Source organism: Asterias amurensis, chromosome 19 (assembly GCF_032118995.1).
Source record: "Asterias amurensis chromosome 19, ASM3211899v1".
In the NCBI taxonomy this organism is placed as follows: domain Eukaryota; kingdom Metazoa; phylum Echinodermata; class Asteroidea; order Forcipulatida; family Asteriidae; genus Asterias; species Asterias amurensis.
The window spans coordinates 14,009,209-14,152,918 of NC_092666.1; the positions used below are offsets into that span (position 1 = coordinate 14,009,209).

The following is a 143,710-nucleotide window of genomic DNA, read 5'->3' on the forward strand; positions in this document are numbered from 1 at the left end:
TACTTCCTAAGTAGCGCCTTGACGGTTTTGTAACTGCCAAAATTTAGGGCGGAGCTCATTATGCTAATGTTTACTAACAACCCGTTCTCATTGGTTGTTGGTTGACCTATAAACTCTCGCTGCGATGTCATCACAACGTTCTCTGTCTGCAAGCACTCGCACACATGTGCTCGTCGACGTAATTGTAAACAAGCCGTGGTTGTAGTTGCAATGGCGGCGGGCGAGGGAGAAATCCCTACTAGTAAAACAAAACAGAAAGTCGCTGGAAATCAGTGGTGTATAATTTGCAACACAACTACAGAAAATTTCAACAAAATATAACAACCGCGTTTAAAGCCATTGGACCCTTTCGGTAAAAAAAAAAAAAAAAAGTTCACAGATTTACAAATAATTTACAGGGCTTACAGAAGGTAATGGTGAAAGACTTCTCTTGAAATATTAGTCCATGAAATGCTTTACTTTTTGAGAAAACGGTAAAACAATATAAATTCTCGTTAGCGAGAATTACGGATTTGTTATAAACACATATGTCATGACACGGCGAAACGCGCGAAAACAGGAGTGGGTTTTCCCGTTATTTTCTCCCGACTCCGATGTCCGATTGAGCCTAAATTTTCACAGGTTTGTTATTTGATACATAAGTTGTGATATACGAAGTGTGGGCCTTGGACAATACTGTTTACCGAAAGGGTCCAATGGCTAATGGGTTTAGAAATAGAAGGAAGAAAATTAGAACATGTGAAATGTGTTTGAGAAAGGTTAAAAAAGTATCCAGGTTTCATGGGTTTCCGGCAAGATGGCTACTTGGTAAGAATTCTTAGGTGTTGGGCATATGACAGTACAACACACCCCATCCCCTTGAAGCACAAACACAGACCAGATGAGATAAGAAACCCAGCTGTTTATTTTGTCTTAATGTAGACATATATTATTTATTACGTTTCTCGCGGTAAATCAAAGTTGGGGATCGAAAATATGTGTTGTCGAAAACATACCAGACGGTAGAAGATGGCGTGTGGCTGAACAACAACTACAAGTAAAGTTCAATTTCATAAACTAACTCTTGCCATACTACTAGAACTACACTACAACATTACACTTATAGTACAGCAGCTTCCAATTCAGGGACATACCAGCTACGTTGTAATTATGATATGATGCTAGTCCTCGTGTTATAATGAAACGCAAGACAACGGAAGTTGTTCGAAGTTGTTCAACACCATTGCCGACCGGGCGGGTCTTGTCCGGCTCACCCGTCCGGCAGCACATTCAGACCCCTTACAATCATAGCTAATAATATTATACACCACGCTCCCGACACTGCTATAAAAAGCACGTAGTACAGTACATGTCCATACAGCTAGCGTACAGCGTACACACACACACACACACATACATACATACATGGACGTGGCATGATTGCTTGCAGTAATACGTCATTCTCAATCGCGCCTGTGATTGGCCAATATTTAGAATGACACGCCCACATCATGAATACCCTTTTATCGGAATTCCGATAAAGCTTTACAAACCCATCAAGGTTGTTGTTTGAGCCACGTGTATGAGGTTGAAAATACGACCGTACTCACGACTACGCTCTACTGTTCTCGCTGTACAATGTATGGTAATGTACAATTGTGTATGAACTGCATGCGTGTGCAGCGAACCGGGCCGGGAACAGTACGTCAACAGCCTTGATCAAGGCTACACTTCTAGTGGGTAATTGTACACCTTTGATCTACATGGATGCACTACCTTTAGTACTGCAGTACTGCAGTACTGCATAGAAAGCACAAACATCGAATGCGTACTGAGTGAAGCCAGTTTTCAAAAGCAGCATATGTTTCAGTTACCTATAATGTATACATAGGGTAAAGACCTCCATTTCTAAATAGCACTGTCAAGGGCAATTATTAAGAGTATTCATCAGCAGAATCACCAAGAGATTGCAGATCGTGACGTACAAGTATGAGTACAAAAAAGCTTCGAGTGTTCCCATTGTAGCTCGGTATATTTCGTATCATTGGCCTAGCTTACCTTTCTTACTAGACTTGTTGACAAGTCGTTAATGTTTGCCGCGGTAAGCATCTCACATGCAACTTTCGTGATGCTGCTTTTGTCTCAGGGAGACGACATTCTCGCGGGGGAAATTGCTCTCGCACGAGACTGCTAGAGGCGACTCGAAACAGCAGTAGTCTCACGGCCAAGTAGTCACGATATTACCATCACGTAACGAAATTCGCGACAAACTTTACGACTTGTCCACAAGTCTATTTTTCAAAAAGAGCTACGTGCAGATAGTGTTCTCACCTCTCACCTCTTCACAACGGCTACGCCCACTGGGACCTCATACCAGACTCTTTACACTACCCGTTGTAGGGTTGCAGCCATTTTCCCTCCTAAAGACTATTGCTCGCTCTTGTATGGTAAGTCTTTGGCTTGAAATTCATAATATATTGATACCGTGGTAATAATAGTTGGGGACGTTAGAAGATGCGTATTTGCGTCAAGACTGCAATTTTTACGAAAAACTAAAACCAACTGCTGCGTCGACGTTCATCGTAGCCGACTGACGCTCTTGGCCCCGGGTGGGCCATTGCTACAGCTGTCGACTAACTGACCCTAAAACAATCCCGTTAAGCCCATTCCTAGCGATGGATGGTGACTTACTGGCCTGTTTAAGCGTACTCTGTATAGATCATGTGATTTTTGCGTTCTATGTCTAATTATGGAGATGCGTTTCATTATTTACAGTTTTTGACTCCATTGTTATTGTTTACTCAACGGATATAGAGGTTGAACATGAAAGTATTATGGCAGTTGAACTTCCAAACTGTGCAGTCGTTTTTTTTTTTTTTTTGGGTTTTCTTTTTGTTGGGGGGGGGGGTGTAGGCCTAACTACATGTATAGTTTCATCTATAGCGCGAAAAAGGACACTTCCAGGTCAGTAGACCCACTGACCCTAATTCTGGATCTTAGGGGGTTCGACCCGTTCCACGTCAGTCTAACATGGAGAGTGGTTTTAAGTGTAAGCTTAACTGTGATTCTGTCATTTGGACACATCCATAATCATGTTGACACAGACTATTTGTGAAAACTGACCCGGGATAAGTTGGCCACCACGAGATCAAAATCGGGGTCAAATGTTCATCTTTTTCTTTGGTTGCTAAATCTAGTTTCTAATTTGTTTTATTTGTATTTTCTACTAGGTAAAATGGCGAGTGCATCTGCGGTACTCAAGGAAATTGGTCAAGACTTTTTGGAATGTGGTATTTGTTTTGAACGGTACACAAATCCCAAAATCCTCAGTTGCGTTCACAGCTTCTGTGAAAAATGTTTGGTTCAATACTATGGCAACGATGTTGTAAAAACTTGTCCAGTGTGTCGACAAGAGACACGACTACCAGTGCCAGGGGGCATCAGTGACCTCAAGACCAATATGTTCATAATAACATTGAGGGAAAAAGTCGAGCTCCAGGAGAAGGTTGCCAAACTATCAGACAAAGCACGACGCACATGTGAATTATGTACTGAGAACGAGGTTACACATCATTGTTTAAACTGCTCTCAGAATATCTGCCAGGGCTGCATGAACATTCACAGGCGAATCAAAGTTTCAGCTGATCACAAAGTTGGAACCTTAGAAGATATTCGCGAGGGAAAGGTTACCCTACCAGAGGTACAGAAGGAGTATACATGCAACACGCACAAGGGTGAGATCAATCGATTCTACTGTGAGACATGTCATGTCTTGATTTGTCACGTCTGCACTGTTGTAAACCATTGCAAACCCGAGCATCAGTACATTGATTGCGCATCAGCTTCTTCCAAACATAAGAGGGGTTTTAAAGTACTATTTCCCACTATTACCAATGAAATCAAACATTGTGAAGAATGTTTAGAGCATGCATGCAAAGCTCAGCAACAATTTGAAAGGAAAGTTTCGCAAACAGTGCAAGAGGTGAAGAAGGGAGCAGATTGGGCGAGGGACAAGGTGAAAGCCGAAGAAGACCGAATTCTGCGCGAGATCCGAGTCCTAAAGGAGGATCGCAGCGCAGCATTTGACGAACAAATAAAAACAATAAAATCTTTGATTCAGAGGAAGCAAGATACGCTGACCATCGCAAGAGATGTCACAAACAAAGGCTCAGATAGCGACTTTTTGTCTTTATTTCTAATCATCGACCAAGATTTGACTTTCTTAAAAAGTAATAAAGTCCCACCTCAGATTGACGCAAGTTTTCACTATCAGCAGCTCGATCAGACTGGTTCCATTAAACTAGGCAACCTGGAGATCGGAACTATTAAGTGGGAGCTGCGTCGTAAAGTCAGTCGAAAATGGATGAAGATGGAGTGGTTTTGTGATATAGTAACTCTGCCAGGTGATAGACTTGCAGTAACTACCGCCATCACCCCACTTTCACATGATGGAAAATTGGTTATCTGCAGAACTGATGGTGAACTTGAGAAAACTATTCCAATGAAGGGAAGTAAGTGTTCCGATGAAAACATGTTATTTCAATATCTCAACAGGAGGGCTTCGAATAGCTTGTGTGAAACAAAGATTGACGTTTGTAATTACAATCTTTGTGCCAAAGACGTGACGGGGGGGGGGGGGGGAGACAAACCAGCATAAAAGAAAAAAATGACTCTTCGAAAATGGGCTCTGACATGGTCGACATGTCGTCTGCTCCCGACTGCGAGGGCGGTGTGGGTTTGATTGCTGAACGAATCACCAATTGGACTCACGAATTAAAAAAAAAAAGTCTGCTAGATTTTCATGTAATCATTACAGGGTTTTTATTCTATTTATTTTCTTATGTCAGGGGGTCAAAGTGGCATAGCATCTTTTCGCAATGGCTTAATGGCGGCTGATGAGAACGGATGTGTCCAGATCTACAACGAGGATTTAACAACAACCTCCCAGCTTCATCCATTCCTTGATGGAAAGATAGACAAAAAGAGTAGGAAAAAGTAAAACATTTTTTATATTCAATTAATTGCGTTCTCTCAATATAATATTCTACCCCCTTAAATACTTTTTTTTCTTCGAAATCATTTCGTTCCCTTAAAAAAAACTCCTTCCCCCAAAATGCAAATTGTTTTCCTCGAAATAAACTTTGGTCATTTGATTTCAGCCACGGCCAAACAAACAAAGGCTCAGTTTGTGACTTTTTGTCTTTATTTCCAATCATCGACCAAGATTTGACTTTCTTAAAAAGTAATTATGTCCCACCTCAGATTGACGGAAGTGTCCACTATCAGCGGCTCGATCAGACTGGTTCCGGTAAACTAGGCAACCTTGGCAAGCGCCAATACCGGGCCAGAAAGCACATCATTTAAGTCTGTTGATCTTATGTCGTGTTTTGAACTGAATTGAATTGAAATTACATAAAATAATTCGTTCCTCAAAATAATAATTCGAAGGAACGAGTTGATTTAGCGACTACCGATGCCTTTTTAATTTTCAATTAATATTACGAGATCGCCGTAGAACTAAACCAGCCTGCTAATGTGTCTTTTTGTTTGCTTTGTATTGTTGATTTTCGGTGGGGTGTCAGGGTCCATATTGTTGCTTTTTAATGAAATTAAACTTTCATTGTATTGTTTCAAACAGAGTGAGATGAGAGACGTTGATATCGAAGCTAAGGAAACATAATTTCGAGGGAATAAAAATAAATAATTATTTGTTAACCATCGTATAATTTCTTTTGCAATTGTCTCTTTAGAGGATATCCCACGTTCGAGTCGCTTGATTTTTTCGATCCATACACGTGCATTTGTGTGAAGAAAGACGGTACTATTCTGGTAGGACATTCCAAGGAGAACGTGATAACCTTAATACACCGTCCTGCTGGTAAGCCAATGTACACTACCCGTATATCACTGCCGAAGTCACCGCGGTTCTTGGCCACTGACTGCAATGACAGAATAATTGTCAGTTGCGGTACTGGCCACCAAGTTATTGTTATCGATGACCAAGGTGCTACCCTAGTCACCATCAAACCCACCACGAATGGTCATTCTGTCAAGTACTGTAGTGGCGTATGCTGCGACGGCTCCGATATCTACGTGGCAGTTAACAACCATGACCCTGTTTCTGGTCATATCCATCGTTATGATGGTGATGGGAAGTTCATCTCCTGTATTATTCAGGGTCTGCATCGACCAATGGGAATCACATTCACGGAAGATGGGCAACATCACTTGGCAGTAGCAGACGGTAACAATGTGAGCATTTACCAAAAGGTTTAATTCTGTTCACTTCGTTACCTAACCAGTCGGCAGACGTTGTTTCTGTTTTAAGCGGTTTCGGTAATTAGCAGAAACACACCCCTTTTCGACGAGATTATAAAAACAAAAATAAAGGTTTTCGGCAACACTGCAGCCATTTATTTGTAGGCCTAATGTTTTCATCCAGATCACCCTTTTACTTAGGGGGTTCGGCCTTAGCCAAAACGTCTCCTTTTTTTCTCCTTTTCGCCATTATACAACTCACACCTGTTATCTTCATGTAACTCCTTGTACAATTGGTACCCTCTTGTTACTTGACCATGAGCAAGCCAGTTCTGCCGACTACCCCCGCCAGATTAACTGACCCATGTGACAACAATGAGAATACTTTCACTCACTGAGAAAAGGATGTATACTTTCCAAGATTTGGTGGCCCAACTCGGAAATTCTTTAATGGAGATTTCCCGCAATGAAACATGAATACTGACCGTGATTGTTATTCTAAAGTTCTACAAATCCTTGATGGTAGCCATAGTTACTGTTCATCTAACCCGAAAAGCAGTGCATAGTCTTTAATAATTTGTTGTTTAAAACAATCATTGATCAGGTTTGTGTTTAAATGCATTGCAAGTGTAGCGCTATTTCCGGTCGTGACTCGCCCTTCAAATAAGCAATCATCGCTTCGATATTTGTTTTCGCCCATTGCCTTTTTGTGATGCTTTTTAAAGGTATTTTGTTTTCTCTAAATCGTTTATAAAAAGGAAATCCTTACCAGAAAAATCTGGAAATGTTTGAGAGTGGCAATCATGTACAGAAAAAAGAAATTGCTTCCGGGTCAGCCTAAAAATCAGTCAATGTAGCGCCCTCTGCTGTTGACTTTTATTTACAGAACGTCGCCAATAAGGCAAGTGTTCCTAGATAGCCAAGTACGACGCAATGATACATTATGAACAAGTTTAACTTTAACAACTATGTTGTGTTTATCTGTTTACTTTTTAATGACATACATGCAGTTACTTGAGTTATAAGCTGATGACATTGCACATCTTTTAACAATTCTCGTCTACAGATTAAACAATTTAACATTAAAATATAATATTTACATTTATTGTATAACTATGTCACTTTGTAATTTGGTTTCACTTCATTATTTTAACAATGTTGTTTCAGGAAAAGTGACTTAAATGGGATCTCAACAACAAAAACTAGTTCTATAAAACAATTTTTTATTGAAATGGGAACTGCTGTACATGGTACATATGGCATGTATCCTAACCCCTAAAATGGCACAACCGTTACCCCCCCCCCCTAACACCCTTCAACAATTATTCACTGGAGAGCAGCAATCCACCTGCACTCCTTCTTACTGCGCCTTGAACACCCATCAGGGTGGATACGTGCGCATTACAAATCTTATTATTATTGTTATTATTATAATTTCGCAACCCACCCCAGCCCAGATCCTATGGAATTCCTTCTATATTAACATTATTACTAATATATATGCCTGTCCATTGCTATGCCTGTCCATTGCTGTACATAATGTCACATAAAGTTCGTACACTTTCAGAAATGTCTTTTCATTTGCCTTTCTAGATCGGTACTAAAACCACATCATTTCAGAGACTTGGTAAAAGTGTTTTACATTTTATACTAATACAGTGTTCGTACACTTTCAGCTGGCATTGTAAATATTGACATGATTATGTTATTCATTTGAGTGCATTTTAACATATTCATGAGATAAAATCAACCAATTAGTAGTTTGAAAGAATTATGTTCTCATGTACATTCTATGGTTCAAATCAAAACAGTCCAGGAAGTATTTTACCTTTTTATCAATGTAGGCCTACACATCATACAGTGAGGCACTGGACACTAAGCAAAATATTACAAACTTTGCACGGTGGGGGTACAATCAAGTGAGGTGTGGGGTGACACCGTGTACATAAATCTCTAAAGTGGTCTGATATTAATCTTTCATGAGAATGTAGCCCGTAACAATTATTATAGTTAGCTTCCGTGTGTATTTACTTGGCTGTTGTCTGTACACTTTCAGTAATTTGTAAACTTGTGTTTATAAAGTGTATTTAGTGCCTAATTTGTAGTTTGTGTTTTGTATTTAGGGGCAAGGGCACTGGACACCTTTGGAATTTGTCAATATTGGTCGTCGAAGTTGCGAGAGAATAATGAAAGAATAAATACCCTTGTCACACAGAATGTGTGCTTTCAGATGCCTTGAATTCGAGACCTCAGCTGAGGTCTCGAATTCAATTCAATTTCTTTTAGTGAGAAATTACTTCTTTCTCAAAAACTTCGTTACTTTAGAGGGAGCCACCATTTCTCTTAATGTTTTATACTATCAACAGCTCTCCATTGCTCGTTACCAAGTAGGTTTTTATGCTAACAATTACTTTAAGTAGATTGCTTAGTGCCTTTTACATTATAAACAATTTTGTTTACATTATTATGACTACTCAAATATCGGATGAATTGAAAAGTTGGCTGTAAATTATGTTGTCATTACACTCTCAATGACTCCGGGTCAGAATAGACCTTCCGTCGATTTCACCAAACTCTTCCTAGCTTAGGATTAATCTATACGTAGGACGCACTGAACCCATCCTAAGTTAGGACGGGTTACTCGTCCTAACTCGAGTTAGAATTAATCCTAGCGTTTCGTGAAATCGGCTGCTTGATCCGGATCCCGTGATGGGGACTGACCCATTTCTGTGTCAGCTATGACCCGGAACACGTGCCAAGTGACCCTTGAATGGGTGAAACTAACGCAGAATCCGAGTTGTAAACATGTTCCGGATTAACCTGACATGTAAATGTGTCCGTACACACATAATCCGGGTAAATCCTAATCCGGGTGATTAGAGTTTCTGTAAACGAGTATCAAATGTGTATAACGTTTAGCAAAGTAATAAAATGTGTACTCTATGTATCCTGTCAATCGATGGTCCTTACTTAAAGATATCTCTATATATTGTTAACGCCCTTAAAAAAAAACTTTAAAAAAACTTGACTGTGCCAGGTATAAAACAAAAATTGAGTGAGATCTCAACAAATACCCACCAAGTGGCATTATTTATTAGCAGAAATATTTATTTGGGGTCAAGCGCAAGCTAAGACATTACTAATTAGGGAGACTACTTAATTATCGAACCATTAATTTGAGTGTTTTCTATCCAATGAGGGTGAAAGACTGGAGCGAGGCATCTGGGAGGTGGGGGGGGGGTTGCCAAACTTTAATCACTGATCACGCATAAAAATATGTTCCCCTTAGCGCCAACGAATACAAGCTGTCAGTCTCTACCAAGCTCGCCATTCTGGGAGTCAAAGGCCGAAACCAGATATCTTAACATGCGTGCTTAATTTACATACATTGTAAAGAATTGATTCCCATCACAACCAAGAGTTGTTGTGGTGATCACGTGAGGTGAACCGGGTCAATCAGTCCTACTGTTTGATACTCGTCTGCTCATTACAGACGACCTGTAACGACTATTACCCCAGAAATATCGGCTAGTGGCCATAACTTACCAAACAAATTGAAGCCATTTCCACAACCATTTATTAGGGAGGGACCAGTTGAGATGATGGGTGTTCCTTTTTTTCAATTGGGGTTGGGGGCACCTTTGATCTACATGGATGCACTACCTTTAGTACTGCATAGAAAGCACAAACATCAAATGCGTACTGAGTGAAGCCAATTTTCAAAAGCAGCATATGTTTCAGTAACCTATAATGTATACATAGGGTAAAGACCTCCATTTCTAAATAGCACTGTCAAGGGCAATTATTAAGAGTAACATCAGCAGAATCACCAAGACAACTTTGAACAGGTACGTTGGTAATGTTGCGATTGCAATATTATGAGAACACTTTGAACCTGGGAGTGACTTCAACGGCGATATCAGCTCTATAGCTAACAATGCATTAACGTTTACACTACAAATCCACAAGCAAATTGGTAAACAACTGTGGCTGATTTTGTCAGAACAAAACCAGTCCGTTGAACATTCTCAAGTAGACTGCCTTATCAGTCACAGTTAATACAGTTAATATTAAACCATGGAGGTAGACTAACCTAAGTCGTTAATGTTTGCCGTAATAAGCATCTCACATGCAACTTTCGTGATGCTGCTTTTGTCTCAGGGAGACGACATTCTCGCGGGGGAAATTGCTCTCGCACGAGACTGCTGGAGGCGAGTCGAAACAGCAGTAGTCTCACGGCCAAGTAGTCACGATATTACCATCACGTCACGAAATTCGCCGGGAGAGTAGGTACGCGACAAACTTTACGACTTGTCCACAAGTCTATTTTTCAAAAAGAGCTACGTGCAGATAGTGTTCTCACCTCTCACCTCTACACAACGGCTACGCCCACTGGATGGGACCTTCTACCAGACTCTTTACACTAACCGTTGTAGGGTTGCAGCCATTTTCCCTCCTAAAGACTATTGCTCGCTCTGGTATGGTAAGTCTTTGGCTTGAAATTTATAATATATTGATACCGTGGTAATAATAGTTGGGGACGTTAGAAGATGCTTATTTGCGTCAAGACTGCAATTTTTACGAAAAAAAAATCGTTCATCGTAGCCGACTGACGCTCTTGGCCCCGGGTGGGCCATGGCAACAGCTGTCGACTAAACTGACCCTAAAACAATTCCGTTAAGCCCATTTCTAGCGATGGATGGTGACTTACTGGCCTGTTTAAGTGTACTCTGTATAGATCATGTGATTTTTGCGTTCTTTGTCTTATTATGGAGACGCGTTTCATTATTTACAACTTTGACTCCATTGTTATTGTTTACTCAACGGATATAGACGTTGAAGATGAAAATATTATGGCAGTTGAACTTTTTTTTTAGGTGTTCGGGCCAACAGCCCGAAACACCTCTTATTTTTGTTCGGTTTTTTTTAGGTGTTCGGGCCAACAGCCCGGAACACCTCTTATTTTTGTTCGGTTTTTTTTTTTTATTGATACTTCTTCTTCTTCTTCTTCTTCTTCTTCTGTACGTCCCTTGTCCCCCTACAAAAACATCTTTCCAAACATCGTATGAACTTGAAACTTCACACATAGTTAGATATTTATTAGGAGAAGAAACCGTGTGAGTTACGTTATGATGACGTCATCAATTCTTGAGTTATGAATATTCAAAGTTTATTCATTCAAAAAATCATAACTTTTGATCTACATGAGGGATTTTTACAATCGAAACATCATCGGAATTGTCATTAAAAACTCCGTAAACGCCTCACAGACATGACCCCATTTTGATGTTGTCTTCCGGCTCAAAAGAGAGGTTGAAAATTTCAAAATTCACGTCTAAAGAACAACGTAAATCCCCATTGGTATGTGCATAAACATTGCACGTGTATTAGCGGTGCAGCAGAGCACGCTCCAGTGATCGTCCATTCTGCTTATTAGCGGCGATTGTCCGCTAAAAAAATCACACTTCCCAAGCACATATAAAGTTGAAACTTCACACCTGGTTAGATATGTATAAGGAGAAGAAACCGTTTGAGTTATGTCACGATGACGTCATCAATTCTTGAGTTATGAATTTTCAAAGTTTATTATTTTAAAAAATCATAACTTTTGATCTACATGATGGGTTGTTACAATCGACACATCATCGGAAAGTTCGTTAAAAACTCCGTAAATGCCTCGCAGACGTGATCCCATTTTGAGCTCGTCTTCTGGTTCAAAATCGAGTTTGAAAGTTCACAATTTCTTGTATAAAGAACTACGAAATTTCCCCATTGGTTGTGCGTAACACTTGTGGCGTACACGTGTAGTGTATAAGGCATAATTTATTTGGTGGCATGCTGCCAAGTTTGTTGTACTCTGTGCCATAGCGTGATATGCATAGAGCTATATAGCTATGCAGAACGCTGCGAAAACGATTTCATTTCAATCTTCAGCGTCAAATTGTTCAAATGTTACCCTTCTGATGGCTTAGTGGTCAATGTGGAATTGAAGACGAAGTTTCGCTGAGATGGCCACCTACTTCAGTGATTAATGGGACTTTTAATTATGTGAGAAAACAACAGTACAAAATGACGAACATTGGTCATGTTTTGGTTAAACACCGAGAAGAATAGAGACGTTACATCGATCGACCACTCCCCCCGGGTGAAGGGCGTTTTGGGCCCACGGAATTCACGTCAGTATTACGATATCTATTACTTCTTGAACTTAGCATAATCATCAACTGTTTTGATTATTTGTTAAAACAACTATCCAAGTTATTTTGAGTTAAATATTTTGAAGAAAAAAAAATCTCTGAAATAACATAAGCCCTTTCAAACTTTCTCTAGTAGGAAAGGACGTTACGTAAACTAATCTATTTCTACCTCCATGCACAGACATGGATGTTACAATACAAAACATTCAAAGAAAACAGAATGGTTAAAGCATAAGGCCCAAGCAATTAGGAGTGGTCTTGCTAAAATAAACTGCCGGATTAAACAAAACTTTAGTACAAACAAATCAATAAAACAATCCAGATTTTCATCTTCTTCTTCTCTTCGTCCCTTGTCCTCGAACAAAAGCACACTTCCCAAACTCGTATGAACTTGAAACTTCGCACATAGTTAGATATGCATTAGGAGTGGAATAATGTGTTAGTTAGGTCATGATGATGTCATCCATTCTTGAGTAATAAAAATTCAAATTATTACTTCAAAAAGTCATTATTTTTGATTCACGTTTTTTTTTTTTTACTTCTTTTTAAAAATATTATCAATAGAGCGCGAAAAAGCTTCATGAAGAATAGTCTTCGTTCAAGGCGGTTAAAACATACATGCCCCTTACAGTCTTTTCTTCAGTCGTCAGTCAATATTTCCTAAGTTCATATTTCCTAAACTACATAAGCTATTTTGACAATCTGTACATCATATGAAAGGGCTTTACGTACTTGACAGAACTGGATATGTTGGTGAACTTTCGTTGACCTTTTGACCTGTTTAAACGGGAAGTGACTGTGAAATGATTTGAAAGGGCGTGGTTTATTGTCTTTTAGGTCGAAAAAACATCCTTTGATGCTTTACCATCACACCATACAAGTATTACCGATGACATTACCAAACATACACTTTTACTACATGACGTAATCATGTGGTTTTGACAGTTTTTGCAATTTGAATCATTTATTACAAATCTTGAGAACAAAGCAAGGTGTAATATTTGTTTTTTAATCCAGGCTTTTACTCCCGGAAACCGAACACCTTGAGTTTGTTCACAAACTCTCAATCTCTAGTTTTTTTTTGCTTTTGGGTTTATGCCTAACTACATGTATAGTTTCATCTATAGCGCGAAAAGGACACTCCCGGGTCAGTAAACCCACTGACCCTAATTCTGGATATCAGGGGGTTCGACCCGTTCCAGGTCAGTCTAACATGGAGAGTGGTTTTAAGTGTAAGCTTAACTGTGATTCTGTCATTTGGACACATCCATAATCATGTTGACATAGACTATTTGTGAAAACTGACCCGGGATGAGTCGGCCACCACAAAATCGGGGTCAAATGTTCATCTTTTTCTTTGGTTGCTAAATCTAGTTTCTAATTTGTTTTCTTTGTATTTTCTACTAGGTAAAATGGCGAGTGCATCTGCGGTACTCAAGGAAATTGGTCAAGACTTTTTGGAATGTGGTATTTGTTTTGAACGGTACACAAATCCCAAAATCCTCAGTTGCGTTCACAGCTTCTGTGAAAAATGTTTGGTTCAATACTATGGCAACGATGTTGTAAAAACTTGTCCAGTGTGTCGGCAAGAGACACGACTACCAGTGCCAGGGGGCATCAGTGGCCTCAAGACCAATGGGTTCATTTTAACATTGAGGGAAAAAGTCGAGCTCCAGGAGAAGGTTGCCAAACTATCAGACAAAGCACGACGCACATGTGAATTATGTACTGAGAACGAGGTTACACATCATTGTTTAAACTGCTCTCAGAACATCTGCCAGGGCTGCATGAACATTCACAAGCGAAGCAAAGTTTCAGCTGATCACAAAGTTGGAACCTTGGAAGATATTCGCGAGGGAAAGGTTACCCTACAAGAGGTACAGAAGGAGTATACATGCAACACGCACAAGGGTGAGATCAATCGATTCTACTGTGAGACATGTCATATCTTGATTTGTCACGTTTGCGCTGTTTATAACCATTGCAAACCCGAGCATCAGTACATTGATTGCGCAACAGCTTCTTTAAAATTTAAGAAAGTTTTTAAAGAACTCTTTCCCACTATTACCAACGAAATCAAACATTTTGAAGAATGTTTAGAGCTTGCATGCACAGCTCAGCAAGAATTTGAAAGGAAAATTTTACAAAAAGTGCAAGAGGTAAAGATTGGAGCAGATCGGCTGAAGGACAAAGTGAAAGCCGAAGAAGACCGAATTCTGCGCGAGATCCGGGTCCTAAAGGAGGATCGCAGCACAGCATTTGACGAACAAATAAAAACAATAAAATCTTTGATTCAGAGGAAGCAAGACACGCTGACCATCGCAAGAGATGTCACAAACAAAGGCTCAGATAGTGACTTTCTGTCTTTATTTCCAATCATCGACCAAGATTTGACTTTCTTAAAAAGTAATAAAGTCCCACCTCAGATTGACGCAAGTTTTCACTATCAGCGGCTCGATCAGACTGGTTCCATTAAACTAGGCAACCTGGAGATCGGAACTAAAAAGTGGGAGCTGCGTCGTGGAGTCAGTCGTGATTGGATGGCGATGGAATTTTTTGGTGATATAGCAACTCTGCCAGGTGACAGACTTGCAGTAACTACCGCCATCACCCCACTTTCACATGATGGAAAATTGGTTATCTGCAGAACTGATGGTGAACTTGAGAAAACTATTCCACTGAAGGGAAGTAAGTGTTCCGATGAAAACATGTTATTTCAATATCTCAACAGGAGGGCTTCGAATAGCTTGTGTGAAACAAAGATTGACGTTTGTAATTACAATCTTTGTGCCAAAGACGTGACGGGGGGGGGGGGGGGAGACAAACCAGCATAAAAGAAAAAATGACTCTTCGAAAATGGGCTCTGACATTATTTTGATGGTCGACATGTCGTCTGCTCCCGACTGCGAGGGTGGTGTGGGTTTGATTGCTGAACGAATCACCAATTGGACTCACGAAAAAAAAAAAAAAAAGTCTGCTAGATTTTCATGTAATCATTACATGGTGTTTATTCTATTTATTTTCTTATGTCAGGGGGCCATGGCATAGCATCTTTTAGTAATGCCTTAATGGTGGCTGATATGAACGGATGTGTCCAGATCTACAACGAGGATTTCACAACAACCTCTCAGCTTTATCCAACCCTTGATGGAAAGATAGACAAAAAGAGTAGGAAAAAGTAAAACATATATTGTATTCAATTAATTGCGTTCTTTCAATATAATATTTTCATCCCCCTTAAATACTGTTTTTTTCTTCGAAATCATTTCGTTCCCTTAAACAAAAGTCCTTCCCCCAAAATGCTAATTAATTTTGTTTTCCTCGAAATAAACTTTGCTCATTTGATTTCAGCCACGGCCAAACAAACAAAGGCTCAGTTTGTGACTTTCTGTCTTAATTTCCAATCATCGACCAAGATTTGACTTTCTTAAAAAGTAATTATGTCCCACCTCAGATTGACGCAAGTTTCCACTATCAGCGGCTCGATCAGACTGGTTCCGGTAAACTAGGCAACCTTGGCAAGCGCCAATACCAGGACGGAAAAGCATATCAATTTAAGTCTTTTGATCTTCTGTCGTGTATTGAATTTAATTGAATTGAAATTACATAAAATAATTCGTTCCTCAAAATAACAATTCGAAGGAACGAATGTGTATTTTAGCGACTACCGATGCCTTTTTAATTTTCAGTTAATATCACGGGATCGCCGTACACTGTAAACAAATTGGGTAAAAAAAATGCCCAGCTGTTTACCCAATTAAGGGCGAATAGTGAACTCCTCCAACTTTTGGGCAAAATATTACCCATCAAAGTTAGGCACTCTGATTGCCAAATATTTTGTGTAACCAACAGTTGGGTAATTTTTTGTTTACCCATTTTCTGGGTATTTAATACATTATCAATAACCCACTTATTGGGCGAAGATTTTATTAATGATTTAACCCTTTTCTTTGTTATCCAACAAATGGTGATTGTATTTAACCCTTTGATTTACAGTTTCTTGTGTGATACGTCATACAACCAGGCGTAGAAAATATCATTTCCACGATGGCAAACGGTGGTGAGCTGTGACCTTCCAAGGCCTTGGCATCTCTCTCAAAATCGAGAGGGTGCTCAGTGGTTTGTAGATGCTTTGGAAGGTTAGTTTTCAACTAAATACTGTTTGTTTCCTGTTCAGTTGTTGTACACAGTCGTGACAGTTGCAGCGCAAGCACACGCATACATGCCACAACCAGCGTTGCACATAATGGCATGATAAAACTGAAACTAAAAACTGAAACTAGTTCAACAGTAGTGTCACTTTGTTGCTCCCTCTGCAACCAACACGACTATGTACGACTGAATAGAAAACACAACTTCATGTTTTGTTCAAAACTAACCTTCAAATTTGATCTACAGAACTAAAACAGCCTGCTAATGTGTCTTTTTCTTTTCTTTGTATTGTTGATTTTCGGTGGGGTGTCAGGGTCCATATTGTTGCTTTTTAATTAAGTTAAACTTTCATTGTATTGTTTCAAGCAGAGTGAGCAGGGAGACGTTGATATCGAAGCTAAGGAAACATAATTTCGAGGGAATGAAAATAAATAATTATTTTTTAACCATCGTATAATTTCTTTTGCAATTGTCTCTTTAGAGGATATATCAGGATGTCGGACGAGATGCCTTGGGCAATTTTCTATCAACACACGTGCATTTGTGTCGAATTATTTTAGCGACTACCGGTGCCGTTCTAATTTTCAAGTCACCTGGAAGTGGTATTTTGTCAAAATAAAGCTTTTTTGTTTCAAAACGTACAAACTCACGACTAGGACTTGAATGTACTTGCACGTACGTGTGTTCGATGTTCGATCGAGGCAAAGTCTTCCTCGATTGACGTCACAAAAGGGGTAGGCGGAGTCACCCCCTACACAACTTTATTTAATTTTTTAAACATATAAATCGTGACAAACAATTACTCAAAAAATTATTTTATTGTTCAGGAACATACTCTAATTTTTGAAAGAAAAAATCTATTTCCAGGTGCCTTTCAATTAATATTACGAGATCGCCGTAAACTAAAACAGCCTGCTAATGTGTCTTTTTCTTTGCTTTGTATTGTTGATTTTCGGTGGGGGTGTCAGGGTCCACGCTGTTGCTTTTTAATTAAATTAAACTTTCATTGTATTGTTTCAAGCAGAGTGAGATGAGAGACGTTAATATCGAAGCTAAGGAAACATAATTTCGACGGAATGAAATAATTAATTAATTTTCAACCATCGTATAATTTCTTTTGTAATTGTCTCTTTAGAGGAGATTCCAAGATGTTGGACGAGATGCCCCGGGCAATTTTCAATCAATACACGTGCATTTGTGTGAAGAAAGACGGTACTATTCTGGTAGGACATTCCAAGGAGAACGTGATAACCTTAATACACCGTCCTGCTGGTAAGCCAATACACACTACCCGGATATCACTGCCGAAGTCACCGTGGTTCTTGGCCACTGACTGCAATGACAGAGTGGTTGTCAGTGGCTTTGACGATAACCAAGTTATTGTTATCGATGACCAAGGTGCTACCCTAGTCACCATCAAACCCACCATGAATGGTCAGCCTGTCAAGTACTGTAGTGGCGTATGCTGCGACGGCTCCGATATCTACGTTGCAATTTTCAATGTTGCCACTGATTCTGGTCATATTCATCGTTATGATGGTGATGGGAAGTTCATCTCCTGTATTATTCAGGGTCTGTGCTTTCCAATGGGAATCACATTCACGGAAGATGGTCGACATCACTTGGCAGTAGCAGGCGTAAACGATTTGAACATTTACCAAAAGGTATAATTCTGTCCACTTCGTTACCTAACCAGTCGGCAGGCGTTGTTTTTGTTTTAAGCTGTTTCGGATATAAATATAGCAGGAACACACTTTTTTTCGTCGAGATTATTGAAAAAGGGGTTTTCGGCAACACTGTAGCCATTTATTTATTGTTTTCATAGAGATAACCCTTTTACTAAGGGGGTTTCGGCCTTATTTTGTTGCCCAGGTTTTGTAGTTTATGTTTTAATGGACTTTGAAGTATTTTTTACATTAATGTAACTATGTTCACACAACGGATTAAGCTCAAATGTTCACTTGTTTGTTTCAGTTTGTAAAATGCTTTTATAAGTACTTTATAGTTATTGCCTAGGTTTTGTAGTTTTTGTTTTTAAAGGCAGTTGACACTATTGGTAATTTGTTACTCAAAATAATTTTTAGCATAAAACCTTACTTGGTAACGATTAAAGGAAAGAAGTTGATATTATAAAACATTGTGAGAAACGGCTTCCTCTGAAGTGACATAGTTTTCAAGAAAGAAGATATTTCGCGAATTTGATTTCGAGACCTCAGATTTAGAATTTGAGGTCCCGAAATCAACCATCAGGAGCACACAACTTCGTGTGACAAGGTTTTTTTTTCTTCATTACAATCTCGCAATTTTGACGACCAACATTGAGCTCAAATTTTCACAGGTTTGTTATTTTATGCATAGCGATACACTAAGTGAGAAGACTGGCTTTACCAATAGTGTCCAGTGTCTTTACACGATTGTTATTAAAACACAACAGATTAAGCTAATGTTCACTTGTTTGTTACTTCATGCATTATTGTTGATCAATCAAAACATGACTGGAAAGCTCCAAGACAAACGGGCCAACAATACATCCTTTTCGCTTTTATACAACTCACACCTGTTATCTTCATGTAACTCCTTGTACAAATGGTGTACCCTCTTGTAACAGCAGTTCTGCCGACTACCCCCGCCATATTAACTTACCCATGTGATGACCTATGTGATGACAATGAGAATACTTTAGAAAAGGATGTATACTTTCCAAGATTTGGTGGCCCAACTCGGAAATTCTTTAATGGAGATTTCCCGCAATGAAACATGAATACTCACCGTGACTGTTATATAGTTCTACAAATCGTTGATGGCAGCCATAGTTACTGTTAATTTAACCCGAAAAGCAATGCATAGTCTTTAATAATTTGTTGTTAAAAAAATCATTGATCAGGTTTGTGCTTAAATGCAGTGCAAGTGGTGCGCGATTTTCGTTTGTGACTCGCCCTTCAAATAAGCAATTCTAAAATTCGATCGGATCGATATTTGTTTTCACCTAAATTGCCTTTTTGTGATGCTTTTCAAAGGCATTTTGTTTTCTCTAAATCGTTTATAAAAAGGAAATCCTTACCAGAAAAATCTGGAAATGTTTGAGGGTGGTAATCATGTACAGAAAAAAGAAATTGCATCCGGGTCAGCCTAATATCAGTCAATGTAGCGCCCTCTGCTGTTGACTTTTATTTACAGAACGTCGCCAATAAGGCAAGTGTTCCTAGATAGCCAAGTACTGTACGACGCAATGATACATTATGAACAAGTTTAACTTTAACAATTATGTTGTGTTTATCTGTTTACTTTTTAATGACATACATGCAGTTACTTGAGTTATAAGCTGATGACATTGCACATCTTTTAACAATTCTCGTCTGCAGATTAAACAATTTAACATTAAAATATAATATTTACATTTATTGTATAACTATGTCACTTTGTAATTCGGTTTCACTTCATTATTTCAACAATGTTGTTTCAGGAAAATTGACTTAAATTGGATCTCAACAACAAAAACTAGCTCTATAAAACAATTTTTAATTGAAATGGGAACTGCTGTACATGGTACATATGGCATGTATTCAAACCCCTAAAATGGCACAACCGTTACCCCCCCCCCCACCCCCCTAACACCCTTCAACAATTATTCACTGGAGAGCAGTAATCCACCTGGACTCCTTCTTACTGCGCCTTGAACACCCATCAGGGTGGATACGTGCGCATTACAAATCTTATTATTATTGTTATTATTATAATTTCGCAACCCACCCCAGCCCAGATCCTATGGAATTCCTTCTATATTAACATTATTACTAATAGATATGCCTGTCCATTGCTATGCCTGTCCATTGCTGTACATAATGTCACAAAAAGTTCCTACACTTTCAGAAATGTCTTTTCATTTGCCTTTCTAGATCGGTACTAAAACCACATCATTTCAGAGACTTTGTAAAAGTGTTTTACATTTTATACTAATACAGTGTTCGTACACTTTCAGCTGGCATTGTTAATATTGACATGATATGTTATTCATTTGAGTGCATTTTTTAATATTCACGAGATGAAATCAAGCAATTAGTATTTTGAAAGAAAAATATCCTCATGTACATTCTAGTAATGGTACTAACATCAAAATAGTCCAGAAACTTGATTGAAGTGTTTTACCTTTTTATGCACCCATCATACAGTGAGCAGCACTGGACACTAAGCAAAATTGCAAACTTTGCACGGTGGGGGTACAATCAAGTGAGGTGTGGGGTGACACCATGTACATAAATCTCTTAAGTGGTCTGATATTAATCTTTTATGAGAATGTAGCCCGTAACAATTAATTTAGTTAGCTTCCGTGTGTATTTGGCTGTTGTCTGTACACTTTCAGTAACTTGTAAACTTGTGTTTATAAAGTGTATTTATTGCCTAATTTGTAGTTTTTGTTTAGTATTTAGGGGCTAAGGGCACTGGACACCTTAGGAATTTGTCAATATTGGTCGTCGAAGTTGCGAGAGAATAATGGAAGAATAAACACCCTTGTCACACAGAATGTGTGCTTTCAGATGCCTTGAATTCGAGACCTCAGCTGAGGTCTCGAAATCAATTCAATTTCTTTTAGTGAGAAATTACTTCTTTCTCAAAAACTTCATTACTTCAGAGGGAGCCACCATTTCTCACAATGTTTTATACTATCAACAGCTCTCCATTACTCGTTACCAAGTAGGTTTTTATGCTAACAATTACTTCAAGTATAGCGCTTGGTGCCTTTAACATTATAAACAATTTTGTTTACATTATTATGACTACTCAAATATCGGATGAATTGAAATGTTGGCTGTAAATTATGTTGTCATTACACTCTCAATGACTCCGGTCAGAATAGACCTGCCGTCGATTTCACCAAACTCTTCCTAACTTAGGATTAATCTATACGTAGGACGCACTGAACCCATCCTAAGTTAGGACGGGTTACTCGTCCTAACTCGAGTTAGGATTAATCCTAGCGTTTCGTGAAATCGGCTGCTTGATCCGGATCCCGTGATGGGGACTGACCCATTTTTGTGTCAGCTATGACCCGGAACACGTGCCAAGTGATCCTTGAATGGGTGAAACTAACGCAGAATCCGAGTTGTAAACATGTTCCGGATTAACCTGACATGTAAATGTGTCCGTACACACATAATCCGGGTAAATCCTAATCCGGGTGATTAGAGTTTCTGTAAACGAGTATCAAATGTGTATAACGTTTAGCAAAGTAATAAAATGTGTACTCTATGTATCCTGTCAATCGATGGTGCTTACTTAAAGACATCTCTATATATTGTTAACGCCCTTAAAAAAAAACTTTAAAAAAAACTTGACTGTTCCAGGTATAAAACAAAAATTGAGTGAGATCTCAACAAATACCCACCAAGTGGCATTATTTATTAGCAGAAATATTTATTTGGGGTCAAGCGCAAGCTAAGACATTACTAATTAGGGAGACTACTTAATTATCGAACCATTAATTTGAGTGTTTTCTATCCAATGAGGGTAAAAGACTGGAGCGAGGCATCTGGGAGGTGGGGGGGGGGGTTGCCAAACTTTAATCACTGATCACGCATAAAAATATGTTCCCCTTAGCGCCAACGAATACAAGCGGTCAGTCTCTACCAAGCTCGCCATTCTGGGAGTCAAAGGCCGAAACCAGATATCTTAACATGCGTGCTTAATTTACATACATTGTAAAGAATTGATTCCCATCACAACCAAGAGTTGATGTGGTGATCACGTGAGGTGAACCGGGTCAATGCAGTCCTACTGTTTGATACTCGTCTGCTCATTACAGACGACCTGTAACGACTATTACCCCAGAAATATCGGCTAGTGGCCATAACTTACCAAACAAATTGAAGCCATTTCCACAACCATTTATTAGGGAGGGACCAGTTGAGATGATGGGTGTTCCTTTTTTTCAATTGGGGTTGGGGGCACCTTTGATCTACATGGATGCACTACCTTTAGTACTGCATAGAAAGCACAAACATCAAATGCGTACTGAGTGAAGCCAATTTTCAAAAGCAGCATATGTTTCAGTAACCTATAATGTATACATAGGGTAAAGACCTCCATTTCTAAATAGCACTGTCAAGGGCAATTATTAAGAGTAACATCAGCAGAATCACCAAGACAACTTTGAACAGGTACGTTGGTAATGTTGCGATTGCAATATTATGAGAACACTTTGAACCTGGGAGTGACTTCAACGGCGATATCAGCTCTATAGCTAACAATGCATTAACGTTTACACTACAAATCCACAAGCAAATTGGTAAACAACTGTGGCTGATTTTGTCAGAACAAAACCAGTCCGTTGAACATTCTCAAGTAGACTGCCTTATCAGTCACAGTTAATACAGTTAATATTAAACCATGGAGGTAGACTAACCTAAGTCGTTAATGTTTGCCGTAATAAGCATCTCACATGCAACTTTCGTGATGCTGCTTTTGTCTCAGGGAGACGACATTCTCGCGGGGGAAATTGCTCTCGCACGAGACTGCTGGAGGCGAGTCGAAACAGCAGTAGTCTCACGGCCAAGTAGTCACGATATTACCATCACGTCACGAAATTCGCCGGGAGAGTAGGTACGCGACAAACTTTACGACTTGTCCACAAGTCTATTTTTCAAAAAGAGCTACGTGCAGATAGTGTTCTCACCTCTCACCTCTACACAACGGCTACGCCCACTGGATGGGACCTTCTACCAGACTCTTTACACTAACCGTTGTAGGGTTGCAGCCATTTTCCCTCCTAAAGACTATTGCTCGCTCTGGTATGGTAAGTCTTTGGCTTGAAATTTATAATATATTGATACCGTGGTAATAATAGTTGGGGACGTTAGAAGATGCTTATTTGCGTCAAGACTGCAATTTTTACAAAAAAAAAAAATCGTTCATCGTAGCCGACTGACGCTCTTGGCCCCGGGTGGGCCATGGCAACAGCTGTCGACTAACTGACCCTAAAACAATTCCGTTAAGCCCATTTCTAGCGATGGATGGTGACTTACTGGCCTGTTTAAGTGTACTCTGTATAGATCATGTGATTTTTGCGTTCTTTGTCTTATTATGGAGACGCGTTTCATTATTTACAACTTTGACTCCATTGTTATTGTTTACTCAACGGATATAGACGTTGAAGATGAAAATATTATGGCAGTTGAACTTCCAAACTGTGCAGTCGTTTTTTTTTTTTTTTTTTTTTTTTTTTTTTTTGCTTTTGGGTGTATGCCTAACTACATGTATAGTTTCATCTATAGCGCGAAAAGGACACTCCCGGGTCAGTAGACCCACTGACCCTAATTCTGGATCTTAGGGGGTTCGACCCGTTCCAGGTCAGTCTAACATGGAGAGTGGTTTTAAGTGTAAGCTTAACTGTGATTCTGTCATTTGGACACATCCATAATCATGTTGACACAGACTATTTGTGAAAACTGACCCGGGATGAGTCGGCCACCACGAGATCAAAATCGGGGTCAAATGTTCATCTTTTTCTTTGGTTGCTAAATCTAATTTCTAATTTGTTTTATTTGTATTTTCTACTAGGTAAAATGGCGAGTGCATCTGCGGTACTCAAGGAAATTGGTCAAGACTTTTTGGAATGTGGTATTTGTTTTGAACGGTACACAAATCCCAAAATCCTCAGTTGCGTTCACAGCTTCTGTGAAAAATGTTTGGTTCAATACTATGGCAACGATGTTGTAAAAACTTGTCCAGTGTGTCGGCAAGAGACACGACTACCAGTGCCAGGGGGCATCAGTGGCCTCAAGACCAATGGGTTCATAATAACATTGAGGGAAAAAGTCGAGCTCCAGGAGAAGGTTGCCAAACTATCAGACAAAGCACGACGAACATGTGAATTATGTACTGAGAACGAGTTTACACATCATTGTTTAAACTGCTCTCAGAATATCTGCCAGGGCTGCATGAACATTCACAAGCGAAGCAAATTTTCTGCTGATCACAAAGTTGGAACCTTGGAAGATATTCGCGAGGGAAAGGTTACCCTACCAGAGGTACAGAAGGAGTATACATGTAACACGCACAAGGGTGAGATCAATCGATTCTACTGTGAGACATGTCATGTCTTGATTTGTCACGTTTGCGCTGTTTATAACCATTGCAAACCCGAGCATCAGTACATTGATTGCGCATCAGCTTCTTCCAAATATAAGAGGGGTTTTAAAGTACTATTTCCCACCATTACCAATGAAATCAAACATGTTAAAGAATGTTTAGATCTTGCATGCAAAGCTCAGCAACAATTTGAAAGGAAAGTTACACAAACAGTGCAAGAGGTGAAGAAGGGAGCAGATTGGGCGAGGGACAAAGTGAAAGCCGAAGAAGACCGAATTCTTAAAGAGATCCGGGTCCTAAAGGAGGATCGCAGCACAGCATTTGACGAACAAATAAAAACAATAAAATCTTTGCTTCACAGGAAGCAAGATACACTGACCATCGCAAGAGATGTCACAAACAAAGGCTCAGATAGTGACTTTCTGTCTTTATTTCCAATCATCGACCAAGATTTGTCTTTCTTAAAAAGTAATAAAGTCCCACCTCAGATTGACGCATGTTTCCACTATCAGCGGCTCGATCAGACTGGTTCCATTAAACTAGGCAACCTGGAGATCGGAACTAAGTGGGAGCTGCATCGTGAAGTCAGTCGGCATTGGACGAAGAGGGAGTTGTTTTGTGATATAGCAACTCTGCCAGGTGACAGACTTGCAGTAACTACCGCCATCACCCCACTTTCACATTATGGAAAATTGTTTATCTGCAGGACTGATGGTGAACATGAGAAAACTATTCCAATGAAGGGATGTAAGTGTTCCGATGAAAACATGTTATTTCACTTTCTCAACAGGAGGGCTCTGTCTTGTAAGCTTCGAATATCTTGTGTGAAACAAAGATGCAGTGACGTTTGTAATTACAATCGTTGCGCTAAAGACGTGACTTGGGGGGGGGGGGGGTGTGAGACAAACCAGCATAAAAGAAAAAATGACTCTTCGATAAATGGGCTCTGACATTTTGATGGTCGACATGTCGTCTGCTCCCGACTGCGAGGGCGGTGTGGGTTTGATTGCTGAACGAATCACCAATTGGACTCACGAATTAAAATAGAAAGTCTGCTATATTTTCAAGTAATCACTACAGGGTGTTTATTCTATTTATTTTCTTATGTCAGGTTGTCAAAATGGCATAGCATCTGTTCGCAATGGCTTAATGGCGGCTGATGAGAACGGATGTGTCCATATCTACAGTGAGGATTTCACAACCTCTCAGCTTCATCCAACCCTTGATGGAAAGATAGACGAAAAGAGTAGGAAAAAGTAAAACATAATATTATATTCAATTAATTGCGTTCTCTCAATATAATATAGGTTTTCTCGGTCAAATTCAGAAAATGAGCAGCCAATTTCATTTTCATGCGTTCGAATTAAAGCTGTTTTGCCTCTCCAGTTGTTACTGCGTTTCAAATTCAGAATTCGGCCATTCAATTTCGTTTTGAGTCGGGTCAAATTCCTTTAGCACTCTGTTCAATTTAGCGTATCGTCATTCTTTTTCGTGACACACACGCCTCAAGATGCACCTGTGAATTTGAATGCTGCTTTGATGAATTGTTAAATTGAATGATTATTTTGTTAAATCGAATGACACAACATTACATTTGACTAATCAAAAAACGAAATCAAATAACCATTTTCAGTAGCATTCGATTTCGCGCGAAATAGAATAGCTTGGTGGTTTAATTGGCTGCTCATTTGCCGAAATTGACCGAGAAAACCTATATTATCTTCTTCCCCCTCAAATACTGTTTTTTCCCCTCGAAATCATTTCGTTCCCTTAAAAAAAGTCCTTCCCCCAAAATGCTAATTTGTTTTCCTCGAAATAAACTTTGCTCATTTGATTTCAGCCACGCCCAAACAAACAAACGCTCAGATTGTGGCTTTCTGTCTTTATTTCCAATCATCGACCAAGATTTGACTTTCTTAAAAAGTAATTATGTCCCACCTCAGATTGACGCAAGTGTCCACTATCAGCGGCTCGATCAGACTGGTTCCGGTAAACTAGGCAACCTTGGCAAGCGCCAATACCAGGACGGAAAAGCACATCAATTTAAGTCTGTTTATCTTCTGTCGTGTATTGAATTTAATTGAATTGAAATTACATAAAATAATTCGTTCCTCAAAATAACAATTCGAAGGAACGAATTATTTTTCCGGCTACCGATGCCTTTTTAATTTTCAATTAATATTACGAGATCGCCGTAAAACTAAAACAGCCTGCTAATGTGTCTTTTTGTTTACTTTGTATTGTTTATTTTCGGTGGGGTGTCAGGTTCCATATTGTTGCTTTTTAATTGAATTAAACTTTCATTGTATTGTTTCAAGCAGAGTGAGCAGGGAGACGTTGATATCGAAGCTAAGGAAACATAATTTCGAGGGAATGAAATAAATAATTATTGTTTAACCATCGTATAATTTCTTTTGTAATTGTCTTTTTAGAGGATATCTGAGGATGTTTCACGAGAAGCCTTGGGCAGTTTTCAATGAATACACATGCATTTGTATGAAGAAAGATGGTACTATTCTGGTAGGATATTCCACGGAGAACGTGATAACCTCAATACACCGTCCTGGCGGTAAGCCAATATACACTACCCGTATACCACTGCCGAAGACACCGCGGTTCTTGGCCACTGACTGCAATGACAGAATAGTTGTCAGTTGCGGTATTGACCACCAAGTTATTGTTATCGATGACCAAGGTGCTACCCTAGTCACCATCAAACCCACCATGAATGGTCAGCCTGTTGACTACTGCAGGGGCGTATGCTGCAACGGCTCCGATATCTACGTGGCAGTTACCAACCGTGACCCTGTTTCTGGTCATATCCATCGTTATGATAGTGATGGGAAGTTCATCTCCTGTATTATTCAGGGTCTGAGTTATCCAATGGGAATCACATTCACGGAAGATGGTCGACATCACTTGGCAGTAGCAGGCGTAAAAGATGTGAAAATTTACCAACAATAATTATGTACACTTCGATACCTAACCAGTCGGCAGGCGTTGTTTTTGTTTTAAGCGGTTTCGGAAAAAATTATAGCAGAAACACACTTTTTTTCGTCGAGATTATTAAAAAAGGGGTTTTCGGCAACACTGCAGCCATTTATTTATAGGCCTAATGTTTTCATCCAGATCACCCTTTTAATTGGGGGGTTTCGGCCTTAGCCAAAAAGATATTGTTTCGTCAATATTTTCGTTCTCATTGTTTGAAATTAATATCATCAACCCCAAATAGTAATTAGCCCAAGTTAAAACAAAATGCAAATCATTTGAATTGCAATAAACAAATTAATGTTCTCATTACTTTTAACCACTTCAGCTAAAAAACCTTTTGTTACACAACAGTTTACAATAATAATAAACGGTACTTAATACAGCGCCTCACACAAAGGTCCCGAAGCGCTTTACAAAGAAATAAAAGTCAATGATTAAACAGGTGAGTATTCAGCAGGTGTCCTGGTGAAGACTATAGTAAACCAGGGCAACAGCACCAAAACAAAGAACAATATACATGTACCAAAAGCAGAAATAAACATGAGAAATAAACACAATTAACAGAAAATAACAAGATGCAGAATGTGGTAACTACAAAGATTTTAGCATGTAAAACGTATTTTCGTGACATTGTTATACTCATTTGTCAAAAACTACTACTTGCGCCTGATAGTTTAGCTTGCTTCCATGTTTATTTCGTACACTTTCAGTTTGTAAAATTTATTGTAAGTATTTTGTTGCCTAGGTTTACGGTTTTTGTTTTAAGGGGCTTTGAAGTATTTTTACATTTATAGTAACTATACTCACATAAGCTCATGATGTTCACTTGTTTGTTTGCTTCAGTTTGTAAAATGTTTTTATATAAGTACTTTATTGCCTAGGTTTTGTAGTTTTGTTTTAAGGGACTTTGAAGTATTTGTACATTTTTTTATTGTAACTATACTCACACAACGGATTAAAGGCAGTGGACAATATTTATTAGCATAAAATCTTACTTGGTAACGAGTAATGGGGAGAGGTTGATAGTATAAAACATTGTGAGAAACGGCTCCTTCTGAAGTAACGTAGTTTTCGAGAACGAAGTAATTTTCAACGAATTTGATTTCGAGACTTCAGATTTAGAATTTGAGGTCGCGAAATCAAGCATCTGAAAGCACACAACTTCGTGTGACAATGGTGTTTTTTCTTTCATTTATCTCGCAACTTCGATGACCGATTGAGCTCAAATTTTCACAGGTTTGTTATGTTATGCATGTTGAGATACACCTAGTGAGAAGACTGTTGAGATACACCAAGTCAGAAGACTGGTCTTTGACAATATTACCAATAGTGTCCAGTGTCTCTAAGCTAAAATGTTCACTTGTTTGTTATTTCATGCATTATGGTTGATCATACAACACATGGCTGGAAAGCTCCATGACAAACGGGCCAGAACAATACATCCGTTTCGCCTTTATATAACTCACATCTGTTATCTTCATGTAACTCCTTGTACAATTTTTGACGTACCCTCATACGGTAGTTCTGCCGACTGCCCCCGTCAGATTAACTGACTATGTGATGACAATGAGAACACTTTCACTCACTGAGAAAACGATGTATACTTTCCGATATTTGGTGGCCCAACTCGGAAATTCTTTAATGGAGATTTCCCGCAATGAAACATGAACACTCTCTGTGACTATTACTATTAGTTCTACAAATCCTTGATGATAGCCATAGGGCCTAGTGATTGTTCATGTAGCCCGAAAAGCGGTGCATATTATTTGTTAGTCTTAATAAAATCATTGATCGACTTTGTGTTTAAATGCTGTGCAAATAATGCGCGATTTTGAGCGTTTGTGACTCGCCCTAAAAATAGGCAATTATGTTATTTCTGAAATTCCACCTAAATTGCCTTTTTGTGGTGCTTTTCAAAGGCATTTTTGTTTCTCTAAATCGTTTAACAAAAAGGAATCCTCAAAAAAATTTTTTTTTTTTTAATGTACAGTAAAAAAAAATGGCCTCCGGGTGTCAACCTCCAAAAACCGTAGCGCCCTCTATCTTTGACTAAATACTCCAACATCGCCAATTAAGGCACGTGTTTTAGCCAAGTATCACACGCAATAATACATTAGCCTACAAGTTTAACGTTAATAATTATGTTGCGTTTATTTGTTTACTTTTTAAAGGAACACGTTGCCTTGGATCGGACGAGTTGGTCTATACAAAGCTTTTGTAACCGTTTTTTTTAAATGCATATGGTTGGAAAGATGTTTTAAAAGTAGAATACAATGATCCACACAAATTTGACTCGAAATTGCGTGGTTTTCCTTTTAATGTGCGAACTAACACAGTCGGCCATTTATGGGAGTCAGAAATTTGACTCCCATAAATGGCCGACCGTGTTAGTCGACGAGGTAAAAGGAAAACCGTGCATTGTCAAGGCATGTTTGTGTGGATCATTGTATTCTACTTTTAAAACATCTTCCAACCATATGCATTTTATAAAAAACGATTACAAACGCTTTTCAAAGACCAACTCGACCGATCCAAGGCAACGTGTTCCTTTAATGACATACATGCAGTTACTTGAGTTATACGCTGATGACATTGCACATCTTAACAATTCTTGTCTAATATCAACAAATTAAGCATTACAAAATACATATTTACATTTTATTGTCTAACTGTGTGCAATTGTTATTTGGTTTCACTTCATTTTTTTCAACCATGTTGTTTCAGGAAAAGTGACTTAAGTGGGATCTCAACAACAAAAACTAGCTCTATGAAATGGGAACTGCTGTATATGGTACATATGGCATGTATCCAAACCCCTAAACATGAGACAACCGGTACCCCTACCCTACCCCCTTTCAACAATTCACTGGAGAGCAACAAACCTGGACTCCCTCTCTCCAACCCACCAAAGCCCAGATCCTTGTGGGACAATGAAGAATATGCTATCCGCTGTGGGATGCACCAAACTCCTCACACAACCCGTCCCACCCGCATCTTTACACACCCCAACCCACCCAACTCCTTAGACAACCCACCCAAACCCAGATCTTAAGGAATTCCTTGAGGGATGGATGATGAAGGGTTTGCTATCTGCTGTGGCACCCTAACCCGTCCCACCCAAATCCTTACACAAACCATCACACCCACTTCTATTCACACCCCAACCCGCCCAACTCCTTAGACGACCCACCATAACCCTGATCCTAGGGAATTCCTTGAGGGACGATGAAGAATATATGCTATCCGCTGTGACACCCCAACCCCACCCAACTCCTTAGACAACCCACCCAAACCCAGATCCTAAGGAATACCTTGACGGACGATGAAGAATATATGCTATCCGCTGTGACACCCCAACCCCACCCAACTCCTTAGACAACCCACCCAAACCCAGATCCTAAGGAACACCTTGACGGACGATGAAGAATATATGCTATCCGCTGTGACACCCCAACCCCACCCAACTCCTTAGACAACCCACCCAAACCCAGACCCTAGGGAATTCCTTGAGGGACGATGAAGGAAATGCTATCTGCTGTAGCACCCCACCTGGATCGATTGAGCTGGAACAACGTTATCCAAGTGATCAGAGCGGCCGTCCATATCACGGACCCAATGCACGATCTGATTAAATCTAGAGAAGATAAGGAACGAATGAGATTCATTAAAGAGAAGGTAAACATTTCGTATACACTTTTAAAGTTAATGGCAATACAAACTACTTGTAAGAAAGTATTGTTTGAAGCATTGCAATGCATGGTGTGGAGAAATAGGAACTAGCAATAAATTATAAATTTGCAGGTACACGTACTTGTAAAAAGCCTATGGCAGACTGCAACTATCTAAGAGGTAAATATACTCTTAATCCTAAACAGTGACTGAAGCCTATTCATATGTCACTGTACTGTATAAAAATTGTGCTTTTTAAAACACTATTAAAACTTTACATAATAAACATGCATAACACATAATAATAATAATAATAATAATAATAATAATAATAATAATAATAATGCATTTATAATGTGCCATTTATCTAGTGTACAAGACCCTCTTCTGAGGCACAGAACAAAAAAAAAAAACATATACAACAAAATGGAAATATAGTGTACAATAAAAAATTATATAATGAATAATCTAAGTCAAGACATGTAACAAGCTAAGTGTATGAGGATGTAAATAAATGAGTTTTCAGCAAGTTTTTAAACAATGGAAGAGAACTACAGCGATGTAATTAGGTAAGGCATTCCAAATCCAAAGTTTAGGAGCACAAGCGGAAAAGCCACATATCAGTCGGATAAAAGTAATGGTAAACCATTGCAATAAACAAAGTCAATAACAATTCAAAAACCAGAAAAGAGTAAACATCAATCAAAATGGGTGGAAATAAACAAATGAAATAATAATACATCAAGAAATAATGCAGTGTGTAACAATGACAAATAAATGCAAAGACAAGTAAAATAGTAATATTAAAAACAAATGTGCAATTAAAAATGAAATATTTATATACATGTAGTATGCAGAATAGAAGGCAATAAAAAGCAGTAAAAAAGTTACTTTATGTAATTCATGTAAAGGACTGATACTTCAACAGAGGACATTAAAGGCAGTGGACACTATTAGTAATTACTCAAAATAATTGTTAGCATAAAACCTTTCTTTGTGACGAGTAATGGGGAGAGGTTGATGGTATAAAACATTGTGAGAAACGGCTCCCTCTGTAGTGCCAAAGTTTTCGAGAAAGAAGTCATTTTCAACGAATTTGATTTCGAGACCTCAGATTTAGAACTTGAGGTCTCGAAATTAACCATCTAAACGCGCACAACTTCGTGTGACTAAAAGGTTTCTTTTTTCATTATTATCTCGCAACTTTGATGACCAATTGAGCTTAAATTTTCACAGGTTAGTTTTTTATGCTTATTTTGAAATACACCAACTGTGACGGCTAGTCTTTGACAATTACCAATAGTGTCCACTGCCTTTAATCATTGCTATGGTGCCCTTTGAAAAGGTCATTTGGTGCATGCCCTCTGAAAATATCCAAGGTGCTCTTCACAAAATGTCAATGTGCAAATTTCAATTTGGAAAGCCCCTTCATAAAAGACAACACTTTCCTAGCCCTCACAAGAATATAGTTTCAGGCCTTAATGTAAACGCATGTCACCGAGGAAGAGCCCTTGGTGTAAAGACTCAAGTTTTGGTAGGTGAGTCGTCAAGAGTATGGGGTGGAATCCCTGTCCTGACACTGTTTGTCCTTGAGCCAGACACCTTACCAGGGGTACATTGGTACCTGCAATAATGAGAGGGTTCATATGACTGGTTTTCCTTGGTGCACTACATACGTATATATGTACAGTACTTGGCAGCACAGATTGTATGTAGTTTAAGGAATTTATGTCTCAGTGACAAGAAGTAATAACGTTCAAAGCCCAATGCTCAAACATCATTACAGGAAAAAGATTCATTAATAAAAATATTAATAAATAGAGATTTGTATAGCGCAAATTTCACCCATAAATCAATAAGTGCATTACAACACGTATTCTAAACTTTTATAAAAAACTTTTTAGATAACAAGTACTGAAAAATTACAACCTACATGTACATGTACTTAAAAATGTACATACACGCACAATGACATAAAAGAAAAATTAAAAAAGAAAAGTCTTCACTTAAAATTATCAATAAAATGGCTTACATTTTTTCATTTGTTTCTGCTCATCGAATGCTGGTCTTATAAACGCTTCCTTGAAGAACCAGACAAAGTTGATGAACCACAAGAAAGGCAGCAAGAAGAAACCACCTGAAGAATAAAGAAAGGATGTCACAGTCAAGCTGATGTTTATTTAACTGAAACTGTAAAATTGTCGGGGGGGGGGGGGGGGGGGGCAGAGGAGGGGTACACAATTTTTTTCTAGGGGGCCCAGGCTTCTTTAAGTACAATTCTTCATTCATTAAAACAGAAACCAAATACAAAGTTCCTTGTTCATGTTGTTAATCTAAATTTGATTTGTGTTCTTTTGTCATGATGACTGGGCCCTTCCCTTGTCGATTTTCAACTAACACAATTTCAGCATTTACCGATGTAATATTTGCGACACAACCCCAACTTGTCGACATCTGAAAGCTTCTCCAGATTCATTGCTGACTTGTTGTATATAAAGATGAAGCCACGAAACACAGTCTCGAGGACCTGATGGGAAATGGGGAAAAAAAATTAAAATTACCAAATTACATCATTCATTGTGTGGTGTGATTTCATTTATTAAATCATTATAATAATAATTTAAATTATTTCCCAAACAAAAATGATATAATTATTCCTTTTTCTTTTTGTGAAAATTGGTGAAAAGGTGGTGGTCGTGGATTTTATTTCTTATTTTTGTCCGGATTCTCTTTTTTTGGCGGGGGGGGGGGGGGCTAAGTTTTTTACACACACACTGTAGGCGCTATAATAGTGTATATCATCAGTGGGAATTCCATCAGTGTTCATTGATTTGAGTGAAGATTGAACATGTTGAAATTGAAATGAATAATTGTAAAAACTCACCAAAACAAATACTGAGGAAACTTGTGTTTATTTGCGGATTTCTAGCTAACCCCGAGTATTATTCGTAGAGCTCATTTACTACACTACAGTCTCATTGCTATCACAATAATAAGGAAAGAACTAGAAACAAATAACCGACACTAGTTCAGAAACCGGAACTGGAAATAAATTTTGTCATCACAACTTTGTTATCTTTTATAACAATTTAATTATAATTTAGTAATTTAAAAGAAGAATTATCTTTTTAAAAACCATATTAGTGTTAAAATATTTATTTCAGTAATGAATAAGTCAAATTATTAATAAAACTATATCACAATATAAAACAAAGTTTACAGTATAATGAACGTGGATATTACTGTCAATTCGCCCCCACTGCGTTAGAGATTTACGCCCCCATCGCACGTTTTACAAAACTTTTTTATTTATCAAATCCTTCAAAAGTTACACAATCATACTGTTTTAAAAGAATGCTGTTTTCAGCTCATACTTAAAAGCTATTACTTAGTTTTGTCTTAAATTTTAATTGATGTTAAAAATATATGCTGTAATTTATTTAGAAATTTTACCGACGCATTAATCGAAGTGGGGCGAAAAGGTTTTGGGGCGAGAAACGTTTTCTCACAAAAACGATAATCCAACGCGAGAGTTCGTCGTGAGTTTACCAACAAAAAAGCAACATGGCGGAGTATTTAGCGTCGATTTTTGGAACAGAGAAAGACAAGTAAGTTTGAGTGTTTTCCTCAGTTGATGTTCTGATTTGTATTTTAACGAGTGTCCTACATAGATATACGATTGGAGAATTTGCTTGGTAATTTCTGCTTTCGTTTTTGTTTCTTATTTCAATTGGTTGATGTAATTTTGACAAAAAACCACGGCGTCCACGCTCATGCGCTGGCCTGCGTCGTCGCGGGACCAGTCGCTGAGTCGTCAGCATGCCCAGTTCTTCACCCGTTTCCCGAAACGTGTGTGATTGTTTAAAATTATAAATTAAAATACTCTTTGATGTGGTTTTGGTGTTAGCATTGAGGAAGGTGGAATCGAGTTATTTTGAGAATGCGGGTTCAGATTGCTGAACTGAACAATCATGACAATTGCATTTGCAAATTAAATTGGTATTTTTTGTCCCTTTTTGCTGATTAGTGATTGTTTTTTTTTTTTTTTTTTTTTTAATATATATTATTTTTCAAATTTTGATTTAATCTTTTAAAATAATTTGTATGTTTGTTAATTATTTTGAAATTTGGATAACTTTCCGTATGGCGCCACCACTTTTTCACTCATTTTTACAAAAAGGGATATATCAATCAGGTAAATTAGATACTATATTATTCTATTTCGAATGAAAAAGTGGTGGCGCCATACGGAAACTTTTCCTGAAATATTTATAATATTATTATTATTGATAATGATAGACCATGCTATTCAATCACATTATTTGTACCGTTTTAAGTGTTTTCTTGCTTGTGTTTAAGTTTCGTTAGAATTGCACTTGGCAGTTGTTACATCCATCTCGGCCCCATGGATGGGTAGATGTACAACAATACAATTAACATAATACCTAAACATGACACACATTTTATGTTATGGATCAGGATAGGCCCCTATTTCAATTTATAAATTAAGTTTTTAAGAGAAATGAATTTAACACTTCCAGCAGAGAAGGAGTTTCTTCACAAAGTTTCATCTTGATCAAGGGAAGACACTACTTACTGCCTAGCCTGGACTTGACGCTAGTGTTTGAGTATTTTACACAAGTATATAAATGCCAAAAGAAAAAAAACTCAGTTGATCAGCCGGATTTTTCAAAAAGAGGAGGATGAGGGCCTTACTATTTACTATTTGTTTTTTGTTTTCTCAAGATGGCCGCTTAGTATTTCAAATCAAACAGGCCACCAATTCTTCAGTTTGAACCCATTCAAACTTATTTTATACCTATTTGTTGCATGAGGACCTGTGTTAACACTATTACTGTATTAGTATTAACAGTGTCGGATTTTTAAAAAGATTTGCTGGTAGGCATTCACTATTATTGTTTTATGAAACAGACGGTTACACGTGTTCGAGAGCATCACTTTAAATTCGGAAAAAAGCTCCTACGCCAGTCCTTTTGAAAAGATGGAGGTGTTTTTTTTTTTTTCACAAAAATAACAAAGGATGCAGCCCCCAAAAAGGATGCGGGCAGGGACGATCAGCTGTTTTTGTTTTAGTTTTTTTTGCCTAACTCTAAGGTGTGCAAACGATCGCCACGTCGCAGACTTTGACGCACCAGGTTGAACAATTGTATTTTTTATTTGTGTTTTTTTTTCAGAGTCAACTGTTCCTTCTACTTCAAGATTGGTGCATGTCGCCATGGGGACCGTTGCTCTCGACTTCACAACAAGCCAACGTTCAGTCAGACGATTGTTCTGTCCAACATTTACCAGAATCCACAGAACACTGCACAAAGTGCAGATGGAGGAAACAGTAAGAAAGAAACTTCAATTATTATTATTTTTTTAAAGTTATTTGTTATCCCGCTTACTTCGTCAAGGCACTGGACACATTTGGTAAAATTTCAAAGACCAGTATACTCACTTGGTGTACCCCAACATAAGCATAACAGAACAAGTCTTTGAAATTTTTGACTCAGTTGGTCATCACAAAAGTAAGAAAATAGTGAAAGAAAAAAAAATCCTTTTTGCACAAATTTTTCTGATTTCTTTAATGAGAAACATAATTTCAAATAAAATTTTGCTAACAATAACGTTTGTTTTGTTTTCTTGACAGTTTCCAATGTATCAGATGTAGAAATGCAGCAACATTTTGACGATTTCTTTGAGGAGGTTTTCACAGAACTGGAGGAGAAGTATGGAGAAATTGAGGAAATGAACGTCTGCGACAATTTAGGAGACCATCTTGTGGGCAATGTCTACGTGAAGGTACTTTAGCTGTTTGGTTATAAACTAACGTCCGCTTTTATTAAAACAAATTGTATTTGAATTAAAGGAACACATTGCCTTGGATCGGTCGAGTTGGTCTTTGAAAAGCGTATGTAACCGTTTGTTATAGAATGCATATGATTAGAAAGATATTTTAAAAGGAGAGTAGAATGATCCACACAAGTATCACTCGAAATTGCGTGGTTTTCCTTTTACCTCGTTGGCCAACACGGTCGGCCATTTATGGGAGTCAACCATAAATGGCTGACCGTGTTAGTTCGCAAAGTAAAAGGAAAACCACGCAATTTTGAGGCAAATGTGTGTAGATCATTGCATTCTACTTTTTAAACATCTTTCTAACCATATGCATTTTATAACAAACGGTTACAAACACTTTTCAAAGACTAAATCGACTGATCCAAGGCAACGTGTTCCTTTAATAGTGATGTAAGAACTTAACTTCCAAAGTGGTCAGGCGTTGTGCTCGCTAAAGTGTTCCTACTTTTTTCAAGGACCAACGACCAAATATCATGGCTGCATAAAATGCTTCTTGAATTTTTTTTTGTTAGTATCGCCGTGAGGAGGACGCGGAGTCAGCAGTCACCAATTTGAACAATCGATGGTTCAACGGTCAGCCAATCAGAGCCGAGCTCTCTCCAGTGACAGACTTCAGAGAGGCCTGCTGTCGCCAGTATGAAATGGGGTGAGTGGAAAAAGGAAATGTTCTTAACCTTTGACCTGGCTCTAATCTGTCATGAAGTCAATCCCTTTTTAGATTTTTTACAACCAGGGTTTTTTGTTTAAAGGCAGTGGACACTATTGGTAATTACTCATAATAATTTTTGGAATAAAACCTTACTTGGTAAAGAGTAATGGGGAGAGGTTGATAGTATAAAGCATTGTGAGAAACAGCTCCATCTGAAGTGATGTAGTTTTGGAGAAAGAAGTAATGTTCCAAGAATTTGATTTTGAGACCTCAGATTTAGAACTTGAGGTCTCAAAATCAACCATCTAAACGCACACAACTTCGTGTGACAAGGTTGTTTTTTTCTTTCATTATTATCTCGCAAGTTCGAAGACGGATTGAGGTCAAATTTTCACAGGTTTGTTATTTCATGCATATGTTGACATACACCATATGAGAAGTAGTGCTGGGCGAATAGTGAAATTTTGTTATGCGGATACCCCTGGCCAACTATCCGAAATTATCGGATATTCAAATAGTTTTTTTGTCGCTAGAGGGCGCTGTTCGTTTGTGAATGAGATCTTCTGGGCGGATTGATATTAGTTTTAGACAGTGTCACTCGGTTCATTCATAAAAATGACCGGATCTAATTTAAAGATGGCGATTTGCTTTTTCTTTTGATCGTGGATGACTCTACGTGAAGGAAAACTTTTGTAATCTTTGAACAAATTACGTCAGAAATGTCATTGTTTTAACTCTTCACGGAGGTGAGCATAGTTAAATACTTAATTTATGCTGTCTTAATAGAAGTTTCATTAGGATTCAGACAAAACACTCATGTCAGTTGTCGCCCGACGTCCGCGGATATTCGGATATTAAAGAATATCCGGTTACTTGGTTGTAATTACAGAACTATCCGGTTTATAAATAGCTATTCGCGCCCTATGCGGATATCCGGTTAAGAAAAAAAAGGCATTCGCGGTTACGGATAGGAAAACCTATTCGCCATTAACCGGATATTCAAATAATTCGCCCAGGCCTGGTCTATGACAATTACCAATAGTGTCCACTGTCTTTAAAGCCATTGGACCCTTTCGGTAAACAGTATTGTCCAAGGCCCACACTTCGTGTATCACAACTTCTATATCAAATAACAAACCTGTGGAAATCTAGGCTCAATCGGACATCGGAGTCGGGAGAAAATAACGGGAAAACCTACTCCTGTTTTCGCGCGTTTCGCCGTTTCATGACATGTGTTTATAACAAATCCGTAATTCTCGTTAACGAGAATTTATATTGTTTTACCGTTTTCTCAAAAAGTAAAGCATTTCATGGACTAATATTTCAAGAGAAGTCTTTCACCATTACCTTCTGTAAACCCTGTAAATTATTTGTAAATCTGTGAACTTTTTTTTTTTTCTGTACCGAAAGGGTCCAATGGCTTTAAGGGCTTAATTTTCGTGTTTTTTTTTTTGTTTTTTTTTTTTTTTCGATTTGAAAATTGTGTGTATTAATACATGCGGGCTAGTGAAAAAACCTGCGGGCGATCGAGAATTGTGGTTGACGCGACCGGCGGGCGATTGAAAAAAAAAGTTAAGGGAAACCCTTGTGCACAAACCAGGCATTTTTGTTTAAGTACCAGCTGTACAAACAGAAGAAACCCATGCATCCAATGCTGGCTGAAATGGTGTCCGCCTAACTGAAACTCTCATAACGTGGCCATGACCGCAAGACATAATAAATATCACAACAATAACTGATGCACCCGGACACACTCAAGGTTAAATTAACAACTATTACTATTTCCAAAATTGTATTTACAAGTTTCATTTAGGCGCATTTCTTAATCGTATAAATCTTGATAAACTACTTGTAGTTTGTGGAAGATGTTTGGTCCCACAGTATGGTAGCAGGATTATTCTAAGCCAGATTATGAGTAAGAGGGAAGCGAAGTACTGGTAAGCAGTGGAGGAGTGCCTTGCTGCATTGGCTTTCCAGAGAGTCATGTTATAAATCAATCCTTTTTAGGTAATTTTTTTACAGTCCTGTTCCAGCTTTTGCCAAGACTTGGACTAATAATGCTTGCTGATATGCTTAAAGTTAACTTCATCTCTCCTTACGCTGGCTTTGCTTTTCTTAATCCATCACATATCAACGTCATTATTGATGCAGGCCTGATACTTCACAGAGGCAACGGAAGCGATTGCCTCCGTTGCCCCTTGTCATTGCCTTGGTGCCCTTGAAATGCTCCAGTAGAAATTTACAATTTCCTCATAGGGTGCCCTTTGCCAAAGAGAAAATGCCTTGGTGCCCTTGCCCTTTCAAAAACGAAGCATACAGCCCTGTTGATGAAATAGATGTCTGATACTGTTTTGTTTTTTTGTAGGGAATGCACCCGAGGTGGTTTCTGTAACTTCATGCATCTGAAGCCGATCTCTCGTCAGCTTCGGCGAAAGCTGTATGGGCTCCGGAAGAAGAGACGATCCCGCTCGCGCTCTCCAAGCAGAGAGAGAAAGAGGTCGCGCTCCCGGAGCCGAGACCGCTCCCGTCGACGAGGCAGGTCTGGGGAACAGGAGCGCTCCGGTCGGTTTTAAGGATAAAAAACTTCATCACTGCTGGTGGTCAGCCCAGCAGAAAATAACAGAAGTTTGTACAAAAAAAACATTTCAACTGGTATACATGTAGCGGTTAATCCAGTCCTGGAATTACAAGATGGCCCCGGCCTCTGTCGTGGCCTTGGTGCCCCTTCAGATGTTTCCAAAAGTAATTTAAGATTTCCCAATAAAAGTGCTCTTTGCAAGATTTCCTTAAGAAAGTGCTCTTGCAAAATAAAAATGGCTTTGCCTTCTCAAACATGAAATTCCAGGCCTGTTTATCACCTCGAGAAGAAAGGCATGACGAAGAAAAGAAGATGAAAAGATGAGTGTTGTTGCAGAAAACTCCAGCACTGTGATTTTTAATCTTAACCCCCTAGTTCCTAGTGATGCCCTGTAAATAAAAATCCAATGTTACTGGTCGCATCAAACAAGTTTGACTACAGGAATATTATTCTTACCTTTGACCAAGATATACACTTGCTAAAAGACTTCTCGTTACGCTTTTTTTACTTGTCTGCTTTTAGATTATAGCACCTTATGCTTCAGAAATGTTTTTATTTTGTGTTGGGGTTATTTTTGTGTGTAATTTTTGCTGAACAAATTTTTGTGCTAAGCAAAAATTTTCAGGGAACCGGCCATGCGTAATCTAATTTACACTTTACTTTCACTGGTAACCCATTGCTGCTAAGCACTACTTTTCTGTGCTAAGCAGAAGTTTGAGCTGAACAGCTTTGTGAAATTTGGCTCAGGTCATATTTGTTAGAGGGGATTGCACAAAAAGTTGTACATGTATACCATATAAGAACATTCATACACCGAGGAAATTTGTTTTGTTGTTTAAAAAGAATTCAAGTTGTTCATTGTGTCATTTATTTCAAATTTTTAAAGATATTCTGGTGTTTATGGCGGCCACTATTTAACTTTAAGGTGTGTTACAAAAATGTTAAAACCACAACACATAATACTCTAGAGTGGAGTTCGTCCATTGATTAAACCGTAAAATTTACAGCACATTTTTAAGCAACTTAAAACCTAAAAATTGTCTGTGTCTTCTCTGTTTCCATTCAAAAATATTAGATAACTTTTAAGGTTGGGCTCTCGCTGTATGGGTCAATAGAGGGCGGTATTTATTCCCACAGTGGTTGATTTTTGGTTAGATTCCCTTTTTTCCTATAAATTGTTTGTAAACGATTTTATTTAAACTATCTTATTACAGTACAGTTTTGTGTTCCCATAAACATTTAACTTGATTAATTCTTAGTTTTGTTTTGTTGTGATAATGTTTTGTCAGTTGTCATATTAATTTGCCTTTTTGGTTGACGAGATTTAAACAGCCCTAAACTATCTTCGAGATGTGCCAACACATTACGTGTGCTCCATTAAAGAAAGTCACTATAAAAACATCCTTCCGTCTAGCAACTTACACCTGTTACCTCCATGTATTTCCTTTTCCAAACAGTGGACTTTGGATCAAGAACTAACCAGTAGTTCTGCTGACTGCCCCAGGCAGATTAACTGTTCCTCTCATTAAAAAGTCAAATGAATAAAGCAATTCAATGTAAAAACATTCACTCATTGAAAAGGATGTGTACTTTCCGAGGTTTTGTGGCCATCTCACAGATTCCTTTAAAAAGGGTCTATGTACTTTGTGTAGGGCAAAAAACACAATGTCCACAGATGTCCACTCAACTTACACAGTTCGAAGATAATGATAGTAGAAAGCTTCCCTGAAAATATTACTTGCTGAGGTGCTGTAGTTTTTGAGAAATGAGTAAAACAATGTCATGAAAATAATTTTCGTCTAACTGAAAATTATTTTAACAACTTTTTTTTCATGACGTTGTTTTACTCATTACCCAAAAACTACAGCACCTCAGCATCCAGTATTTTAACGTACGCTTTCTACTATCATTATCTTCAAACGGTGTAAGTTTAATGTAAATCTGTGGACATTGTGTTTTTGTGTTACAAATCCTTCAAATGGATCTACCCCTAGTGACCTATATTGTCACTTTTAGTGTGCCGAGAATAAACAAAACATACCCCACGTTGGATATATATAATTATGCATAACTTGGGTTTCACTGTTTCAGCGTGGGGGTTTCCTTCATGGTTTCAGCTGCATGGGGTATTTTTTATTTAACTTAATCCGAAACAATACACGTTTAAGATTTAATGAGGAAGTCATGATACACGTTTAAGATTTAATGAGGAAGTCATGATACACGTTTAAGATTTAATGAGGAAATCAAAAATCTGAGCCATTTTAAGATTGTATTTAGCTTATTGTTTTGTTTACTTGACTGTGTTGTACTTTTTTGGCCTGTATTAAATCAATTTGTCTTGGGATATTATTCCATGCAGCAGTTTGTTATAAATTCCAGTGTCGGTTTACTTCATTAATTATTTGTAAATTCGTGACTTTCTGAAAACAAAACAAAAAAACGTATTCATTAAAAGGCACTAGACACCTTTGGTAATCGTCAAAGACCAATATTTTCACTTGGTGTATCCCAACATATGCATGACATAGCAAGCCTGTGAAAGTTTGAACTCAATTGGTCTTCGAAATTGCATGAGAATTATGAAAGAACAACGCCCTTCTTGCATTACTTTGTGTGCTTTCAGATGCATAATCAAAGGCTTAATCTGAAGTCTTTTATTATTTGAGTAAGAAAGTACCTCTATCTTAATAGCCTTGATCAAGGCTGTTGACGTGCTGTTTCCCGGCCCGGTTCGCTGCACACGCATGCAGTGCATACACGATGTACATTACCATACATTGTACAGCGAGAACAGTATAGCGTAGTCGTGAGTACGGTCGTGTCTTTCTACTTTCAACCTCGCACACGTGGCTCAAACAACTTAGGAAGTACCCATGTACCGTAAGTGTACCGAACATGTACATGTACATGTACAGTATGTATGTGTACATACGCTGTACACGTATTATATGCACTGTGTTATGTATGGGGTGCGCTGGCGGAAATCAGTGATGGGGACTGGGATTTTGCAGATCGCGGCTGGTTGTAGCGCCTTGATCAAGGCTACTATCTTAAACAAAAACTACGATACTTCAGAGGGAGCCGTTCTCACAATGTTTTATACTATAACAGCTTTCTATCGCTCGTTACCATACCGAGTAATTTTTTATGCTTACAATTATTTCGAGTAATTACCAATAGTGTCCGGAGTGCTTTTAAATCAATTTGTCTAGGGATATTATTCAATTCAGCAGTTTGTTATAAATTCCTTGTCAGTTCACGTCATTATTTAGAAGTTCGTGACTGTCTGCAAAACATCCGTATTCATTTAAAAGGCCGTAGTGCGATAAGAGGCCGAGAGTTGAGCGGTCACTGCATGTAGACTCAGCCGCGCTCAGAAGCAATCAGACGGCATGGCAGGGTCCACCCGGGCACGTACGAGTGAAATCCAATAAACCGTGCATGGTGTTTACAAGTCCGTGTTGCGCGTACGTGTCTAGCGCGGCAAAGCCAATCTGCGCGGGAAGGAAAAACACAAAATAAATTCGAGTTCGGCTTGAGGAGAGTGTGAGCCTCTCCAGTGTATTTGCTCACGGAATCTAATAATAACCATGGGATGGTGAAAGCTGGATGCCTCATCCTCTGAGGGAATAGACAAAATGAATTGTCACTCTTTAAACATGGATTCGAAGAGAAAGGGGAAAAATTCGACCATTGACTTTGGCTTTTTTGTTCAAAGTGCGGCGACGAACGCCCCAAAACTGCTGTATATCGAGTTAGTGTGGATGTTGGTTTCTTCTATGGTTTGACAAGCCGCCGATGATGTTTCATTTATAGTCTACTCTCTACAGTTGGATGTTATTACCATCCTTTCCTCGGTGTCATGCTCTTGCTATAGTTGTAGAGTTTGTGGAATTATGAGATTTGGAATACCGTTGGGACGTTATTAACTGTACTTTTTCTCAATGACGTTCAGAATACTGCCTTGACGTCTTGACTTTACGTATGGTCCGTACGGGTTGGGAAGTAAACATGTAACGCTAGGTTTACAATTCAAGAGACTCGTCGATGTACTGGACACAAGTCGTAGGCCTACAAGTTATTCTGTACAAAGTGATTTTTTTTACCGATTGTTGGGTACATGAAAGGATTCAGCGTTAACATTAAGTAAGTACAAGTTTGTTATAATTATTGTCTAAACATTTTAAAACACTGGGCACTAATTAGTAATTGTCAAAGACCAGTCTTCTCAATTGGTGTATCTCAACATATATGCATAAAAATAACAAACCTGTGAAAATTTGAGCTCAATATTGGTCGTCGAAGTTGCGAGATTATAATGAAAGAAATAACACCCTGGTCACACGAAGCTGTGCGCTTTCAAGAGCTTTCGAGACCTCAAATTCTTATTCTAAGGTCTCGAAATCAAAATACGTGAACAATTACTTCCTTGAAAAGTACGTAACTTCAGATGGATCCGTTTCTCACAATGGTTTATACTATCAATCAGCAGCTGCTCCTTATACATAGTTACCAAGTAAGGTTTTATGAACACAGTTATTTTGAGTAATTACCAATAGTGTCCACTGCCTTTAACTCAGGTTTGATCCTCGTCTAAAGCAGCAAGTGCCAGTCATGAAACTTTGGGATACCGTTTCCGTGCACAGCAACAACGGTTTACCATAGATTTTATGCCCCATGTTCTTGTTTTGATTGCGGCAATTAAGGCAGTGGACACTATTGGTAATTGTAAAAGACTAGCCTTCATAGTTGGTGTATCTCAACATATACATAAAATAACAAACCTGTGAAAATTTGAGCTCAATCGGTCATCGAACTTGTGAGATATGAATGAAAGAAAAAACACCCTTGTCACACGAAGGTGTGTGCGTTTAGATGGTTGATTTCGAGACCTCAAGTTCTAAATCTGAGGTCTCGAAATCAAATTCGTGGACAACTATGGCACTTCAGAGGGTGCTGTTTCTCGCAATGTTTTATACCACCATCCTCTCCCCATTACTCGTCACCAAGAAAGGTTTTATGCTAATAATTATTTTGAGTAATTACCAATAGTGTCCACTGCCTTTAAAATACGCAATGATTTCAAGTCATGTCAGGTAACGTTTCCCCTTTACTCTGAGAGTATTATTTTTTAGAGTAAGATACATTTGTGGGTGAATTTGTACTGCTATAAAAAATTAATGTTAGTCAGTATTAAATAATGTTTTCCCTCGAGAATTACTCGCAGTGGTCATTCATCATTTCTAATAAGATTTAAATCTAAAAAAATCCAAAAATAATTTTCAAAGACATCGATCCATGATGGTTCTAACCTTAATCAACTCAATTACTGCCAGTGTAATTGCCGGCCTCCATTAGGTAAATTGCCATTACAAGGGTGAATGTACTTGAACATTATATCTCGCTTACTCGTGTTGATGATGTTGCATCAAAGTTCTGTTGTTGTTGCCGTGGTAGTATTTTGTGTTGTTAATCGTTGTTGCTAATTGTTGCGTCAGTTTATGTGGTGCTGTTGTTGGTGATGATAATTTTTGCTGTCGTTCTTGTTTTTGTTGTTGACGGTTAGGGATTAGGGTGGTTCTTATGCTAATTGGAATTGTTCTTATGTGATGTTTCTGTTGTTGGTCATGGATTTTTGCCCATATCATGTTGTTTTATTTCAGATTGACTGAAATTGTGAATGTATGACAATGTTTGCTGTATACGACAAACATAGTTACCTGTTTATGTTTGCTTTTAATTGTGTTATCATTCGAGAAAGACTCTGCAAGGGTCGAAGCGTCAGGCCATCTTGGCATTTTATCGGTCCTTTGGGTTGGTAAGTTGTTTGCAACAGCTAATTCTGGTTTCTCACAAATTATGCTGTATGACAAAATTATGCTGTAACAAAGTTCGCTGTCGCTCTGGTTTTCGTAACTCATTTACTTACACACTATATGCATTCATCAAAAATGAGACACACACTTCAGATCTTCGAGCAGACTGGACCGACTCTGAGTCACGACACATCAGGCCACACTTAAGCTATAAAATTATAAATTAACTCACACGCTGGCTCAACCACCAAAACAACAAACACCAGGGCCCCTATAATTTAGTAAAATAATGTTTCCACTTGATGTCATTCACCCAACGGGTGTCACAAAACGGAGCGATATTTTCATATAGAAAACTATGCAGAAACTTTAAATCACAACTTCTACACAAATCAGCACATTACTTTCCAGCATAAAAAAAAACTGTTTGATAACATTATTTCCTCTCGTTTAACATTTCATATCAAAAATTAACTTGAACATCTGCACAACCCGCATAATTGTAGGCTACATCTACTCCCGGCAGTGCACAATGTATTGAGCAGTTTACGTAAACAACATGTCACGATTCAGTGTTAACACAGATCTTCCTATTTACAGAAACAAAATTTCACGTTCTAAAAAATAAGGATAACCCTCTTTTTACGGAGTCAATATTGAGCACAGATCTTTCTGGTTTCAGAAAAAAATAATAAATGTCCCTATAATTCTAAGTACACCCTTTACATACACGAGTTATCGTTTAACACACGTCTTCCCTTTTTTCAGAAGATAATTTAGTAGACCTACCCCCCCCCCCCACGTTACTATACTCGTTCCACTATGTCTACCTCCATGGTTTTACCACAATCCACCGAGCATTCTCTGCCCCCCCCCCCCCAAGTCCACATCAACAATTCCTTTCTAAAGAAGACGCTCCCTTATTTCTCGAATTTTAAAATACAATCATGTTTTCTGAATGGATGGGAATTCACAGCAGACGATACGCAGCCACATCTATCAATGCTGATCTTCACGGGTTTTTTTCGCCTTGCCATTGTACTAGCGGGGTCCACGTGGACGCTCAATTTCCCCACGTAATTGACGCTCGCCATTTTGTTTTGTCGAGAACCGGGAGTGAATAATAAATAAAGGCACTGGACACTATATTGGTAATTACTCAAAATGGTATCAAGAAATGGAAACTGCTCCCTCTGATGTCACGTGTTTTTTTTTAGGAAGAGGTAATTTCTCACTTAAAATTATTAAAAGACGAATTCAGGCCTGAAGCCTTTTAATGCATTTGAAAGCACCCTAATTTTTGGAACAAGGGGTGTTTTTTGTTCAACATTTTTCTCTTTAAACTTTGATGACCAATTGAGTCCAAATTCTCACAATTTGATATAAAGTAAGTGAGAAGACTGGTCTTTGACAATTACCAAACTATTATATGTCTTTTAAGCCTTTTATTATGCACTAAAAGCACGAACATCTTTGTAAAAAGGGTGTTTTTTCTTTCATTTTTCCCCTTGTAACTTCGATGACCAATTTGGGTTCAAAATATTAGGTTTGTTATTATATATGCATATATTGGGATAAACCAAGTAAAAATACTGTTCTTTGGCAATTACCAAACGTGTCCAGCGCCTTTAACTGCCGGAGAGTCCAATTGGAAGATGGAATCATTTTCCAGCGTTGTGAATATGTACAGAGCAGACAACATAAGTGAGAAGTGATTAATGGCGTGTCGGGCTGTAGAGAGAAATGAGCCATGCTGCGTGTAATGGAATAACTAGGCTTTTTTTACAGAGATGGCAAAATAGGATGCTCGTTGCCCGTGGCAACATAACAAACAGTAAACTAATATTCCATTTAAAAAACACCTAGCAGCCGGCAGGGATTATCGGCACTGCATAATAATGTGATTACTTCACTAATTAAGTTGTACAATAAGCAACAAACATATTGAATAAAAAATAAACAGGTCTTAATGTAAATTGCCAATTATCAGTCTGCTGAGATGGACTGCTTTTCTCTCATCAAAACAGGGATATGGGGAAGGGGGTGGCTGAATCGTAATAAGCCAATTACAAAATGCTAACTACTTTAAGTCATGCGTGATGTAAATGACGTATTACCAACAGTCAACTCAATTAAATTAAATTCAAATCAACAATGGTTTATTAAACACATCAAACATGAATGTGTTTTTAACACGTGATACACAATATAATTGAAAGCCTACACAATATTTGAGTCTATAAAACAGCCAGTTTAAAATTAAAGTCTTATTTAATAGGTCAAATCTAAACCGGACCCGCCAGCTTTTTTTTTTTTTAAGTTAATGTATTAATGCTTACTGCTGATGAGTCAGGCAAACTCAACGATTGGTTTATTAAGAACATGGCAGTTGTAAAGAACTGAATTACACAATGTTAAAACACAACACCATATTAAATTGAAAGCAAATACCCCTTTTCAAGTCTATAAAAACATCTAGTCTTTAAATGGAATTAAGATCTTAATTTACAGGTCAGATTGACAAAAAGAGTTGTGCTAAAAGGAAAACATCCTTCGATTTATAGCGACAGGGAAGCTAAGCGGGATATGGTATCTGAATTGTACTGTCATTGATGCGGGTAAATAGTGCCATGAAGAGCAAGCGGTAATTATATTGCTAGGTTACGGATGAATGGCGGGAAAATTGATAAATGCGGTTGCTATGTGTTGTCCATTTATGCGCATGCGTTCAAGAACGACTATTTTATTCATCATCATCATTCACCATCGTTTTGGCTGTGTTCATCCAGTGCAAGATGTAGCCCTCATGTAAACGCCATTCATTTCTATATCTTGCATATCTTGTCCCTCCATAATACCCTTATGTCATCTTTCCATCTTCTTCTCTGTCTACCTCTTTTCCTTTTCCAGTGTAAGATGTAGCCCTCCTCATTTAAACGTCATTCGTTACTATTTCTTGCAGGTTTGGTCCATGCTTTTCCTTCATATACCCTGATGTCATCTCTCCATCTTCTTCAATCTCTTTCTACCTCTTTTCCTTTTCCCTGTCCTTGGTTGTCAATCCATTATTCTTGTTGTCCATCTGTTGTCAATTCTTCATTGTCCAGCCCATCTCCATTTAGCTTGTTTTATTGTCCTTATGATGCCTTCTACTCAAGTTTTTCTCTCGTATTTCTGTGCTTTTAATCCCGTCTCTAAAATGAGACAATTTGATTTGTAGTAATGGTCTAAACTGAAAGGTATCTGTTTTGGGGAAAGAGTGCATCTCAGCCCTTGCACAAGGACAAAACAACACAATTTGGTTTCTTATCAGATAAATTCTGGGTTGTTGAGTCATGCACGACGGAATGATGACGTCATGGCCATAGTCAAATCATCGGCATGTGAATATCAGACTCGGCCTCTGTTTGCACTTTCATCTCGGGTTATCTCTGTACTTTTGCTTTTCTCGAAATGAAATATCTCGAGTGGGGCTGTTTTGCCATGGAAGGGCTAGACTTGATTCAAGTCCCATTCTCGTGAGAGGTGGGTCCCTAAGCATCACGCCAACTTACTCTGAAACAACCCGTAGCATACAGTACAATGCGCCGTCAAAGTGTGGCCCCGAGAATGCGGACAGGTTTTGGAAACAGAGCATCACAAAACAGTAGCTTCCTAGCGGGATTGCACAGGATTTGGGACTTGAGTCACGTCTATGGAAGGGCCGCCGAGCTATAAACACATCATCTGAATACTGCAAGTACACTTAAATTATGCCTGATGTCGGAAAGTACAATGGCGAAAGGTCAGGTCGTGTATGAGCTAGCGGCTACCTACGGCTACGGCTATAGACTTCCACGTAATCATGCGTTGAAGTATAGGACGTCGTTAGCAACACCCTTAGCAACATCCGTAGCCGATCAGGCTGTAGCTGCCAATTCGGATACGGCTTTACCCACCCATGAGTCTATGATTATATTATATACTTCGGGATAGGGAAGGCGCAAGTTATCGTTGCTATTAATGTCAGGTACTTCAAAGCACGACGTTCAGTTATTTCAGTGCCCATATTACGGATTCCAACTTCGTCAAAGAATTTCGTCGCTAGGGTAAAAGTATATGTTGACGCGTGTATTCTGATTTCGTGTTTATTAGCATTTTTGGTATGGCTCACATTGTCTTATAAAACTGCAACTAGCTGTAAACACAACGATTCAGCTGGCCATGTTAGTTATGTAAAGTGCCCAACCTACTCTAATGAGTGCTCAAACATCTTCGTTTACAGATGTTAAAAACATTTTTAAAATGCGTCTATATTTGTTTGGGAGTGGTGAAAATAACATTATTTTACCATTTAAGTTGCGATCGTTATTATACCTTTACTACGTCTTTTTCTTCCCTCCACGATTGTCATAAAGTTACTGACAAAGTGGGTAATTTCTTGTAAAATTACACACAAGGGTATTTCAGCTTTGGAGCTGGTAACGAAAGCTTTGGGTGTACAGTAATGTGACGCTAAAAGGCTTTTGGCAGAAAATTAAAATGTCCTCACATGCTGCTAAGGTGACCGTCAAAGGAACACGTTGCTTTGGATCGGACGAGTTGGTCTATAAAAAGCGTTTTGTAACCGTTTTCTATAAAATGCATATGGTTAGAAAGATGATGTAAAAGTAGAATACAATGATCCACACAAATTTGCCTCGAAATTGCGTGGTTTTCCTTTTACTGTGCGAACTAACACGGTCGGCCATTTATGGGAGTCAAAAGTTTGACTCCCATAAACGGCCGACCGTGTTAGTCGACGAGGTAAAAGGAAAACCGTGCAATTTCGAGGCATGTTTGTGTGGATCATTGTATTCTACTTTTACAACATCTTTCTACCCATGTGCATTTTATAACAAACGCTTTTCAAAGACCAACTCGACCGATCCAAGGCAACGTGTTCCTTTAATAGCTAGTACCATGTATGCCATCAAAATAATCTCAGCAAAAAAAAATTATGAATTTTACTACATGACAGCAAACAGTCGGGGCGAAATTATATTAAAGCTAGTAGTAGCTATAAATGACAGTTCATTTCAAGACTGAGAAGTCTCCTGAATTCCGAAAATGGCTCCGCATTAGAATAGCAGGACAAGTTCTCAAAATACATAGTCTACCTAAAGTATAGATACACACATGGTGTTCCCCAAACAACATATTTATTGATACCTCACTATACAATGCCTCATAAATTAAAGATATTACCCTGTTTCACCCCATAACAAAGCTATAACAAACCAAAACTTCTGCGTGCTCTTATCCAGTGATGAAAATTGATAATTATTTATACAAAATGCTATTTGGCACAATTAAGAATCTGACTCTCTATATTGCGTTTTGACAAAGACCTCCGGGGCGAATTCAACGCAAGGCGTGAATGAAGCAGAATCGCCCCGGGCTTGTAAGTCAAAAGGCAGGGAAGAGCTAGGCCACCAGGCCTTCGGTGTTTCGTTGGCAATTATGACACGAAGTGGAAATACAATATTTTAGGCTGCCTTTCTCGTACCACTTATCAGTCACTGAATATCCGCTGTCCTGTCAGGTACCGCCTCCGGGGTGTGCAACTCGTATTTCCAGCCAAATTAATGTCAAATCTTCCTCAAGTAAAAGATCTACCCCCACCCCCGCAATTTTGTTTTTTCTGTACATCAAAAGTGCCATCCTGAAGAAGAAAAAATTGTCATTGAAACGCACTATGACAGTTGCATTTCTGAGGTACAGACAAACAAATTGTCTCCGGGGGAGGGGGGGGGGGCGGGTTGGGGTTGTCTCAGTCCCCCGCCAAAAGTGTCAAATTAGCCACTATAAAAAAATTGTGTAACTTGTGTTTAAATGAACAGAATTTCTGCTCTATGGCAGGCGAGGTTGTCATAGCTTACTTTTTGTGTCATAAAGTTCCACATAAACTCAAGAGTTATAAAACACAGCTGAGCAAGTTTTACAAGGTGTCTCTATTTTTTATAAAAGTTGACAAATATCAGGCCAAAAAAGGAGTTGTTTTCCCCTTGAAGACCATGCTTCGTGGATAAAACATCGACAACAGTGAAGCACACATGGATATCATATGTATATTATTTGTTTACGCCAGTTCAAATAATGTTCAGTGTTTAGAAAATAAACTATATATTTAGGTTTGCGGTAAAAAACTAAAAAACAAAATGTGTGTGTATCTACTTGCCAGGAAGGGTTATGTTCTTGCACTATTTGTTGTGCTTGTCCTCAAAAAAAAACACATTCATATGATGCACATGGTTTTTTTTCCATCAAAAAGGTTTTTGTGTGGTCATAAATGTTCTCATATCCGGGTCTGTTTAATTACACAGGGCTACATGTATGATTTCACTTTTCCCCTTACACACGAGTGGATTTTTGTTACATTGGTATATCGCAAAATTGGTACCTCACCACACGATACCTCAAATCCCACTGTAGAACCATAATTTGTTCCACATCTCAACAAAGCAAGAGTGTATGAGTGAGAAGAAGCAAAATATGACGGTAAAGCCTTATGACCCAATTAAACGGCCCTGGGAATTAGACCCACGTTTCTAATCTTGCTGGTCAGTTTACACTCGTACCAACTCAGCTCTTACGTGACCCCGCAGTGACGTCATGATGACCTATGACCTGATGCGGGTACCCGTTTGGGCAAAGAGATATTGTAACAAGAATATATTTATGTTTGACTTGTGTAACAATGTGGATATAAATCTGTATGGGTAATTTGACTGATCAGGTGGAATGATTGAGGACTTACGTCTAAAAATTGTTGAATATTATATTCAACATCTATGGTTTTTGTGTACGTTAGTCATAGCGAAGGTTTATCTGTGAAAGCTACAAACAGGTAAGATCAGGAACATTTTAGTTTGGAAACAAAGTAAAGATTTAAAAAAATAACATTTTCCTAAACGTGTTATGGAGCAGAAGGTAACTGAATGGAAGTTGAAAGCCTTTTTGTCTTTAATTCCCCCCTCACATTCAATCATTGAAAGACACTGGGGACACTATTGGTGTTTACTACACAAACTGTTAGCATAAAACCCTATACTTCGGTATACGACGAGCAATGGGAGCTGTTGATAGGATAAAACATTCAAGCCATTGGACACTTTCGGTAAACATTGTTGTCCAAAGGCCCACACTTCGTGTATCACATCTTATACATAAAATAACAAACCTGTGAAAATTTAGGCTCAATCGGTCATCGGAGTCTGGAGAAAATAACGGGAAAACCCACCCGTGTATCCGCGCGTTTCGCCGTGTCATGACATGAGTTTTAAACAAATCCGTAATTCTCGCTATCGAGAATTGATAATTGTTTTAATGTTTTCTAAAAAAGTAAAGCATTTCATGGAATAATATTTCAAGAGAAGTCTTTCACGATTACCTTCTGTAAACCCTGTACGTTATTTGTAAATCTGTGTGAACCTTTTTTTTTTCGTTTTCTGTTCCGAAAGTGTATAATGGCTTTAAAGGAACACGTTGCCTTGGATCGGTCGAGTTGGTCTTTGAAAAGCGTTTGTAACCGTTTTTTATAAAATGCATATGGGTAGAAAGATGTTGTAGAAGTAGAATACAATGATCCACACAAACATGCCTCGAAATTGCGTGGTTTTCCTTTTACCTCGTCGACTAACACGTCGGCCATTTATGGGGGTCAAAATTTTGTCTCCCATAAATGGCCGACCATTTTAGTTCGCACAGTAGAAGGAAAACCACGCAATTTCGAGGCAAACTTGTGTGGATCATTGTATTCTACTTTTAAAACATCTTTCCAACCATATGCATTTTATAACAAACGGTTACAAACGCTTTTGTTTTGACCAACTCGTCCGATCCAAGGCAACGTGTTCCTTTAAGGGGAAGTAAGGCTTCCTCTGAAGTAACGTAGTTTTTGAAAAAGAGGTTAGTTCTCTCACGCAAGACTTCAGCTGAAGCCTTTTATATTGTGCATCTGATCTGAAAGCACACAAAGTAATGCAACAAGGGTGATATTTGTTTCATTATTCTCTTGCAAAAATACAATGAGCCCAAATTTTCACAGTTTTTTATTTTATGTATGTTGGTATACACCAAGTGAGACGACTCGTCTTTGACAAATAAATTAAAACAAAACGTGTCCACTGCTTTAAATAAAATAATCACAAACAACTTCTTTTTCTCTCTATTTAGTTTGCGCCGCGAGGTTTTTCTCACTTCAGCCTCTATCGTAAACAGCAAAGGATTGAAAACCTATTCGAGCCGACAGGGAATTCAAGCAACACGTGGAACAAAATATCAATGACTTGTTTTTCTCTTCTATAGAGAGATATTCACCCGAAGGCGGACAAGTGAAGTACAAAACACATGCACCAGGTGGTTTTCTGTTGCAAGAAAGGACTGAAGAAGGTCGGAGACGTGTAGGCCTGATAAGTATCAAGCTGTTGGCTGGCACACGGTTCGAGAAGCTACTTAAGTACATTTTCGACTTTCACCTCAGTCTTCCAGACGCTGGATCGACTCTTAATTCAAGGTTTATATTAAATTCCTTTTAGTCACACTCATTTTGATATTGATAAAAAGATTTGTTTCTAATTGGCTTTCTGAGATAGCATGATTGGCTGTCTTGAGATAGCATGATTTGCACAAAGCTCATCAATGTAAGATTGCATCATGACAGACCTTACATTTTTATGGACATTGCGCAGACCGATTTCTGTATCTTTTGATATCAAGAAAGGGGCACATCTTCAAACTTGGTCAGCCTTTTTTTTTTCTTTTTTTTTGTGTGATTTTTCTTGGAATTGTATGTAGCTATTGTCTGTTTTTTTTTAATGTGTCAATGTTTTTACTGTATGCGAGCATCTGAATTACACCTTTTGGGATCTAATAAAGATTATTGTATTGTATTGTATTGTATTGCATTGCATTGCATTGCATTGCGTTGCGTTGCGTTGCGTTGCGTTGCGTTGCGTTGCGTTGCGTTGCGTTGCGTTGCGTTGTGTTGCGTTGCGTTGTGTTGTGTTGTGTTGTGTTGTGTTGTGTTGTGTTGTGTTGTGTTGTGTTGTGTTGTGTTGTGTTGTGTTGTATTGTATTATATTGTATTGTATTGTATTGCCTTCAATGTTAAATATGTTGTTGTGGAAGTTATATGACACAAAGGCCTGCCACCAATGCAATGTAATGCACAGAGTCAATATCTTTAATTTGCAAACAAAATGTGTATTTTTATCTCAAAAATATTTCTATACCCATTAATTGGTCCCTTGATGATTTAAAGAACGACCTTTCATCAAAATGTTCACTTGTAGATTGTGTCTTATTACTTAAGCAAGACAATACCATTGCTTCATTCTTCGGATGGGACGTAAAGCCGTCGGTCGCATGTGTTGTGTAACGCATGTAAACGAACCCAGTGCACTTATCGAAAAGAGAAATGGTTCGCCTCGGTGCTCCCGGCTGCGGCTGTTAAATGCGCCATAGCACCTTATAAACACTTTAAAGTGCTACATAAATTGGGTCTCAGAATTCATAACTTCAAAACCCATCTTTCTGTACTAAGCGCCTTACGAACCTTGTTGGTAGATACGTGCGCTACATAAGACTTCGATTTAAGGTCCTGACCTCCGACACAATTTAGCAATGTTTGAGAAGGTTTCACTAAGGACCTTTGACAAAAACATTTCCTTGAAATATTTTTAATAGTTATATCATCACATCATGCTCTTTACCGCAGCCGAAGATGGAACCAATACCAACGATCGACACAACCCACCTTCAACCCCTCCCACCTTATCTTCAGAATTCTTCAATTAATTTGACTGTGCTAGAGGAGCACCACCCACCTACCAGATGGGATGACGCAACATGGATTCTAACCAGCGCTTTTATCATCTTCACAATGCAGTCTGGTTTCGGACTCCTTGAATCTGGTAGCGTCTCGCAGAAGAACGAGGTAGAGATAACATGCGTCCTTGATATCCTAGACTGGACCGTTCCACATGTAAAGAGGGGTCAGTTTCAGAGTTGTTGGTTTTTAACGGGATGAGAGAACTTTTTACCGTATCCAACAAAATCTGCCACATGGCTTAGTGTGAGTGTCAACACAGTCCACACAATGATCACATCCAACCCTAAGTGGAACCATTCAAGTCACCTTTTGATTGGTACCACAGGCGGTGCCGTAGACCTTTTATCATGGTGCGGCCATCTTGGTTTTGTCTCCCATCAGATCAGTGTAATTAAACCGAGGCTGGAAGGAAAAATAGTCTGGTTCCTTTTTGTTCAAAGAATAGTAGCATCTGATGTTACTGTTAATGGATAAACGGAACTTGACCATGATAGTGATGGCATTTGATAAAGTGTATTAACGTCTGGCAAACAGACTCGGTTTTTTTAAGGGGTGGGATTTCTGAAGGCGCTGCCCGAGATTGTGGTGTCATGGGTCTAGACTTCTCATTTTGTTTTCTTCTCAAAACAGGTTAACATTATGGTGAAGAATGCAATCGACGTGTTATTCGGGGGGATCTCCTACTGGATGTTCGGCTACGGTCTCAGCTTCGGTATGGACGTAGCGGGAGGTTCGAATTTCTTCGTGGGCGTGGGTGATTTCTTCGTCGACGCCAGTAACACAACCTCCGATGACCTCGGTAACCTCTTCGCGCATTTCTTCTTCCACGCTTCCTTCGCGACCACCGCTACAACAATCGTGAGTGGAGCGATGGCAGAACGAACCAAACTTGAGATCTACATCATCTTCTCATTTCTGAACACCGTGGTTTATTGTATCCCAGCCCATTGGATGTGGGGTGAGAATGGGTGGCTGAAGACCATGGGCGTGGTCGACATTGCTGGGGCGGGGTCGGTACATATGGTGGGCGGGGTCACTGGACTTGTTGCTACGTTACTTTTGAAGCCGAGAACGGGTCGTTTTATAGATGGAGCAGAAGCCCCACCCATGGGGTCGGCTACCAACGCCATATTTGGATTGTTCATGTTATGGTAAGTATATATATTCCCACTGTTATAAATTCACCTTACATTTTACCGAAGGTCAAAGATTTGCGAGAGAGTCGTATCCTATCATAGCGAAAGACATTGAACGACTTGACCAAAAGTCTAGGCTTACTGCAGTAAAGCTGTAACACCCAGTCTCCTCGCTGTGTAATTGCGTTGTGCCCTTTATTAAAGACAGACACTCAAAATAATTGTTAGCATAAAAACTTACTTGGTAACGAGCAATGGATAGCTGTTGTGTGAAAGCATTGTGAGAAAAGGCTCCTTTTGAAGTAACGTAGTTTTTCAGAAAGAGGTATATCTTCTCACTAAAATAATAAAAGACTTCTTTTAATGGGTTTTTGAAAGCACACAAAGTAATAACGCAATAATGGTGTTTTCTTTCATTATTCTCTTGCAAATTCGAAGACTAATTGAGCAAAAAATTTCACAGGTCTGTGGTTGAAAGCATATTATGTTGGGATACACCCAGTGAGAATACTGGCCTTTAACAATATTACAAAACGGTTCCAGCGCCTTTAAACAAACAAATAATGCTTGTACTTCCATCCTTGGAGTGCATCGATGTGTATCATCAATTATTCCTCAGTACGCTTCCATTCCCTTGGACACAATTATCTCTTAATTACTCCCCGTAAATTTCTGTCTTCATTTCCCTGCATGACTGTCGTATCCCCTGACCCTCATTAATTATGAGGTGATTGTCTCTAGGGAGGGAGAAGGGGGGGGGGGGAGTCAGAACGGAACATGTATCCGCTTAGTAAATTGGCTTCCAGAGCCAAAGTAATAGAATAAAAACACCACTCTCTTTCACCAGGTCAGCCATTTTGTCTTATTCGCTTTGTATTGCAGACTTTTATCGTATCCCCTGACTCTAATTAATTATGAGGTGATTAAATCCAGGGAGGAAGGAGGGGGGAGCAGAACAGAAAATGTATTCGTTTATAAAATTGTCCTCGAGCGCCAAAGGTAATAGAATTAAAACATCACTCTCTTTGAGTAGACGTCAGCCATTTTGTCCTATTCCATACACATAATGAATTTGTATGGTACACTTGGCTATAAATTATAGTTTTGAAAGTGAGTTTTTTTTAAAGGCAGTGGACACTATTGGTATTAACTCAAAATAATTATAAGCATAAAACCTTAATTGGTTACTAGCAATAGGGAGAGGTTGATAGTATATAACCTTGTGAGAAACGGTTCCCTCTGAAGTGATGTAGTTTTCGAGAAAGAAGTAATTTCCCACGAATTTGATTTCGAGACCTCAAGTTTAGAACTTGAGGTCTCGAAATCAAGCATTGAAAGTACACAACTTCGTGTGACAAGGGTGATTTTTTCTTTCATAGTTATCTCGCAACTCCGACGACCAATCGAGCTCAAATTTTCACAAGTTTGTTATTTTATGCACATGTTGAGATACACAAAGTGAGAAGACTGGATTTTGACAATTACCTATAGTGTCCAGTGTCTTTAAAAGACGCATCTTGCTTATCATTTAAGCTGATTTAAGGCCAAGACATTGTTAGTTGCTCAAAATAAGTGCTATCATAAACGTACTTGGTAACAAGCAATGGAGAGCTGTTGAAAGTATAATAAAACAATGTGAGAAATGGCTCTCTCTGAAGTAACGTAGTTTTCGAGAAAGAGGAAATTATTTATCACTCAAAAAATAAAAGACGTCAGGCATAAAGCCTTTTAATAAGGCATCATAAAAGCACACAAATTTGTGCAACAATGGTGTTTTTTCTTTCAATATTCTTTTGCAACTTTGATGACTTGTTGGGTCTAAATTTCCACAGTTTTTTTTTATTACACCAAGTGAGAATACTGCATGTCTTTGACATCTACCAAACGTGTCCAGTACCTTTAAACAGTGATTACTTTTTAACTACAAAACTGGGTCATTCGTTCCAATGCGTGAATAGTAAGTAATTTTTCAGAAATGGGAGTTTGCATATTGGAAATTGTACCTTAAAGGAAGTCACACTATTACACATTTTGCTTGTTTCGGGTTAGTCTTACATTACACAAATGCTGGGAAGACCATAGGCAGTACGTATGTTAAGGTCGGTCGTGCTCTACGTGCGCAAGTCGCTTTTATTCCAGGCGTTTTCAAGAGGAAGTATTGTCCACATCAGTCGGTAATATTGACTTATATGCACCTAAAGAAAATTACACCCCACTGATTCAGTCCTTCCCTTCTTCACAATTGGCCCTTTTCCCAACCCTTTTCCCTTGAGCAATCTTCTTCCTCCACTTGTCCCCCTCCCAAATCCATATGTTTCCACTGCTTACCCCTTTCTCATATCCCTTACAGCCCCCTTCATCTTTTTCTACACCTTCGCTCCCCTCCTTACCCCCTCCCCTCTGTCTTCTACTCCTGCATGCCTCCACCTTTTCCTGCTGCTCATCCACTTTCCTTTCGACATCCCTTCCCCTTCACTTTTATTCCTACCCATCCTTCCTCACCCATCCTTCTTTTCCACCCATAGTCCCAAACCTCTTCACCTCTCCTCCCAACCCAACCCTCCCCTATATACCCCACCCCTCCCCCACACACTCATCTCCCCCATTCCTGACCCTTCCCTATTCCTATCATTCCTTCCCCACCCGTCCTTCTTTTCCACCCATAGTCCTAAAACCTCCTCACCTCTCCTCCCAACCCAACCCTCCCCTATATACCCCACCCCTCCCCCACACACTCATCTCCCCCATTCCTGACCCTTCCCTATTCATACCATTCCTTCCCCACCCATCCTTTTCCTTTTCCACCCATCCTTATTCTCAACCCTCCTCTCCTCCCAACACAACCCTCCCCTGACCCCACCCCTCCCCCACACACTCATCTCCCCCATTCCTGACCCTTCCCTATTCCTATCATTCCTTCCCCACCCGTCCTTTTCCACCCATAGTCCTAAAACCTCCTCACCTCTCCTCCTAACCCAACCCTCCCCTATATACCCCACCCCTCCCCCACACGCTCATCTCCCCCATTCCTGACCCTTCCCTATTCATACCATTCCTTCCCCACCCATCCTTTTCCTTTTCCACCCATCCTTATTCTCAACCCTCCTCTCCTCTCAACCCAACCCTCCCCTGACCCCACCCTTCCCCACATATCTCTCCAATTCCTGCCTCTTCCTACCCATCCCTCCCCCTGCTAACCCCTCCCCTCATTCACCACTCGAGACTCATAATGACCCACGCTATAACTCGATGCTTTTAGACTGTAAACATACAATACTTGATGCATCATGCGCGATGATTATTTGGTGTAATAATTGGAGGAGCAATTTACAGTGACCAATACTATAGGACATTGGGTGTAGTAGTATTGCACAGGCATTTCTGTAGCAAAATAAATATTTGACTGTAAATATAATTTTTGTAACACGTGATGCACTTCAATTTTTGTTTGGTTTAATATTTGAGGAGCCATTTGTAGTAACCAGTATGTATATAGGACATTGGAATTGCATGGGTTTTTCGGTAGCGAACATCTGACTGTAAAATATAAAGTTCCTGCCCCTTCCTACCCATTCCTTCCCCGCCCTATCTCCCAGAACCCCTCGTCCACTACCCTAGATATCTATATAATGACCCACGCTATACCCGGGTGCTTTTAGTACATAATCGATGGACACAATTGCCTCAGCCAGATAGAGGACCCAGATACAGATAAATAACAGTGCTACATAAAGCCACTCACTCAAGCGACCCTTTGCCTCTCCCGCTCAATTTCCAACATCGCTGAATTCTTTACAGTTTCTCGTCCTTTTTGTCAGTTTCTATGGCGACCGATATGAGTTCAACCGCGAAGCCATGGTCGAAGGAAATACAAAACCGAGACGCCAAAGCTATTATGTGACCGCTTTTGAAAACTCGTCATGAATTTTGAATACATTCAAAATTTGGTTTAATATTGGAGGAGCCATTTATATCGTAACCAATTTATAGGACATTCGTGTGTAGTTGTATTATGCACCACGATGGTAATAAAAACAGAGGAAATAGGATATAAAACAGAGGTCGTAGCGTATATGTTTTTATCCCCCTAGTAGTTCGAGCTTCCGATTGGTGGATTAGCGCGTACTGGAAGATAAGGTATAATTATACCATCGATACCATCGATGGCAAAATGTATAATATCCGACTGCATTTTGTGCACCACGAAAACGAAAACCACATATTATTTGCTTTAATATTGAAGGAGCCATTTGTAGTAACATAATATAATAAGACGTTGGAGTAGTATTGGCATGTGTATGTCGGTAGCAAAACTAATATCTGACTGCGACTAAATGCATTTTGATTTATTGGTTTAATATTGGATGAGTCATTTTATAGTAACAAACATTGGATAGTATTAGTATTGAAAGAGTATTTCGGCAGCAAAACTATATTATCTGGCTGTAAATAATATCATAACTATTTTATGCAACATAATGGTATATATTCATATATGTTTACTTGCTTGAATCAAAATAAGATTACCAGCGTAGTGTTTTGTCTCAAACTTGTACTATAGAAATACTGGTACATGGTGGCCCTGAAAGAATAATATAACATCGCAAAATAGATATCTTTGCACATATCATCGTAAGCATTAGTTTGCGATAATAATAATTGCGACATCGCAAATATCTTTGTACAAAATACGCGACAAAGTTACGACATCGCGAATTGTAACAGAAGTATAATCTCTTTTCATTCTTATGATTATAAATTTATTTTAAAACAAATATTTGTTGAATATTGTTTTTATCAGGCAATTCAAAACAAGCCTTCCTGGCTTTTATAAATGCCCCCATATAAGTATCCTACGTTCCATTACATTATATTCGTTTCATTTCATTTTCATTAATTGTTTTTTTGACATGTTTTTGACTGTCTTTGACTTTAAAGGAACGTTACTGAATTGGTAAGAAAACAAAATGGTAAAGATCACAGATTTACATAAAACTTACACAGTCTAAAGCTGAAGACAGTAGAAAACATCCCTTAAAATATTTCTGACTGAAATTTCATATTTTGATGAGAAATAAATAATTTAACTTTGCGTTTGGATATTATCGCTCAGTGAGCGTTTTACCCATTTTTTTTGCATCAATTTCACTATTTTCTCGTGACCCAGATGGCCGATCGATCTCAAACTTCTACAAGTTTGTCAATTTATGTATATGGTGGATTACATAAAGTGCTTCCCTGCCAGCAACTGTTTTGTTAGCAAAACCAATTCTGCAATGTTCCTTTAAATAATTGTACTTAACTTTTTTATTATTATTTTTTCTTTTAACAATATAAAAATAAATATTAATTTGATTGCATTGAGTTGAATCAACCGCTATAAGCAATCGCTCATAAATATGGTTCTAGAAAATCATAATTCAACGTTGTTTTCCTCGGGGAAAACAAAAGAAAAGGAACACCCTTCGAACTCGAGAAATACTATTCGCGAACCTTGACAACCAAACGGCCATAAAGAGAATTTCTATGCCCAGTGGGCACGAGCATTCCTTCTACTTAAAAATACATTCACCGAAACCATGGTAACGACAACAAACAACTTGAAAATTAATGGCAAGTAATGCATAAATTATTGACACTTTAGTTTCACGATAATTTTTTTGTTCGCGTAACCCGATAGGTGCAACCATGATAGGCAGTGTCTAGATAAAATAAAAACCAATATTGCAACGGTTGTTTCGAAGTCTGAACTCCGTTAAAGGCACAATACACTCTTGATAATTACTCAAAATATTTGTTAGCGTACAAACTTACTTGGTAACGAGCAATGGAGAGCTGTTGATAGTAGTACAACACATTGTGAGAAACGGCTCCCTATGAAGTTACGTAAGGTAATTTCTCACTGAAATAATAAAACACTTCAGCTGAAGCATATTATTGTACATCTGAAGGCACACATGTTTTTCTTCCATTACTCTCCTGCAAATTCGATAACTTATTGAGCAAAAAATGTTCACAGGTTTTATACACGTTGGGATAATCAAGTGAGAAGACTGGTGTTTGACAATATTAATACAACACGTGACCAGTGCCTTTAAAGGGAAGGTTTATTTTTGACGACTCTATCGAATATTTGTGATGGTGAGCATAACAATAATGTACGTGTATATCAGCACTTTGAAACTACACTCGCTAGAAGTGGCTAGTTCGATAGTGACAAATGGCCACTTAATTTAAACAACGACACCGTCTCTGCACGTGTAACCACTCAAGTTGATGACGTTTTATCACTGCATAATCTCCCCTTGAACATGTCTTTGCCCCCCCCCCCCACCCCTCCTCCCCCCTTCAATTTTATTTCTTCCGAAACCGGAATTAGGACTAACATCTCGAATGCTTTGTTAGCTATCTATGGCTCTTTTCTGGTCCAGATTCGGCTCAGGCTAGCTTGGCCCCGCGGTTGTGTTGATATTGCGCGTGCTTTGCGTACGCGCTCATCAGGGCTTCAGACGAGAGAACAGAGCCTGAAGCCGAATCCAAAGCCGAAGCCGTGGTTTCTAAAAGGGCCTATGTACACATCAATGCAATGTGAACTCCAGCCACATGTACCTAAAGGTAAACCTGGCAGTGTCAACAGTGTAGCATATTGCCTGCCAGAGCACCACCTGACCACGGTGACACCCAGGGCTCTCAATTTTGTGACATCGTCCATCGAGAGACTTTGTTTCTGTCCGTCTATGCAGAGTATTAATACATTAACATCTCAGGGAATTATTATTAGACGAACCTTGAAGTTTCTCGTAAGCCAAACAAAGGGGAGATTGGATCGATGTCACCACCGAGAACGAGGTGAAGATAGAGGCTAAAAGTAAGCCACATCACACCACGGTAGTAATTAGATGGAAGTTGTATGGTTCCTGACCTCATTGAGGGGATACAGACCCTAGAATGAGGACGCAAAGAACCCTGACTATCAAATTAGCCTATTGTTAATAACTGTGTGGGATTTGTAGCGATTTGGTGCGTAAGCGTAGCCAAATTTGTGCGCAAAAGCCTCCAAGTCTAGGGCAATTTGTGCTTTCTGTTGTTTATTATTTAGTTATAAACCACATGGGAACCAAGACGGGTTGTATGTTTAAAGGGACACACCGGCTCACCGTTTACGCAATTTAAGGGTGTAGAATCATAAATAATGTTTTTAAAGATGGTTGCTGTAATAAAAAATCATCAAAATGTCACGTATTTAGCGAAAAATTATTTTAAAAAAACCGAAGCGGTAAAAGGCCAGCGTATACATGTTTCCAGCCGTTGCAACTGTCAATTAATTTTCGTGACATTGTCGCACAATGTTGTAAGTAGACTGGTGCTTTGTTTATAGCAACGTTTTACTACGACGCAGCATAAGGAGCCAGTCTATCCATACAACCAGCATAAACGGATCAGGCAAATCCTTCGACGATGGAGGTAGACCTTCGTGCTATATGATGGGACAGGGACAAGTAAATAAAGCATTCCTGGCCCCAATATAAATATTACAAGAGATGGGGTTTGAACCAACGTGTCGAAAGATACGGGGAAAGCCTACGTCACATCACGTTTTATCCAATGAAATCATTGGATCTCTAAGACCAGTGGCTGTCTTTGTCCTTGCGCCATTACAATACCCATTGAGCTATAAAACGATGTCCACGAAACATAAATAGAAATTGTGTAATTTGTCTGTAATTTACAAATCTCGACTTCGTGGCGGCTTCAGCATTGCCGCTCGTAGCACCATGCACCACCTGCTTTCCGCAAAAGACACATGGTTCATGATTAAAGGCACTGGACACCGGCCCTTGGTAATGTCAAAGAGTTTGGCCTAATTTCAATGAGCTGCTTAAGCATAAGATATTGATTCAAAATTGTCTGCTTAGCCGAAATGAGCAGGATACCAGTCACAATTTATACTTGTGAAATGACAGTATACTTGTGAAATGACAGTTTGGCTGGTAACCATAATTCAGGTAAGCGTAATGCACACGTTTGGTAAGACAAACTAGTGTTCTCACCTGGGTATCACAACATGCAAATAAAATAACAAATTTGTGAAAATTGAGACACAATGAAAGGTCATCGAAGTTGCAAGAAAATATGAAAGACAAAACACCATATTTCCCAAAGTATTTACTTTTAGAAGCCTGGAAATGCTTTAGGCCTGAAGTTTTTCTCAGATTTTTTTTTTTTTTTAAAGATGTAAATTGCCTATTTTTAAAAAAAAAACCGTAATTTTAGAGCGAGCCATTTCTCACAATGATTAAAATACTAGTTATCAATAGCTCTACGTTGCTCGTTATATCGAGTAGGTTTTCATGCTAGGATACTTCTTCTTTTTTAGTAGTTACCGTACGTGCCCGGTGCCTTTAAGCCACAAATACTCCCTATGGCCTCGGTTGTGGAATGACTCGCATTTCTTGATAATAACCAGCAGGCAAAAGAAGGGCAACAAAAACATAAATTGAGTCAGAACAGAATTATGATATGAAAGGAATACATTTTCTGTTGTTGGTGAAGAATGGATTTTTGTAGAAATCGATCGAGCATCAGCTGATAGGAGCCATGTTGGCTGTTCATGTTTTCAATGCTCTATTTTATTAGTCTATTCACGATTTCCATCCATTCATATTTATTAGGGCACGTTTCAGCCAGAAGCTGGATTGCAAAATACATGATTTGAAGCAAAATACGGAGACAAGACTAAAAGTACAATTAAAAACCACAGAAATTGCGGAAATACAGTGAACATATTATAACTATAAACACTTTTTTTTTGCTGTTAATTTTGTCTAAAAACTGAAACTTGTGCAGCAAAACCATGATATCTACTTTACTGTGTATGTTGTTCTTGAGTCCATCCAAATGCACACACAACTAAAAATACATTTTGATACACGTAAGATGACATAGAAACAGTTATAAGGAACATACATCTGGGCAAGATCTGTTATAAGAAGGAGAAAGGTGTTTCGGCGAAAGGCCGAATTCGAGATAAAGAATAATCCAATTGAGTCACACAGTGGTCGGCATGGTCGGCACCAAATTGGATTACAGGTCAGATAAATTGGATTAATCTGCTAGGAAATCCAAGCCAGTAAAGTATATTAAGAACGAAGTGTTGAATTATGGATTAAGAAAAGTCATGCCCTGGTTTTATTTTCATTTTTGCACGATTTGCTACGGAGGACTTTTCTGTGGGTGCTTAATTATGTAACCCCCCCCCCCCCGCACACTTCCTTGTGCACTTAAAGACAGAGGACACTATTGGTAATTGTCAAAGACTAGTCTTCTCACTTGGTGTATCTCAACATGCATAACGTAACAAACCTGTGGAAATTTGAGCTCAATTGGTCGTTAAGTTGCGAAATAATAATGAAAGAAAACACACCATTGTCACACGAAGTTGTGTGCTTTCAGATGATTGATTTCGAGACCTAAATCTAAATCAAATTCGTGGAAAATTACTTCTTTCTCGATAACTATAGACGTTAATTCAGAGGGAGCCGCTTCTCACAATGTTTTATACTCTCAACAGCTCCCCATTACTCGTTACCAAGTAAGGTTTTATGCTAATAATGTTTGTGAGTAGTTACCAATAGTGTCCACTGCCTTTAAAGTTATCGGTATTAACCGGTAGCCAGGATCTTCCAATCTCAACCCTTAACCCCACCCTACCCCCTTATTAAATACTTCTTACAACACCGACTTTAACATCATTGCAGGAATAAATAATGGTCTACCAATTTATGTTTGCATTTGTTTTCAGGTGGGGCTGGCTGGGTTTTAATTGCGGAAGCACCTACGGCGTCACAAACTTCAAATGGATCTTAGCTGCGAGGTGAGTACCAGTGAACGATTGGGTACCAGTTTATCAGAACTTGTCACACAAGGCACATTTAACAAGCAACTTTGAGGCAACAAACTGAACTGCATGCTCCAAGACCATTATTTTATGAAGCACATTTCAAAACAGTTTTCAAAATAATGTCTTACGATCCCCAAGAACATGCAAATGTTAATGCATTTCGTCTCGGAATTTGCATGCAACCAATTACATACTATTAATTAACTCTAGTGACAAGACCATAAACTGAGCCAGTTTGCTTGGCAAAGTTGTCTTTAAAATAACTTGTTTTATCCGTGATTTTTTTTCTTCAGATCAGCTGTTGCGACCATCACTGCATCTATGGGCGGTGGTATCGCTGCTATATTTCTGAGGTGAGTCGTCTTTAAAATAGAGTGATTCAGATTGACTTTCACTCTCAAAAGAACGAAAATGTCGCCACTCGGACAAAAGGGTGAACTTTGTATTCTTTTACATGTAAGAGAGTAGGCTACTGGTACCCCATTTTAAAACACTTTGGTCCCAGCACTTTTCTTTTTTTAATATTTTTAATATTTATTTATTGACATCCAACAGCGGAAAGCCGCCACTTACAGGAATCGTTAAAAACTATGTATAAATATAAATATAAATATGAATATAAATATGACTATTTTCTTTCTTTTTTTAATGCGGGAAGGTGCACAAAAAAACATCGCGCTTTATCGGTTTCAATGTTCAAATTATCGCGCGATTTGCATCGTTCAGATCGTGATAATTTTTCAGACTATGCAAACTATACAATAAATAATATAAGTAAACAGTCAGCCACCTCAGGTTAGCCCAGCAATACCAATAAATAAGCTCAAAGGCACTGGACACTATTGGTGTAATTCCTCAAAATAATTATTAGCATAAAATCTTAATGGTCGAGTAATGGAGATCGCTGTTGACAGTATAAAACTTTGTGAGAAATGACTCCCCTCTGAAGAAACGTAGTTTTTGACAAAGAGGTAATTTGAAATAAAGATGAATCTGAAAGCACACTATTTTGTACAACAAGGATGTTTTTTTTTTCCATCATTTTCTTGCAACTGACCAATTGAGTCCAAACTTTCACAGGCCTGTTATTGTCTGCATATTATGGGATATACATCATGTGGGAATACTGGTCTTTGACATCTACCAAACATGTAGCCTACAGTATCTATTAGTTTTTAGTAACAATTTGGGACAGAAACAAACAAACAAACAAACAAACAAACATGACGTCACGGACATGTCATTAAAAAAATCCAATCCATCCTAAAAGGCAGTTAGATGTACTTTTATTATTTAACCCAACAAGAAGTGCCTAAGCGTATACGTTTGAACGAACAGTTTTAATAGTATCCAGTGAATCTGTATCGTCTATTGTGATAGTAATAACAAAAACAAGTATTGTCTCTTTTATTGCCGACAAGTCCTCCCTTCCAATTTGAAATCAAGTTGACCTACTCTCTGATGCTTATTAACTTATAGCTGGAAGACCTTATTTTTCCCTTATTGTTTGATTTGACACAATGGACATAATATCTTCGCTTTTATTGATGCATAGTGCTTTTTGTATTGTGTCCTTGTTTAAATACTAAGATAGTGCACGTAAACGGTTAAATAAGGTAACTCAATTTGAACACAAGAACATCTCAAATATTTAAGATCTTATAATTGTTTTATTTTTTTTTTGACCTGACATATCATTATACCCAATTGTTCTTATTATAGTAACAGCACTCATGATGCACAATGCCTTTTGTTATGACGCCCTTGGATGAATTAGAAGACAATACACACTCTAGTGCACGTAACGACCATGAGGTTCCCAATCAACCAACTGGAATATAACAAATGGAGGACCCTGTTTTGTTCTCTTTGTTTGACCTGGCACAATGACCCAATTGTTCTTGGCAGTGACATTCATGGTGCACAATTTGCCATTTGTTTTGATGCCCTCGGTTGAACAGGAAGACAATAAACACACACTCATATAGTGCACGTATCGACCATAAGGTATACCCAATCAACCACCTGGAATATAACAAATGGAGGACCATGTTTTGTTATCTTTGTTTAACCTGCCACAATGACCCAATTGTTCTTATTAATAATCACTCATGATACACAATTTGCCATTTGTTTTGATGTCCTCGGTTGATCAGGAAGACAATAAACACACACTCTAGTGCACGTATCGACCATAAGGTACTCAATCAACCAACTGGAATATAATAAATGGAGGAGCCTGTTTTGTTCTCTTTGTGTGACCTGGCACAATGGCCCAATTGTTCTTGTCAGTGACATCACACATGATGCACAATTTGCCATTTGTTTTTATGTCCTCGGTTGATCAGGAAGACAATAAACACACACTCATAGTGCATGTATCAACCATAGAAATGTACCCGATGAAACCAACAGGAATATAACAAATGGAGGACCCTGTTTTGTTCTCTTTGTTTGACCTGGCACAATGACCCAATTGTTCTTGTCAGTGACATCACTCATGATGCACAATTTGCCATTTGTTTTGATGTCCTCGGTTGAACAGGAAGACAACAAGCACACTCATAGTGCACGTACCGACCATAAGGTATACCCAATCAACCAACTGGAATATAATAAATGGAGGACCATGTTTTTGTTCTCTTTGTTTGACCTGGCACAATGACCCAATTGTTCTTATTAATGATCACTCATGATACACAATTTGCCATTTGTTTTGATGTCCTCGGTTGATCAGGAAGACAATAAACACACACTCTAGTGCACGTAACGACCATGAGGTATACTCAATCAACCAACTGGAATATAATAAATGGAGGAGCCTGTTTTGTTCTCTTTGTGTGACCTGGCACAATGGCCCAATTGTTCTTGTCAGTGACATCACTCATGATGCACAATTTGCCATTTGTTTTTATGTCCTCGGTTGATCAGGAAGACAATAAACACACACTCATAGTGCATGTATCAACCATAGAAATGTACCCGATGAAACCAACAGGAATATAACAAATGGAGGACCCTGTTTTGTTCTTTTTGTTTGACCTGGCACAATGACCCAATTGTTCTTGTCAGTGACATCACTCATGATGCACAATTTGCCATTTGTTTTGATGTCCTCGGTTGAACAGGAAGACAACAAGCACACTCATAGTGCACGTACCGACCATAAGGTATACCCAATCAACCAACTGGAATATAATAAATGGAGGACCATGTTTTTGTTCTCTTTGTTTGACCTGGCACAATGACCCAATTGTTCTTATTAATGATCACTCATGATACACAATTTGCCATTTGTTTTGATGTCCTCGGTTGAACAGGAAGACAACAAACACACACTCATAGAGCACGTATCGACCATAAGGTACCCAATCAACCAACTGGAATATAACAAATGGAGGAGCCTGTTTTGTTCTCTTTGTTTGACCTAACACAATGACCCAATTGTTCTTATTGGTAACAACGCTCATGATGCACAATGCCTTTCGTTATGACGTCCTTGGTTGAATTAGAAGACAATACCACACACTCAAAAGCAATATCTTGATAACTTATATTAAAGTGCACGTATAAGGTACTCAAGCGACACGGAAAAAACATCATTGATGCACAATGCCTTTTGTTAGAAGTCCTTATAAAGGCAGTGGACACTATTGGTAATTACTCAAAATAATTATTAGCACAAAACTTTTCTTGGTTACGAGTACTGGGGAGAGGCTGATGGTATAAAACATTGTGAGAAACGGCTCCTTCTGAAATAATGTAGTTTTCGAGAAAAGGGTAATTTTCCACGAACTTGATTTCGAGATCTCGAAATCAAGCATAGCTGAAAGCGCACAACTTCGTGTGACAAGGGTGTTTTTTCTTTCATTATTATCTCGCAACTTCGGCGACCGATTGAGACCGATTTAATGCATAAATGTTGAGATACACCAACTGTAAAGGCTAGTATTACCAGAAGTGTCCACTGTCTTGGAAAAAAACCTGCCCAAAATATGCAAACAAGCAGAACAGCATTCACATAAAAACTTTAAATCTAATTCTGAGGTCTCACAATCAAATTCGTGGAAAATCCTTTTTCGAAAACTACGTTATAACTTCAGAGGGAGCCGTTTCTCACAATGCTTTATAAAATCAACAGCTCTCCATTACTCGTTACCAAGTAAGATTTTATGCTAACAATCATTTTGAGTAATTACCAATAGTGTCCACTGCCTTTAAAGCAGCTCTATTATGTAAATAGGTCAAGATTTATCATATATTATCCGGTGAGAAAAAAATACACAATAACACTAAAGTGTCCACAGCTCAATGTCGGCCTTTTATAAATGAAGGACTCTCCTTGCCATTCACTCTTCTGTAAAACACTCACAACCTTCAATTAGTCGAGTACCATAAGCCATCTACCCTTCATTGCCCGAAACCTCGATGAAATAGCAACGCCTCCAATATTCGATGACATTTTTAGGTCGCTAGAAAACCTTGACTCAATCTTCAGCGCTAAATCGCTGCGACTGTAGAAAACAAAATCAGGCCATAAAAATGTTGACATCGAAAGTCACTATTTTGTATTCGATTTAGATTCAACTGCTCGACCTATTTTTTTTATTATTTTTTTTTAATGGAGCGGCATTTCGTATTGATTTGCCTGGTAAATATTGAAGCACAGGCCTTTTTATCTGCCAGTGTCAATTGTGATTTATGATAAAATCATAACATACTATCATCCCTTGCACCGGGAAAGCTTGCTACGTTTATTTGATGCTACGCACACAGGTTTTAGGTCTAAAAGCGATTTCGTTCCGTTATGTTATTGCACAAAACGGGGTTTGGTTTGTAAGAGACAGTGTTCAAATACTTGTTGTGACAGTGTGGCTGGTAGGCCTGTACACTGCAAGCACCGTGGTGTTGAAATTAACACCATGGTTTTGATCACATACAGATACCAAAAGAGAATTAAAATTAACAAAATAGGGTGCTAAAATAACACCAGTGTAGCTGTTTTGGTAGATAATTAGTCTTTTTTTAACACCCAAAAACATGGTGTGAATATAAACACCCAGATTACACAGTGTAGTTTGTATAGGCCTAAATAAAAAATATACTCGTCAATGTTTATTATTACAACCAACGGTCATACACTGCAAAACGAGGGTTGTTAAAATTGACACTATACCATGATCAAATTTTAAATAACACTAAATTTTGCCAACACAATTGCATGTGGTGTTACTTTAACACCTCGTGGGTTAAATGTGATTCTATATTTGGTATATAGCACCACGCCCTTAATCTAGCCCATAGCCCCAACGTCCTATTAAACCCTAAACCTAAGCCTAACCCGTAAACAACTCACCCATTAACCCTAATTGAAAAACTGTTAATTGTAGAAAAGAAAATCCCTTTTCATTTTTGTTTCAGTTACGTGACGAAGAGGAAGAAATTTGAGGTGAACTACATTATCAACGGTGTTCTAGGTGCATTAGTAGCTATATCAGGTACGTCATAGGCTACAATTAACAAGGGACCCTTGTTAATTTGCTATCGTGTGAAAGGTGCTTAAAGGCCATATTATCGTACAGGCCTCGATAACGAGAATGAAAACGAGAACGATAAAAATGCACGCCCTCGATTGGTTGAATTAGCGTGGGCGTCTTCCGGATGGAGCATCAAATAGAATCCGTTCTCTTTGCGTCGTTATCGTTATCGTTTTCGTGACCCGGAAACTGGTTTTTAAATGAGATTTTAACTAAAGTTTTACGTCAGTTTGACCCATTTCTGGAGTAATATAACAGGCACATTATTGTTTTAGAATCGGCTTTGCTAGCAAAAAGGTTGCTGGCAGTGTAAGCACTTGATGTAATCCACCATATACATACATACACTGACAAAACATAGAAGTTATTTGAGATCGATCGGCCATCTGGGTCACGAGAGAGTAGTGAAAAACCGATATTAAATTTTGCATTACATCGATGCCAAGAAAAAATGAACAAAACGTTTCCTGGGCGATAAAACTCCAAACGCGACATAAATAATTTATAACATTATTTATTTCTCATCAATATTCTCTATAAGAAAATACTTCACATTTCACTTTCCTCGTTAAAGGAACACGTTGCCTTGGATCGGACGAGTTGGTCTATAACAAGCGTTTGAAACCGTTTGTTATGAAATGTATATGGTTAGAAAGATGTTTTAAAAGTAGAATATAATGATCCACACAAGTATCTCTCAAAATTGCACGGTTTTCTTTTTACGTCGCGAACTATCACGGTCGGCCATTTATGGGGGTCAAAATTTTGACTCCCATAAATGGCCGACCGTGTTATTGGACGAGGTAAAAAGAAAACCACGCAATTTCGAGGCATATTTGTGTGGATCATTGTGTTCTACTTTTACATCATCTTTCTAACCATATGCATTTTATAATAAACGGTCAAAAAACGCTTTTCAAAGACCAACTCGACCGATCCAAGGCAACGTGTTCCTTTAAGTACATCTGGAATCATTAAAAAAAAAAAAAAAAAAAAAAAAAAAGACCATTAGGAATGTACACACAAAAGCGGAATCTTGAATTAATTGATCTTTGATTACCCAGTACTTCCTTTCGACTATCCTAACCTCCTCCCGGCAGAAGTGTTTTTCTCTCCCCACCCTTCCCTAGACCATTCATGAGCAACACAAATTTTTCCAATCAAATATTACATAGAGGTTTGATACCTAGTTAGTACTCAATGTGATAATATTATGTATGGTATCCCCCTCCCAGCTTTGTGTGCATTGGCGAAACCATGGCAAGGCCTCGTAATTGGTATGGTTGGAGCAGTGATAGCGTGCGTTGGCTGTATGGTGACCGAGAAACTCTGCATAGATGACCCGGTAGGTGTGGTCCCAGTGCACGCTCTGTCTGCCGTCTGGGGTCTACTAGCCGTTGGTGTCTTCGGTGAGGAAGATACACTGGATGATCTTAATGGAATGAAAGGTAACTTTATGTCTAGCCTCACTTTTTTAGTAGCTTCTTCCATACACTCTTAAACCTGTAGGTTAAGAATTGAAACCTTGCCGGTCCCAGGGAATTCTGTCCGCCGTAGATTCAGTTCCCCGTATGGGAAATTAACACTGGCTTCAAAAGAGGGCGCTATCTGAGGAAGTTTTTACACAGTTTAGCAGAGGCCTAAGGGGGGACCGAGTCTCCGGGGGACAACTTCTCCTGCCAAACCAACTACTTCTGACAGCGCACTCTTTTTAATCCTCCTCTTCAAGCCATGAAACACACTCACATTACACCGGTTCTGAAGTCACTACACTGGCTACCAGTCGAATCTCGTATTACTTTCAAACTTCTGTTGCTTATCTTTCATTGCATTAATGGTTCTGCTCCTATACATAACATTTCTTTGGTTAAAGCTTATACTCCTTTGCGATCTCTCCGATCTTCCAATACATGCATGCTTCAAAAGAGTAGCAAGTCATGGGGCGATAGGTCTTTTTCCCATGCTTGACCCACACTCTGGAATGACTTGCCTCTACAAATCTGCAATATTTCTAACATCAATACTTTCAAGGTTAAGTTGAAAACCACTTTGTTTAATCTCGCCTATTGTGTAACTGGTCTATTTGTCTTATATCCTTGCTGTGTGTGGTTCCCCCCTCCTGTGCGCCTTGAGCACCGCTTTTTGGAGCCCTATAAATTCTTTATTATTTGTTATTATTATGTTAATTTCCCTTTTATGGGACAGAATCTCTGACGGACGAAATGCTGGGACACCTGCACGAAATCTATAATAAAAAAATAAAAAATAAAAACGCGGGAAGGCACACCCTTCAAGTGAGGGCGCACTTGAGTTCACCACATTATTCATCAAAATAAGTCACCATTCAAAAGTGCAAGGGTTCAATTCAACCAGACCATACATACTACAACAGTAAAAGGGTATAAACGTCAGTTTCATCTCGACAAAAACTTGTAAAAAAATGTTAAGCTGAACAGTATACTTCACGCTTTAAGGGAACTAACCTGCATCAGATAAAGACATCATGAACAAGAATCACACTATGACTTGGTCGACTGCGTAGATGAAGAAACTGTGGCTTGGGCACTTGTTGGAAGAACTACAGGTCAACCAAGACCTCCAAATTTTAGTGATTTTTCCAGTGTTTCTGGTTGAAATATTTTTGTTTTACTTTCCCGTATTAGGTTTGATGGCTGGAGGTGGGTTCGAGCTACTAGGTGTCCAAGCTTTAGCCTGCGTAGCTATCATTGCATGGAGTGCAGTAACCTCATTCATAATCCTCTATGCTCTCGATGTTACAGTAGGCTTACGCGTGCCACTACACGAAGAATTACTTGGTGCTGACATTGTGGAGCACTCCCTCAACGGCTCATACGACAAGACAACTGGTAAATGGTGCGATCACCATGGTAACTTACTAACAATCATAAAGGAGGGTCTGAGCGTTGAGGAGTACATGAAGACAATACGCGAGGTACATGAGGGACTACGGAGGAGTGATGACTCGACCGCCAGCCCCGGTAAAAGATCCGCCTTTGGATTCAGAAGGAGCGACGTCAGTGAGACTGATGTGAGGTCAATGCAGAAGACTAATCACTCGCCACTGCGGAACACCTCAATCGACCGCGTTGATGACGAGTCAACTCCCGTTCATGTTAACAGGGACAGACCGAAGCTGAAATGTCGAAGGGTAGCTTCGAATGGGAACAACAGAGGGCGCAGGGATAGGAGCTGGACTGAGAAGGAACCGGGTACCAATGAAGACAGCGAAGCAAGGAGGAGGGCGGGCAAAGGGCTGGAAAGAACCTCGTCACGTGATCACACAATCATTGGACACATTTGATGTATTTAGTCGATGTAAAATTTGCAAACTAACAACAAGGTGTGTTTTGTACTAATAATTATGCCTGCGACCCTTTTCACGGAACTCGGGCAAGTAAAGCTGAGTATACAGTGTACTAACACACATCGGTGTAAAGAGTAAAAACCACAAATTAATATTGTAGTTTATACTTTGATTAAAGGAATATTATCGGTAATTAAGGATCGATCAGGTTTTTTTTCTTTTCTCAATATTAATGTTTACTTTCACAGCATGTGCAGTAACATCACAACACTATCAGCCCAATACATGGCACACATACAGTTAATAGCAGAAGTATACCTTTGGCATTTAGAGCAGTCCGATGTCATAATAGAAGAAAAAACACGCAGTCATTTGATCAAACTATGGGATTAGAAAGGTAGCCTAAAGCATAACAAAAATTGTACCCCTTTAATAATCCACAAAAACCAAAGAAACAGTCTTGTCTTTATATAAGATAGACAGCGTCATGCTAATGTATAGGCAATGTTTTATACAGAAATATACAACACAAGTCACATGTAAAAGCCTTCAACTGGAGTATTAAAGGCAGTGGACACTATTGGTAATTGTCAAAGACTAGCCTTCACAGTTGGTGTATCTCAACATATATGCATAAAATAACTAACCTGTGAAAATTTGAGCTCAATCGGTCATCGCACGTGCAAGATAATAATGAAAGAAAAAAACACCCTTGTCACACGAAGTTGTGTGCGTTTAGATGGTTGATTTCGAGACCTCAAGTTCTAAATCTGAGGTCTCAAAATCAAATTAGTGGAAAATTACTTCTTTCACTGAAACTATGGCACTTCAGAGGGAGCCGTTTATTACAATGTTTTATACCATCAACATCTCCCCATTACTCGTCACCAAGAAAGGTTTTATGCTAATAATTATTTTGAGTAATTACCAATAGTGTCCACTGCCTTTAACAGTTCCTATTCGAGTGTTGAGATAAACACAGCAACAAGTTTTTAAGGAGACATTTTATGTCCACGCAATCAATAAGAGGACAATCAGCGCTACACCCCACAGGAGAAATAACTTAATACTTTAGTTTTGTGTTCATATCTGATCCATGCACATCCACCATAAAAAGCATTGAAAACCACTAACATCACTAACTAAAACAATGACTTATGATTTACCATCCCTTTTACGACACTTAACATTTTCAAATGTTTATTTTGTCAAAATTTGTGGGTACACCAAGTAAGAATACTTGTCTTTTATATTAACAAACGTGTCAAGTGTTTTTAAACCAAGGTTGATTGGGGTGCGTTGTCACGCACGTATGGCCTATATACCATGTACTGAATAATGTTTTGAGTGGGCTTTTTTATTAATGTTAAATAAAACAATTCAAAGAAAAGCAAACAAATAAACTCTGCAACTGTTCTTTGTGTGTCTTGGGTTTCTAGGTGTCTGCCAAACCGCTTTTGTGTTTTCGACGCTATTTCTCATTTCGGGATTTCCCGTTCCTTCGCCCGGTGAGAAATCTTCGTGGCCGAAAGTGGGTTCGGTGGCCCTTTTCGAAACATCGGTTTAGGCTTTGAGTTCGGCTTCAGGCTCCGTCCTCTAGTCTGAAGCCCTGAGCACTTACGCAACGCACGCGCAATAATTGTCGAAACAACTGCGGGGCCAAGCTAACATGAGCCGAATCCCAAGCCGAAGCCGTGATTTCGAAAAGTATATTATGAACGCACGCTGAACCAACATTGACCTTATACACTCTGGACTACACTGTGTAAAAAAAGGAGACTCTCAAATGACTACAGTGTACTGAGATAGTTGTATAAGGTGCACTTTAAAATAAGTAATGATAGATTCGATAGTTAGTGTTTTATACTATCAACAGCTCTCCATTGCTCGTTACCAAGTAAGTTTTTATGCTATCAATTATTTTGAGTAACATAGTGTCCAGTGCCTTTGAGATTCGAAGATGGACACTATTGGTAATTACTCAACATAATTATTAACATAAAACCTTTCTTGGTAACGAGTAACGGGGAGAGGTTGTTAGTATAACACATTGTGAGAAACAGCTCCCTCAGTTTTCGATAAGGAAGTAATTTTCCACGAATTTGATTTCGAGACCACAGATTTAGAATTTGAGGTCTCGAAATTAAGCATCTGAAAGCACACAACTTTGTGTGACAAGGGTGTTTTTTCTTTCATTATTATCTCGCAACTTCGACGACCGATTGAGCTATAACTTTCACATGTTTGTTATTTTGTGCATAATTATGTTGAGATACACCAACTGTGAAGGCTAGTATTGACAATTACCAATAGTGTTCAGTGTCTTTTAATAATGTTTGCAAGAGCAACATGTTAACATTCCAAGTTCAATGTAATTTCCACCTTTGGAACTAAGTCCCCACGTACCGGATATTGTTATACAAATATTTCACATTAAGTGGCTTGCATTTACACAGAAAACCCCAGAAATTTCCATTTATAAGGTTCAAATGTCTTGCGCACTAGGGCTCAACCAATTCATTGAGATGTTAAGCAGACTAGCTGGCTGACAAGCAAAAAGGCCGGGCACCAGTTACAATCATGTTAATTTATACACGGTATTTTGGTTGGTTTGTGCCCTCAACTAGGGAATAATGTACTAAGTAAATACTATAAGACGTGCTTACAAGCTTTTGGAACTCTGGCTGAGGGTATAAAAACCGAGCTGTGCGGCATTTTTGCGCCACACCTTAAGAGCAGACACTGGAAGCCTATACACCGACCAGGACAGAGACTGAAAATAAGTTTACTGAACTTTTTTCGTTTCTCAGAGAACTTTAGAAGGTAAGATCAAAGCAAAATTCCATGACACTTTTACCGCAGATATCTGCGCTTAAGGTCGAAAGACCCATTGGCTAAACGGGATGCCGTTAAAAGGGGTACCGTTAAACGGTGAATACTGTCGGCGTCAAAGTTGTGCTTAATTGGACATCATTTTCTTTCTGGGCGGAGGGGGCCTGTTCTGGAGTTATGTGCTGAATTTAACCGTAACATTTCTCGCAATCGTTGTTTTTTCTCCGAAGATTTGCTTTATCAAGAAAAAACAGGTTTGACAATGAATGGGGGTGGGGTGGGGGATTAGATATGTTAAAACTTTTTTTTTTTGAAACCATGGTTTATTATTCATGTTAACGATATATGTAACTTATCTGACAAATTATCATACTGCCTTTTCGCAGATGATACAAATATTATTATATAACCACCCAAATGTAGACACTGCTGTAAATACTTTAAATACTGAACTAGTTAAGATAAATAACTGGCTTCTGGCAAATAAGTTATCAGTTAATCTACTCAATACTAATTATATAATATTTTGTTCAAGACAGCACAAATACGTTCGACATTCCAATATTCTTTTGAATGGTACCATTCTTAACCAAGTAAGCATACCAAATTCCTTCATTATTATACTCATCGATATTTGTTTTCTACTGTATGCTTAACTGTTATTGTCGACATGGAAATAAATGTACATTGAGTTATTGATTGGAAAAAAAAAGTATCTGTATAAGAATAAAACGGATCATGGTGAGTGATGGTACGCTAATCTAACTCTGTGAATTCTACAAAATGCTTTGACTCGGCTTCTCTATTTAATTTGGGGATAACAGTAGAGGGAAAGCTACCAACACTGTTCCTCTACAGTGTTGAGACCAACTTTCACTTCTAACCTCGGTTTGGTAGCAGCCGGGGTTTAAAATGGAGGAGAGAGAAAGGGTGGGAACGGGTTCTTAATTAAAATCTTCTTAATTTTGAAACTAGCAGACAAAAACATAATTTCTGCTTCTGTTTTCAGGAATTTGGATTTTCACGTTACCCTCTATATACAACTACAGAGATGACGAAGTTTGTATTGCTGGTTGCGCTTGCTTTGGCCTGCAGTGAAGGTAATGGTAAACGACCAATCAGCACTGTTGTCCTTTTTGTGTTTTTCTCTGTGTCTTTTCATGTGTTACTATAGTTTGTGTGCCTTCAATTATTGCAGTCTATTCTTTACATTGGACGATTATTTCTCATATAGATATGTATGTATGTACACAAATAATAATTGGGGTCTCCATCCAACAAGTTTGCTTTAAGGAGACCTCCTTCACTTAAAGGAACATTACAGAATTGGTTTTTGCTAATAAAACAGTTGCTGGCAGTGTACGCCCTTTATGTTATCCACCATACACATACACTGCCAAACCTGTAGACGTTTGAGATCGATCGGCCATTTGGGTCACGAGAGAATAGTGAAACACCGATTGCAAATTTTGCATTGCATCGATGCCAAAACAAAAATGAATAAAACGCTCACTGAGCGATAAACTCCAAACGCGAAGTTTTATTATTTATTTCTCATCAAATATGACATTTCAGACAGAAATATTTCAAGGGATGTTTTCAACCATCATCATTTAGACCATGTAAATCTGTGATCTCCATTCACGATTTTTGTTTCTTACCAATTCTGTAACGTTCCTTTAATCTACTACTTTTTATATAATTTTTTTCTTTCTTCATTTATTGTAAAAGCACAACAGCCACTTCTTCATAACCAACAGTTATCTCAACGATGAATACAAATGTTTCTGCAGAAAACAAATTTCAATAGCATATTTTTTTCAATCACAAAGTTTCTTCATTCCCCTACTCGAACTCTACCTCTATACCGATCAACAGAGAAATATACTACACATCATAATTACTGTGAAAGTCAATTTGACAGGGAACAAATACTATGGCCCTTTTCGAAACCACGGCTTCGGCTTCAGGCTCCGTCCTCTCTGATGAGCACGTACACAAAGCACGATCATTGTCAAAACGACCGCGGGGCCAAGCGAGCCTGAGCCGAATCTGAAGCAGAAGCCGTGGTTTCGAAAAGGGACCTATAAATAAATATTTCTATCGCAACGTCACAGCCCGAGTTTTTGCCAACCGAGGTTGAAAAACTATGGAAGGCCATAAATGAAAAAAAAAAAAAACACAAAAAAACACTATTATGTTTATAGACGATGGGACCTCTGACGTCACTCGAAAACCATAACATGATTCGCGCGCATACCGCCGGGCAAAACCGTTGTGTTTTGGCACCCAGCTAGAAAGTAAACTTTTCTTTTTAAGAAAGCCTTCAGTAATGTGTAGTGAGTTTTGTATCTTTTAGTTTTGATTTTTATGGCTTATACTGTTGCTTTCTTGTATCAAAGTTGCATTGTTTTTACAGCCTTTATTGTTTTATGGTGATAATGCACTTTTTTGCTTGTAAAGTTGTATATCTACTTTGCTTATATTTCTACGGGTGTACTTTTCGTTAAGCTGTTTACTTAATGCTGTCACTTTATTTTGCAATTTTTACTGTCATGCGCCCTCGAACAGGCTGGTCCTGGAGAGAGCGCAATATAAGATCAATAAGTTATTATCGTCTATAGACGTTATATAAATCAAATACATTTTTTTTTTAATAAAAAAATGCAAACATAGTGTTGACTTTGTAGGAGACAAAAAAAAACATTCACGGTAGTTTTTTTATTGAACTAAAAGTTTGCAGAAAATGTGTATTTTGGTTAAAACATCTGTTAACGCGATGAAGTGTTTTACTACCATTCGGCCGTCCATGCAAACACGCCCGGGTTGTTATCAACAAAAGAAATGTCATTTAAATGAACACGTTGCCTTGGATCAGTCGAGTTGGTCTTTGAAAAGCGTTTGAAACCGTTTGTTATAAAATGAATATGATTAGAAATATATTTTAAAAGTAGAATATATTGATCCACACAAGTATCACTCGAAATGGCGTGGTTTTCCTTTTACCTCGTGGACAAACACGGTCGGCCATTTATTTTTGACTCGCGTAAATGGCCGACCGTGTTAGTTCGCATAAGTTAAAGGAAAACCACGCAATTTCGAGGCAAATGTGCGTGGATCATTGTATTCTACTTGTAAAACATCTTTCTAACCATATGCATTTTTTAACAACCGGTTACAAACGCTTTTCAAAGACCAACTCGACCGATCCAAGGCAACGTGTTCCTTTAAACCCTTTTCGAAACCACTGCTTCGGCTCCATATTCCAGATTTGGCTCAGGCTCGCTTTGGCCCCGCGGTTGTTTTTACATATTGCGCTTGCTTTGCGTAGCCCTAGTGCTCAGGGCTTCAGACTAGAGGACGGAGCCTGAAGCCAAATCCAAAGCCGAAACCGTGGTTTCGAAAAGGGCCACAGACTTTAAAATAACAAAAAACATTTTTTGTTCACGCATCTGTTTTTTTTTAACGAACGTAGACGCCACACACTCCCCCCAAAATAACCTTCGACAACAGCAGCCAAAAACTTTCGGTCTTTTGGTTTTGGGGATTATAAATGTGTACCTGACGGCTATTTTAGTTTTCTTTGAACTGTTTATGTAGCAGAGACACCAATATCATTGGCACTCATTTAAATTATATTATGTTATTCATGACTTAATAATTATATATTGTATTTTATATATATATTTTAACAACAATTTTGTAATGCTCACGTTTTATGTTCGTACTTTTTTGGGAGGGGGTTGATTGTTTAGTTTGCTTATTATGCATAATTATATCTTCCTTTATTTCATTTTGTTTCTGTTCATTGATTATTTATTTTATTATTTGTTTACTTTTTTTGAGGGGTTGTTTTTTAAGTTTGCTTATTTTTAATTATGCACATATCTTCCTTTATTTCATTTTGTTTTTGTTTATTGATTAATAATTTTGTTATAAATATTATTATTATTATTATTATTATTATTATTATTATTATTATTATTATTATTATTATTATTATTATTATTATTATTATTGTTATTGTTATTGTTATTGTTATTGTTATTGTTATTGTTATTGTTATTGTTATTGTTATTGTTATTGTTATTGTTATTTTTATAGTTATTGTTATTGTTATTGTTATTGTTATTGTTATTGTTATTGTTATTGTTATTGTTATTGTTATTGTTATTGTTATTGTTATTGTTATTGTTATTGTTATTGTTATTGTTATTGTTATTGTTATTGTTATTGTTATTGTTATTGTTATTGTTATTGTTATTGTTATTGTTATTGTTATTGTTATTGTTATTGTTATTGTTATTGTTATTGTTATTGTTATTGTTATTGTTATTGTTATTGTTATTGTTATTGTTATTGTTATTGTTATTGTTATTGTTATTGTTATTGTTATTGTTATTGTTATTGTTATTGTTATTGTTATTGTTATTGTTATTGTTATTGTTATTGTTATTGTTATTGTTATTGTTATTGTTATTGTTATTGTTATTGTTATTGTTATTGTTATTGTTATTGTTATTGTTATTGTTATTGTTATTGTTATTGTTATTGTTATTGTTATTGTTATTGTTATTGTTATTGTTATTGTTATTGTTATTGTTATTGTTATTGTTATTATTATTGGGGGGGGTATTTCCTTAAAAAAAATCTGTTTGTAAGTTTTGTCACAACAGTGTCCTACGCTGAACACAAGTATTGATTTAAAAATAATAAAGACAGGTGGCCACTCTACATAACAATGTCCGCTTTATGTTTTGCTTTATGTTTTCTTTCGACCGTAGCGGGCGCACTGAAGTGTTTCCTTTGCAACAGCGTATTATCACCGAACCCGGACTGTGAGAAAAGCCCGCCAGACTCGAAGTATGTGGCGACCTGTCCAGCCCCTCCAGCCAATCAGGCAGCCCGTTGCACAAAACTGGATGGCGTGATTACTACTATCCGTGAGTTGATTGGTTGGTTGTTGAAGAAATGTGCATATTAATTTTAGAATGGTGTTTGATCGGATGCCGCTGTGGCAGGCCGGACATTCCGTGTGTGCCCCCCCCCCCCCCACGCAACCTTTTCGCAAATACCATTGCGCAAGCGCATACTGTTGAATGATCTGCATGTGTGATAGATATGGATCAAATTTGGATACCAGCTAGACCACAATGCACCTAATTCCAAGCTTTACGTGCGCCCCCCAGTATTTGCGAAAAGGTCTATGTACAAGCTACTTCTGATAGCGCCCTCTTTTGAATTCCCCTCCAGCCCATGTTAATTCCCCATAATTTATGGGACAGAATTTCCTTCCAGCGGACGGACGGAATTCCCTGGGACTTTGTTTTAGTTAAACATTTTGCTGTGACTTGTGTCCTGTACCCTGCAGTGACAGTTGCAGTTCTAATTCACACATCATGGTGAAATGGACCAGACTATATATTTTCTCCAACCTCGGTTTGGTTACATTATAGAAGGCAAGATACAGGTATGATTTATCCCCACGAGTCTACAGTCGATGTGTTTCGTGAGGCAGTGAGGCAGAGAGAGTTATTTTACACCATTCTGTCTTTATTCCGTTTTGCAGTTGATATGGACGACTTTGAGCGCACGTGTGAAAACCTCGCTACCAATGACCTTCCAGGAAACAAATGCTACACAGACAAAGATGCCGAGACCTGGATCTTGAAAACAGTGGACCCTTCCATCAGGCCGCTCCTTAACGGCTCTTTCTCATTCAAAGGCAGCGTGTGCTTCTGCGACACTGACGAATGCAACAGTGTAGCCTCCGTACAGCCGTTCTTGGGGCTACTTGTAGTGGCTTTGGGGCTGTGCGTGATGGGAGTGTGGCGCTAGAGGGCTGAGTTGCCAAAATTCAACGCGCGCCGTTTAAAAAAAATGGTAGCAGAGGTGGGATTGCTGTTTTATACAGCTTGTGGATTGGTGTCACAGTAGCATAGAGTAACTTTATCCTACTTTACTGTTTTAGCTTAAATTTTTGTAAGGTTGGTGGTTCTTACATAGTTTATTCGCCTCTCGTATCATCATTTTATTTACCGCATATGAGAACATCGTTATTATCAGTTAGACAGAAAAAACAATTGGATAGGATGAGTGGGGAATAGCTTTACTTTCAGCTACTTTAGCCCGAATTAATGGCAACATTGTCGCAGCTGCAAACACAAAGGCTAGACCAGACGTAGCCAATCACTTCGAACACGTTCAATGGTAAATTCATGAGCTCAGTCTGAGAAATTAGTTTGGTAGTAATTCGCAGTCAACGAAAATGGAGTTTCAATTAGGTCTAGGGTTTCAAGATGAATGAGTCATCAAGATGAATTTAGGGCGGGGAGATAAATCCTATGAGAGGCATCAAATGTGAATTAAGGGTTGTATTCAAAGGCCTCGTCGTCATGATCAAAGCAGACCTGTGGCTGTACTGGGAATATGAATTATCATCCAGTTTACTGCATGTGCACGCACTCTAGCCCCGTATCATGATCACTCGTGTGCCGGGGTTAAAGTTCACATTTCTATGTACAGCTGCCGGGCATGTTTCGTTCATGACGACACAGCCTCTTGAATTGGCGATATTTTTGTCATGATGGCGTGAGCCTACGCATTACTATTGCCGATTCTTATTATTATATACTTTTTAGGTACAACATTGGTTCTATCGTGTATTTATATCAACCCTCGTAAAAGAAGGCGGGAAATTCTTCTAAAAATACAGTCAGTGCCAAGCAAAGTATATGACATGTTTGTGGGGGCGGGGGGGCGCTACTCGAGTGACGTCATGGTGACAACATTAATGCAATTAAACAGGAAGAAAGCATGGTCGTGTGTGCTGTTTTTAGTTCAAGATAATTATTGGTGATTTTGGCGAATTTTGTCGTGATTTTCTTGCTCTTTTCAGATGAGAGAAACATTCTGTCAAACAAACCTTTTGTTTTTCCTGAATTTTTTTTTGACAAAAGCATTGGTTAAGGCCTTATTAAAAAAACAAAACAAAAAAAACCCCAACTTTTTTAAATAAATTAAAAACATTGATTATTGGATATGGAATTATTTGTCTCTGATTGACACAAACTTAACACTTTTTAAAGAAATGACTGATTTTGTATCATTTTAAAAACATTGCTATGATGGCGAGAGCTTAAGCAATGTTTTAGTTTTTAAAATATAATAAAAAATGGTTATCCGACTAAAGATAAACTGTAATGTTTCTTTTCATTTGCACAAAAATGTGTAACAAAAGAGTAAACCACAAAATATTCCATGGATCAATTAAACCGCATACTATCCCCCACAAGCTTGCCCCAAACCAGATGTGGATGAAGATATTTGTTTTCCTAGGGTGGAAGAGGGGGGGGGGGGGAGGTAGCTGCCAACTTTTACATCTGGTAATCAGGGATATTTTTACAACAATCAGGGAGACATTAATTTTGGTTTTTACTCATACACCAATGTGTGTTAGCACTGTATACTCAGTACTTACCCGAGTTCTGTGAAAAATATCACAGGCATGTTACTCGAGTGGGATCCGAACCCAGGACCTTTGCAATTCTAGAGCAGTGTCATACCAACTAGACCACCGAGATTGCCTGGTGGCTAGAGGCAGTTCGAATCCTATGTTTAGCAGCGGGTACTGCAAAACGATAAGATGTTATAAAAATTTGCATCGGGACAAAGTAACATCTGTGTATATGGGGTAAAAACCAGGATTAATATACTTTGTCCCCCAATGCAAATTTAACATCTCTTAAATCAGCGAGATATTTATAATCAGATTCAACATATAACAGGGAAAAGGTTTCCATAATCGGGGAGATTTTCAAACTTGTTCATCAAAACATCAACAAGTTTCCACCATGCAAAGTTTAAAATCCTACTTGTAAATTGATTAATCAAGGCTTACGCCACACATTTAATATGTCATGTATGCATTCACTGTACACACTTTATTTCAATACAAAATATTACATAGCCTTGATATCATCTTAGCTCTGTACAATATTTACACTATACAACGTACAATATTAAACACAGAGTTTGATAAAATACCTTAATATATAACAGTTAAAATCCAGGCACAAACTATTCAAATTGCTTCTACATGTACACTACCAGTGGACAAACACATAAATAATTCAGTCATTTTGAAACTCATCAAACCGTTATAAACTTCGTCATCTCTGGGCCTTATTATAGATCTGCTGAAGCACAACAAGTAGCAAGGCGACACAATTTTGCTTACCAGAATACGGTAACCAGTCAAACTGCTATGTCACATGTACAATTTGTGACTGGTAGACCGATCATTTCTGCTAAGCAGGAAGTTCTTTAGCAATTTTGTCTGCTTAAGCACCTCTATGAAATTAAGCCATGGTGAGGAAATTCAATCATAACAAAGAGGGATGGGGAAATGTCAGGGGTCTGGTTGTGACCGGGGGGGGGGGGGAGCTCTTTCCCAAGAAAATGAAATGTTCTGAAAACCTTCGAAGAAATTGCAGGTTTAGGGAAATTTAATTCAAAGGAACATCCTTCAGCTTTGAAGTTTCACCACAGGTCTAAGGAGTCCTGAAAAAATGGTTGATGCCAATGTTGAAAGTGGAAACCTTGTGAAAAATATAGAAAGGTTTGCGGTAACACCATAGTAATGACTACCTCTTATGAGTTGGGGTGGTTTTGAAAGAACCGTTGGTTTCAACCGTTGGTTTCAACTCTCCTCAGTACTACCTCAACTCATTAGAGAAAGTCATTACATGGTGTTACTGCAAACCTTTCTATATCGTATTTCCTTCCACCATGCAAAGTTTCAAATCCTACTTGTGAAAAATGTTTTCACTTACTCAGGAATATGCTCCTCCCTCAAAGGGAAGGTAAACGTTGGGTAATCACTCTTAAAAAGAATGCCAATAAAAGCCTCTGGTTTGAATCCTACAGCAGCGTTTGATATAAAGTATTTTGAGAATGATTTCACTTTGAAGTAACATGGTTATGTAAGAAGATGACAGTTTTGTTGCCCACGAATTTTAATCTGAGAAGCGTTTTTCCAGTTCCAAATATCAGACATTCCCTTTGCCCTAAATGTGTCTATGGTGTGACAAAAAAAAAAGGTAATTTTAAACTACTATTTTAAACAGAATTTTCTGACAAATACCACACTTGACACTCTTTTAGTTGTTGATACGTTTCAACAATGCTTTCACCAACAGCTTGGGTGCAATGAAAAGCTTGATAGTACAACAAATAAAGATGCTAAGCAGAAATATGTTTTTCATTTTTGTTTTACCCATTTACACCAATGTTTGTTAGCACTGTATACTCAGTACTTTCCTGAGTTCTGTGAACACACAATCACAGGCATATTACTCAGCTGGGGTTCGAACCCTCAACCTTTGCAATTCTAAAGCACTGTCATACCAACAAGACCACCGAGTTTGGAGTTTGGCCGGTAGCTAAAGGCATTTTGAATTCTTTATTTAATAGATAATTTAATACACGTAGATAAAAGAATTACAAAGGTAATGGGTTCGAATCCCACCCGAGTAATATGCCTGTGATTTGTTTTCATAGAACTCGGGGAAAGTGCCGAGTATACAGTGCGGACACATATCTGTGTATTAATGGGTAAAACAAAAGTCAATATTCTTTATCCCCGATGCCAATTCAGCATCTAACAGAAATATGTTACCAGCCAAAATGCCATGTCACTATAATATTACGCCTGGTGCCCTGTTTCTGGGTGAAACCATCAATTTATTGCAAAACTAACGGTAAAATTAAAATGGCATCTGATTCAAACAAAGCAAAGTCACCAAGGGAAATTTAAAAAATGGCAAGTTTGGTTTGTAAAAAATTGGTGGGCTAGTATAAAAAAAAAAGGGTGTCTTCTTATAATGGTAACAAAGATTTCTTGAACTTGACTTGGGTTCAGCCATGGGGTCTTGACTTTACAACATGCCACTGAATTTTTCAATTTGGACAAGTTGCCAGTTCATCTTTCCAAAACTACAACTCTGACTTTGAAAGCCGACATTAGCCAAAGTCTTGTTTTCGTTGAACGCTTCAACACGACCAAGCGAGGGACATACGCGTCTCGTGTTCTCCGCTCGTCAAACACAGGCAAAGCCCGTAAATTAGTCTAGACATCAAAAGAAGACAAAAATAGCAAGAAACTCTCTCACGAGGGTAAAACGACAACACAAATGAATTTTAAAAACGTAATACTTAAAACATGCCATTCATTCACTTCCGACAAGTATAAATAATTTCAAAATATTTACAATTTTCTCTATGATGAACTGTATACATGAACAGCGTCGTCTCTTAATCTTGTACAGTAAAAATAATACTGTCCATAAAACATTTCCTTTAAAAAGAAAAACCTCCTCCAGAAACCTGGGCGACTAGAGCGACTAGTTTCGCAGTCAAGCCTATTTGATTGCTTAGTCAAGTCACGACTATCATTTTTTACTTCCGCGATTTATCGTGCTGCCTCAACCACTTCAAAAATAGTCACGACTACCTGTTTGGTGAACCAACTGTGTCGCTCGAAACTATTCACAAATCACGACAAACAAATTTTACTTACAAAACACATTCAGACATCAATGACACAATCCTTTAATCCTTTCAGCTTGAGTGTTACTATATTGTGCCTGCGGCAAACGTTGCCAAAATGCATCTTGAGAACAATTTTTTTTGTCGCAAGTAGTGTCATAGTCGCCCAGGCCTACCTCCAATCGATGGGTCTTATTTTCACCTCGCACAACAAAATCACCACTCATCATTTTATTAAACCTTATATCAATTGTCTTCATTGATAGGATTTGGTCGTTAAATTAGCGATCAAATTTCATGATTTGTAATTCAATAATTGTATTTAATCGGAATTGTCGTCAATATTGATTTTTAAATTTCAGGTTTATTTATTTGAACTCGCTAAGCCATTCTCGATAAAACTTTTTTCCTGGAATAATGGGAGATGTGGACACTTTAAGTCTGTTCTGTATCCATGATAAAAGTCTAAACCCCCAGTAACTTTCAGAGCGCCACAATTGGTTAAAACATTTACAGAATAGCTAAATCATCATGAATGAAAGCTTGAGGTTTTTAACAAACTTTGTACCATTCCCCTTGACTGAAATCTTAAAAGCAAAGGGCGATTAAAAAAAATCGAATGAAAAAAAACCTGGGCCTAATTTTCATGGCCCAGCTGACCGTAAGCAAAATGCTTACACATGCTGACCGTAAGCAAAATGCTTATTGGCGTAGCCCCTGTGCCAATAATTTAAATGTCCCTCCTTGAATATATAAAATTTGAGTAGGAGCATGCATGCATGAGGGTTTGCATGTTTATAGCCCAGTGGCGGCGGTTTGTGCAGTAAAGACAAGACAAGACAAAATATCGTGCTTAAGGAAGTCTGCTCTTACATGTACGTCAAGCGTATTTCACAAATTAGCTGGAGATATTTTGCTTGTGCACTTGCGTACTCCGGTATTCTTTGCTTACACAGCAAGCACAGAAATTTGGCGCTAGTGTAGAAAGCAGAGAATGAATATCGTAAGTGCAGAAATCAATGGTAAGCAGATCCATGAAATCACACGAGATCCCGACAAAGCAAATGGACTTTAAAATTTCAAGACAGAAATAAAGTACCATCACTGTAAAAAAATACTCTGATCCTTTGCAGATTCTGACTCTGAAAAAGTGCAACACTCAGCTAATTTGATGATTATTTGGACGAGCTTTCTTTGAGTAATGATTTGTGCATGGCTACGAGAAAAAACCCATCCCGATGTACCTATTCCAGATAAATGAATACAGTAAAACTTTCGACAGAAAAATATACTTAAATATATAGCTATTAATAAATAATTCATATCGTGAATGGGAAAGGTGTTTTTGAATGGTTGCCATGGGTAACATGGTCTTAGGGTATGCAAACTTCATGAAAGCATTCTAAACTTTCTTTTGTTTTATTACATTTTTGAATGTGAGCATTTGATAAACCCCTCCCCTAAATGACCCAAACTATCTTTATATTTACCAATTTTCTTACACCAAATAATAGATGGATCCCACCATAGCCTTAAAGGAACACGTTGCCTTGGATCGGACGAGTTGGTCTATAAAAAGCATTTGTAACCTATTTTTATAAAATGCATACGGTTGGAAAGAAATTTTTTAAGTAGAATACAATGATCCACACAAGTTTGCCTCGAACTTGCGTGGTTTTCCTTTTACTGTGCGAACTAACACGGTCGGCCATTTATGGGAGTCAAAAGTTTGACTCCCATAAATGGCGGACCGTGTTAGTCAACGATGTAAAAGGAAAACCGTGCAATTTCGAGGCATGTTTGTGTGGATCATTGTATTCTACTTTGACAACATCTTTTTACACATTTATGCATTTTATAAAACATGGTTACAAACGCTTTTCAAAGACCAACTCGTCCGATCCAAGGCAATGTGTTCCTTTAAGTTTACTACATGTAGCCTGCGATCTTAGTGTTTTGTGTGTGTGCAATGCTCACTCTGGTATAGGCTAAACCAAACTATTTTGGTACATTTGTGTGCACAATGCTAACTCTGGAAAAAAAGACCTGAATTTTGTGTGCAATGCTCACTGTTTTTTTTTCTCCATTGGTAAACTGACTGCTTTTGTCAATGTTTGAAAAGGCTACCACAGTTTCAAAGATCCTTTTTTCAGCTTAGAGCTTCATCCTGTATAGTCTGAAAAGCAGGCCATGAAAAATAAACACACACTTACTTTTCTTTTAGGAAACTTTAACTTTCTGTTACTCAAAGGATTTCTGCCTTGCTAATTGTTAGTTTTGGATATTTTCATAAAGTTTGCACAATAACCACTCTAGGGTTGAGACCTTACGATAAAAAATTCTTCTTAGAATGGGAACGTTGAATGGTAGTGAGGACCCATTGGCATGCCCACTTTGAATGGGCGACCATCGGGTGGTGCCCCTTGTGATAAAAGACTGTCAATTCTTACATTATTACCAAATGACTGCGGATGTCTCGCTCCTACATTACCTCGGAGTGCCATTCCGTCTTCCATCTGGAGTGCTGGGTTACTGTGGAGGTGCATAGCTGGGATTAACGGTGGATCGTTGCAGTGACCGGGTTGCGAGTGCTGGTCGTTGAACAGGCTGAAGTTGAAAGGTGGGGGAACGTTGACCCCGCCGCTGATCTGCGCTGTCTTGCCAACGTTGAAGGTGTGTGGAGTTTGGTGCTCGGTGAAGACAGGAAAGTTAGGTGCGACATTCATTGGGATGCTTCCAGGTCTTCCGGGTCCGAACATAGCATTGAAAGGAGGTCCAATGTCTGACTCATTGCGGTTCTGATGGGACTTATTTGACTGCGTCGGACTTGGGAGGATAGGCCCCGGCAAATGAGGTAAGTAGGTCGGGAGTTCATTCCCACGTAACCTACGGGATGTGGACGGGGATAAACTTGACACAATTGAGGCATTCGTGGACGATGAAGGCGCATTTTGACTAGGAGTCATCCCCGAGGAGGAGAACAACGGAAGGAAAGGTTCGGAGGATTCAGGGGTTCGTTGCGTCGAGAATCCAGGCCAGTTTGACTGCTCTTGACCGCTGACATCTATATGTCGTAAAGAGCTGTCAATACTCTGCCCTTGGCTTAAACCATGGAAAAACTGTTCCGAGCTCTGGCCACCGCGTTTCCGCCCCTTCGTGGAGCCCTCCTGGAATCTGGGAGCACTCTGCACACTCTCAAAGGTCTGCCTCTGAGATTGGGCACTCGTTAACGTTCTTTCATTTGGGTTGGTTCTGCGCATGGTCGTAGCATGCGAGGACACCATGGCTTGATGCATGGAATGTGTCGTCGTCCTGGTATCGGCGACACTCGTCGCGTGATGCAATTCCATAGAAATGTTGGACTGTCGCTGCTGGTCCTGCGGTGGCATGTGCGGTAAATTATGATGATTGTGGTGTATGCTGGCACGCTTTGCGGGGTTGCTCTGAGCCGGCGTGTTTGATACTCTCTTGACCGCTTGACCATGCTGCTGGACATTCATCGACTGCGTCTGTGTTGTTCCGAAGCGCGCAGAATGACTCATGTCTGATTGGGTGTAGATGACGCTCTTATTTTGCGTTTCCTGGGACGGATCTGATACCTGCGCCATCTCACTTTGGCTGATGTAGGATGGCTGTGAGTGCACCTGTCTATTTATTCCTCTGCTTTCCTCTTGTCTGGAGTCCCTAGAGGCATTGACCACATTTTGATCTGTTAGGTTTTGCTTCTGGTTATCAAACATATTCAGATTAAAGTCAATAGGGTCTGTTGGGTCTGTTGACTGCCCAAGAAAATCTGTTCCTCTTGCAGTCTGCATGAAGTTCTGGAAAGAGTTTTGGTAGGAATTTGATACATGGTTAGAACCTGGACGTGACTCTTCGTGATGAAGAAACATGGGGTTCTGGTTCTGCTGGAATGGGTAACGCTTGGGATCAGGCACGTTGCTGCTGCTCTGCGGTTGTTGGTGGGGGACGTTGATCACCGGAGACTGCCTCTGACTGCGGATGCTGTTTGTCTGAGTTGTCTGCCCAGGCTGAGAATCCGATGTTAGATTGTGCACCTGGAGATCTGGGAATCCCGAAGGCGAGGAGTGTTCACTGATACAAGGCTGCATGGGGGAGCAGTCCGGCTCCGAACTACTCCTTATTGAATGACTAGAGCTATTTGATCCCCTGCGGGTCGGCTTCTTGGTTTTTACCTTCTCGACGACAGGAGGAACGACTGGGTTTGGCTCTCGATTCATGGGCATAGAGAATTGCTGCGATACATCAACAGGTTGAGATTGAAGCTGTTGATTGTGCTGAACTACAGGAGATGAACTCGTCACATTAGTGTTGGTTCTCATCCCGGCTGGCGCATCGTTAAGATGAGAGGAATACAACGATGAGCTTTCTGTTCGGGAAACATTGGGACGACCATATCCCTCATTATTGGACGGGTTCCAGAGGGAATGCACCTGGGCAGGTGATTGCGAGGACGTCACCGCGGCTGATGAAGGATTGCTAGCTTTCGGCTTCTCCTTCACAACTTGTCTGTTTTCCCTCCTCTGGATTGTCATCACAAGACTGGAATCCTTACGGCCGCTACGCTGTGAGCTCTGAGAGATATTCTGTACACTGAAGGAGTGTTTATCCCTGGACTGGTTGTACTCCCCAGCTGTAGCCGGACTGCCATCTCCATCCTCTTCTCCTTCCGCCAACCAAGGATACTTATCAATCAGATTTGGGTTCAGCTCTCGTTTTCCAATCTGATCCATATCGCTTGGGGGCGCCCCTTTAACCAGTTTGACCTCACTGTTGTTCACAGGCCTCTCAGGCTGTTCCTTCTGGCAGCTGGACTTCCGCTTGCTCTTGGGGATTTTTATTTTCAGCGGGGGAATGGTTTTCTCTACTGATTTAGGCTTCTGGGGTGGTTCCTCGACAGGAGAGGGACTTTTAGGTCTCTTCGGAGACTCTGTAATTTCCGAGGTCAGGGTTCGGTGGAGATTTTTAATGGAGAATGTCTTTCCAGGCTGGGATTTCTTTCCTGCATTTGATGCGCTCTCTGGAGATCGTCCCGGAGGAGACGTCAAGGGTGTTGGTGTTGTCAAACTGATGGTTTCAGTTCTCGGTCTTGCCGTACTTTCCGCTAAAGACATGAGGTTTTGGAGACCAATATTGTCAACACTACCACCATTATTCTGGGTTGCTGTGTTGGGTTGCTCGAGCGCCACTTGCAGTAGAGTCTCTGTTGGGCCTTGGAGCTCTGAATTTGTCCTAGTTTGAACTGACAAGGGGTTCGGGAATTCATGTGTGCCTCGACCCATTACTCCTGTCCGTGTTTGAACTGGCGAGGGGTTTGGATAATCAGGTGTACTTCGACCCATTACTCCTGACCTAGTTTGAACTGTCGATGGGTTCTGGAATTCAGGTGTGGCTCTACCCATTGCTCCCGTCCTAGCTTGAACTGGCGAGGGATTTGGAAAATCAGGTGTACTTCGACCCATTGCTCCCGTCCTAGTTTGAACAGGCGAAGGGCTTGGGAAATCAGGTGTGATTCGACCCATTCCTCCTGGCCGTGTTTGAGCTGGCATGGAATTTGGAAAATCAGGTGTACTGCGACCCATTCCTCCTGTCCTAGTTTGAACTGGCGAGGGGTTCTGGAATTCAGGAGTAGCTCTACCCACTGCTCCCGTTCTAGCTTGACCTGGCGAGGGATTTGGGAAATCAGGGGTGGCTCTACCCATTGCTCCTGTCCTACCTTGAGCTGGTGAGGGGTTTGGGAATTCAGGTGTACTTCGACCCATTCCTCCAGGCCGTGTTTGAGCTGGCAGGGGGTTTGGAAATTCGGGTGTACCTCTACCAATTCCTCCGTGGTCATCTACTCTATGACTTCTGTTCATGTTACCAGGGTTCCAGGAAATACATGAATCTGCTGAAGAATGGGGTGAATCAAGATTACCCATGGCAGTCACCGTTGGTGTAACGTCTAAGATGGAGGGACGTTCCAGTTGGGAACCATGACTCCCACTTGTTGGCAGATGTTGCATTCCTCTCAGGCCGTCTTGACTTGGCATTGCAGTTTTGTTCAAGTCCATTAGTTGGGGCTGCTCTTGTTGAATATTTGAAGACGTGTCTCCCATGTTTTGCATTGGATCTGACGATGGGAACGAACCTTCAGACATTTCACGGCTGAAGCTGAGAGGTGGTGATTCTTGACTCGGTGTTTGTGATGTGGGAGCTTGCTTGCTGCCGAGAGAGGACGAAGGACTCAGCCAAAGTGGAGAAAACAGCCCAGACCCTCCTTGCTGGCTCACGTCTGAAGATGTCGATGGCACGGGCATCTGAATAGGGGTAGTAACACTGGACGGTGGAGGTTGTGTCTGAGTTCTGGCTGGCTGCAATCCACGGGCAAGCTCTGATGCTTTAGAGTGGTGGGATATCCACGCTGATTGCTGTACAACCTGAGTTGATATTAAATCCTGATCACTCTCATTGGCAACAGGGGTAGCTGTGCACGAGTCAGACTTTTGGACACCGCTCTCCGGGATTGATGAGTTGATGGAGAAGATACTCGGGATTGGTGAGACAAAACCGGCCGCGCTACTGTCCGATGTTGCCACCGAAGCTTGACTGACTGTCGGCGAGTCTAACATAAAGCTTTGCGTGGATGAAACCGGTGGGGCCTCACTCTGTGCAATAACTGCACCTGGATGGATGCTGTTAGCAGGAGCTACAGGTTGCTCAGAGTTAAGATTTGATACGGAATCCACACCTTGCTGTTGAGGGACAACAGACTGTCCACCACTCAGAGAGGTGATGGAGTCTCGAAGATTCGTCAATTCTTTCAGGGAATTCACTCCACTGTCGTTCTTTTGAAAGTCTGACTCTTCTTCGATGTATGTAGGTAGACCGCTGACACTCATTGAGCTGCTCAGAATATCACTTCCGAAATTGAAGGATGGAAACGATGTAAAAGCATTACTTGAATTGGTTGGGGTTGAGTCTGTTGAGCCACAAACAGCGATGCTGTTGGCAGATGAGACAATAGGCAGGTTTGTTGAGTTGCCAGCTATTAGAGCTTCAGTTGAGTAGTTTGATGTTAGAGTTGTTGATCCAGGTATGTCTACTTCCTTGTCTGTAGCATCTGGTTTTTCCATCCAGCTTTGTAGCAAGGACTCTGCGATCATGTTAGCTCTCTCACAAGGTGATCCCTCAAGAGACACATCACCTGACTTACTCATGGGTACCGCGTCGTCGTTTGGTGTTCCAGTTTTGGAGGAGTGGCTGTGATGATGATGGTGGTGTTTCTTCTTCTCTTTGTCCTTCTCCTTGTTTTTCTTTTTCTTTTTCTTCTTGGGCTTGTGCTTTTCATGATGGTGCGTTGACGTATCTATCGTGTCGTCAGAGGTGGACACCACATTGTGCAGAGGGGTAGAGAAGTTGGTCGGCAACTCACGGCCCAGGTTTTGCTGATGAATTGATAAACCTGACTGTAAGGTCACCATACCAGCGCTGTTTATGCTTTGCTGGGTTATGTTAGGCTTGATGTCAACTCCAGACCCTGAGATGTCGCTGAAATTCAGCAATGGAGAGCTCTCCTCCATCGAATTCGGTGAGAAGATAGACTCTGCGGCTTTGGCAAGGATATCATTGTCTCTGTCGTTTGAATAATCTGCTATGTCATCTTCGTTACGGTCGGAAGACTCCTGCCCTGACGTAAGTACGTTGAGCGGAGCTAGAATGTTGGATTCCCCAGGAGTTACAAAACCCTTCTGGTCGTCAACAGACTGAGGCTCCTGTTTCAGGACATGAAGAATGTTTTGCTGCGAAGAGCCTCCACCTTGGCCTGTCACAATGGTGCTTGGACTGGCTTGGTGTGTGAAGCTCACACCTGTGTTTGCAGGAGCACCCTGTTGAGTATTCACAGGCATTGTGTTTTGAAATCCTTGGCCGGACATGATGTACTGTCCCCCGTTGCTGGTCTGTAAGACTCTATTCCCGGACTGATTGATGGGTAGAGTCACATAGTTCTGATTGACACCTGTTTGTTGTGGTTGTTGCTGCTGCTGTTGTATCGGCTGCATGATGGGCTGTGTTCCGGAACCCGCTGCTGCCTGATTGCTCTGCTGCTGCAGAATCACAGGAATCAACTGCCCGTTCTGTTGAATGTAGACCAGATTCTGCGTCGTCATTGGTCTACTCTGCTGCACTATCTGCATCGGCATGACATTCTGCGACATTCCTTGATTTTGTGGCTTCTGCATAACAATTTGCTGGCCTTGTGAGTTGACGATAATGTTACTAGTCTCAGCCCCTGTTCCAGCGACAGGTAGACGAACTACACCGCCTGGTGGTGGAGTAGCCATATTTACATGCTGCTGACCGGCTGTCTGACTCATGGAGGGTGAGCCTGTACGTGAAGGCTCGGTTTCGGTCTCTGAAATACTTTTGACCTTTGACAGTGACTTTTTCTTGGATTTCGTTGTGCTTTCAGATCCTTGCATTATCTGAGCGTTAACACTGGTACCACCAGAGGCAGGCTGGGGCAAGATCATAGGCTGCGAGGAACGAGTTGAGGGTGCAGCTGATGATGGGGCAATGCGAATAGGTACATTCTGTCCTTGGCGAACAGGAAGGGTCAGCATGATCGCTTGATTACCTGACTGGGTGGTTCCGCTCTGTCCAGCACCTTGTACGAGTGGTACGATGTATCGCACTGACTGGACCTGACCAGGTGCCTGGACGTTACCACTCTGCACCAGGACGGTATTCTGATTCCCTGGTGTTGTTATCGGTGTGTTTACGGCCTGGGTCACCATTGTGCTCTGAGCTGTGGTTGTATCGGAGATGCTTGTATTGAGTTGTGTCGACTGCTGCTGTTGTGGCCCCACCTGCTGCCCGCTCGTCATCTGCGCCTGGGTCGTAACAACACTTCCTTCGATGCTGGCCTGACTTAGCGACACTGGCTGCGAGGCTTGGTTGCCGATGACAACTTGATTGGTCGCCTGGTTACCAGACATGCTCACAACGACTGAAGTTTGATTGGAAATTTGCTGGGAAGGAATCGATGTGCTTGTGTATTTATTCACAGCCGGGACAAGAATATACCCCGAACCATTGGGATTAGGCTGGAGGATGGCCATTCCACCTGGGGTGCCCTGAAGGTTCCCAACAAGTGTTGTCTGTCCGCCACCGATGACGTGAGGTTGTTGCATCTGGTTCATTCCTTGGACGGCGACTGTGACTTGATTAGGTCCTCCTGGCAAGTAGGTTATGTGTGGCTTCGTCTGCGCTGTCGCAGCTGCTTTGCTCGTGGCAGACGCACTGCTCCCACGGTCAGACTTCCTGGAGTGTCTTGAAGTAACTTTTGGTTGCTCCACCATCCCATTTGGATGAGACTCCATGTCTTGGATGATCTCCTGGTTGCGTTTGTTCTCCGCTCTCAATTTCTCGTTTTCCTTCCGAAGTTTCTTGATTTCTTCAGCGGCTGAAAAGGATAAGAAACAAAACAGAATGTCATTGAAATGTTACTGTGAAACTCTTCCTCATTTCATGGTAAGTTATAAAGTTACACATTGACATATAAATTTTACATGAACATGTATCTTTAGGGACAGCACAGTGTACTAAACAATTTTAACTCTAACTACACATCTCTACACTTAGTAAACACAAACTTTTTCTTTAAAACAATAGGACTAGGGCAAAGGCTGTTAACAATTGGCAGCTCTGGCTACGTCTATGACTATTGCTAGGACAGCCTATGCTTCAATAAATGTTAACTGGATATTCTAGCCATAGCCACAAATGCTAATTGGGAATAGGCCAAAGTCAGACAAGAAGAGGAAAAGAGTCTAGGCTTATAAAGAAACTATAAAGTATTCATAAGTAAAAAACAACACAATAAGACAAAAAATGCTAGAGTTAACAATTTCAATATTCTTACATGTCTAACAGACAGATTATCAAAATGGGTTAGTCGGTTTCAACCAATATCTGCAAATACATGTTTACTGATTTTTCTACTGAATACAGTATAAAATAAACAAAGAATTATTCAACAAAGTACATGTTGTTTGCTTGTTCACATCACTGGAAGAAAACAAAATGTGCATGTGTGTACTATGGACACTGGCACTAAAATATTGGGGAGTTTTTGTTTTCGACGGTGGATGGTTCTGCGATGGTAATGATGACATTTGGATCAACTGCGCATGCGTTAGCTTTGAGGATGGTCGTCCCTTAATTTTTACAACAGTTCTTGGGATAAGTCTGCGTTTTGCTGAAAAAGACAATGTTTGGCTATAAACTACTATCGCAGAACCATCCATCATTGAAAAAAACGAAAAAAGAAAAAAAAACTCTGCATTGTACACCTGTACATGTGTTAGCTCCAAACTTAGTATAAACATAACAAAATCAAACGACTACATGTACACATTATTTGTAATATAGGACAAACGACATGGTTTGGCCAGTTAAAAAGCAACAAAGAATTCAGAAAAACATGATTTAATATCAATTTGAGCATTAACTACAAAACCATAAAAATTGTCACATGTTTTTTAATAAAACACATCAAAGCACAAGAAACTTTGGTCAGTGCTAAAGTTTTCAGCGCAGGTAAAATTATCGCAACAAGTTGTCCCACCTCATGAAAAGCATGACAACTTCACCAAGTGTAATTCTTAGTCCGACAGAATAAAACAGAAAATGCCTTTTGATTTTGATTGTGGTTTGAGTAAGAGAACATCTCAAAAAATTGTACGCATTTAGGTTCATTTAAAAAATACAAAACAAGACTGCCCGAATTGTCTGGACAAGAGCTCACCCCCGTTTCTGACAGGCGCTCCAGAGTTGTGCCGAACCAAATTCTTTGAAGTACATGAACAGTTTGACGTCTGAAAGAGTTTAGAGTGACTGGACGCACTAGAAGTCGTAAGATTGACTGATTCAGGTGTTCAAAACGACTAGAGTTGCTCCCAATCTATTTGGTTCAGCGCGACTCTGGCGTGCCTGTCCGTAATGGGTGCTACTGGCCTGACGCTAAAATCACTGGCCTCACAGTCCGGTGTAAATTTTGACCACCTGATCTACGAGCTCTTACCTTCTGGGTCGGAGGTGTTTGCCAGGAGGAGTTTCTCTTTCTGTTCTCGGAGTTCATCAATGTAAAGACACGCCTGCTCCAGTATCTGATTCTTGCTCTACAAGTAAGAATAATAGTAACAATTTGATTAATAGATGTTTCCTTTGCATTTAAGGGATAAAGAATATTATCCATACATTTTGGAGGCACTGTAGTCTGTATACTAAATACTCGGTGCTTAACAATTTTTGTTAAAATTTACATGTATTTATTATGCACCTTTTTCAAGCTGAGTAGGGACCTCAAAAATATGAACACTTTTTGTCACAAGTCTACAGTTATACAAGCAATCAGCTGCACAAGTCAAGCTAACAAATGTACATTAATTTTGAATTTTTGGGGGTTGAAATAAGAAAACTTGATACAGCTTAGCCTGGAGTGCCCCTTTTTAAATCGCAGGTCGCTGGCTCAAATCCTGCTCCAGTCAATGTTTTCATTGTTTAAACCCAAATTATTTAAAATTTACCAACTCAGTCAATTTGCAGTTTATTAAAAATGGCAATTATCACAAAGGTCAAATTGCATTGCCTGTTTTGCCAGTAAAAAGATACTGTAAATTTGAAATTACAAAAACATAGAACGAGAAATGACAACAACAAAAAGGTACGTACACACTCACAATAAAAAACGGGCAATTAATTAAATTCAAGTGAATTAATATTAATTATAATAATAAAACCACCTTTATTGTGCGCATTTCATCATAACAATTTTCAAAAGGGCATTAGAAAAATCTACAACAGCATAAAATCAGCACAGATCAAGAAAAACAGCACAGAGCAAAGATAGTGACAATTTGTAAACTGACTACTAGTTATTTTGGGGATGGTTGACAACAACATTCAGTTGGGGAACGGTTAAAGGGAAGGTACACCATGTGGTAATTACTCAAAACAAATATTAACTTAAAAACTGACTTGGTAACGAGCATTGGAGAGCTGTTGATAGTATAAAACATTCTGGGAAACGACTCCCTCTGAAGTACCGTAGTTTTTGAGAAAGAGGTAATTTCTCACTAAAATAATAAAAGACTTCTAGCTAGAGGTCCTTTATTCTTATCTGAAAACACACAAATTCGTCCAACAAGGGTGTTTTTTCTTTTATCATTTCTCACAACTCGATGACCGATTGAGCCCAAATTTTCACAGGCTTGTTATTTTATGGCTCTGATGGGATACACCAAGTGAAAAGACTGGTGTTTGACAATTACCAAACGTGTACCTTCCCTTTAAGTGTATCTAAGTTATTTTCACAAGGCTGGGATTGCAGCAATCCTTAAAGTTGGAACGAAAATGAGACTGAGAGAGTAACTTACCATTTTGGTTGTCTGACATATCGGGATGATATCCCCAAGTTTAATGATGCCGATGTTGATCTTGCATTTCCGACGCCGTTCGATCTCATTATGCGAGTCTCTCTTCTTTCTGTCTTGTCTAATTAGAAGAAGCGACAGATTCAGAAGATTGAGAGAAAGAAAAGAAAAAAAAAAATCAAAATGAGTCAACTTTAACGGAAGCCAGTCTGATGTACAGTGTAATAATTAACACTTACATTATACAATTTTTTTAACAATTTTGTTATGAAAGTCGCCTGACACACAAGGCCTGAAGGCCACTTCAAGGTGTGGGCTACAATTATTTTTTTCCAGAGGCCATTGCCACCTACTCCTAGGGCTAAAACAGGGTTACCCCTTTCACAGTCCATACGAATGTAGACTTGGGTATCTTCAATTCGAAGCCTAGCCGGTAGAGCAGAAAGCACTACCTCCCCAATTTTATGTAGCAAGTGTCACGACCGGGATCCGAACCCACACCCTGCTGATCAAACACTAGTGCTTGAATTCGGCCATGACACTGCCACAAATAATAAGGAACAAACCACATGTGATTTTAAAACCACAATGTCCTTTTAAATCTGTGTAACTTGGCATTAAACCAACGATTGTATTATTCTTATGTGCCAATGGAAGCTAAATTTCTGTACATGTATGTGGACAATAAAACCTTAGCCTCAATTAAAAAGAATATTAAAAAAAAAAAAAAAAACAAGAAACAAAGCAAGTACATGTACCATCACGAAAGGCCTAGATTGTGCAAGTCACACATTCAACAATTTTGGAACCTCCTTATTCAAATGATGTCTCGCACATAGGGTCTGTTAAGAGACTGGTTTACTTACGAGACGTCTGTGGTAATGTTGTGCATCTGCAGTCCCATCTCCAATGGAGTGGTTGTCAACAACTGTTGAGCCATCACTGTAAATAGTAAGAAAACAGAAATAAGTATTAAATACTTGAGCCATCCATGTAAATAATTAAAAAAAAAAAAATAACAAGTGTTAATGCTTGTTTTAAGTACAATTGCACAAGCTCAAATTCCAAACCTTCTTTGAGCACGAGTGGCACACTTAATTAATAATAATCTTCACGAACATGATGAAAACTCAACTTTTCCAAGTCTAGTACAGCAGGCCTGAAACTTCAAGGAGGCAACGAAGGCGATTGCCTCCATGACCCCTGGTCATTGCCTTGGTGCCCTTGGAATGCTCCAGTAGAAATTTACAATTTCCTCATAGGGTGCCCCTTACCGAGGAGAAAATGCCTTAGTGCCTATTCCCTTTCAAAAACGAAGCATACAGGCCCGAGTACAGCAAATACATGTTACATTATGCAGAGCTCAGAAAAAAAATCCCAGTGCTTATTTTGCAAACCATAACCCTTTCCTTTTGTCAATTCAGGCTTTTATCCAAATATTTTGGGGAATACTAACCCAAAACATGCAAAATGGTTAATAATAATAATATTGATAGTAACAATAATACATGTAGCACCTTCTTGTAAGGATTAATGTTCAAATCCATCATGCAATGACGCTCATGACCCCCAAACAGTTATTCTTGTCATTATGTGTGTGTACAAAGTTAAGGATACATGTACATGTACAGTATTACAAATGTGTATGTTTACGTATAAATTTTATGAAAAGTATAGTAAATAAACAGTAGAAAAAGAAAACATATTTTGTGGAAATTGCCTAAAGTTTACATACATGTATTTTGCAAAAGGTCCTCTTCATTGTAGTAATATTGTACAACAGACATGCCTATTTTGATTATGTTGACTACACTGTAGTGATTCCAGGGGAAATATGGCTACATGCCAACTCTGCAGCCAGACATGCCAGATGTATCATTTGCACTAGATGTAAGAACATAATTATGCGCATATCTAATGTAGTAGGTCAAAGTATTTTGTACAATGTATACATGTGGGGCAAAAGCATAATGCATAATAAATGACTGGTTACAATTGATTGACCAAAATGTGGGAACATTTTGAAGGCCACTAAAATAATGAACAGGTGCGTAGAGAAGATTGCCTCTATTGCCTCATAAATGTTTTTAAGTGGATTGTAGATACTTTTATCAATTAACTCTTGTAACAAGATCGCTGAGACTGGGCAAATCACCTCTTTAGAACAGGAACATTGTTATAAGAGGACATCAAAACAAAGAAACACAAAGAAGAAAAGTGATTTAGGACAAGCAGAACCGTTTGTACATAACAGAACTCTGGAACATTGTTATAAGACCCCCTTCCCACTGGACCCCGCATTGATCTCCCAATTCGAGAAGAGGGCGATCAAGACCCCGAAAAGGGCGATCAAAGGGCGATCAACGAGAAACAGGCTCCAGTGGGAACGCGAGGGGGGATCAGGATCTGACCGTGCAATTTTGATCCTCCTCGGGAGTCATGGAGGCCTACAAAACTGGGTATTTATGTGCTCGTCAGGTACTCGTTTGATCTTAAATTAAATGCACACTAAAAAAAAGTATGTTTGTCATTTTTGGGGCAGGGCGGCCCATAACTTTAGCAGGGCAACCAAATCTTTGGCAGGGGGGCCTAAATTTTAAAAGGGCGGCCCGCCCTCCCAAAACATGTGTGGAGAACACTGCATGGTCTTGTTAGCAGCGACATGCTACATGGACACTGAACTCATGTGCGCGTTTTAACGCACAAAGAACAGTTATCGTCCAATCATTTGCCTCCTTTGACCCCAGTAAGGGAGCTTAACAAATCATTCTTCTGAAGAGTCACCGGTCTCAAAGTATCAGTAATGTGATTAACGCACGAAAGAGACAGGAACCATCAAAAGCTAAAATATGGCCCCTGAACATGTCTGGAAGTATCGCCGGGAGAAAAGTCACACAATTTTGGCATTTTACTTGATTATATCGTTAAAAGGGTATTTATTTATGGTAACAATAGTGTTCTGACCCGGTCTTTACTGCGTGTTAATGACATTATATTGATGTAACTTGCACTGTACACTCATAAGGCACCTAAAGCCATTTACGTGTAAGATTTGAATGTTGTCTGGTACAATGACAGGGGTTTCTCTTAACTTTTTTTTCAATCGCCTGCCGGGCGCGTCACCCAGAAATCTTGATCACCTCGCATGCTTTTTCACTAGCCCGCATGTATTATTGATACACACAATTCGAGCTGTTAAATTTTTTTTTTAAATCACGGAAATGAGGTCCTTGGAGTTGCATTTTTTGATGATTTTATCTTTGAATTTATGCCCTAAATTATCCCTTTACCATCAAAAACCATTTTAATGAATTTGTGGTTTGAGGATTGGTTATTTCGAACAAGTTTAGAACTCCGTTTGCCACAAAATGTTTGTAAATCATTGATCGGTCAATGAGAAATAATTCAATGAACTTTGCCCCGCAACGCCCTCTGTCGGCAAAAATTGTTATTAGAATTCCTCCAAGGTTGTGCATTGTGCACTATCTGCAGGCGTAGTGTTCAACGTGTGGCAATTCTAAGTTACATGTACGTTCGTGAACATGTACTGCGTTGAAGTCTAGCCAAGAAGATCATATTGGATTTATTAACATCCTTCAACGGCCAATCAAAGCGTGCCTATGGGAGTTAGAATGGACTTTGGTCGACCGTGTGTGTTGTGTACATATTATGTGCTCTCCATGCTGCATGGACTAGTGCAATGGTCGACTGGGTGTGGATACTCATACTTGATTATATGTGTTTTCCGAAAAATGAGGACAGCTACTCAGATCCCAATCGCCCCAAATTAAATCTAGCAAATATCTAGTCTTGTCAAACTTACTATTTTAAAAGGTTTAGTAAAAGTTTCCTTTTGGATTTGCCACTGTACCCTCTTTTACATGTATGTAAAAAGGAACAACTCTTTGACCTGTTGACTCGCCCAGCGGGCTAGTGAGAAAAAGTTTTGACTCGCTCAACGCTATTTTCGCTCGCATTTGGCGACCGCTAATTTGGAACCTGAATGACATGTACATTGTACACAAATACCAGTCACAAGTCACCACTTAAGTTTGCATTCCTCAGAGATAGAGAAAGTACCTACATGTAGCACTGAACCACAATTCCAGATCAGAGGACATGGATCTCGCTTCTACATGTACATCCCGCACTGCAGCAGTCAGGTCTATGTATCATCATTCTTTCCTCGCACAATTAGGGACTGGAACTGCTTGAAGACGGACCCTGCACTCTCACACTCTCTAGATGCATTCAAGAATGCACTGAGGGTCTCACCTACATGTAGTTAGTAATCTTGCTGGCCAGTTTTTACTTGCACCACATATATTTTTGCACCTGATTGGCTTACGGTCCCATGGTTTCAAGCGTGCGCCCAGCCACAGTGCGGTAATCTTCAAATTTTCTGAAGCAGCACTTTAACATGTTTAAAGGAAGAAGAAGCGCAATGTAACATGTAGTTACGGTGAACGGTGAACACCCATACACAACTCTGAATGGATGTGTATGGCACAATGGTACCAGGGTCTGCTCATCTTGAGGTTGCTACACAAAAGCTTGCCCTGAATGATGTGACATACATGTAGCAACTGTCTCTATAGTCTGAGGAATTCAAATGCAAGTACACATTGTGACTTGAAACAAGTCATTATACCAGACTGACATTATTCTTATCAGTTCAACGCTAACAAAATTAACATTTCAAACGATTCGTAACTTAACGATCCCTTCTCACACTATGCGTCAAGTACAAAACAATGCATATATATAGGTTTGTTAAAGTTGAAAAATAAACAACGCCCACCATTGCACATGGCAGATGGGGCAGATTCAAAATAGTGCTTTGAGTTTGTCATTGTCATTGTCTATTTATGAGCATTTGTTTTAAAGGTACTGGGCCCAACAAACTTAACATTTGTAAATGTTCTGAACAAAAATATTGAAATAAATGATGTGCACTTTTCGTTAGCCTATGGTTCTTGTAAACCCTCAGGTTGTCTACGATCCGTCTTCTTTAAATTTCAGGGTTCTCTGTGAACTTCATCATGATCATGGGTTATCATTTCTTGAAAAGTTTGGTGCAATCACTTTTTCTATTGTTAAAAATAAAACAGTAGGCTATCTAATTTACTCAAGATGAGATATTTATTTCTGCCAAAGTGAGTGAAAACGTGGTGGCAGGATATTTGACATATTCACCATTTTTGCATTTTGTTTTGGGGTCATTCTCAACATTTGTCCGTATCTGCTGTGAGTCACAGAGTTGCAGTTGGTATTTTCAATTTTGTTCTGGATAAACATGACACTTTGGGCGGATAATAAACCACTCTTACCACTCCAGGTCCGAGTTGGATTTTGTAAATCATCAGTTTTGTTTGCTGTTCTGTTGACGTTATATCTCAAAAAAAGTATTTTATTTAATATTTTTAAAAAATTAAATTATGCCTTGCCCGCTGCCGTCAGCCGTCCCCGCCATTTCCAGGACCAGAATCTCCATTCTTCAAACACGCCAAAATAAAACTCATGTAACATGTTGGTATACAAAGGCACAAGTGCTATATTTAATATTTGTTTCATTACTTCTATTCCAGAAGACTTCGGCATCACATTTATAAACAAGGAAAGAACATAAAATGTGCCGTTTTATCCTATTCAATTTGTGCACGATTTACAATGCAAAAACGTACCTGTTTCGACCGTCGTAGCGTTGTCTGTTTCCGACACTTCACCATTCAAGTACTTTTCAGCGGCATTTGTTATCAATTCCGTTCTTCGGTTAACCTCATTTTCGTCAATTGGATGGCCTCGAAGATCTTCTGTATCCATAATGATGGAATGGAGTGAAAATTTACACTCCCATACACGTTATTTTGTTCAAAATTTTAATTGTTTATGTCAAAGAAAATTAATAGCGAATGACTTGTCGCCATTTTGACTTGCTCTTAAAATGTCTGATACCAGCCTCTTTGCCACATTGCTTTTGTACACAGTCTTCGGTTTGGGACCAGTCTCAAGTTCAACAGCCTCGTTTCTAAAATTGCAACATTATAAAATTTGTATTTCAATAGAGGGCGCTGTAACTTTTGGGCGATCTAGTTCGCTTATATTCACAATGCTCTATGCGGCATCACTAATCATCATCGATGTTGAGGTCTCATTGAATACAATGAAAATAGTGTATCTTGCGGTTTGCAAAAAATAACATTATAACGTGCCAACGGGGGCGGGGTTTAGGGGGCATCCCTCTTCTGTATGGGGGGTGGGGTGGGGTGGCGTGTTGCACCATACTGATGGGAATTGATCATCTTTCTTTTTCGCTAAAGATTAAAAACAAAAAAACAAATGTACGATTTTCTAATAATGTGACTCCGAGAAAGAATTAGCCTGAAATTGGTAGAAATATTGAGGCCCAGCTAACATTTTGCATTGCAGCCAGCATCATCGTTGACAAAAAGATGTAGATCAGAGTTACAAATGTAGGGGGAACATTCGCTTCCCGTCCCATATCCAGTGCTGTTAGTAACCCCCCCCCCCCCCTGCAAGTGTCAACGAACGCTGGGCCAAAGTTCATGGAGAAACAACAAAGAAAATTATGCTTACCGGAAAATTAAGGTTACCAGACAAACTATCATTCCACATGTATAATCTGGGATTGGTATCCTCATTTTTGCTAAGGAGACAATAAATTGTTATGCAATATTACCTGCTAAGGCAGCTGAGCTCTATGAAATGGTTATAATAGTAGTAAACAGAGATTGACAACATTTAATAAAGTCAACATGATGTTTAAATTATTCACAATTTTAGTAACTCCTCCAAAACTCACTTTTAAATTCCTGTCTTGTTTCGACAAATACAATGCAATAAAATCGTATAACCTCTATGGTATAACATAGAACATAAATAGATATATTGCCCTTCTCAAAACCAAGCTTGAGTTCCGGCTTAGGCTATGGGAGTTGTTTTGAAAAGGTGTGTTTTTTTCGGTCCAAGGCTTCATACTGGCTGATGCCTAATAAAGTCAAAGCCGAAGCCGAAGCTGTTTCGAAAAGGGCTTTAGTTGGTCGAATCTGATAAAACATTAATAGCTATTTCATTTTCAAGAAGTAATAATTTAAAATGACTTTGTACCCATTGTTCATTTTAATGATTAAGAAAATATAATTAGCTGTTAGCAAAGTGCTTACCAACTAAAAGGACGTATGGTATAGGATGAAACATGAAGTGTGAATGATATAATGATCATCTTTAAAGTTTGGGCTCAGATTAAGTGCAAGAAAAAAGTCAGTAGTGTCCATTGATAAAAGCCTTGCTTCCATACAGCCGACAATAGTATTCAGGTATTGGTACTTAGTAAAAGTATTACTTAGTATTACTTAGTTAAAAACTAGAGTTAGCTGTTTCAAACTTTTTACCAACCAAAAGGGCCTATGGTGTAAATGCAAAACATAATGTTTCTAACATCAGGCCATTAACTATTATTTTAGTGTTTTTACGCCGAATAAATAATAATAATAATAACAACATCAGAATGATTCTGTTTCAACTATAGGCCTAAGGACCATACTGCAGTCAAAATTCTGTCAGAATTATATTTTAGATACCAGAAATATATTCAAGAATGAAAAGAAGTGGTGGAATTTTGTCGTTTTGCCAAAAAAAAAACATGTGTCTCGCACGTCAATTCTCTGTGGAAAAACATATCTCAGCATGTAATTGATTTTGTGTAGACCCTTGCTATTTAAAGTAGGATTTTGACCATTTCAAAGTTGCTCGTAATGTGAGTGTTATTTTAGAAGATACAACATTTTCCACTGACACGACTAAAGGGTAGACATCAACCATTGGTGCGTGTATTCAACACTTCCATTGCCTTCCGCCTTTTCGCTATAGTGTCGCTGGTTCCCTTATGCCCTTTACACATGTTTAGCATGGAACAGGCTATCTAGACCACAGAAGAAACCATGGTCAGAGGCTGGTTCTAAATGGTCGACCAACGAAGTCAATATGGAAAGGTTTCAAAATACACCGTGTAATGACTATCTCTAATGAGTTGGGGTGGTTCTGAAAACAACCATTGGTTTTTAATTTGTATTGTTTGTTTAATTGTTGTCCCTTTGTTTACTTCACTTACATGTTCTGCTTCATAGTAATATTTACATTGTTTAACCATGGTTAAACCTTTGTGTAGTTATCTACCGTAGTGGTATGTATTTATTTATTCGTCTATTTAGTGCTGTATTCCTGTTTTGTTCTGTAATCTTGTAACGGGCACAACCACCACAAGCCTCGGCTTTTAGGATGATGCCTCCATGTGATGTGAATGTGGAAATAAATGTTTTATTGATTGATTGATTGGTTTCAACTTGATGTTTCGATCAGTATGCTCTGATCGTCTTCTGGAGAAAGTAGTCAACAATATGGTCAACCAGCCTGGGTTTGAGTTAAAATAGTCAACGTTTAGTTAACCATGGTGTACACTCAAACTTGCTCAAAGAGGGGCACACGTAGAAACGTGTGCAGATGTTACTTTGAACATTCTTAATTAAGTGTGGTATGTTAAAAACATGCAAGCCTGGACTTCGAACATGCCAAAGAGGTCATGGTCCCTGTTGCCCCTGATTTTGGCCTTGGTGCCCTTAAAAAGTTTCCCATTGACTTCAAGATTTTCCTATGGAAATGCACTTTTCAAACTGAAAATGGCCTTCCAATGTGTTCAAAGATGAAAAGATGTTAATCTGCCATCATGCAAAGTTTCAAATCCTACTTATTATGAAAGAAATATTCCCCACTTTACAGCTAATGCTTAAATAAGCTGATGGAGTGGTATGATAAAATGTTTCTTGATTAGGAAGAGCTTTTTGTATACGTTTGCAAGGTGAGTTTTGGGCTTTTGTCTTCTCATGGAGGGAGGGTGCTCTTTTAGGCTTTGAGGAGGGCGTTGACGACAGCTTTGACGTTGAGCTTGCGGAGATCACGGTAAGTCTGTCCGGTGCCGACAAACACGATGGGCTGGCCTGTGGTGTATGTCATAGAGATAGCTGCCCCAACCTGTAAACAAAAGAAGAAAACAAATGAACGATTAAGTTAAGGAATTAATCAGTTGTTTTGTGAAAGTTTCAACTGAATACAGTGTCCAACCGAAGAACAGAAAACAATTGTCACAATATTTTCATCAAGAACTTTGCTTGTTCAGAAAAACAGCAAAGAATTGTCACAATAATATGATTTGAGGCATTGCATGGTGAGGTATCAATATATATTTGGTTTGCGGTAACACCATGGGTGTATCTACTTGCCAGGTAGAGTTTGTTCTTAGAGAGCTATCTGTTATTATTCTACTACCGCGGAGAAGAATTATCGGATGTTCGGGAGACTTCTCAGTTCTGAAAAGAACTGTTTTGCTTTGTCACATATTTTCATCAAGTATTGGTGAATCCACCCACTTAAGCGAGGTAATAGCAGGTACCAGCTGCATTCTGTTCTTAAACCTAGACAGCACTGCTCAAATTACCTTGTCATCGATTGTATCAAATTTAGTCAGGACTATTCCATCGATGAGACGGGGTTGCTGCATGTCCGAGTGATCGGCCAGGGCGTGATTGAACTTGGTCAGCTGATCCACAGCCTCGTTCCCAACTAGAGCTTCACCAACGAAGAGGACAAGATCAGGCTGGTTGATCTTGATGAGCTGATGGAGAGTGTAAAACCATTATATCCTCATGGATAAGAAAATACTTTCAAATGTCACTTTATTATGCTATGGGCATGCTAAGGTTAATCCTTAAAGGCAGTGGACACTATTGGTAATTACTAAGGTTTATCCTTAAGAGACCATAGCAGCTTCATGCAGCTTGTCAAATACTGCAGAGGTAAACGGTCGCAATATATGACAGATAAGAAAAGGTTTGGGACCAATTTGACATTTCCCAATGTTTCCCATGTTAAAGACAATGGACACTATTGGTAATTGTCAAAGACAAGTCTTCTCACTTTGTGTATCTCAACATAACAAACCTGTGAAAATTTGAGCTCAATCGGTCATCGAACTTGCGAGATAATAAGGAAAGAACAAAACACCCTTGTCACACGAAGTTGTGTACGTTTAGATGGTTGATTTTGAGACCTCAAGTTCTAAATCTGAGGTCTCGAAATCAAATTTGTGGAAAATTACTTCTTTCTCGAAAAGTACTCCACTTCAGAGGGAGCCATTTCTCACAATGTTTTATACTACCAACCTCTCCCCATTACTCGTTACCAAGTAAGATTTTGTGCTAATTATTGTTTTGAGTAATTACCAATAGTGTCCACTGCCTTTAAAAAATAGAACACATTTTTGTCTCTCAAAAATTTTAAGTGATTTTTCCAAAAAATATCAGTGAAAACAAAATATGACAAGACTAGCAATGTCTGGGCGTGTTTTTTCTTCTTTTTTTTCCTTTTCACTACCTGCTTTGTTTGACCGGTAACTGTTAATCAGTTACACGATTAACCAGTTAACTCTCCCAACTCTAGTTGAGTCTCACCTTTGACAAGGCTCTCATCAGGGGCTCGTTGTCTTGCATACGTCCTGCTGTATCAATCAGGACGACGTCAAAGTGGTAATCACGAGCTGCAAAAAGAATTAACACAGACACAGTCCTCAATCAATTTTAACCTTTAATTCCATATGAATTCAATTCTTTTGAGTATGGAACTTTACTCACCCATCAGACAAATAGACCTTATGCATTGACGTCATCCAGCCGCCATCTTTGAGGTCAAACGGTGACGAAACAATCGAAACGCACATAGATTGGCCAATGAACAACCTCCAAGGCGAGGGCGCCGTACTGAAATGACGTCCTGTGCATAAGGTCTATAAGATCAATCTTCTCTTTGTGCTTTGTTTAAACGTTAAATTGTGTCGATAAATTTTGTTTTTTCCTTTTGATTCTGGTCTTGTTAGCCAAATTCTTGACCATTAATTTGTTCAGCTGCAAGTCCTGCCAACTTGTGGATCCCCCCCCTTCAAAAAAAAATAAAAATAAAATAAAATACTCCCAAGTGAGCTGAGATGGTTTAATGTAAGAATTAGATGCCCCAGTGATCAGGGGTAATTATGTTGGAAGCACTTTTAGACGGCCTCCGGGTGTGTACATCGCTATATAAAAATTACTATATTATTATTATTTTGTCCAACAACCTACCATATTTAATAGCCTCCATGGCGATACCGGCAGCGTCTTTCCCGTAACCTTTCTCGTACAGCTGGACCGGAGAGCGCCCATCATGTTTTTCGGCGGGATGTAGAGCGTTGAGATGACTGGTGTGGGTGCGTAGCTGCTCCACGGCCCCAGCACGGAAAGTGTCGCATGCTGCGATCAAGACGTTGAAACCGTTCTCCACCAACCAGAAACAGATCTAGCAATTGACAGCAAATAAAAATGACTGTTTAAGTAGAATTCGCTTTGCATTCGCATTTGCGTGAAGTACGGGCCAGGCTTTATGCAGCAAATCCCAGAAGTATTCTTTACCTTGGCCAAGTTTGTGGACTTCCCTACGCCATTCACGCCGCAGAACACCATAGAGTAAGGTCGGCCACGAGAGCGTGTTTCCATGGCGTCTCGCAAGATGTCGATGCGACGACGGGGAGATAAGATCTGGACCAGAGATTCCTGGATGCCCTCTCGCACCACGGATGTCACACCTGATTGGTTGATTCAAAACAGTATTAACCAATGAATGCAAATTCCCTGTTGAGTTGCTTTTTACCTTACTGCATTCTTTTTCATGGTAAGCACATTGAGGTCTAGCATAAGGGGGTATATAAATACCTTTTTTTTATATTGTTTGTTTTGAATGAGTGGTTGCACGACAATAAATAATTTAAAAAGCACTTAAACATTCAAGCAAGGTTTCAGCTCGGATTTGGTTCAGGGGTGTCAAAATTTGCTACAAAATATTAAAAATGGGAGTCCAAATAATTATATTTAAATAAAAATTACAGATTAAACAGAGTGTCAAAGTGTCCAAAAGACACCGAGACACAACTTTGCATTCAATGCCATTACTGCTCCATCCTTCCTATGGGACATAAAGCCGTAGGTCGTGTGTGTTGTGTAATGAGCGAAAAAGAACCCAGTTACACTTACACCATGTATTGCTTAAAAAGGAAGGGGTTTGCCTGGTGTGTCTTGCATGGTCTGCCAGCAATATGCGACATCTCACCGTGTATACCCTTCAAGGTGTTGTATTGTGGTTGCGTCGTTCCATCAAATCATTCTTAACAAGCTTAAATCAACACAAAATGGAAGACTACTTACGGTTTAAAGTGCCCAAGACTTTGCCTTCAAGTTTGGTAGACACAGACTCACACAGTTTCTCTGCGATGTCACAAGCCACGTTCTTGGCTGGGAAAAAAGGAAACATTTTTGTGATGTTAAAACGTGGCCTCTCATTTTACTCATTGTATGAACTGTTCTGAAAGCCCCTTGAACATCTTCACTACATGAAGCATCTTGCAAAAAATAGCGGTTTCTAATATCCATTTCAGGGCCATTACCTTTCCCATAGCAATGGCACAAGGCCCCTAAACATGCATACTTTTAAAGGCAGTGGACACTATTGGTAATTATTACTCAAAATAGTTATTAGCATGAAACCTTACTTGGTTACGAGTAATGGGGAGAGGTTGATAGTATAAAACATTGTGTGAAACGGCTAACACTGAAGTAACATAGTTTTCGAGAAAGAACAACCAACTTCGACAACCAATTGAGCTCAAATTTTCACAGGTTTGTTATTTTATGCATATGGTGAGATACATTAAGTGAGAAGGCTGGTCTTTTACAATTACCAATAGTGTCCAAGATCTTTAAAGATGATAAACTCACCAGTAAGATGGTCTCTCATTTTATTCATTGCCGGGGCCATGTCTTCCTTAGTGAGTGTCTTGGACCCAACAAGGCCCCTGAACATGTTGAAGACGCCAAAGCCACTGGACTTAGATGACCTGTTGAAAAATAAAATGATTTGGGGTTGAACATAGGAAAATTGACTAGAGAGGGATTTGAACTAATGACCTCCTGAACAACGAGCCAGCCTTCTACCAACAGAGCTATCTAGCCCTTTGTTGGCGATCTTCCTTTTTTGACAAAATGTTGTTTTTTACAAGACCAGAGTCAAACAAGACCACAGTCAACACCCACGGCAGCAGACAACACTGTGAGAACACGATCAAAACAGGAGTTTTTCAACGTCCGGAGCTGTATTATTTCACGACCAAAACTTACCGCAGAAAAATGTTTACTGCCAAGGAATGTGAATCTGTTGAAATAAGTGGCTTCTTGCAGGTAAGATTTGAGAAATGAAGCTTTGATAAATTTTTGCCACAGAAATGAGCCCTTATATGTAGGACACTGTATCTGTGTACAGTACAGAGGAAGAGTCCAACCCAACATCTTAACACAATATTTCACAGAGTAAGGTATAACCATACCGGACTTGTCCGGTCATGAGTCTACTGGCCGGACACTTAAAGAGACCTAGAGGCTGCCCTCGATCATCCTGGGCCCAACAACTTGGCCGGCCTAGCGAATTCGACCACATGTGGCGTGAGGCTATAAGGCGTGGACACAGGAGATCGGTGCGACAGACCCTTGCTGTCACTGCGGTTGATTGATTGATTGATTGACACTTACAACTCCTTGCCTGTGGCTTGTGGCCCAGGGTAAATTTGTAGCCCCGTACGATGTACATGCACGCTACATGGAACAAGATGTGGAAAAGTAGACTTCTTATGAACAAAAGGAGTTTTTTTTTCTTGAGTAATGAGTATTAAAAAGAGATACTTGCTTACTTGCTCTTGCTCGGCTGCTGCGTCTTGACATTCCCTTTGGACTCAGTCACCTCCTCCTCTTCTTCTTCTTCGTCTTCATCCTCATCATCCTCTTCTTCACCGCTGGACTCATCGATATTCTGAAGATCACCCGCCATCGAGCCGACCATGGCCATCTGACATCCAAAAACAAGATTGGCGATATTAGAACCTTTAAGAGACTAAAAGGCAAAGTATACCTTTGGTTTTTGGAACCGTTTGATTGTTTTAATCATATATCAATGTATATGTAAACAATAAAAACTAACATGTGAAAACTTCATTTCAAAAGGTGGTCATGTTTTTGAGACGTCGCTGAAAATCTGGAGCGAATATGTCAACACAGGAAGAATAATCCCTAACAGCAATACACAATCTGAGAACATTAATGGCAGATTCAAATTTTGGGGCAAAAAAACTGATTACTTTTTCCAAACCCACATTACTTCAAAGTGAAATGTTTCACAAAATGCTTTATACTATCGAAAGCTGAAGTAGGCTTCTAACCAAAAGTTGTTATTGACAACAATTTTAAGAGTGATTACCAACTGTATAGCAGTGAAAGTTGTCCCCTGACCAGCACTTTACCTGTTCCTCCAATGGGAACTTCCTTCCTCCATTCATGCCTCCGTTTTCTCCATCACCGCCCTTCTCTGCACTGTAGTCCAGTCCGGCCATATCTTTAGTCGTCCCTCCATTGGTCCATTGTCTCTTCTCTTTCCCTTTCTTCTTCTTGTCTTCGATCTTATTGACTTTTCTGAAACAGCACAAATGACAAAACAGTGGGTTGGTCTGGGGTTTATTTCACAAAGAGTTAAGTTAGGACTAGTCTTAGAAGATATTAAAAACATAAAGACACTGGACACTATTGGTAATTGTCAAAGACCAGTCTTCTCACTTGGTGTATCTCAACATATGCATAAAATAACAAACCTTTGAAAATTTGAGCTCAATTGGTCTTCGAAGTTGCGAGATAATAATAAAAGAAAGAAACAACCTTGTCACACGAAGTTGTGTGCTTTCAGATGCTTGATTTTGAAACCTCAAAATCTAATTCTGAGGTCTCGAAATCAACTACGTGGAAAATTACTTCTTTCTCGAAAACTATGTTACTTCGGAGTGAGCCGTTTCTCACAATGTTTCATCAGCTCCCAATTACTGGTTACCAAGTAAGGCTTTAATGTCTTTCTTCACCTTCCACTTCTAGGACCTCAGTTTGAATCATACCGAGGGCACTGTGTGGTTTGGGTTTTCACAGTCCCTACTTGATTGCATGGGTTTTCCCTCAAATAGTTCTCCTAGTTTTCCTCCAACATCTTAAGTGAAACTTCCTTCCTTGTCTTCTCTTTAAGGGCTCTTGGCTAGTACAGTGATACCAGAAAAAATGTACAATTTGTAGATAGTGTGAACTTGGTTGCCTAAAAATTGCATGATAAAATGACTTGGGCCCAATTTCCAAAAAACATTTGGAACAGTGATTTATATTGTTTGTGACTGGTCTGCCAGATTCTGCTTTGCAGAACAATTTTCTAAGCATAGTTTACAGCTTTATAAAACTGATTGCAGGTGTGATGGGCCACCTTTAGCTTCTTGGGAGACGGAGGGAGGGATAGAGGGGGAGGAGGGGCGGAGTTAGATTTGGGTTGGGGAGAGGGGTAACTTACGGTTTCTCCACCTTCTTAGGCTTGGTCTTATTGAAGAGACGTTCACGGTTCCTCATGATAGTCTCCTCATCAAGTCGCTTTTCATCTAGGGTAGCTTTGGTCCCATTGGTAATGACCTGGGGGGCAGGGGCTGGTTCTGGCTTCACAGCTGAAACATACAGAAAGAAGGCTAAATGTAAAGTGGTTGTGATTTGCAATGTCCCTTCAGGGCCATTGTAGATAATAAGGTTGACATTTTGAATCATGTATCAGTATTCAGTCGTCTCTTATATTATTACACAAAGCTTGCCCTGAAGCATGTGGCACATATTGTCACCAACGCCACAGTTGACATACACTTAGACACCAGTAAAAGTGGAGAAAACAGCGTTTAAAGTTGACACATTTTTAAATCAAGCATTCCTACAAAATTCTGGGGTACTTTTTATTAGTTTTCTTATAGTGGGGATTTTGAACTGCATTTCAGTACATGTATATGGTGCCTTTTGTCCTAAATTAATAAGTAAGATTTGTGTCAGTTCGTAGCAATGCAAATTTACGCAACCACAAAGCATGTGGCATTAACGTAGCATCAAAAGCAACTATATCTCGCTGAGGAATTTAAGTTTTTGGAAGTCACTAGATTCCAAGTTATAATTTTTCAAGATTGCAAAGTCACAATAAATATTTTTTAGTCTCACCTGCTTTCTTGGCTTTGTTACTTTTATTTTTCTCTTCTTTCTTGGGTTCAATCTTCATGGAAGCTATAGTTTTCTTGGACTTCTGAGACTCCTCAAATGTCCGCATCTGTCACATAAGATGAAAAGATCATCATTGGATTGGAATTATTTTGTTTCTAGTAATAATTATACCCAGTTGTTATATATATAGCTCAAATTGCCTAAATGACATCTCAAAGCGCTAATTATTTTTGTGAGGAATTACCACTCTTAATTTTTTACTCCATGAAATCCCAAATCAGTAATCTAATCCCCAATCAGTCGTCCAATCTCCAATCAGTCATCCAAAACCCAATCAGTCGTCCAAAACCCAATCAGTCATCCAATCCCCAATCAGTCATCCAATCCCCAATCAGTCATCCAATCCCCAATCAGTCATCCAATCCCCAATCAGTCATCCAATCCCCAATCAGTCATCCAAAACCCAATCAGTCTTCCAATGCCCAATCAGGGGCCGATTTCACAAAGCAATAAAATTCATCGCAAGACATAGTAATTTGTATTGTGACATCACTATTTTCATAGCAACTACGATTGATTTGCAGTAACGATCAATCTTAGATCTTTGTGAAATCGGCCCCAGTCTTCCCAATCCCTTATCAGCCACTCAATCCTCAGTCAGTCATCCAATCCCCAATCAGTCATCCAATCGGTCCTCCAATCCCTAATCTGTCATCCAATCCCCAATCGGTCATCCAATCCCCAATCGGTCATCCAATCGCCAATCGGTCCTCCAATCCCCAATCTGTCATCCAATCGGTCCTCCAATCCCAAATCTGTCATCCAATCCCCAATCGGTCATCCAATCCCCAATCAGTCAACCAATCCCCAATCAGTCAGTCATTCAATCCCTAATCGGTCACTCACCTGTTTCCCTAGCTTAGCCTTGTCCCTATTCTCCCTCTCCGCCATCTGCAGAACTCGTTGGAACTCATTCGTGAAGTCAAATTTTCCAAACAAGCTCCCGATCTTTAAATCCTCTTTGTATTTATCCCTGAATTCGAGGTGGATGTCGTCGATAAACTTGTCCACGTAGGAAAGCGAGAGAATTTTTTGGTACGCGACCTGTGAGGAAAAAGAAGAGAAACATTATTATTTCAAGACTTGTTTTGTTTAACTGTGGGGCATTCTTAACCTAAGTGTCTGGATGTTTGGCCAAAGCACACTGAATTGAAACAAGGTCTTAAGAATGTTTTCTTCTTGGTGTTTGTCTTAAACATTTTATATGGTTTTTTCTTGATTCTTCTCATGTTTTTGGGAGACAAACAAATTTAAAAACAAACTTCTGCAGGGAATTTGTGCGCCCATCGGCACCCAAATTGTGGGTATCGGCCTGATACACGTTAGCATCCAGGAAAACAAATCTGAGAGAAAGATCCAAGTATGTAATTCATCCCTTCTAAAGGCCAGGGGAGGTAATACTTACAACAAAAATGAGTTCGAACTCGTTGTCTAGTTTGTACTTTAGGGTTAGGGACTCATGGTTGAATGTGTCCGTCCCTCCACGCTCCTGTGAATAATTAAAATAAAGAGAAAAATTATGGTTAATAATACGTAGTCTTTTGGGATTAAGACTAAATAATTAGTTGCGATAAACATAACCCTCCTGCCGAATAATAAGTTGAGTCGGAGATTGATCAGGATAAAGTGAGTCGCTGTAAAATTAAATAAAATGAGGATCCATCTTTTTTTCCCTTCGTCTATAAAGCAGGGAAACATTAGGTATCCATCCCACCTCTTTTTCAAATATTATTTTTAATAAAAATGAATCTCATTTCAGTAAATTATATACATTTCAGTAAATTATATACTCGTATTTTATTTCATAACGAATGAAAAAGTGGTTGGGATATGGAAACCTTTCCGTAACTAACTTGCGGCGTAGTAAGCGGTATCACACACTAAAAACAAAACCTATTTAAGACTTTAAGTATTTACCATTATATTTTCTTTATTTTTCCATAATTTTATAAGAATACTCAACCTCAATTCATTCAAAATTAAAATTAAAAACATAATTTTATATATTATTAATACTTTAAATTTATTAATCATATTATGGGAAAATCAGGATCCCACATTTATTTTCCATTGATAATGATGATTGACTGTTCAAACACTTATTAATTTAATTAATCCCCAACTAATTTTTCAGACAAATTCGGCATTTTTTCCACGCCAATAAATGTAGGCGGAACTACAGATACACAGTGGCATTTAAAAATACGCACTGACTAACCAGCCATATGGAATACAGACGACAAAAACCTCATCACAGCATTTTTGTAACACAAAAAATAGCAATTTAACACATTTCCCTTACCTGTAAGATGACACTTTTGATCAGGGCGTTGACTGATGATCCAAGGGCCTGGCATGTTCCCTGGAAATACCACAAAACAATGCCGCCCTTACTAAAAATAGTAAAAAGATCTAACATCTTGGCTAATTTTACTGGTAATTCGTGGCCAGATGATTATTTTCTGATGTGTATTTATTTTACGCTGGTGTTTCGCAACTCAGCTCAGTATTGCGTGGTAAGCAAGGCGTGGGGAATACCTCGTGTGTGTACCAGCTAGAAATAAGACGACGTCATCCGGATATTACCGACGGCTGTTGTATAATTTATGATTAATAAAAGGCACCGGTTGAGTAACTTGCCTCCGCATAAAACAGTCACAAAGATTTGGCGGGGCGGAGGGGGCGGGGCTGGGGTGGATACCTGAGGGACAGGGGAGTGACTTTTGGTTGTTTTTTTTTGCTCAAGGGAGTTATTAAATATTCGTACCAGAGAAGGAAAATTATGTTGAAACATTTGAACCGGTGCTAATTTTTTAATTTTTTTTAACCAAGTAATAACCCACTCAAAAAAAAAAAAAGTTGCATACCAGGTTGTATTATAATAAACTTGACTGTGATTCATTGCTTAGCTTAGGGCAATTACAGATTGATTGGCTTCTGACTGGCAGCCCCCACCCCCCCCCCCGCCCCCCCCCCCCAACAAAAAAAAAAAAAAAATCAATAAAATGAACAAATATATTGCAACTTGAAGGAAATATGAAGACTTCCAACACATGGCTTATAGTAGTTCAGCTGTTACATTAAAGGAACACGTTGCCTTGGATCGGACGAGTTGGTCAAAACAAAAGCGTTTGTAACCGTTTTTTATAAAATGCATATGGTTGGAAAGATGTTTTAAAAGTAGAATACAATGATCCACACAAGTTTGCCTCGAAATTGCGTGGTTTTCCTTCTACTGTGCGAACTAACATGGTCGGCCATTTATGGGAGTCAAAATTTTGACCCCCATAAATGGCCGACGTGTTAGTCGACAAGGTAAAAGGAAAACCACGCAATTTCGAGGCATGTTTGTGTGGATCATTGTATTCTACTTTTACAACATCTTTCTACCCATATGCATTTTATAAAAAACGGTTACAAACGCTTTTCAAAGACCAACTCGACCGATCCAAGGCAACGTGTTCCTTTAATACAGAGATAGCTGATTCAAGTCAAATTGTCTTTGTTCAATCCAAGTTTGTATGTGAAATTCCTGCCCCCCCCCCCCCTACATAAAAAAAGCAGATTAAATTTGCCCCTCCAGAATAATATTTTCCATGAATGGGCATGCAAATTAATATTAAGCACGCACCCTTTTCTCTCAAAAAACAAACACAAATTTTTAACCCAAAAAATTCAACCAAGTGCATAAAGATTCCTGACCTTTTACAAAGAGCATTAAATGCTTTGTTTATTCATTCTCCCATTCTCTTAATATTGAACACCAGTCCATTTACAATAGTTTACTCTATTTATAATTTCTTATGAAAGAACCACTGATGTTAAATATGTTTAATTGACTAATCTGAATAATCTGAAAACAGAACTAATTTATTACAGAAAATAATGATATTTGAAGGTGTTTGAAGGGAGGGTATACATTTGGTAATTATTCTAAAAAAAATTATCATCAAAGCTTTCTTGATGAAGACCACTGGAGAGCTGTCGGTATCATAAAACATTCAGGAAAGACTTAGCCTTTTTGAAGTAATGAAGGTTTGGAGAAAGAGGTAACTTTTCACCCCAAAAAATGAATCTGAGAAAAGCATTTGTTCTATGCAACAAGGGTGGGTTTTTTCCTTTGTTATTTTCTTGAAACTTTGATGACCAATTGAGTCAAAACATTCACAGGTTTGCTATTTTATGCAAATGTTGGGGCACACCGAGTGAAAATACTGGTCTTTAACATTTACCAAAAGTATACCCTGCCTTTAAAAATTAAACTAAAATTGTCACAATTTAGGAAGATATATTACCTGAACAAAATTAGTAATTACAAAGGATGATACTAACTTACCAAAAAAGATATCGAACTAATTATTCGCCTACCTTGATTTGAAAAGAGGTAAAATAAAAATCAGTTGATGTTTTCAAAATGTGTGACCTCCGATTCCATTCGCTAAACCAAACTTACGAAAAACAAGAGTTGCGCGCATACTGCTGGGCAGAAATCAATAGAGGACAAATGGTAATGAGAGACTTTTGTGGTGAAACTTAGCAGACATCCAAAACATCAGGGTTGAGAAAATTTTGGTGACACACCGACCAGAAAAAGTTTGAAGTTAATGCTTTATTAAACTCAAAATAAATGTTAACATAAAAACTTACTTGTTAACGCGCAATGGAAAGCTGTAAATACATGTAGTACAAAACATTGTGAGAAACAGCTCCCTCTGAAGTAATGTCGTTTTTGAGAAAGAAGTAATTTCTCACTATTAATATTTAAATTGAATTTGAGACCTCACCCAAGCATCTGAAAGCACACAACTTGTGAGACAAGGGTGTTTTTTTCTTCCATTATTCTCTCACAACTTCAACGACCAATTGAGTTAAATTGTTCACAGGTTTGTTATTATTAATGCACTATGTTGAGATACACCAAGTGAGAAGACTGGTCTTTGACAATTATTACCAGAGGTGTCCAGTGCCAGTATCTTTAAAACAACCTTCTGGTTTTTCTTTTAAAGGACTGGGTTCCGCTTTCTAGTGTTTTTCAAGTGTTTAGGTCAACTATTTTACAGGTAAAAAACCTTGAAACGTGCCAAGAAAACGAGAGGGACAAGTTATTGAATTGGATGCCAGCTATCATCACAAAGGTTTACCCAATACTATCACTTATTGATGTTTTGTCCACAACATGTAATTATGAAGATAACTCGGTGCTACGCACTGTTAAATAACCCTCTACATAAATAACCCTTTTACAATATATACAACGTCAGCTTAGCTTTTACGCAGACATTACAGTGACTTCACAAGTCCATCTTTAAAAAAAGGCGACATAACAATGTCTTCCCAACTAGCCCATCTACAGCCATCCTCGAACCCCAAAACCTGTCAAAATCACAAACTATGATTCTTCTTTATACTGTTGGACTGTGGATGGCACTCCATTTCATGAACGAATATCACAAAACAAAAATACAAAGCTTGGTAGTCGATTGCCTACCGAAGCCTACCAAAACTTATATGCGATTTGGACTTGTTCCTTTTTTATTCAAACTGGTGGGAAGACCAAGGTTTCAAGGAGCAGCTTCAGCCAGTATAAGCCACTTCAAGAAAGTCCATATACTACAACCGTTTAGTCTGTGAATAGTGTTTGGCATTGGTAGCCAAAACTCATGCAAGGGTTTTGTGTTTATGCAAGACATTTTTAGATTGTAATTACTGGTGACATAATCCATTGACGCAAATTGTCCGTTACAATTAATTGTTGTTTTTAATAAAAAATATATTGCTTAGCGACACAACAATGTTGACATACTCTGCTTAATAATCCATTTAAATAGATTAACTACTTTGTCCAAAACTGTTTATTACACATACTAAGGAGTGAGGTCAAGGGTTAAAGGTTATTCCCAGTTGCAGCATGATGACCCCTGTTATTACTACTGCCTTAAACTTGTGATACAAAATGATACATCAAACAGTACCTTAAAGGAACACTTTGCCTTGGATCGGTCGAGTTGGTCTTTGAAAAGCGTTTGTTATAAAATGCATATGGGTAGAAAGATGTTGTAAAAGTAGAATACAATGATCCACACAAACATGCCTCGAAATTGCGTGGTTTTCCTTTTACCTCGTCGACTAACACGTCGGCCATTTATGGGGGTAAAAAATTCGACTCCCATAAATGGCTGACCATGTTAGTTCGCACAGTAGAAGGAAAACCACGCAATTTCGAGGCAAACTTGTGTGGATCATTGTATTCTACTTTTAAAACACCTTTCCAACCATATGCATTTTATAAAAAACGGTCACAAACGCTTTTGTTTTGACCAACTCGTCCGATCCAAGGCAACGTGTTCCTTTAAAATTGAAGAGATGTCTCTAATAATTTGTTAAGTGAATTATTACAATTTCCCTGTTTTGCCCCAACTGTTGATTCCGCCCAACTATGGTTAGGATCAGCCCAAATATAGTTGTGATCTACCCAAATACAATTGGGCTGGGGCCCCAACTACAGTTGGGTCATTTCCATAGTCAGTACTCTTTTTTTCCCAGTGCTGTCTCACAAGAACGTCTCCTACTATTATCAACGAATGGTCAAGAATTGTATGCTCCACCAATCTACGAAACACTTTAATCACCCAATGAAGATGCTCGTATACTGCCACGCTTCCCTACAAATATGACAGGATTTAACGTGGCTCTGTACTCATGGGAGAAATGTGTTGCTGTGACCCCCCCCCCCCCACAGCCCAGCAACCCCCAGTATTTCCTAGTTACTACCATCGTCTCATTGCGAGACATAACAGTCCTTTTAAGGCTGAGTTATAGTCGGTCGCGCGATGGTCGGGCGATGGAAATCTTGACGCGCGATCATAAAAAGATAGGCCTCAGTCTTAGGATTGCGCGCAAGATTTCCATCGCGCGACCATCGCGCGACCGACTATAAACCGGCCTTTATGCAGCTCTGCAAGCACATGCTCAGTATTAGGCACATAGGCCTGAGCACATGCACTACTGGCGAGAACTGTGAAAAAGGACCCGTCAAAAAGTCTCCCATTGATTTATTCCATAAACTTTCTCTCAGGTATGAACTTTGACCTTTCAACCCGGTTGACTTTGACCTTCCTGTGGTTGCTCGTCCTTCAACGCGTCCGTTTCCGTGGAATCCGTTCTCTCCTCCAGTAATTCGCTGTTGTCGTTCTCGCAGGATTTCCTACGGCAGCTGACCCATTTATTGTGTACATACATCAGGAACAATGGAATGAGACAGACCACGCAGAGTCCTGCCATCACGTACATGGCTATCGTCACGGCGAGATTGTCGGTCGGGGGCGCTATGTAGCCGCAGTCTGTAGCAACTGTAAAAGAGACAGGGTGCTACTTTAAAAAAAAAGTGTGTTGGACTGTTTTAATGCCTGTCAAATTTTAGACTAGGTTTATACACTGTATAAGGTTAAAGGAACACGTTGCCTGGGATCGGACGAGTTGGTCTATAAAAAGCATTTGTAACCATTTGTTATAAAATGCATATGGTAAGAAAGATGTTTTAAAAGTAGAATACAATGGTCCACACAACATTGCCTCGAAACTGCGTGGTTTTCCTTTTACTTTGCGAACTAACATGGTCGGCCATTTATAAAAAGTTAACTCCCATAAATGGCTGACCGTGTTAGTCGACGAGGTAAAAGGAAAACCGCGCAATTTCGAGACATGGTTGTGTGGATCATTGTATTCTACTTTTACATCATCTTTCCAACCATTATGCATTTCATAACAAACGGTTACAAATGCTTTTCAAAGACCAACTCGACCGGTCCAAGGCAACGTGTTCCTTTAAAGTCAGGGTATACTTTTGCCAAAATTACATTCATGGAACATGCCTTCCTAATTGTGACAATTTTAGTTTACTTGTAAAGCCATTGGACCCTTTCGGTTCAGAAAAAAAAATAAAAATTCACAGATTTACAAATAACTTACAGGGTTTACAGAAGGCAATGGTGAAAGACTTCTCTTGAAATATTATTCCATGAAATGCTTTACTTTTTGAGAAAACAGCAAAACAATATAAATTCTCGTTAACGAGAATTACGAATTTGTTTTAAACACATGTCATGACATGGCGAAACGCGCGGAAACAAGGGTGGGTTTTTCCGTTGTTTTCTCCCGACTCCGATGACCACTTGAGCCTAAATTTTCACAGGTTTGTTATTTGATATAAAAGTTGTGGTACACAAAGTGTGGGCCTTGGACAACACTGTTTACCGAAAGGGTCCAATGGCTTTAAAGGCAGGGTTAACCAATAACCTCACTTATGCATCAAATAACAAATCTGTGGAAATTTGGGCTTAATTGGTCATGGGAGTTGCATAAAATAAAGTAAATGGAAAAAAACACCTTGTTGCATAAAATTGTGTGCTCTCAGGAGAAGCCTTTCTAAGATTAAAATTTTCAGGCAGAAAATTACCTCTTTCTCTAAAACTACATTTCATCACAGGGGGGTCCTTCTTAAAAATCATTCTTCTAAAAGGGTGTATGTACTTTTTGTAGAACAAAACACACAATGTCCACAAATTTACACTAAACTTTATACACAGTTTGAAGATAATGATAGTAGAAAGCTTCCCTGAAAATATTACTAGCTGAGGTGCTGTAGTTTTTGGGTAATGAGTACAACAATGTCATGAACATTATTTTGGTCTCTTGAAACCAAAGAGACCAAAGTTATTGTAAGCATTTACAAATGTATTTTCATGACATTGTTTTACTCATTTCTCACAAACTACAGCTAATATTTGAAGGGAGACCTCCCACTGTCATTATCTTCAAATCCTGTGAGTTTAATGTAAATCTATGGACATTTTTAAAAAGTACCCAAATCCCACTTAATTTGATAATTCAAGTCGAAAAAATGTCATTTATGACAGAGACGAGGCACGGTAAAAAAACTACACTATTATTGTTGGGGTTTCTCATTTTCAAAAGTTTGTTGGTAAATTTAGAGTTGCTTCCAACTTACCTATGGCTATTGGTCCCTCAACCCCTGGAGACATCGATCCAATTTCAAATTCATCTAAGATAAAAATGAGATTCAGAGTATTAGAAGAAATTCAACATTGAAAACGCAGAATTTAACGCAAATTTGTAGGCTACATGTACATGTATAGCAAACATTAGAAGGGAACCAATCACCACCAATACACACTACATTGCGTTTTGGCTGGTAACCTCTTTCCATTAAGCATGATATTTCTGTGCTTAGCATGTCTTTGCACTTAACATATTAATGAAATTATTGAGCTGCTTAAGCGGATAAAAGTGCTTTAAAAAAACCGGGATACCGGTTAGGCCTGGGCGAATTATTCGAATATCCGGTTAATGGCGAATAGGTTTTCCTATCCGTAACCGCGAATGCCTTTTTTTTCTTAACCGGATATCCGCATAGGGCGCGAATAGCTATTTATAAACCGGATAGTTCTGTAATTACAACCGAGTAACTGGATATTCTTTAATATCCGAATATCCGCGGACGTCGGGCGACAACTGATATGAATGATTTGTCTGAATCCTTATGAAACTTCTATTAAGACAGCATAAAACAGCATAAATTAAGTATTAAACTATGCTCACCTCCGTGAAGAGTTAAAACAATGACATTTCTGACGTAATTTGTTCAAAGATTACAAAAGTTTTCCTTCACGTAGAGTCAATCACGATCAAAAGAAAAGCAAATCGCCATCTTTAAATTAGATCCGGTCATTTTTATGAATGAACCGAGTGACACTGTCTAAAACGAATATCAATTCGCCCATAAGATCTCATTCACAAACAAACAGCGCCCTCTAGCGGCAAAAAAAAAAAAAAAGCGGTGAAAAAACTATTTGAATATCCGGTTAATTTCGAATAGTTGGCCAGCGGTATCCGAATAACAAAATTTCACTATTCGCCCAGCACTTATACCGGTCACAGATGGTACATGTGAATTGGTATTTTAGCCGTTAAGAATAATTATTGCTAGTATTTACACTTACAGGCACAAGATGATTTGGCGAAGCCGACGGATTGGTTGGCACGATCAAAAACAACATAGAAGCCTTCCAGGACAACAGCACCAATCACGCTCCCTGAAAAATTAGAGAAAAGGTGATCATTGCATGAAACTTGTTTACTGGAAAGCAGAATTGTGTGCTTACTACAACAGAAAATATTATGTAGGTAATTACGCTGTTACTCACATTGCTGGACACGGTTCAAAACAACAGTTATATTTTGAGAATGAAATTGTGGCTTGATTGATGTGACACCCTGTGACACCCTGTGACACCCATGTGACACAAGTGACACTGAGATACCCTGGGACACATTTGGACATCCTGGGACACCCTGACAGACTATGGCACAAACTAGGACACACTAGGACACCCCGTGACACCCTGTGACACCCTGTGACACCCATGTGACACAAGTGACACTAGGATACTCTGGGACACATTTGGACATCCTGGGACACCCTGGCAGACTATGGCACTAACTAGGGCATCCTGGGACACCCTGTGACACCCATGTGACACAAGTGACACTAGGATACTCTGGGACACATTTGGACATCCTGGGACACCCTGGCAGGCTATGGCACTAACTAGGGCATCCTGGGACAACATGTAACATCTCAGGACACCCTGGGACACCTATGACACACTTTGACACGCTGTAACATACATGACATAGTGGGATATCCTGGGACATTCTGGGACCCTTGGACACTATGGGACACCCTTTGACACCCTGCGTCTTCTCGGGAGACCCTGACACTTCTTGGGACCTTATCATACATACATGGGACACCCTGTTACGCCATATTCCTGCTAGAACCACACGTTACAAGTCTAGACATTTGTGGCTTAACTCACCTGTAGTGGAGGAAGAGATGCCATACTTGTAGCAGTGTTCACCATTCTTGTCAGAGTCCACAAGACGAAGGTATTGCTGTAGGGTGGAAAAGACAATCCGGTTGGTAAATGTGTTATCATTCCAAAGTAAGCCGCCCTGGGCCCAACTTTTTAAAGATGTTAAGCAGAAAATACTGCTTTGCAAATTTCTGGGTACCAGTTGCAACGAGGTTAACTTTTTCGAAATTTGGGCTGGTAATCAGTTTCTGTTAAGCAAGATTTGCCTGTGCTTAGCAAGCTTTTTATGGGCCCTACTGACTTCACACAAACTCTCCTACAGTCATAAAACAAATTTGGTTATGCATCTGTTTATTTCCTAGACGGTTAAAAGAAACTTCTTGACTTTTGTTCAACTATTTCTTCCACTTCCAATTGGAACACTGACTGTGAGTCCATCTGTAAATAGAGCAGATATCAACATAGATGTTTCAGCAGGGAGTTGAACTGGAGGGCACGGAGAAAAACCCTAGTGGCATAGGAGAGACCCAACCAACAACTGTAATCACATACGGCCTTAGCCGGGAATCGAACCAGGGCCACATCGGTGAGTGCTTTACACACATGTCACTCTTCCAAAAGCAATGGGGTATCACATATCTATCCAATTTAATCATTGAAACTAACCCCCAAGCTAGCCTGTACTTACCCGTGATAATATCTTTAACCTGAAGGCTGTGTTAGGAGAGGAGTTGAGGAGGATCGCCAGGCTAGGAAACCACACCCAGGGCTCAGTGGAGTGCTTATGACAAATCAGTTCTTCCCCCGTCCAGAAATTGTCCGGGATCGGTTCATCTATTAGCTGAAATTTTTGGCAAACATTTTTTCCATTATTTCCAATTTCTTTTTTTAGATCTCTTTCTTCACCTGGACCCAGTTTTACAGAGTTGCTTAAAGGCAGTGGACAGTATTGGTAATGGTAATTACTCAAAATAGTTATTAGCATAAATTCTTACTTGCTAATGAGTAATGGGGAGAAGTTGATAACATTGTGAGAAACAGCTCCATCTGAAGTGACATAGTTTTCAATAAAGAAGCAATTTTCCACAAATTTGATTTCAAGGCCTCAAGTTTAGAATTTTAGGTCTCGAAATCAAGCATCTGAAGGCACACGACTTCGTGTGACAAGGGTGTTTTTTTCTGTCATTATTATCTCGCAACTTCGATGACCAATCAAGCTCAAATTTTCACAGGTTTATTATTTTATGCATAGGTTGAGATACACCAAGTGAGAAGACTTGTCTTTGACAACCACCAATATTGTCAAGAGTCTATAAGCAGACTCCTTAACAATTTTCTGTTTGGCAGAAGTGAGCAGGAACCAAATGGTACATGTGACATGGTAGCTTGGCTGGTAACCATGGAAGCATCACTTTGTTGTGCTAAGCAACTTCTTGTGCGAAAGCAGCTCTATAAAAATAGGCCCAGATGATCGAAGCTTCATTTTTGTGGAGATTTATTTTATGTGCATCAAACAGTGTCAAAAGTATGGAATGATCTCCCCTATCAATTCTATACACTTGTCTCCTTACCGATCATCAAAAGCCATCTATTCGAATCTGCTTACATTTATAGTCTATCACTCTCGTCATCTCCACCATTCTGTAAACTCTTTTGCCTTAAATTTTATTTCACTGTGGTAAGTGCCTCGGAACGGGCAAATAGTGAGTTGGCGCTCTACAAATGTCTGATCATTGATCATTGCAGCACAACCCTTTCTCAAGAATCAGAAGAATAAAAAACACTGAGACATAATTTGGAGGACTTTGGGAGGGCCTTGGGAATGAAAGAGAATTTATCAAAGAAGATGCAAGGACGGAACAGACTACTAAAACAAACTTACCTTGCTGACCGTCTCATTGATAATTAGTTTCAAAGCTTCAAACACTCTTGTTGGTAGCCTCAGATTGGTCGTCCCACTGTCAACAATAGTCTTGTCAAAATTGTACTGAAACATAAAAACAGTAATTATAATAACTATATAATCGATGCGTGTGCCCTCTGCTACAAAATAAAGGATTCAAACTGCCTCTACCTATCGGTCAAGTTAGTACTACATCCGTTCTAGAATGGCAAAGGTCGTGGGTTCGAATCCCACCCAGGTAATTTATTACTGTTGGAGTACCTCTCACCTCTTTACAGTCCATGTTAAGTGACCTCCCGTTGACCTCTATGTCCAGAATAATGACCTCATAATACCAGTTGTTACGGGTCGGTGTGAACCACATCACACCTTTGTACAGTCCCTTGTCTAGTCCACCAATGGTCTGTAAAAGACAGGAAGAAACAACTGCGATTTTCAATTGCAAAAACACATTTATGAAAATATTGTCACCACATTACCTGTTGTAAAGGCAGTGGCAAGTTGTGGCTGAGCGGATAAGAACATTAGAATCAAAGCATTTTGTTTCTGATCAGCAGAGAGAGGGTTCAAGTCCCAGTCGTGACACTTGTGTCCTTTAAAACAAGAGACTTAACCATCATTGCTGCATCCTTTGGATGGGACATCAAGCCGTAGTAGTTTTGTTTTCATGTAAAAGAACCAAGTCCACTAATAATTGTAAAGGGAAGGGATTAGCCCCGGTGTTCCTGGTTTGATTGGCTGCATATTGCAACACAGCACCTGGTAAACCATTACATGGTGCTATGTAGAGCAAAAGGTACCATTCTTCAATACGTAGCTCAACATTGCCTTGCAGCACAAAAACACTTAGGGCTTTGAGAGGTCCATCAGGCCAATATTATAAGATAAGAACAATTTTTTTATTTATCGTTACCATGGTTCCGGTCACATTTGTCCTGGATGAGTTTCCTGTTGTGTTTGCGAGTCCGCAGAGTTGTAGTGAAAATATGTCCTCAATGCCAGATTGCTGGACGAGGGAATCAAAGAACGGCAGAACTGTACTGTCCGGCTGAAATAAAAAATGTAAAAATCACAACATATATCATTTAATAAGAACCAACATTTGAATCTTGCATCTCAGGGAGATTTTGTACACCTCAATCAGAGATATTTAGAATTACATTCAGTACACAGGGAATAAGTTTCCATAATCAGGGAGACTTTTTTAATTTGTTCATCAAAACATGGCAAGATTTGTTTATTTTCAGGGAACTTTTTCTAGAATTAGGGAGAGTTTGCAGCTCTTTAAGTACTGGATTCTGTTTAAAGGACATTACAATGCAAAGCACTATGGCTATGTATGTACGTCCCACCCGAAGGGTGAGGCAAGTGTTGTGAATGAGGCCCCAGATACACCACAACCTGTTTGTTTGTTTGTTTGTTTGTCTACATGATCTTCCCATCAAGAGAACTTGGTAAACTCCCACAAGGGGCTATAAATAGAGGGGTCGAAATTATATTCCATGGTAGTCAGCAGGGCTAGTGACCAATAATTTTTAGTAGCCCTGATTAGATTTTGGTAGCCCGAAAGACACATTATGTCTCGCGTCACGGCTCAAACTTTACAACACACCAATAACATAGTTCTTTATTGTTTGTGATGATGATTTTTGCATTATTTTTCCACTAGCCCATCGGGCTATCAAACTGGAAAAATCAGTAGCCCGGCTGTAAATCTGGTAGTCCCGGGCTAGCGGGCTAGTGGCAATTTCGACCCCTGAAATACCAAGCTGGCAACAACTTAATCTCTCTCATACAAAGATTGGTTTCAACATCTCGGATTACCAACTACACACAAATCAAAAAAAAATTTGTTTAGTAACTAGATGACATGACTTATTTTAGTCAGCCGGAGATATGAAACACGCTTACCCTTGCTATTTCAGCGTACGCAAGTCCCAGGATCCCCTGCCAGTTAGACTCGTTGATAAAGAACTCCTCCGAGTGCGTTATACTCGCCACGTTAACCTTGACGGAGACGTTAGGATGCGATACGGGTATCGATACTAAATCTTCTCCCAGCTCACCCCTCCATTCTCCCTGTGTGTACGGGACATACACCTCCCTATTGAGGTCATGGTAGGTTGACGAACTGATGGAAAGGTCAAAGGTCAAGTGTTTATTCTGAGTCAGATAGTACACAAAAGTATGGTTGGGGAGCATGGCTTTTACTTCAACAATGTTCCAACATGCACAGGTTGTCTTAATTCTTTACTTTTAAAGGTAAAACACGGCATTGAGAAACTGCAGTGTCTGGTTTGCACACTCTCTTTGAATCAAGATAAGGTGCAGCAGCAGCCAAATCCATCAACGAAACTACTAATACTGGTGCAATGTTGAGGATTTCAAGGATTCAACGATTCAAACAATCTGCTCATCTTCAGGGAAAGATTATCTGTTGAAAAGGCCTATGACCATACATGCACCTTTAAAGGAACACGTTGCCTTGGATCGGACGAGTCGGTCAAAACAAAAGCGTTTGTAACCGTTTTTTATAAAATGTATATGGTTGGAAAGATGTTGTAAAAGTAGAATACAATGATCCACACAAGTTTGCCTCGAAATTGCGTGGTTTTCCTTCTACTGTGCGAACTAACATGGTCGGCCATTTATGGGAGTCAAAATTTTGACCCCCATAAATGGCCGACGTGTTAGTCGACAAGGTAAAAGGAAAACCACGCAATTTCGAGGCATGTTTGTGTGGATCATTGTATTCTACTTTTACAACATCTTTCTACCCATATGCATTTTATAAAAAAACGGTTACAAACGCTTTTCAAAGACCAACTCGACCGATCCAAGGCAACGTGTTCCTTTAATAAAAGGTTATTTTAAGAATTTTCTCAAGAAACATCACAAGTTACTTACTTCTCTTTGTGGAAATATTTGCTGATCATGATATTAGGAGAGGCAGCTACGGCGAAATTACTACTGCCTGTATCCACCAAGACATTCAGCTGTAATGGGAAAAAATGTAAATGAAAACCTTTCTTTTTACAAATTTGTCTGGTATCGCTCCTTTTTAGCCAGACAATATTATCTTGTTTTATTTTGAGCAAGGTAGGGCCTATACCATTGGTTTGTGGAACCATACAATTGTCGGAAAAGTTTCCGTATGGCGCCACCACTTTTTCATTTGAAATAAAATAATATAGTATCTAATTTACCTGATTGATATATCCCTTTTTGTAAAAATGAGTGAAAAAGTGGTGGCGCCATACGGAAAGTTATCCCAATTGTCTAATCCTAGTGTACATGTGTACATATAAAAGTAAAACTAACATGTGAAAATTTCATTTCAAAAAGTGGTCGGTTTTTGATAGGCCCTATACCGCCGTAAGATCAGAGCGTTTTGTCTAGGGATCTGGAAGATTTGACTCAGTGTGCGCGCATTCAAAATGATGCACTTTGAGTCAAGATTCACCAGTAAACTGGAGTGCATTTTGCTTTGCTCACAGTTAGCAGGTAAGCAGTGTCTACATTGTATGATATAAAATGTTTGCTTTTAATGGATGCTCTGCCTGATGTCTGTAGGAAATATCTGATTTCTTACAAGCTTTGTGAAATTGTGCTCACATGTACACCACATGTACTGTATGCACAATACAGTTGGGTAGGCATACAAATATGTACATGTACATGTAGCTGTGTGCTAGCTGTGGGGACTTTTTCACAGTGGGAAAACTAGCTCCACCCACTAGCTATTATCACCAAAGAAAAAACAATAGCGACTACCCCCCGTGCTATCCTTAACACTCGTACTCATTTGTGTCTTCTAAATGCGCAGTCAGTATGTAACAAAACTGCTGCTTTGTCTGACTACATATTGGAACATGATTTGGATATTGTTGCCCTAACTGAAACATGGTTGTCTAATACCGATAAGCACAAGAAGACTATTGGTGAATTGTCATTACCCGGTTACGACTTTTACCATGTTCCCCGCCTCAATAGATCTGGTGAGGGGGTTGCAGTTATTCATAAGGTCTCCATTTCAAGAAGTTCCACATCTAACTACCTTGCAACCTCGTTTGAAAGCCTTTGCTGTGATCTTACATTTAAAGGTCAATTATCTCCTGTTAAACTTGTCATCCTTTATAGACCCCATACAGCTCCAAACACCGGATTACATCAAGGGTGTTCTTGAATGAATTCTCCGAATATGTATCTTCTCTGACTACAACTCCTGGTAAACTCCTTATGGTTGGCGACTTCAACTTCCATTTCAATGTCGAGGATGATCCTGATGTGTTGAAACTCAAAGACACACTGAATACATCTAACCTTTCTCAATTTGTCTCTCAACCAACCCACGTCAATGGACACTGCTTAGATTTAATTATATCTCGTTCTAATGACAATATTATTGATTCTGTTGATGTTCCATTCATGTTTACTGATCATGCTATTCATTGTACACTTAAACTTGCTAAACCCATGCTAAACCTAAGCCCACCAAGAAAGTTATTAATTATCGGAAGTGGGGTTCAATTGATAAGAATGCTATCTCACATGATATCAGGTTAAGTGATTTGATCACTGCCCCTGAAACTGATTTAGATAAACTAGTTGCTCAACTAGTCCTTAATCCAAAAGTGCTAAACTAACCCTGCGTGGGAACGCAATATTCTGGTCCGCGAGGGCTAAACTAAACCCCAAAAATTGGTGGACTAGCCTAACTTAGCCCAGGTTTTACGACCAACGGAACCGCTGCGAGGCCCAGTAAACCATCGTTGGAACGCAACTGACCTGCTACTTCCGGTCTATTTTAGCCCAATAATGACCTCGGCAACAAAGGTGACGTCATTCCACATGTATGGATGGATCGGCAGCGAGTATTGGGTGGTGTCTGCATGAATCCATGGAGCTATATTAATATCTCCTTGCGTCTCTCCGCTGCCTTCCCTTTATGTTACCATTAAGTGTTGGGGCCCCGGTATTCCCCTTCGTCGAAAATGTTTGAAATGGACGTCGCACGAAAACAAGTTCTCATTTTAGTAGCACTATTTAGTTTTTAAATTCTATTATATTGCTTTGAGGAAAGTGGCATCTAATCACAGCTAAGCTACACACACGGGATCGACAATTAAGACCAAAGTTTGGGTTCGAAAACTAGGTTGTATCTGGTTCCTGCCCTCAACAACTTTACGTAACAGTTATACGAGTACCAGACTAATGTTGAATTGAAAAACAATTTTTAACGTAACATGAGAATGTGTGTAGGCTACGACTTCTCAATGACTAAGTTGTGATATATAACACAAAAGTTCACACTCGAAAATAATTTGAAGCTTTCAACAACAACGTGTAAATGTTTCGTTCATCGTTTGTCGAGGGCAGTGCGGAACGGAAACTTCAGCGGGCATAATAGAATTGCGTTTGTGCTGGGGCCAAGCAAGGATATGAAGTGATTTTGCCGTCTTTAAAGATGGAATACATGATGACCATGAGGTTTGTAGAGACGATCGCGGATTGAAACCCTGTGGAAAACGCATGGACAATGTAACAAACCGGAACCAGCAATGGTTAAAGGTTCGCCGATGCATGACCCAACAATCAACATCGTGGGCTAGTTTAGTCCGCTTGACCAGAATAAACTCACTGTGTGAACGCAAGCCAATTTTGGACTAAGTCATGTTTATCTTTTGGACACCTGCGGTGCTCGGATTAAGGACTAGTCATACCCTCAGTATGACACCACCCTCACAAATATCCTCAATAAGCATGCCCCGCCCCCCCCCTTAAAAAGGGCTCTGTTACAATCCGTGCATCTAATCCTTGGTACACTCCTGATATCGATAGTGCAAAAAAGCTTAGGAAAAGATATGAGAGGCGATGGCGCACTTCGAAACTTGAAATTGATAGGCAACTTTTTAAATCACAGCGTCTTGTTGTTACTAATATGATTGTCCAGGCTAAATTTGACTACTACCACAACAAAGTATCCCAGTGCAAGGACCAACGTGAATTGTTCAAAGTTGTTGAAAGTTTGCTGCATCAAAAGGGGAAAGCGAAACTACCGTCACATACATGTCAATCTCAACTTGCTAAAAGATTTAACAATTATTTCATTACAAAAATTCACACAATTCGTCAAGGCCTAGACATAGTTCCAGTTTCTTCTCCCACATTAGATACTGATCCCCCTACATGTACATGTACTTCCCCAGTTTTCGAACATTTCAGACCTGTTAGTGTAACAGAGATTTCTAAACTTATCTCTGGATCACCATCTAAATTGTGTGTCTTGGATTCTGTACCAACATGGATGCTTAAAGACGATATAAATATATTGGCACCTGTGATCACAAGGATTGTGAATAACTCTTTCGAAACAGCAATTTTCCCAGACCATTTTAAAAACGCACTAGTTACACCGCTCCTAAAAAAGCCATCACTTTACCCTGAAATTTTAAAGAACTTCCGTCCTGTTTCCAATTTAAAGTTCGTGTCAAAAATGTTTGAGAAGGCTGTAGCTTGCCAGCTCATTGATCATTTATCTTCTAACAACCTTTATGAACACTTTCAATCAGCATACAGAAAATTCCACAGTACAGAAACAGCTTTATTGAGGGTACAAAATATTTTATGTGAACTGGATGATAAATTTGGTGTATTTCTTATTCTTCTTGATCTTTCTGCAGCCTTTGACACCATTGACCATGACGTACTTTATTCTCGCCTTGCATCAATTGGTGTCAAGGGCTCAGTTCTGAAGTGGCTACAATCATATCTCAGTAACAGGACCTAGTCAGTGAACATTGCTGGTGTCCTGTCTGACTTTGATCCACTCCCTTACGGCGTGCCCCAAGGATCAGTTCTGGGGCCGTTGCTTTTTACAATCTATGCTAGCCCAATTGCCAATATTGCTCGTAAACATGGCTTGCAGGTACATGCCTATGCAGATGACACACAGCTCTATTTACCATTTGATTTAAACAAACCCAATAGTGAGGAATCGGCTCGCCAGTGTGCCGAAGCCTGCATATCTGAGATTAAGTCGTGAATGACAATTAACAAACTAAAACTAAATGATGATAAAACTGAATATCTCATTATAACTCCAAAACATCAACGCCATAGAATCATAAATCATAACATCCATGTTGACAGTGCCTCTATTCACGCCTCACCTTGTGCGCGTAATTTGGGTGTTATTTTTGATGACACACTGTCCATGGATAAACTTGTCAGCAGAATCTGTCAATCAACATACTATTACTTAAGAACTGTTAATACCATTCGAAAGACCTTATCACATAAAACTGCTGCTACTATCATTCATTCTTTGGTCACTTCTCGCCTTGACAATGGTAATTCCCTATTATACGGAGTTACCGAACACCAGCTCCACAAACTACAACTTTTACAAAATGCTGCAGCTCGTGTTTTGACAAAATCTAAAAAACATGATCATATTACACCTATATTGCAGGAACTTCACTGGCTACCCATTCGACAACGAATTCAATTCAAAATTCTACTTATTGCATTTAAATCTCAGTTCGGCTTGACTCCGTCTTATATTTCAAATCTCCTTGTACCTTATGCCCCCTCTCGCACTCTTCGTTCTTCTGCTAAGTCCCTTTTAACTATGCCTAGGACTTCCTCATCATATGGCGATCGTGCCTTTTCCACTTGTGCTCCCAAACTTTGGAACGCTCTACCTAACAACATCAGGCGCTGTAGTTCACTTCCATTGTTTAAAAACATGCTTAAGACTCATTTATTTAAATCCTCTTACACTTAGCTCATTACATGTCTTGACAGTAGATTATTCATTGTATAATTTTGTATTATGTTCTACGTTTCTTTTTTGTTGTATGTATTGTTTTTTTGTTCTGCGCCTCGGAATAGGGTCTTACACTAGATAGATGGCGCATTATAAATGCATTATAATTATTATTATTAAAAGGGTGTGTCCCCTCCTTCCCCCACAATGCTTCTCTTTGTTCAACTTGATCCCCCACAGGAGAATTTTTAAGAAAAGGGAAAAAAGACCAATAATTGAAAGTATTATAATTATTATTTAGTCCCAACAACTGTGTGTGCAAAACAAACACTCTATCGTACACAAGTATACAGTACGTACAATACTTGAGGGAGAGGTGCTGTTACCAAGTAACTGTGATCGGTAACTAAGCAACCTTACACACTACTGCCACTAACAGCAACTAAATTAATTACAGTCTGTGATGGAAACAATTAAGCTTTGTACAATTTGATCAACACTGTGGAGTGTTGACTCACAGTTGCCAGGGTAACACGGCTAATTGTTCAGGGGTTTGTAGAGGAAAAACACCTGTTTATTTTAGATGCACAAACAGTTCTCTGTCTCTCCCAACATGCCCAAGGATTCTCAAAAAACTGTCTTGAGAATTCTTATAGCGGGGCCTAATTTCATAGGGCTGCTAAGCACAAAAATTTGCTTCAAAGCATAAAATTTCTTCCGTGATGAAAACAGGATTACCAACCAAATTTCCACGTGATTGTCAGGATTTAAACAACAGCTGAATACTAGTAACAAGAAATATGCAACAAATGGAAATTTGGTTGGTAATCCTGTTTTTATTAAGGAAGAAATTTCATGCTAAGCACATTTTTGTGCCTAGCAGCTCTATGAAAATGGACCCTGTTCTGAAATGATTATGGGGATAAAGGGAACCCCCCCCCCTACTGCAAGGGGTCAATAGGGTTTGACATTAACCTTTTCAGTAGTACCTGGCCCCGTTTTTATAAAGCTGTAAAGCTGTTTAGCCAAAAGTACTGCTTATAAATTATCTTGGCTTAGGCAAAAAATGAGTGGGGCACAGCAACGCAATGCAATGTAAACTTGGTAGAATGATGGCTGGTAACCACTGTCTGCTTAGCAATTTTGTTCTTTACTTACAGGCTTATAATGAATCTGGGACCACTTAGATTGTCGTTTTACTAGTCCATCAGCTTTTCCACCAAATGCAGATTTACTATGTTTTCAAATTAATGTACAATGCTTTTCAACACTGAAATAGCCGGACCACTTGGAGTGAATTTTGACTGGTCCTCAAGTGTTTTAACTCGCAATTGGCCCACAGACCACTATTAAGGGAGAATGCTGGTCAATAGCCCGATCCACAAGCTCCGCCCCATTGCGTATTGACCGATCACAACCCGTTGCACAACCAAAAGTCAAACAAGAAAAGTCTGACATGCGTGCGCATATGCTTGGCGCGCGCGGTGCCCAGAGTTGTGCAGAATGGCATTGGAGAGGCTCATGTGTTCTTGCTCACAGCCGCCATGGGCGAAGCCTATTGAATCGGTCTACTTAGCAAAGCTATGGAATTGGGCAAGGGCCTCTTGGTGAACTACCCTTACCTTCTGTTTTGGGGTCCCCAGTTCGATCTCAACATAGAAACCTAACCCAGGTTTACCCTTCAGGTTGTCTCTTGGTGTGTCATAAATGTCCCCTTTGCCCTTTGACCTGACCTCATCATTGACCTGATGGCGGGAGGTGTGAAGAGGGAGCCGGAGTACATCAGCTTGGACGGACACAAAATGAAAACATAAATGCAACAGCAGCAGGGTCCATATGATGATAGTCATCAATAATTCCCTCATTATTATTGCTGGGAGTGTAGCAGTAGATCGGTGGGACCATTGACTGTTTCATGAAGTAAAGTTTTTGTGAAGATTTCTTCCGATTTACACTCGATCCATCTCAAAGACCTGATTGTCAACTGAATTCTGAAAAAAAAACCATGTAAAATCAAATCATTACAAATTGTTAAATGCTGAATGAAACAAAAAATGTATTTAATAAGGAAAGACATGAAAGCCGTCAGTAAAGGTTGACCGACAAAAAGTTTTTTGTCAGTATCGGCTTGGAGATTACGATCCAGCACTAAATCACTCATGTCTGTATGCGTGGTTTTTGAAAGGGCAAGGGCACCAGCGTATGTTCTCCTTGGTAGTAAAGGACACACTACTAGAAATTTCTGCTGGCAGAGCATTTCAAGGGCACCAGAGGCAATGACGAGAGGCATGAAGGCAATCAACTTCGAAGTATCATCATCAGACCTGGTCATGTTACTTAGTTAGTGCACTCGCCATAAAATTGTCAATGGCACTTTGACAAGTTATTCATTGCTGCATTATTAAAATTATTTAGCGCTTGTTCGTTTTGATGGCATGAGTAAGTGAACATTGATTGAGGAAAAAAATGAGGTGTAACTACTGTTATGTCAACATGATAGAAACATCCTGTAAGCTGCACCCATCCAGTGAGCAGCGGCGCACATCAACAAAAGTCAGGAGTGGTCCATTATGTACCATCACGTACCATCATGTACCAGTTACTTTCGACCGTGCTTACAAACAAACGGTAGGTTTGTTTTTTTTCAAAATTGATATTTTTAGGTCTCCGTTATTATATTATTCCTACTCACCAGTTAGACGAACACTGCAAAGAAATCATCAAGCATGAATGGGAATTGGTAAATGTTTAATCTTTTAATAAAAACACTTTCCGTTTCGCATGAAAATAAAAAATAGCTAACATTTCGGTCATTTCCGGGTAGTGAACTGGTCTTTCAGAGCGAGTGCGGTGTCCTGCGGTATTTCAAGGGTTACCAGTCTATGTTTTTGGTCAATAGAGGGGGTATGACCGAACTATTATTTTAAACAAAAATCAATCAAAAGGGGCTATTGGTGTTTATTGCATACAATCATACTTTTGTTTGGGGCGTTTTCGAAATGATCTTTTTTCGATCAATATTAATTTATTTAAATTGTCATGAAATACAAAGCTGTCAGCTACACATACAGTCACTTTTCTAGTAGACTAGAGTTGCGAATGTCATTCAATCTTGTCCCAACTCGCCAAAAGACGTCATTAAACTATTGTTGATGAATCGAAGAAGTGTTGACTTAGTTTTAAGAGTGTTAAAGGACAATGCCTTGAATCCGTCGAGTTGGTCTAAAGTTACATAGTTTTCAAGAAAGAAGTAATTTCTCTGTAAAGGAACACGTTTCCTTGGATCGGCCGAGTTGGTCTATGAAAAGCGTTTGAAACCGTTTGGTATGAAATGCATATGGTTAGAAAGATGTTTTAAAAGTAAAATATAATTATCCACACAAGCATCACTCAAAATTGCACGGTTTTCATTTTACGTCGCGAACTAATACGGTCGGCCACCATGGGAGTCAAAGTTTTGACTCCCATTAATGGCCGACCGTGTTTGTCGAGGAGGTAAAACGAAAACCACGCAATTTCGAGGCATATTATTTGTGTAGATCGTATTCTACTTTTACAACATCTTTCTAACCATATCGTTTTTATAACAAACGGTTCCAAGACACTTTCAAAGACCAACTCGACCGATCCAAGGCAACTTGTTCCTTAATAAGTATTTGCATTTGATTTCGAGACCTCAGCTGACCTAAAAAAAACATGGGGGACGGCAAGCAAACAAACACTGTAACGAACAAAATATCAACAGGGGCAACCAAGTCCCTTTTGAGTTTATTCAGTATTTTAACTTGTCAAAATTCAAAACAATGGTCATTAAAGGCAGTGGACACTGTTGGTATTGGTAATTACTCAAAATAATGATTTGCACAAAACCCATGGTATCAAGTAATTGGGAGAGGTTGGTAGTATAAAACATTGTGAGAAACGGCTCCCTCTTGAAGTGGAGTAGTTTTCGAAAAAGAAGTAATTTTCCACAAAATTTGATTTCGAGACCTCAAGTTTAGAACTTGAGGTCCCGAAATCAAGCATCTGAAAGCACACAACTTCGTGCGGTGACATGGGTGGTTTTTCTTTCATAGTTATCTCGCAACTTCGTCGACCGATTGAGCTCAAATTTTCACAGGTTTGTTATTTTATGCACATGTTGAGATTCACCAAGTGAGAAGACTTGTCTTTGACAATTAACAATATTGTCCAGAGTCTATAAAGCAGACTCCTAACAATTTTCTGCTTGGCAGAAGTGAGAAGACTGGTCTTTGACAATAATTTACCAATAGTGTACACCTTTAAAGTCTTTATCATTCATGAAGGATGAAAAATGCAGACACCAAACATACACAGTTCCTTCAGTAAACAATATCACACTATAACCTCTCCAAAGGTGTCGCCCGTTAAAAAAAATCAAGAAATTTGGTGGAGATCCTGAAACGAAGCCCCCATTCATTCTTTGCTTAAAGGAACACGTTGCCTTGGATCGGACGAGTTGGTCAAAGCAAAAGCGTTTGTAACCGTTTTTTATAAAATGCATATGGTTGGAAAGATGTTTTAAAAGTAGAATACAATGATCCACACAAGTTTGCCTCGAAATTGCGTGGTTTTCCTTCTACTGTGCGAACTAACATGGTCGGCCATTTATGGGAGTCAAAATTTTGACCCCCATAAATGGCCGACGTGTTAGTCGACGAGGTAAAAGGAAAACCACGCAATTTCGAGGCATGTTTGTGTGGATCATTGTATTCTACTTTTACAACATCTTTCTACCCATATGCATTTTATAAAAAACGGTTACAAGCGCTTTTCAAAGACCAACTCGACCGATCCAAGGCAACGTGTTCCTTTAAACAAGGCAAGCGCTGAATTTCTGCGCTAGCAGTGTGAAGTGAAGAGTGGATCTGCGCAATCCCAGAAGCAAAAACTTTGTTGATTGCTCAAAATAATTATTAGCATAAACCCTTTCTTGGTAACGAGTAATGGGGAGAGGTTGTGATCATAGTATAACACACTGTGAGAAACGGCTCCCTCTGAAGTAACGTAGTTTTCGAGAAATAATTAATTTTCAACGAATTTCGAGACCTCA

At 39.2% G+C, this 143,710-nt stretch overlaps 9 protein-coding genes across 18 annotated transcripts; 5 read left to right on the forward strand and 4 right to left on the reverse strand.

The window, feature by feature from the left end:
• The first annotated feature begins 2,243 nt into the window (after positions 1-2,243).
• Positions 2,244-21,890, forward strand: LOC139951682 (E3 ubiquitin-protein ligase TRIM33-like). 5 transcript variants are annotated; one of them, XR_011787821.1, is made up of 5 exons: positions 10,325-10,715; positions 13,842-15,122; positions 15,468-15,602; positions 16,431-16,573; positions 17,722-17,845. XR_011787821.1 is itself a non-coding variant. In XM_071950693.1 (4 exons), the coding sequence occupies exons 2-4, from the start codon at positions 3,215-3,217 to the stop codon at positions 6,253-6,255; spliced, it is 1,950 nt and encodes a 649-aa protein (XP_071806794.1). In that variant the 5' UTR covers positions 2,244-2,426; positions 3,210-3,214; the 3' UTR covers positions 6,256-6,601. The 5 variants fall into 5 exon arrangements, 4 of the variants coding, with proteins under 4 accessions (XP_071806794.1, XP_071806793.1, XP_071806791.1 ...); XM_071950693.1 differs by lacking the exons at positions 10,325-10,715; positions 13,842-15,122; positions 15,468-15,602; positions 16,431-16,573; positions 17,722-17,845 and adding exons at positions 2,244-2,426; positions 3,210-4,490; positions 4,827-4,974; positions 5,730-6,601; XM_071950692.1 differs by lacking the exons at positions 10,325-10,715; positions 13,842-15,122; positions 16,431-16,573 and adding exons at positions 2,248-2,426; positions 3,210-4,490 and having other exon boundaries at positions 15,468-15,612; positions 17,722-21,890.
• A 728-nt stretch (positions 21,891-22,618) lies between these two features.
• Positions 22,619-29,106, forward strand: LOC139951683 (uncharacterized). 2 transcript variants are annotated; one of them, XM_071950694.1, is made up of 5 exons: positions 22,646-22,741; positions 23,055-23,371; positions 24,141-25,418; positions 25,783-25,927; positions 27,104-29,106. In XM_071950694.1, the coding sequence occupies exons 2-5, from the start codon at positions 23,290-23,292 to the stop codon at positions 27,633-27,635; spliced, it is 2,037 nt and encodes a 678-aa protein (XP_071806795.1). In that variant the 5' UTR covers positions 22,646-22,741; positions 23,055-23,289; the 3' UTR covers positions 27,636-29,106. The 2 variants fall into 2 exon arrangements, with proteins under 2 accessions (XP_071806796.1, XP_071806795.1); XM_071950695.1 differs by having other exon boundaries at positions 22,619-23,376.
• A 681-nt stretch (positions 29,107-29,787) lies between these two features.
• On the reverse strand, positions 29,788-34,379 carry LOC139951699 (gamma-secretase subunit PEN-2-like). Its single transcript, XM_071950726.1, has 4 exons — positions 34,216-34,379; positions 33,747-33,858; positions 33,364-33,468; positions 29,788-31,296 (listed from the first exon to the last, which is right to left on the reverse strand). Exons 2-4 carry the CDS (start codon positions 33,805-33,807, stop codon positions 31,157-31,159), a joined length of 306 nt encoding a protein of 101 aa, XP_071806827.1. The 5' UTR covers positions 33,808-33,858; positions 34,216-34,379; the 3' UTR covers positions 29,788-31,156.
• A 304-nt stretch (positions 34,380-34,683) lies between these two features.
• Positions 34,684-42,772, forward strand: LOC139951695 (splicing factor U2AF 35 kDa subunit-like). Its single transcript, XM_071950721.1, has 5 exons — positions 34,684-34,939; positions 36,527-36,681; positions 36,985-37,136; positions 37,706-37,839; positions 40,208-42,772. The coding sequence occupies exons 1-5, from the start codon at positions 34,896-34,898 to the stop codon at positions 40,413-40,415; spliced, it is 693 nt and encodes a 230-aa protein (XP_071806822.1). The 5' UTR covers positions 34,684-34,895; the 3' UTR covers positions 40,416-42,772.
• A 1,301-nt stretch (positions 42,773-44,073) lies between these two features.
• Positions 44,074-77,333, forward strand: LOC139951686 (putative ammonium transporter 2). 2 transcript variants are annotated; one of them, XM_071950699.1, is made up of 9 exons: positions 44,074-44,569; positions 54,568-54,775; positions 55,979-56,197; positions 56,723-57,243; positions 67,031-67,102; positions 67,423-67,482; positions 72,551-72,627; positions 73,902-74,114; positions 75,330-77,333. In XM_071950699.1, exons 3-9 carry the CDS (start codon positions 55,985-55,987, stop codon positions 75,986-75,988), a joined length of 1,815 nt encoding a protein of 604 aa, XP_071806800.1. In that variant the 5' UTR covers positions 44,074-44,569; positions 54,568-54,775; positions 55,979-55,984; the 3' UTR covers positions 75,989-77,333. The 2 variants fall into 2 exon arrangements, with proteins under 2 accessions (XP_071806800.1, XP_071806801.1); XM_071950700.1 differs by lacking the exon at positions 44,074-44,569 and having other exon boundaries at positions 54,495-54,775.
• Positions 77,334-78,729: 1,396 nt separating this feature from the next.
• LOC139951697 (uncharacterized) lies at positions 78,730-85,954 on the forward strand. Its single transcript, XM_071950724.1, has 4 exons — positions 78,730-78,814; positions 79,833-79,923; positions 83,608-83,766; positions 84,393-85,954. Exons 2-4 carry the CDS (start codon positions 79,875-79,877, stop codon positions 84,659-84,661), a joined length of 477 nt encoding a protein of 158 aa, XP_071806825.1. The 5' UTR covers positions 78,730-78,814; positions 79,833-79,874; the 3' UTR covers positions 84,662-85,954.
• A 796-nt stretch (positions 85,955-86,750) lies between these two features.
• On the reverse strand, positions 86,751-107,779 carry LOC139951672 (uncharacterized). Of its 2 annotated transcripts, none has more exons than XM_071950658.1 (5): positions 107,493-107,779; positions 102,675-102,750; positions 101,812-101,920; positions 100,458-100,554; positions 86,751-98,837 (listed from the first exon to the last, which is right to left on the reverse strand). In XM_071950658.1, exons 1-5 carry the CDS (start codon positions 107,629-107,631, stop codon positions 91,717-91,719), a joined length of 7,542 nt encoding a protein of 2,513 aa, XP_071806759.1. In that variant the 5' UTR covers positions 107,632-107,779; the 3' UTR covers positions 86,751-91,716. The 2 variants fall into 2 exon arrangements, with proteins under 2 accessions (XP_071806759.1, XP_071806758.1); XM_071950657.1 differs by having other exon boundaries at positions 101,812-101,929.
• An 806-nt stretch (positions 107,780-108,585) lies between these two features.
• LOC139951684 (signal recognition particle receptor subunit alpha homolog) lies at positions 108,586-120,536 on the reverse strand. The gene is made up of 14 exons (XM_071950697.1): positions 120,370-120,536; positions 119,473-119,556; positions 118,914-119,111; positions 118,008-118,113; positions 117,328-117,475; positions 116,252-116,420; positions 115,646-115,800; positions 114,681-114,799; positions 114,111-114,197; positions 113,322-113,494; positions 112,995-113,208; positions 112,332-112,417; positions 111,320-111,496; positions 108,586-110,856 (listed from the first exon to the last, which is right to left on the reverse strand). The coding sequence occupies exons 1-14, from the start codon at positions 120,484-120,486 to the stop codon at positions 110,728-110,730; spliced, it is 1,962 nt and encodes a 653-aa protein (XP_071806798.1). The 5' UTR covers positions 120,487-120,536; the 3' UTR covers positions 108,586-110,727.
• A 1,225-nt stretch (positions 120,537-121,761) lies between these two features.
• On the reverse strand, positions 121,762-141,480 carry LOC139951689 (beta-secretase 1-like). 3 transcript variants are annotated; one of them, XM_071950711.1, is made up of 12 exons: positions 141,329-141,480; positions 140,259-140,627; positions 133,773-133,861; positions 132,777-132,996; positions 131,779-131,913; positions 131,134-131,268; positions 130,845-130,949; positions 129,651-129,803; positions 128,966-129,041; positions 128,087-128,179; positions 127,075-127,128; positions 121,762-125,416 (listed from the first exon to the last, which is right to left on the reverse strand). In XM_071950711.1, exons 2-12 carry the CDS (start codon positions 140,499-140,501, stop codon positions 125,160-125,162), a joined length of 1,560 nt encoding a protein of 519 aa, XP_071806812.1. In that variant the 5' UTR covers positions 140,502-140,627; positions 141,329-141,480; the 3' UTR covers positions 121,762-125,159. The 3 variants fall into 3 exon arrangements, with proteins under 3 accessions (XP_071806812.1, XP_071806814.1, XP_071806813.1); XM_071950713.1 differs by lacking the exons at positions 140,259-140,627; positions 141,329-141,480 and adding an exon at positions 135,654-136,483; XM_071950712.1 differs by lacking the exons at positions 140,259-140,627; positions 141,329-141,480 and adding an exon at positions 134,961-135,334.
• Positions 141,481-143,710: the final 2,230 nt, after the last annotated feature.

Bases quoted from the DNA above. Each gene is read 5' to 3' on its own strand.
- LOC139951695 (XM_071950721.1), top strand. From the start codon at position 34,896: ATGGCGGAGTATTTAGCGTCGATTTTTGGAACAGAGAAAGACAA. The intron at 34,940-36,526 runs GTAAGTTTGAGT...TTTTTTTTTCAG, and splicing joins TTTGGAACAGAGAAAGACAA to AGTCAACTGTTCCTTCTACT. The intron at 36,682-36,984 runs GTAAGAAAGAAA...TTTTCTTGACAG, and splicing joins AAGTGCAGATGGAGGAAACA to TTTCCAATGTATCAGATGTA.
- LOC139951683 (XM_071950694.1), top strand. From the start codon at position 23,290: ATGGGACCTTCTACCAGACTCTTTACACTAACCGTTGTAGGGTTGCAG. The intron at 25,419-25,782 runs GTAAGTGTTCCG...TTCTTATGTCAG, and splicing joins AACTATTCCAATGAAGGGAT to GTTGTCAAAATGGCATAGCA. The intron at 25,928-27,103 runs GTAAAACATAAT...TTGTCTTTTTAG, and splicing joins GACGAAAAGAGTAGGAAAAA to AGGATATCTGAGGATGTTTC.
- LOC139951672 (XM_071950657.1), bottom strand. From the start codon at position 107,631: ATGGATACAGAAGATCTTCGAGGCCATCCAATTGACGAAAATGAGGTT. The intron at 101,930-102,674 runs GTAAGTAAACCA...TCTTCTAATTAG, and splicing joins AACATTACCACAGACGTCTC to ACAAGACAGAAAGAAGAGAG. The intron at 100,555-101,811 runs GTAAGTTACTCT...TCTTACTTGTAG, and splicing joins TATGTCAGACAACCAAAATG to AGCAAGAATCAGATACTGGA.
- LOC139951689 (XM_071950711.1), bottom strand. From the start codon at position 140,501: ATGAGGGAATTATTGATGACTATCATCATATGGACCCTGCTGCTGTTG. The intron at 131,914-132,776 runs GTAAGCGTGTTT...TTTTTATTTCAG, and splicing joins CGTACGCTGAAATAGCAAGG to CCGGACAGTACAGTTCTGCC. The intron at 127,129-128,086 runs GTAAGTGTAAAT...TTTTTATCTTAG, and splicing joins CGCCAAATCATCTTGTGCCT to ATGAATTTGAAATTGGATCG.
- LOC139951682 (XM_071950690.1), top strand. From the start codon at position 10,634: ATGGGACCTTCTACCAGACTCTTTACACTAACCGTTGTAGGGTTGCAG. The intron at 10,716-13,841 runs GTATGGTAAGTC...ATTTTCTACTAG, and splicing joins AAAGACTATTGCTCGCTCTG to GTAAAATGGCGAGTGCATCT. The intron at 15,613-17,721 runs GTAAAACATATA...TTGTCTCTTTAG, and splicing joins GACAAAAAGAGTAGGAAAAA to AGGAGATTCCAAGATGTTGG.
- LOC139951684 (XM_071950697.1), bottom strand. From the start codon at position 120,486: ATGTTAGATCTTTTTACTATTTTTAGTAAGGGCGGCATTGTTTTGTGG. The intron at 114,198-114,680 runs GTGAGTTTATCA...CTTTTTTCCCAG, and splicing joins AATGAGAGACCATCTTACTG to CCAAGAACGTGGCTTGTGAC. The intron at 112,418-112,994 runs GTAGGTTGTTGG...TTCTTTTTGCAG, and splicing joins CATGGAGGCTATTAAATATG to CTCGTGATTACCACTTTGAC.
- LOC139951686 (XM_071950699.1), top strand. From the start codon at position 55,985: ATGGAACCAATACCAACGATCGACACAACCCACCTTCAACCCCTCCCA. The intron at 56,198-56,722 runs GTAGAGATAACA...TTCTCAAAACAG, and splicing joins GCGTCTCGCAGAAGAACGAG to GTTAACATTATGGTGAAGAA. The intron at 57,244-67,030 runs GTAAGTATATAT...ATTTGTTTTCAG, and splicing joins TTTGGATTGTTCATGTTATG to GTGGGGCTGGCTGGGTTTTA.
- LOC139951697 (XM_071950724.1), top strand. From the start codon at position 79,875: ATGACGAAGTTTGTATTGCTGGTTGCGCTTGCTTTGGCCTGCAGTGAA. The intron at 79,924-83,607 runs GTAATGGTAAAC...TTTCGACCGTAG, and splicing joins TGCTTTGGCCTGCAGTGAAG to CGGGCGCACTGAAGTGTTTC. The intron at 83,767-84,392 runs GTGAGTTGATTG...TCCGTTTTGCAG, and splicing joins TGGCGTGATTACTACTATCC to TTGATATGGACGACTTTGAG.
- LOC139951699 (XM_071950726.1), bottom strand. From the start codon at position 33,807: ATGAATCTGGAGAAGCTTTCAGATGTCGACAAGTTGGGGTTGTGTCGC. The intron at 33,469-33,746 runs GTAAATGCTGAA...TTTATTCTTCAG, and splicing joins GTGTCGCAAATATTACATCG to GTGGTTTCTTCTTGCTGCCT. The intron at 31,297-33,363 runs GTAAGCCATTTT...TATCTTCTCTAG, and splicing joins GCAGAAACAAATGAAAAAAT to ATTTAATCAGATCGTGCATT.